The following is a 144,179-nucleotide window of genomic DNA, read 5'->3' as shown; positions in this document are numbered from 1 at the left end:
ATAGATATGACTACCATGAAGTGGCAGGCAGGTTTGAACCCCTCTGTGCACTAAGGGGGCTGAGAAAAGAGAGATAGGGCCCTGGTACCTTGCTGTGCTCTGCAGAGTACAGAATGGGATTTTAGACCAAACGGGGACATTCTTGGTGCCTTCAGCAATATCCTTTCTGGATGCCTGCTGTTATTTATTTAGCCCTCCATGAGCTTTTTGGCTTGTGATTAGCTTGCTTTCTCACCTACCTGGGAGATTTCCTTCCTCTTTACCCAGTTATCATTACTTAACATGTTTCCACCGTCCTGCTGCCCCACAGAAATCTCAGAGGCCCCTTGGAGTGGTTTACTAGTATCTCATCACTCTCTTCCCTGACCCTGGCTTGGATGGCCTGTGCTATAATACTGAGGATCTTTGAGGTTTGTCCTGCACCCTTAAACATTCTTTTCATTTTCTCCTTTTCTTCAACCTATAAGGCATGAAACATCTAGATCATACCGATACCGCTCTTTTTACAGCTAGATTTTAAAACCAGATGCACAGAATTACAGTTCAGCGTGATCCCACAGGGCTAATGCTTTCAGGGACTCACAACAACTAAGTTGTGTACCGTCTCTGACTTACTGTGTGACCTTGGGGCCAGCCACTTGCCCTCTCTGTGTCTCAGTCCCCTGCAGTGGGATCATAATATCTACCGCCAAGCAGTGCACAGAGCATGAATGAATGATTATCCCGAACGCCCTCTGAGCTTGTGGGACAAAGGTGCTATGTTAATACACAGTATCCCTCTTCTTCTTCTTCTCATTAGTATTATTCAAACCCAGATGGCATTATTATTGTTGTTGATTGACAGCCCCGCATAGCCCCATTCACGGGTGTCAGAGAGCCAGGCGGTAGTTAACACAAGCAAAAACCATGTTTAAAACAAAGCCCAAGGAGCACTCCAATAGTGTGCGCCTTGGGTTGCTATTAAAGCCAGAGCAGCTGCGGTAGCAACACGGAGGGACAGGGCAAGGAAATGCATCCCAGAGCACAAAGAGGGGAAAGTGGGTCTTGACACTGATCATATAATTGTGCTGGGCTTTTATAGACACTGGGAGGCCTCAAACAGAATAAATGCTTGAACTTTATCCACGGTTTACAGGCAGCGGCTGTAAAGGTCTTTGTTGCTGTTGCTGCCATGTTAATGACCCAGCTTGGGGCGCTGCCGCCGCCGCCGGCCGCTTCTTCCAAAGAAAACAAATCAAAGTGAGTAACTCGATGTCCGGCAATGAGTTTTCCATTATATAAAAATAAGTATAAATCTTTCGCAGTTGGGCAGCCGCACTGCGATGTCGGAGGCTGGTGAAGGGGTCAAGGTAGCTAGACACTTTGAACCTCTGAACCAGCACATCAGAAAGGGGCCCCGTCTCTCTGTTAATTGCAAAATAAACAGATAAAAATAAACTGTGGTGCTCCGGCTCTGGGGATGGTATTTGCACCAAAGGAGAGAGGATCAGGAGGCAGCTGGGGAGGGAGAAGGGGGCCTTGATCCTGTTCTCCATTACCTTTTCCACTCTGCCCACACTGATAAAACTCCCTGAGTCATTGACCCTCAACAAGCGGAGACATTAATCTTCAGCTACAAGGTATGCCTTGCAACCTTAGAGGAGATCAGTCAAAGCAGTATCTCGGGTAGATGCAATTTAGTGCCTTGGAGGTTTTAAAAAATGAGTGTCCATAAATACTCTGATTGTCTTAACAGAGCTCGGGAGTCCTTGGGAGTGTAAGGAAATGACAAAGTGGAGGCAGCACGTCTTTGGTGGGGGGTTTGGACAAATGGATGAATAATAACCTGAGGTCTTAAGACATGGAAAAATACGTGAATTTGGGCGGCTGGGGTACGAACGGGTGGACATGCGAAATAAGTCAAGGTGGGAGTGGAGGAAGACAGTGAGGACACTGGAGTAAGGAAACAGACTGGGCGCTTGTTCCTGGTCTTGGGTGATGATTTAGGGATGCAGTCAGGGTTGTGTTTGGAGCAGAGTTAGCATCAAGGGAGGAAGTTATATATCCAGAGGTCCAGGAGGAGAGGTCCAGGAGGACAGGCCCTGCAGATGATTCCTGAGTGGTGTCAGTTGTAGGGTCTGAGACCCCTACCCCTTCCCACCTCCATTACTCCTCCAGATGCAGCAGAAAGAACCCAACACTGTGCTTGGATGTGAAGCCTTTTCCCTCTGAAATACAAGGTACTACCCCCAGCAAAAATAAATGTCCCCTCTACCCAAACACTTTGTTTTCTTCTTTACATTTTCTCATTCTTTTCCTCCTCACCATACTTGTCCTTCACGGGATCTCTGGTGACTGCCTCTTCTTTGCCACCAGGTGAGCATTCATCCATCCATTCATTCACTTGACCGACATTACACAACTCCTTTCACATCTACATTCCAGAAACCATGCAAGGCATTCTAGATGCTAATAATGAGGGTCTCCATCCTGGAGCAGTTCTCTGCCTAGTCACACAGACAGAAAAATGAGCGCTGAGATAAGCACTGATGCAGAAGTGACACCAGGTGTGGCTGGGTCAGCTTTGCTGAGAGAAAGGGGAGAGGAGTGGGAGTAAGAGCTTGCTGGGGGTGCGTGTGTTGGTGGGGTGTGACAGCAGGGAAGGACAGCAGGAGGAGAGAGTGGTTGAGAGGAAACGCGGAAACTAAATGGTAATTAGACAAAGAAGAAGAGAAAAGGATCTGATAAAAAGAGGAAATACCGGCCGGGCACGGTGGCTCACGCCTGTAATCTCAGCACTTCGAGAGGCCGAGGTGGGCAGATCACCAGGTCAAGAGATCGAGACCATCCTGGTCAACACATGGTGAAACCCCATCTCTACTAAAAATACAAAAATTAGCCAGATGTGGTGGCACACGCCTGTGGTCCCAGCTACTCGGGAGGCTGAGGCGGAAGAATCGCTTGAACCCGGGAGGTGGAAGTTGCAGTGAGCCGGGATTGCGCCATTGCACTCCAGCCTGGTGACAGAGCAAGACTCAGTCTCAAAAAAAATTTTTTAAATTTTAAAAAAATAAAGAAAAAGAGGAAATACCATGGCTAAAGGCACAGAAATTGGATTGATGAAAGAGAAAGGACAGAGAGAGAACCAGAGCAAGAGCAAACAGGTGAGGAAACAAGGCCAGCTCTGGGAGTGGCGTGCTGCCTGGAGAGGAGGAGCAGAGAGCGGGAGAGAGATGAGGCTAGCGGGGAAGCAATGTACCACCATGAGGAGGGCAGACTTGACCTGAAAGCACAGGGACCCACCTGTACCTGGGTTTTAAGCTTGGGGCTGGGTCAGGAACTAGGTCAAACTAAAGAGAGGCCACTTGGGCTATGTAACTAAGAACAGATTGGTGGGTCAGGGGTGTGGGGCATGGGGTGGGAGGATCAGTTGGATCGGAAGCCATTGCCATCTCCAGGGCAAGAGACGACATGGCCTGAGCTACGCTGGAATGGAGCAAAGGAGGCAGAAACAACGATCTACAATGGTAGGATCAGGTAAAGAGGCAGGTGTGGGAAGAGCAAGAAGAGGAAGTTGCGGAGCATTCCAGCAGGTCTCATTAACTCCGTTCTCTCGACTTACTCTTTCCACGGCTCTTTTCCGTGAAGGGCCCTTCAAACTCTTCCCCTTCAGGCCCTGTCCCTTTGTGTCTCTGCTTTTGTTCATGTCTTCCCCATACCTTCCTCTCATGTCCACATGCCTCATTGCTTTTCCTTTCTGATCTTCTAAAATTTATTCTCCTCCAAATCGTTTCTTCTTCATCTGTCCTTCATCTAATTCCATGTCTTCTTCCAACTTGTCTTCTTCCAACTTCCATGGAAGTCCCAACACAACTTCCATGTGGTGACATGGGAGTCAAGGCGTGTTTCTCGTTGCAGAGGAAGAACTGGCCCTAGCCTCTTGCTGTAAGGGCTGCTTGGGAAAAAGAGTTGAAGAGTTGAAGCTGGAGGGAGATTTGGGCTGGGAAGGAGAGAAACCCAGAGGTAGATCAAGAGTGAATTTAGGGCAGATATAAAATGAAGTTGATATTGTTTCTTCACTGAAATCATCAGTTGAGAAAAGATTTAATGGGGCGCGGGAGAATTGCACATTCCATAGTCCTAAATGTGGGTTGTTTTTTTTTTAAAGTATCTAATACCTAAGAGGGTAAGAGGCAAGCTGCCCTTCCTCCTGCTCTTTCGCAGCCACCACATCCTCCCCAGGGAGTTGGAGAACAGATTTCTTATTCCGGAACTTCTGAAAAGCCAAATGGAGGCTTCTAGGAAAACACGAGGATTCGTTTGTGTGGTGTCCCCATTAATGAGTCCGGGATAATTTATTGATCATATGCTAGATGCTGTGCTTGGCTATTTCACATACATTTCACCTCTTCTAATCCTCACAGTAGCCTTGTGAGGTAGTTATCATGACCATGTCCCCGTTGGGGATGAGAAAGCAGGTCCTCATGGGGATGAAGAAACTTGCCCACTTCGCAGTCTAGGTCTGCATGAGTCCTTGCAGACCTTTCCCATCTTGCCGTGCATTCTTCCACTGTTGAGCTAGTAGTGTTATAAAATAAAGCTGGGCCGACCCGGTGGCTCACACCTGCAATCTCAGCACTTTCGGAGGCCGAGACAGGCAGATCACTTGAGGTCAGGAGTTTGAGACCAGGCTGGCCAACATGGTGAAACTCCACCTCTATTAAAAATACAAAAATTAGCCAAGTGTGATGGCAGATGCCTGTAATCCCAGCTACTCAAGAGGCTGAGGCAGGAGAATTGCTTGAACCCAGGAGACAGCTTGCAGTGATCCAAGATCACACCACTGAGTTCCAGCCTGGGTGAAAGTGAGAGACTCCATCGTAAAATAAATAAATAAATAAAAGCTCACATTAGCCTAACATAAATTTAATCTTACATGTTTTCCCTCTTTTTTTTTTAAAAAAAACAAAATGTTAGAAATAGATCTCATTCTCTGGATCTTGCTTTCCAACAGAAAGTTGAATATATTTCCCAGAGAACTTTGATACTTTTCTCTGGAGAAAATATTCGGTGTCCTGAAATGGTGTTTGTTTGTTTTTGAGGACAGCATCATTAACTTCTTTCAATAACCCTTTCTGTTAGCCCTTTACCAAGAGAGCTTATCTGGGGAACCCATCTTTGGGAGGATACATTAGAATAATTTCCTGGGACCTTGGAAAGGGGCAGAAGTTCTGGAAAAAATTGCCTGCCCTCTGCTTCAATAGGACCAAAGTGAGCCTGATGGTCTATAGCTGGAGATGTAAATGGGCAGGGGACTCTGAAGTGAGGGTGCAGAAGGTAAGAGGTGAGTGAGGTGCTGCTGTAACAGAGACCCTAAAATATGGAAGTGGTTTTGGGATTGCGGTGGGCAGATGTCAGAAGGTCTTTGAGAAGAGTATTTAGTAAAAACTCTATTGAGTGTCTCATAGAGACTGTTAGCAGAAGACTGATGTCCCTCAGGAAGACTGTTTGTCAAAGATTAAAGAAAAGTGAGGAAAATGTTCCTGGAAACCAGAAAAAAAGAGGCTCCATGAAGAGGCAGAAAGTTTACCAACATTTTTGCCTGCTACATTAGTCTGTTTTCATGCTGCTGATAAAGACATACCTGAGACTGGGTTATTTATAAAGAAAAGAGGTTTACTTGACTCACAGTTACACATGGCTGGGGATGCCTCACAATCATGGTGGAAGATGAAGGAAGGGACCTCTTACATGGCAGCTTGCAGAGAGAATGAGAGCCAAGTGAAAGGGGTTTCCCCTTAAAAAACCATCAGACCTCATGAGACTTACTCACTACCATGAGAACAGTATGGGGGAAACTGCCCCTATGATTCAATTCTCTCCCACTGGGATCCTCCCACAACACAAGGGAATTATGGGAACTACAATTCAAGATGAGATTTGGGTGGGGACACAGGCAAACCACATCACCTGCAGTAACATGGAAAACAGATGTATCCAAGGGCTGGGTTGGTCTAGCTAAGATTTCCAGGCAGTGTTAAAGATGTCCCTGGCTTTGTTTTGCTGCTTATGTTAAAATTTGAGGGTACAGGGGTAAGTTGAAGAAAAAAAATTATTCAATATGAAAGAGGCAGAATTTACAGAGTTGGAAAATCGCCAGCCTCTCCAGAAAGAACCAATGTTTAATAAGGAAATGGCTCTGTACAAAAATAAAATTTGGGGAATGGTCAGGAGAACATGGTCTAAAGAGGGAATTAAAAATGTGACCATAGGTGGGGCATGGTGGCTTACGCCTGTAATCCCAACACTATGGAAGGCCGACGTGGGTCGATCACTTGAGACCAGGAGTTGGAGATTAGCCTGGCAACATAATGACACTGCATCTCTACTAAAAACATAAAAATTAGCTGGACATAGTAGTGCAGTCCTGTAATCCCAGCTACTTGAAAGGCTGAGGCAGAGATTGCAGTGACCTGAGATGGCACCACTGTACTCTAGCCTGGGTGACAGAGCAAGACTCAGTCTCAAAAAAAAAAAAAAAGAAAAGAAAAGAAAGAAAGAAAGAAAAACAAAAAGAATGTAAGAATGTGACCATAAAATCCTTTGTTAAGATCTTGGAAAGACTTAATAAGGTAATGCCTTGGAGAACTCTTCAGTCAAAACAAACAGAAACCAAGCGTTTTTAGGATTCTTTGGCAGCTTCAACAGAAGCTCAGGGTAGAGGGTGGCTTACCCTGAAGAGATGTGTGGGATGTCCCTGCCCTTGTGAACCTTATTGTCATCTGTGCCATTAAGAAAAACCTCACAAACTTTTTAAATGATGACGCACACCCCAATAAGATTCACAGGAGACTTCCAAAGATTCTAAGAGAATTTTACAAGCAGAAACACCATCACCTTGGACCAAAAGAGGCATAGAAAGTGCAGAGTAAAAATAAAAAGACTTTGGATTCCCAAACTTTTATAGGCAGAGAATAGTCTGAGAAATACACTCAGTTGCAAATGTGAACAATGTTTTACAGAAAAAGAAAGATGACAAAGAGGGAAAAACCAAGAGCCACTGGGAATAATTCTCGGGGCTTGATCCCTCATCAAGGAAGTGACCACATGTGTGCTGCCAGATTTCAGAACTGCTGTAGGCTGGTAACTCTTCTATGCCCCCTGTTTCCCCCTTTCTGAATGGGAGAGTCTATAGCCGTGATCCTATGTCTATCCCGTTATTGCATATTGGGTGTATGGATGTGTGGGGTAGAGGCTTGGAGGGAACAGAAGACTTCTCTCCTTCATTCACAGGTTTTCAGATACAGAGGAAGTACATTTGAGGGATGCTGTCTGTCTCTCTATAGGATCCCCAGTATACCATCCTTGAGACTTTGCACACGCTGTTCCCTCTGCCTGGAACTGTCTTGCCTTGTTTCTCTGCCTGGTTAATTCCTATTCACTCTCTAAGACTCAGGTCAAAAACCACCTCCTGCATGAGGCCGCCTCAATTTCATCAGCTAAAATCAGTGGCTATGTTCTTTGCCTTTCGGTTGGAGTTCCACCCTGAACTGAAATGCTTTACCTACCTGTCTGCCTCCCCAGTGCCCAGCCAGTTCTAAAATGGTAGGAACGCCGTCTTATCGCTTTTATTTATTTTTGCTTATCCAAACTCATTGAAAATGAATACAGGTACTCAACAAATACCTGACGGCAAATGAATGTATACATTTTTACATAGATGGTACGAAAACCTTTAGAGGGGAGAGTGAATTAAAAAAAAACCTAAATGATTAGCTTAATAACCGAAGCCTGGAGAGGAGGTTTGAGGATGTGGCTGTGGGGTGAGGGGTTGAGGTCCTGTCTTGGAGGTCAGTGTCTTTTTTTTTTTTTCTTTGGTGTTTGGGAAATCCAGATGTATTTGCCTAGTTAAGGAGAACACAGAAAAGAAACAGCTCCATTTCTTCGGAAAGGACTGGGCACTTTGTTTTCCTTGACACGTAATTAGTGACCTCAGAGTTAAGTCTCTTCAGCATTTGAGGGCATATTACCAAACATGCTAGGGAAACCAGTGATTTCTGGGAACCTGAACATTAAATTCCTAGACACCATCTTCGACCTAAACTTTTCCATTGAGAGAAATTAGCCTAGAAACCCATGATAAGCTCTATGAGACCACAGACTGTCTTCTTTGTCACTGCCAGCACAGAGGATGCACGAAAACCATTTTAAAAAATGATTTATTATTGTCATATGGCAAGGAGGAGAAAGGGAGGGAGATGGCTAGGGGATATTTTGGATTTTATAAAAGTACTTAATAAGGTTTTCTTTTAATTAACAGTGTGTTTATAAAGTGGGAGTAATATTGTGAGGAAGATTTTATAGCACCAGGACAGCAATCTGCAACGGTTACGTCCCTCAGACCTTTCTCCAGAAGGTCTCCTGCATCTGGATGTGACTCTCTTCTCCCCGGTTCTTAGTAAAGATCACCCCTGAGAGAGCATGAGGAAGATGCCCAAGCCTCCTGCTGTCATGAAAAACTCCATCTGAATGCCAGCAAACCAGAGTCCTGAGGAGAGACGATTCACATAGGGCCCAAAATAAGATTTATTGACATGATTGACATTTCTGTTCATTTTCTGTTTCTCCTTGTGAGAACCTCATAGTCAGGACCTAAAATGATCACGGATATGCACCTTCCAGACTAGAAGATGTGTTTTGTTTTGTTTAGAGATGGGGCCTTGCTCTGTTGCCCAGGCTGGAGGGCAGTGGCACAATCATGGCTCACTGCAGCTTCAAACTCCTGAGCTTGAAAGATCCCCCCACTTCAGCCTCTGAGTAGCTGGGACTACAAGTGCACACCACCACACCTGGGTATGTTTTTGTTTTTTGTAGAGCAGAGGGTCTTGCGATGTTGCCCAGTCTGGTCTTAAATTCCTGGTCTCAAAAGATCCTCCTACCTCAGTCTTCCAAGTCGCTGAGATTACAGGCATGAGGCTGTAAAATGGGTGTTAAAAGGCTAAGACTTCTTCTACCCAAAGCCCCCTTAAGCACGAAGATGCCAGCAGCTACTACAGTACTACAGTAGGATTGTGAAAGTCAGCAAAGGGCACCCTTTCCTTCAGGAGGACACAGCTCTGTGCCAGGGTGTGTGGCTTGGTGAGTGGAGTGCTGAGTGGGTTGACCACCTCACTCACTTCCTTGGCTTCAAGTCTTATGTAGAGAACAATTTACACCAGGGGTGTCCAATCTTTTGCCTTCCCTGGGTCACAGAAGAAGAATTGTCTTGGGCCACACATAAAATACACTGATGATAGCTGATCACTAGCTGATGAACAACAACAAAAAAAGTCCCTGTGTAAATCTCATAATGTTTTATGAGAGTTTACAAATGTGTACTGGGCCACATTCAAAGCTGTCCTGGGTTGCATGTGGCCTGTGGGCTGTGGATTGGACAAGCTTGATCTACACAATTTTAGACGACAGTCCTTCTGTCATTGGATGGAAATATAATATTAGTCCCTATTTCACAAAGTGCAAGCACTCCTGGTTATTGAGTACATATCCAGCTCCTATCAGGCATCAGCACATTGCTCTTTACTAAATGACAGCTATCAGACATCAAGCAAAGAGGGAGACAGATGGAGGGGAGGCCTGGCAGGGTGGCAGCATGGCCCTGTGAGGTCAGGCTGGCAGGTTTAGCTAGAGGGCAACAGGATGACACAGGGCAGAGAAGGATGATCACAGTAGAGGAGAAAAGTAAGCCCCACTTATTTGCCAATTATCCTCAGATCCAGCCTTAGGTCTGGGGAAGGAAGCCCAGGCATCTAGCCTCCAGAGCATTAGGTTCACAGTGACCATCCAATAAAGCACCTGACTTCTCAGGGGTATTTCTGCCTGTCATGTTTCTTCCCCTGCCTGGGCTCTCAAGCTTCTGCACATGGGGTTTCTGGAAGTACCAGCCTGGTAGCAGGTGACAGAGGGGAAGTGGGAGGGAAAGGAGCAGAGAAAATATAAGAGCAATGGCTGAAGACTAATAACCCAAATTCTACTGAAAGGGTGCTGAGCTGGGAGCCTAACTTTAAAAATGTTGTTCTATTGGTACATCTTCATATTGCTATGAAGACATAACTGAGACTGGGTAATTTATAAAGAAAAAGAGGTTTAATGGACTTACAGTTCCACATGGCTGGGGAGGCCTCACAATCATGGTGAAAGGCAAAGGAAGAGCAAAGGCACATCTTACATGGCAGCAGGCAAGAGAGTATGTGCAGGGGAACTCCCCTTATAAAGCCATCAGATCTCATGAGACTTATTCACTGTCGTGAGAATGGCATGGGAAAAACCCACCCCCAAGATTCAATTACCTCCCGCTAGGTCCTTCCCATGAAATGTAGGGATTGTGGGAACTACAATTCTGGATAAGATTTGGGTGGGGACACAGCCAAACCATATTAACTGTCTTCTTAAACTTGAGGTAGGCCAGATGCTGTGGCTCACACCTGTAATCCCAGCAATTTGGGAGGCTGAGGTGTGTGAATCACGAGGTCAAAAGATTGAGACCATCCTGGCCAACATAGTGAAACCCCATCTCTGCTAAAATATAAAAATTAGCTGGGCATGGTGGTGTGCACCTGTAGTCCCAGCTACTTGGGAGGCTGAGGTAGGAGAATTGCTTGAACCCAGGAGGCGGAGGTTGCAGTGAGCTGAGATCACGCCACTGCACTCCAGCCTGGAGCCTGGTGACAGAGCAAGATGCTATCTCAAAAAGAAAAAAAAAAACAAAAAAAAAACTTGAGGTAACTACAATGTGTAAGAGTTGTGTGGGCGCCAGGTCAAAAGTTAAGCCACCATCCTTACTGGAGACATGGTATGGATTTAACCTGTGGTGAGAAGGAGGATATACCATATGTGAACTGGATACCCATTTTGTTGCTGGGGTTATTTGTACAGTGGCCCTAGTGTAGATGTCAAAGACACCCTCTACCCTATGCTGACTCCCACCTAGTAGAACAGGGTCAAGGATGGGAAAAGGATGAGGGATTTACTATTTGATAATATCTGAAAGTGGACATTCAGTGGTTTGTCAGACATTTTCTGCTGCTGTCAAACATGTCTTACTTATACACTTTTTGTATCCTGCATATCAAACTGTCACTGCGATCCAAATGGTCCTGACAAGATGGGAAGATGAGCGTCCTGTGTCTCCGATGACGGCCTTTCTTTCTTTCTGTTCCTGCAGCAGAACATATGTTCCTGCACATATCTACTCTCGCACTCTTAACCTTTGCCCTCACAGATTCCACTCATCCTTGCATCAACATCATTATCTTAGGATCTACTTATTATATACATACAGTATATTTTAAATACTTAATATATTTTTAAATTATTATTTATTTATTTATTTATTTTTTGAGAGGGAGTTTCCCCTCTGTCTTCAGGCTGGAGTGCAGTGGCACGATCTTGGCTCACTGCAACCTCCGCCTCCTGGTTCAAGTGATTCTTCCGCTTCAGCCTCCTGAGTAGCTGGGATTACAAGCGCACACCAACACGCCAGGCTAATTTTTTGTATTTTTTTAGTAGAGACGGGGTTTCACCATGTTGGTCAGGATGGTCTGGATCTCTTGACCTTGTGATCCACCTGCGTAGGCCTCCCAAAGTGCGGGGATTACAAGCGCAAGCCACTGCACCCGGCCTAAATACTTAATACATTTTAGCTCTGTGTTTTAACATTTCTCCTCACCAGTGTGCATAAGCTGTACCCATAGATGCCTTAACAGGCCTCAGGCCCCAGACAAAGGCCTTTTTTTAAAAAAAAACTTGAACAAGATAAAGGAATTAGATAAGCAGGAAAAAAATTAAAGGATAGTAACAGAGATATCAAAAGAAACTAGACAAAGAGAAAGTTAAAAAAGTCGAAAAGTCTGATGAGGAAGAGTTTAGGTATCAGTTTCCAGGAAGGCAAGGAAAGACACAGACTGTTTATCTGAAATCCAGTGGGCTGTATGAGACACTATCCTCCAGGACCCAGTGAAGCATATTAGCTCTGAGACTGCTACTGAGAATTCAAATGACAAAAGCCATAGCATAAAATGTGGTCTTGAGCCAGCAGCACCTAAAAAATGAGGTTCTCATGCGTCTCAGGCAAGACGACCCCACTTTTGTCGGTGGTGGTCACTTCCCATCTACATTCCCATAATGTGGACACATGCGGATGCCACACCCACATTGTTACCTCATAGAGTTCTGTTTCTTCCCCTGTAAGCATACAGGATGCTTACAAGGGAGCCTAGATTGTCCAGCACTGTAACTAGCACTGTCCTCATTGATATTTGCATCTCTGGAGATCTGCTGCTCGATGTGGTAAACACTGCACACGTGGCTCTTGAGCACTTGACGGGTGGTGAGTCCACGTTAAGCTGTGCTGTAAGTGAAAAACACATCCGATTTTGAAGATGCAGTATTAAAAAGGCATAATCTCATTCATTATTTTTGTATTGATTACATGTTGAAATGATACAAATATTTAATTTGGCCCTTTTCTTTTTAATGGCTTTCATGTGGCCACTAAAAACTTTAAAGTTACATAAGCGGCTGGAATCTATTTCTATTGAACAGAGCTTGTCTAGAATTTCATATGGTACCTAGCTCATAGTAGAAGCTCATAGTGTGACTGGGAATGAAACTGAAGGTACCACAGTTAGTGTCTAAGAGTTGTCATTGATACATTTTCTTCAGGCAATATTTCTTTCTCCTAGTAGCGATTTTTTTGTTCTGCCTTTCTAATAGTCATAGTTGCTTAGGATAAAAGATCAAGATGCTAAACCAAAAGGCACTTCCAGATACTATTTCTGTAAATAAAAAATCTCCGTCCGTCTGTGTTATCCCCTTCTCCAGGATGTAGCAGTCCCTCAAGGACAGTGAGATGGCTGGCCATACAGGAAGAAATGGCAAGTTATCAACTTTGGATCTTTTCTGGAGACATTGAAATTGGTTCCAAATTCTAAATTGTCTAAACTCTAAACCCTTTTAGAGGGCATAAAATAGATTCAGAATCTATATCCGTAAGGAATACTGCATCAATCAGAGTACATAACTTAAACTTATTTGTTAAATGTGGTTAAGTTAAATAAAGCTTTGAGCTTGAATTAGGAATGTGGGGGAAAATGGCGATTTGGAGAAGACTTTTAGGCTTTTGTTTGCTGAATCACTAGGGAGAAGAAATCTCACATAAGTTACACTTTAGGTTTTCAGAAAACTGTGACAACTATTGGAATTAGAGAGCAAAGTTTGAAGTTAAACACAGTGATAACTTCACATTGATTTTCTAGTTCTCTTACCCACATTTTCCACATATCATTTTTATCCAACACATTCCCTGTCTTGGAGAGAGTGAGCCCCACCACGCTGATCCCTGGACCAGGTGGGTCTGGCCTTGTGGGGAAGGATATGGGGGAAGGCGTCTGGGAAGGAGTGGGTATAGACAGGCGCCGGGAGAAGGCTGTGGTTTTAGGGTATTTGTTTGTTTGTTTGATTAGTTTCTCTAATGGATTTAGTTTCTCTCCCTAGAAGAGATACAGATTTGAGATGAATTTTAGATGTTTTTGGGACAGAAATCCTACTCAGTTGAATTTCTGTTTTTGCCATAGCCATGCAATTGAGCTGAAGGAAACGAAAGCACAAGTAGCTCCCACCAGAATGAAAACCTTTTTTGTTTCTTCCATGTCACAGAGCCTTCATTCTGTTTCTGAGGAAGAAATAGTATCCCGAAGGATTCCAGAAAAGTTGGACAATTAGACAAATATTTTCGCTCACACAGCATACCATTTGGTGCCAAAATTATATTCTCTTTGTAAAAAAAAAGAAATAAAAAACGTAACCCTTCTCCTGAGATAGAATTATAATTGGTAGAATGATAGAACTGAATTGTTACAGCTGTAAAAGTATTTATACATATTAGAGCTTCGACTAATTAGGCTTTTTCCATCATATTTTTACTTTGCTCAAAGGAAAGATAACAGAACTCATGCTAACATCTTTCTTCACTCTTTTTCAAAGAATGAATGCCATGAAATTGAGGAAGGAAATGAGACTGTTTGTCTCATGTTGTCTTAATCGTAAAAATCACACTTTTACAAAAGGTGGATTGGAGTATGTCAATTGCCTTCCACATAGAGTCAGCTTAATGGTAGTGACATGAGGCAAACTTCAGGGAAAAATTTGTCCACTGCCTTCCCTTTATTTCTAAGTCCAGGGGGTAAATATAGCACATTAATGTTGCCCGAAGCAGACACTTAAACAGCAATTGACATGGTAATAACAATATGGCAATAAACCACATGTACTATATGCTTACTTTATCTTGCACGTCATCTGAATCATTCATTCACTGACTCAGTACATGTGTACCGAGTGCATACTTTGTGCCAGGTCTTTTGCTAACTTCCAAGAATATAAATATGAAAAAAAAAGCGTCTGTCTTCAGGAAGCTCTAAGCCTAGCTGGGGAGATTATAAGTACGAAAATTCACAATTCAATGACATAAGCAGTATACAGAAGTAGAATATAGAGGAATACAGAAAGCACGACATAAAGGTATTTAACAATACTATCTGCACAGAGTAGGAAAAGTAATTAATCTGTAGAATCTGGAGCCAGCTTCCCAGCTGAAATGAGTTTTCACGAAGATCTTGAAGATTAAAGGTGTGGCAGGCGGGCTGTTGTGGATATGCATGTACCCCAAAGAATAAAACACATGATGTGTTCAGGAAACAGGAAGTAATTTGATGTGAGTGAAGTGCGGGGTGCCTGGCAGTGGGAGTGCGAAGCGGATGTGAACTGTGAAAGATCGTGCATGCCAGCTTAAGTTTATATTTAACTTTTACTTAAAATTATATGAAATGGACTTCCAGTCAAATGGGCCCCCTTAATTTTACACTTCTCCACATTCCCTGTGTTCTAAGTAAAAAGCCGTGAAAGACAAAGTATAAGAAAGGGAAAAACAAACCTGATAAATTATACCAAGCTGGAAACCGAGAAAAAAACGTCTTTGTGGATCACTGCAAGCATGAGTGGGGATAAAGCTGTGGGCTTGCAAGGCTCTGGGCCCTAAACCAGGCAGCAGTGGAAAGGAGTGTGGCTCTGCTAGGCTAACAGAAACTAAGTGTCTATGCAAGAAGTGATAGAATCAGGTTAACTGCTCAAAGCCAGACGTTCTCAGAAGCTGTGAAACTAGAGAGATCCAAACCTGGCCTTCTAAACAGGAACTGATTAGAAGTTTAAAGCTGATATGAAGCCGGCTGATTCAAAGCCAGCTCTGTGACTGGCTCTGTAATATTCTCAATATCACTGTGGGGCAGGAGCCCCAGAAAACTATCTTAAGACTCAGCTGTGAATCAAGAGTACAGTGTGCTGAGTGAAAAGCATCCACAAAACTTCCCAACAGGGTACAAGAAAAAGCAAAACAAATGAAACGAAACCAAATGCCTTCTATTCAAAATAAGACTGCAGACTTTCCAAAAATATATGTAGAAAATGAGTGCTAAGAAAAACAGTCAAGAAAATCAATAGTTCACTCCTGTTGAAAATGATTTTAGGAAACAGTACGTGTATGTCAAGGACTTAAACGGTAAGATGATTAAACAGTAAGACTTGAACAGTAACACTTAAGGTGACTAAGACATGGAAAAAGAATTAGATCCATTAAAAGTAAACAAATATTGTGAAACAAAACAGGGAGAAATTGAATAAGACAGTACATCCATAAACTTCGGCTGCATCACAAACCACCCCCACAACTTAGTCACTTAAAAAACCAACCTGCATTATTTCTTATGATTCTGTGAGTTGGCTGGGCAGTTCTGATGTGAACTGGCTTGGCTGGAGCTCAGTGGTCTAGGACGGTCATGTCTGGGGACCCAGCTCAGATCATTCAGACAGGTAGGGTCTCTTTTTGTGGTCTCTGGTTGTCTAGGAGGCTAACCTAGGCTTCCTTCCATGGTGATAGCAGGGTTTCCTGCAGCCAAAAAAAGGGCAAACTCCAATACACAAGAACTTCTCAAGTCTCTGTTGAATCATATTTGCGAATGGCCACGTTAAGGATGGAGAGATATTCCCCGCTTCTTGATAATAAGAGCATCAAAGTCACATTGCAAAGGGGATGTATGTAGTGATGGGGCACATTTGGGGCAAACCACCACATATAGATAGGGAAAGCAATCAACTAAAAATTTTGAAACTTAAAAATATATTCTGGAAATAAGAAAGCCAAGGATAAACTCTGGACTAGGCACAGTTTAAGAGATAATTAGTAAATTGGAAGAGAGTACTGACAGATTCACCCAGATCTAGTATAAAGAAACAAAGAAATATAAAATTCAAAAGAGCAGAAATAGTTAGGAGCCCTGGAGGACCTGAAAGGTTCCAACACATCTCTAATTTGAGTATCAGAAAAAGGAAAAGACTGGAAGAAATAAGAGAGAAGTCATTATTTGAAAAGATTGTGGCTTAGAATTTTCTAGAGTTAGAGAAAAATATGAGAACTCAGATCAAAAGTGCACTTTGAATCCCTAGCAGGTCCACATCACAATGAAACTGCAGAACATCATTAATAAAAGAAAAAGCTGCCAGAGGGGAAAAATAGATTACTTACAAAATTTAACACTGAGACTGAAGACTTAGAATAGAAACCAAGAACGTAATTGAACCCAAGAAGGTAATGAAGCCATATCTACAAAGTACTGAGGGAAATTTATATCTAGCTAATTCTCATTCAAGAATGAGGTATGAAATTAAAATATTTCAGACATAAAGAACTAAAACTCTTACCACCCATTAATCTTCACTAGAAGAATTTATTATGTTATATTTTGGTAAGAAAAAAGAGCATATGTTTAGTAATTGTAATTCATTATTGACTACAAACTAATACTTTTGTTTATTAAAAAAGCAAAAGTAGAATTACAGAAAATAATAATAAAATATATGAAGGAAAACTTTCAGATACAGAATATGTATGAACAGATACAGAATATGTATGACCAAGAAGAGAATAGCATTATCAAAAAAGTTTATATTTCTTCATACAAATAAGTGTATGACTGTTAAATATTTAAAGATAAGGACAATCATTTAATGAGAAGAAGTGCACAATATAAATTTCAATCCAGGCAGAGAAAAAAGTAATTAGAAAAACTTTATCACTCCAAAAGTGCAGAGGAAAACAGGGAGAAAAAAGTAGTAAAGAAAAACATAGTAAAAAGAAAATATAAAAGAAGATAATATAGTTAGCTCTCCATATCCACAGGTTCCACATCTTTGGATTCAACCAACAGGAGAATAAAAATGTTTTTGAAAAAATTAAAAATAAGAATACAATAATAAAAATAACACAAATTGAAAACATACAGTATAGTAACTCTTTACATAGCATTTACATTGCATTAGGCATTATAAGTAATCTAGAGACGATTTAGAGTATACAGGAGGATGTCCATGGATTACATGCAAATACTATGCCATTTTATATAAGGAACTTGAACATCTGTGGATTTTGGCATCCACAGGGAGTCCTGGAATCAATCCTCTGTGGATACCAAGGGATGACTGTAATAACTCACAATACTTGAAAGTGGAGTAAAGCCAACCACTAAAAGCAGAGATTATGAAAATGAATGAAAGACCCAACAATATGCAATTGACAAGAAAGACACACAAAATAACATCAGTCTGAAAGTTTGAAAATAAAGGATGAGAAAAAAAAGATCATGCAAATTCCAAATGAATGTTGAGCAGCAAGATTAATATATGACAAAATAAAATTTGTGGCAAAAAGAACAAATAGAGAAAGAGATAGATACTATACAATAATAAAATGAATCATTCTCTAAGATGATGTAGCAATCATGACCTAGCATGCACCTAACAACATAGTTTCAAGTTATATAAAAGGCCAAAATAGATCATTTTATACACATAGTAGGAGATTTTTAACAGTCTTCTGTTAAAATGAGAAATCTAACAAACAAAAAGCCCCTGTAAGAGCATTTGAAGAAAATATCTATAAATTTATCTGTTTTATATAGAACCTTGTACCCAATATAAAGTTTATAATTTTTTCTTCTTAGAAAATTTATAAAATTGGCCATATTGTGAAGACTTCAGCAATTTTCAAAGAATTTGTATTATGCATATTTTTATCAATATGCAATTAAATTAGATATCTACAAGCAAAGAGGAGAGGTGCTTTTTACTTTTTTGTTTTCGGCTTTTTTTTGAGTCTCACTCTGTTGACCCAGCATGATTACAGCTCGCTGCAACCTCTGCCTCCTGGGTTCAAGTGATTCTTGTGCCTCAGCCTCCCAAGTAGTTGAGATTACAGGCACGTGCCACAGCGCCTGGCTGAGAGTTTTTTTTTTTTTTAAAGAAGTGAAACAAACAATAGAAAAAATGCAAGTTTGGAAATTTAAAAATATCTTCCTAGTTAACTTTTACATTTAAGAGGAAATCATAATGAAAAGTGGAAAATATTTTAAACTATGCAAAAATGAAATAATCACATAAAAGTTTGTGATGCAGTAAGGTGAAATTAAAAGATGTGATTAGAACCTAAAATCTGTAAAATAAAAGAAAGATGACAAGTAAATGAGTTTGTAGTCAATTGAAGCAGGGAGGAAACAGACAAACCAGAAGGAGCCAGTAAAGGTAGAAAAAAGGAAATAATAAAGGTAAAGTAGAAATCAATAAATCAGAAAAAAAAGTACAAAAAGTTAATGTAATTAAAATTTGAGTTTTTGAATAAAAGAAAAATTTCTAATGAGGCAAATCAAGAAAAAAGCACAAATAAAATATTGAGAATGAAAAAGGGAATGGAACAAAACACATTAGAATAGAGATTAAACAAATCATAAGAGAAAATGGAAAAGTTTATGCAAATAAATTTGAAAATTCAGAGAAAAAGATTGGGTTTCTTTTGCAAGGATACAGGAAGAATAGATATTGGAATGAAATTAGCAACCTTGGCCATACCTTCTAGTCTTAGTTTATTGAGTTTTTTTAAAACCACAATTTAATAAATTATAAATTGAAGATGCTTTCTTTGTCTTTTGAAGAAAGCGTATGTTTTCCCACCTAAAAGTGGGAAACCATTAGGATGATGGAACAACACGATAATAGGATTCTGGATCTCTGAGACTGCAGCATACTAATTGTGTTCTGAACTACCTCTGGATATCTTGAGCATGAAAAATAAGTTTCCAACTTGTAGAATCTACTGCTATTCAGTCTGTTTGTGTTACCTGCAACCAAGCCTAATCCTAACTGACATATAAATACTTTAGTGGAGACTATATAAAAATATATTATAAAATCACTCATAATGTCAAAGTACTATGAATGGTGCCCCCTAGAGTTGTGCTATGGAAAGATCCTGAAAGCTGAAACTTGACAATTATTCCTGTCAGAGTTGGGAGGAAGCAACTGCTTGCTATATCTACTCCTTTTCAACAGTGTACCTGAAGTATAAGCTAGTGTAATAAGGCAAGAAAAATACATAACAAATATAAGAAGTTAAAAGCAAAAAGAAAGCTGTTCTTATTTGCAAAGGATATGATAGTCTGTAGGAGACTTTATAAACTATTAGAATGAATGAGAGATCACTAAGCTGGATATAAGACCAACAAACACACCAATAGCCTATCTTATCACCAGTAATAGACAATTAGGAATGTAATCTTTAAAAATGTCGTATTCACAAAAATGTGTAAGATGCCTGTGAATAATGAAATTTTGTTGAAGGAAATGAAAGAAGACATGGTATATTGATTAGGGTGTTTTTACATGCAAGTAACATATATGCAACAGAAAGTGTCTTAAAGTAATATTTATTACTTTATATTACATAAGGCCTAGTATGGGCAGGCTCAGGGTTGCTTAGTCCTGCAACTCAAGGATGTCATCAGACAATCAGGATCTTTCCATCTTTCTGCTGAAGCATCTCCAGCAGGGCTTTTATCTCCGGTTTGTTCTCTCCCAGTTTCAGGACTGATGCCATAGCCAGAGTCTGTGTGTAACGTCCTCTTCACACGGCTCTATTCTGAAGGAAGTAAAAGAAGTCTCTTAACACATCTATTTTTTATTAAACTTTTCCCATAAACCTTTATCTCATGTCCCATTGCCAGGATTGAGTCATAAGGCCACACCTATGGAAGGATGGGAAAATCTCTCATATTTTCAGTTTCTAATATGGGAAGCATTCTCTGTCATTAAGAAAGGAACTGGAGTGAGCTAAGGCGGATGAGCAGGCAACCAAGAGGTCCTGCCACACCAAATAAATGGATGGGAAGACTCAATATCATTAGGTAGTCAGCTGTCCTTCAATTTTAATCTATGAATTCAGTGCAATTACAATCAAAACCAAAATAAGGTTTTTTTTCATGGAACTGGAAACGCTCATATTAAAATTGACATAAAAGAACAAAGGTTCAAAAACAATTTTGGAGGAAATGAAACGGAGGGAGCTGTCCGACCAACCAAAGAGCAAACAAAACATTTTATAAAGCCATAATAATTAGATGATATGGTTGTATTACAGAAGCCACAGACCAATAGAAGGCGAAAGTGTCCAGACACAAGTCCATACATGTATGGAAATTTGCAATATGAGAGATGGCACTTTTTTACTTTTGAGGTCATAGTTTCTCAAACAACAACAAAACGTATGGTTTCTTTGACAAAAATGAAAGTCTCATGTACCCTCGAAATAATATGCTCTCCTAAAAGTGTTGAGAATTATAGTATTGCCTATATATCTCTAATAAGCAAAAAAATGTATTGATGAACAAATTGTTTTGATTTTTCTTTTCAAATAATTGTTGCATTGCTTCTGCTGCCATAAATTGTACTTCACTTCCTCCATGATTTTGAAATGTGCACCACTCTTTGATCCGCAGTCCCTCCCAAATGGGTTAGCATCTCTGTGCCGGGCAACAAGAGGCCTAAGAGGAATTCAAAACAGGGGGCTGGCACGATCCGATGTGCATTTCAGAAAGATCACTGGGCAGTGAGAGGTTGGGATGCAAAAGAAAAATAACATGCCTTTAAACACTTGCCCTAAAGGGTTTAAAAGTGTAGCCGAAGAGACACCAAATATACAGAGTATAAAGGACAAAGAACCTTCACATGGCAGCCCATCAAAGAGAGCACTAGGAACTCATGAAGAGGAGAGCAGCATTGCATCCTGGGAAGTGACAAGGAGCTACAGGTGGAGGGCTGGACTTTGTCACTTTAGCACTTTGGGCTCAATTTTCTCACCTTTAATAGTGGAATGATGTCAATATCTATTTCCCAAAGCTGTTATAAGAATTAAACTATAAGGTCTATCTGCAAAGTGCTTTGCTGACTGTAAAAAGCTATCTAGATGTGAGCCAATGCCAAGTACACAGATGTATGTTCCATTTCTGAGCTACAGTGCTTGCTCTAGCAGTGAAATTAACAGCATTGACTTCTTTGCTCCTTACCTGCCTTAGACTCTTCATGTGAACAAGGCCAAAGGAGGGCAGTTAGATAACTCAGAAAGAATCACCAAATCTTCTGACTGGAAAGCATCGTTGAGGTTATTATTTCAGTCTCCCACTCCATGTACGAATCCTCTCTACAGAGTCCTGACCCACGTGGCTGTCTTATCCCTGCCTGCACGCTTGATGTGATGCAGATGTTACTGCCTCACAAAGCAGCTCAGCCCGTCGGTGGACAGAGGGCATTGTTAGAAATGGAGCTGAAATCAGACTCCCTCCAGCCTCTGTCCAGTTGTCTTAGTTCAGCCCTCTGGAGCAGCACAAAACGAATTCACTCCCTTTCCCATTTGACAGCTTTTCAAGGGTTTGAATACAGCTATCAGAGTCCTCTATGTCAGCCCTTCTCTGGAATAAACAGTCCCAGTTTTCTGAAGTACCCCTCTCAGGTCGTGGTTTCTAAGATGCTTCGCTAGTCTGGTTATCCTCCCTGGGTTGATCACTACTTTGTCAGTATCCCCTTTAAAATCTGGTGCCACCTTCCTGCTGTCATGTCCAACTGGAAACGGCCTGAATGTCCAAGAGCGAGTCAATTCAAACAAATTATGGCATATGTATATAATAGTGTGTTGTATAATTATTAAAACTGGGTTTCAAAGAATATATAAGTTGAGGAAACAATTCAGTATATAATGTTAATGTTTAATGTGGAATATAAACGCAACATAACCCATATTTTTAGCACTTCCATGTGCCTCTTGGAGCAGAAGTCTCCAGAAGAGACTTGAAGGACATATACCAAAATGTTAACAGTAGTGATCTCCAAATGATGAGAGCTAATTTTTGTTTTCTTCTTCATACTTTTCTGTACTTCTAAGTTTTCTATGATGCATAAGTTTTGCTTTCATGATTTACAAAATACAAAGGCCCACAACATTTAATGTGAAGAAGAAACATGGTACCCGGAATAGGCCCTGATGCTCTGAGGCAGATGGGCCAATGGCATCCTCGTCCTTCTTGCTCTGCCGTCACACTTCCCCCTATGCTGCCTGGCAAACACTAGTTGTTTTGTAACCATGTTAGAATTTTTTGGCTCCTGTCTGACTTTTTGTTAACTAAAATCCTCAAGACTTTTTCCCATCAACTGTTGTCAATAGTTTGAATAACTGAGTTTTTTTTAAAAGATCAAAATAAAGAACTTGCATTTTCTCCATTAAATTCCATCATGCTTATTTTGGCTCCTGGTTCAGGAAAACCACCATATCCTGTTTCTGTCACGTGGCATATTACTTAGACTTCTTCATTTTGTGTCCGCTCACATTTATGTGTTGACATCTCTTTCATGTCATTGAAAGGGTCTTAACAGAGCCTGGCACTAAATAAAGACTAGTGGCATCTTGTGCTACAACCTCTCTCTGAGCTGACTTGCTTCTGTCTGTCCAGTGCTTTCTGGATACAATGGTTTGCCCAGCTGTGCCTTCACCAAGCCATAGATCACCCAGGCCCTGTCCATTCATCTTACCATAAAATGTGTTGTCGGAAGCCCTGTTGAAAGATTCATTACCTCTGGGACAATCTTGTGAGTTTCAGTAATCTTTTAAAAAAGAAAAAAAAATATGAAGTGATCTTAGTATGACATGGTTTGTTCTATATAACCTTTGCCGGCTTCTTGAGATTACCACTTCCTTTTCAAAGTGATTATGATCTAACTCTAATAATGCAGCTTAGCGTTTGCTGGGGATCAAAGTTAAACTCAACAGTGCAAATTTCCCCAAACCTACATATTTCCCCTTTTGACAACTCGGACAGTTGCCCATCACGAATCCTCTGGCATCACTCCCGAGATTCCTGAAGGATTACTGACAATCTTTCTATGATAAAATCTACAAGTTCTTTTAGTCCCCAGGGATGCAATTTGTGGAGACCTTAGCTTATTTAGAAAGCCCAGGTATTCATTTACTAAAGAGCTTCACAGCTAGGGCTGCAATTGCTTCTTCACAGAGTTTGTACTGTTCCTTCCAGTTTGAAGATCATTCTGAGAGATAGAGATGATGGAAGCTAAGTAGGAGTTGCATAATTCTGCTTTGTATCTGTCATCTGCTAGCGTTACACCATCTGCCCCAAGCACAGGATCTGGCCCTTTCCTATTCTTCCTGCTCAGAATATACTTGCACAAAGCTCTTTTTGCTGTTCCTGAGCATTTTTTGCAAGTCTCAGCTCATTCTGAGTCCCAGCCTTGCTAACACTATGGCTACAAGCCTGTGACACTCTTTGCTTTTCTTCTCCGGTGATGTGCCCTGCTTAGTGCTTTTGTAAAGGCTCTTTGAAAACCTGAGAGTGCTGGAGGGCTTCCCCTGCTGGCTCGGGGTCTTCCCTTTGCTTCCTAGTCAGTATCACTGGAGACTGTATTGCCAGAATTGAATTTTGGAAAGAATGTTGCTTTAATGCTTCTTCTGTCCTCTCATTCTTTGAAAACAAAACAACAAAACAAAACAAAATAGCACAACAACAACAACAGAAATCACAGCTGCAAATGAGTTCTGATTAGCAGCTAGTACAGTGCATTTAGGCCCATCATGGTGAAAAAAAAAATCTGACAAATGATAAAAAGCGTTGCTTAATTTGCTTTAAATAAAAATGTGGAGGAACTGTTCTTTCTAGTTCATTGTGCAATGAGAAAAAAGGGAGGGAGCAGAGATCCAAAAAACAAGGACAATTAATATTGAGCAGCAACTACATTCTTTCATTTAATCTTCATGTCAATCCTGGAAGCACTGTCCTGATTTAGAGATGGAGAAAAACGAAGCTTAAGTTAAGTGACTTGAAATAACTTTGTGAACCAATAGAACCAAGGGTCAAACTCAGGCAGTGTGACTGGACTGCTCATGTGCTTTTTCCTACATGACAGGTACAGGTAAGTAACCCACAAGACCATTCCACACAAAGATGTGTTTTTTGGACCTTATGGTGTTTTTAAAAATTTTAAACGTATTGCCAACATTTATAACTTAGGAGATTTTATGTTTAATTCTAGAATCCCAGCTACTTTTGAAAATCTCTGGACTTACATTTCCCCCATAGAAACCATTGGCCAAGTGGAGTAGTGGCGATCTGCCCTCCGCAGGTTGCCACAATCCCCACCTTCCCCCTCATTTATATTCCCCACTTGGTCCTGTTAGATGTTTGAGTTTGCACTGCCCTAGGCTATGCTGTTACTGCATTGTTTTTCCTGGTTTCTGAGAGAAAGCCTTCTGCCATATGGAAAAGAAGGGAGCAAAGGTTATGAAAATCAAAGATATGTCTCTTGCACTCAATTCAGCCTTATTTTTCCCCTAAAAAGGGCCTCCCAGAATCTTAAGAGGTTCCGAAAAAGAGGGTGCTTGTTTCACTCAGCTTGTCCCAGGATCCTCCATTCCCAATAATGGACTCCCTTTTGCACTGTGTTTCTTAAACCACAGAGTCTAACAAGAACATCATTCAAGTTTTTAAAACCTGTATGTATGGGCAAGAGACTCTGTTCATAAGACCTTCTAAATAGGACTCTTGGGCAAGATCAGAATCTCTGGCTAAGCCTGCCTTCATGGTTAGGAGCTACTAACAGACCATTGAAAATATGCAAGTCATAGATCATAGAGTGGACAGAACCTAGGCTGAGGATCAGGAAACCTGTTTTTTTATCTTGGTTCTGCTATTAGAGGGCTACGCACTGCATAGAACATCACAGAAACACAGACCTCAAGGGGTAAGTCCAGAATAGGGGTTGGTAGTTACAATGAAGAATATAGAGGGAATCTGAATATCATTTTGAAGGGAGAGATCCATTCATTCAGTCACTCTGTGAATATGTATCTATTATGCACACCCTATATGTCAGACACAAGTTAGGCAATGAGAATTCAGAATTGAAAGAGAGACAAAAATCCCTGCCATCACGGAACTTACATTTCAGTAAGGAGAGATAGACAAGTGAAAAAACCAAGTAAGTAAATATCGTTGGCCACCTGCTAATAAGACTGTGGGAAAAATCAAGCAGGATAAGTGGGTTAGGAAGCCTTGAGGTTGGGAGAGGGGGTTATTTAAATAGGGTAATCAAGGCTTCTTCATCGGGAAAGTGAAATTTCAAGACAGGCCTGAAGGAAGTAAGGAAAAGCCCCTCGGACTTTTGAGGAAAAGCATTCCAGGCAAAGGGAAGAGGAAGTGCATAGTCCCTGCGGTGAACTGTGCCCGGGATGTCTGAGGGTGAGCAGAGGCCAGCATGGCTGGAGCAGCGTATGCAAAAGAGAGAGCCATTAGACATGGGGTCTGACAGGTGACCAGCACCCACACAGTGGACGTACTTGCAGGACATCGTGTTGAGCCCTTTGATTTTTGCTCTGATTGTCCTGGAAGGCAGAGAAGTGATGTGATCAAACTTATAGTTGAACAGGGTCACTCTGAGAATTCTGTTGAGAATTGTGTGTGGGCAGCTAGGTCAGAAGCAAGGAGAGCAGTTAGGAGGCTGTCACATGGTGGCTGGGCTAGGGAGTAGCCTTGGAAACAGCAAAACATGGCTCTATTCTGCACATAGTTTAAAGGTAAAATGAACGAGATTTGCAGAGGCATCAAAAGAGAGAGAGAACATGCGAGAGGAAGCTCTAAGGGTTTAAGCCTGGGCAACCAGGCTGATGCCATTAACCAAGATGGGAAAGGCTGTGGAAGGAGCAGGTTTGGCATCCAGACCGGGAGTTCAGTTTTTGGATACGTTCAAATACTGATTAAACATTCAAGTAGAGATTGTGAATAGGCAATTGGGCATGGGCATGTGTAATTATAAATATGGGCATCAAAAGTATATTGCTTGTATTTAAAACTCACACAGTGAATGAGATCACCAAGGAAGAGAGTATAATTAGAAAAAAGAAGAGATCAGGGTACTGGGCTCTGGGCATTCTAATAGTACAAGGTGGGACCTAAGATGGAATCAGCAAAGGAAACTGGAAAGGAGTATCCAGGAAGGCTGGAGGAAAACCCGAGGAGGGAGGCTTCTCAGAAGCCAAGTGAGGAAATGTATCCAGAAGAATAGGGACATTAACTATGCCAAGGGTTACCTAAGGGGTCCAGGATTATGCGGACGTAGAAATGACCATAGGACGTTGTGGTGAAGAGATGACTGGTGACCTTGATAAGAACAGCTTTGGTGGTGGTGGTTTGTGTGTCGGAAAGAGAGTAGGAGAGGATGGGTGCTATGAAGTCCTAATCCACATTCTGTGGAATGGCTTCCACAGAAGATGTGGGAGAAGGGAGGTCTGAGATGGTGAGTACGAACAACTATTTAGAGGAGTTTTGTTGCTGTGTAGAGAAGAAGAGAAACGGGAGGAAGTGGGGTTAGGAGCAGGGTCCTCTGTGTGTGTGTGTGTGTGTGTGTGAAAGAGAGAGAGAGAGATGGGAGGGGAGTAGGTCTGAATGCTCATGGGGTAGATCCCATGTAGAGAGGAAGGAGAGCTGATGATTCAGAAGAGAGGGGAAGGTGCTAGGGCAGTGGTAGGACCTGACACGCAGGTGGAGAGGGTGGTCTTTGTCAGGAAGAGAGCTACCTCATCCATGGTAATGGTATAAAAGTGAGAATGGTTGGCAAGTGGATGGACAGAAGCTGATAGTAATAGCTGATCTTCTCACCAAGCCAAAAATGGGGTGTCAGAGAGCCAGGTCCAAAGGCCCATGGAGAGGCTGGTAAGGAGTGCATCTAACCCTCCCAGTAACTGAATCTGAAGGACATCAGGTGGCTGCATGCTTTAAATTGTAAGACAGGGCCAGGGGTAGTGGCTCACACTTATAATCCCAGTGTTCTGGGAGGCAGAGGAGGGAGGATCACTTGAACTTAGGAATTCAAGACCAGCCTGGCCAACATAGTGAGACTACATCTCTACAAAATATTTAAAAAATTAGCCAGGTGTGGTGGCATATGCTACTTGGGAGGCTGAGACGGGAGGATTGCCTTGATCCTGGGGGAGCTAAACTGTAGTGAGCTATGAGTGAGCCACTACACTCCAGCCTGGGTGACCAAGTAAGAACTTGTCTCAAAAATAAATAAATAAATAAACCATGGGACAGAGGACACCTGAGAGTCACAGTTAGAAGCAAAGACTGTGGGAGTTGCCATCAGAGCTGAGGGCTAAAATCATGAGACGGGATGAGCCTACTGAGAACGAAGAGAGCACAGGCCAAGGAGTGAACCTTGCAGGACACCTACAGTCAGGGACTTAGGGGGGGAGAGACAGAGAGAGAGAGAGAGAGAGAGAGAATGAATGAGAATGTCAGGGTGGAACAGGAAGCAGCACAGGCAGAAATAGGGTATTGCTCTGTTAGTTCATAGCCCACTTTCTTCCCCAAGAAGTGGATACAACTGAGCCTGCAAGAAAGGACCAGATGTAGACAATTTCCTGAAGGAAGGAGCCGTCAGCTGGGCCACCTGCCTCAGGGAGGCCTGGGAGGAGGGAAGGCTTGGAAATATCACCAGGTTTGGGAAGAAGAAGGTCACTGGCTTTTGAGAGAGCAGGTATAGAAGAGGAGTTTGGGCAAATGCCCAGCTACAGGGGCTTGAGATGAGATGAAAGGAAATGGAGACAGGAGGAGGGTGTTAGTTCATGCCCATCGAAATAGTGCTCTATGGGATGAAAGAAAATCATACAGAGGCGCTAAGGACAAGCACACAATCTTAAGGGAGTTCTAGGACGGCATCAGAAGGACTCATGGAGTGGGCGAGATCACAGAGAGAAAGGTCGAGAAACCCTGGAGGTGGCGGCGCACCCACGTGGTTTTCAGAATGTCTGTCTAAGTTTTCCCTGTAGCTGGAAGCTTCACGTGGGAGGCGGAAGGACATTTCCAGACCTTTCATTTCTTCCATATCCTTTTGGAAAGATTGTGTACAACAAGGGACAGGGAAGTGTGATGTATTGTGTCCTAAAAACCCCTCAGAAGAGACAATCTGAAGCAGAACATGGAAATGGCGTCCCGTGTTACTTTCCTCATTCCCTTTCTTACTTAGTTTTCCCACGTGCATCTCAGTCTTGATGCCATTCTGTGTCTCTGAGAGGTGTTCTAACAGGCTTCTAGTCACCAGAAGAAATCTCAGAGTCTCCTCTTGGGGCTGGTGACTTCAGGCCTGGACCCTGACACATTTGGCGAATAGCAGACCGTGACGCCCCAGCTTCCAAAACATCCAACTTATACCATCTGATAAAGGCCTTATGGACATTTGGAACCCCAAACTTTTCACCGTAGAATAAAATGGCTTCAAGTCCCTGCATGTCCGTGTATCACATATTTATTCCTCTTATACTCTGAGAGAAAATGGTCTCTTAAGCCTTCAGAAATAAACTGTCACTGAAAATTTTTACTCAGGAAAGAATTTCTATCTTTCTTACTTTTTAAGGATATATATATTTATTTATTAGTAAAAATGCTAATAGATTTGTTAATAAAGCATTAAAGTTCAGAAAGTAAAGTTTTTTTTAAAAAAATCCCCTCTCCAATTAAGGCAAAAGTTATTTTCATGTAATTAAAGGGATATTACTGAGTACATGAAATATGCCAGCCGTGGGACCACATGCCTGACACGTAGTGTCAGATTCAATCTTCAAACCAAATTGATGAGATATTTATTGATCATGTTTTATAGATACAGAAAGGGAAGCTCAGATATACAGACCCAAGATCAAGAGCTGATAAGTGGCACAGCCAGGATCCATTCCCGATCTGCTCTGTCACGCGTGTTTCTGGATAGTTAGTGGCGCTGGATTCTGCGGTCCGGAGCATTTTAATCCTCACAGCCATCATTGTGAGGCGGTTTCCAGCAAGAGAAAGATCTTTAGGAAGTCGTTTTCCTCCTGCGCTAATGACGCCTCCATGCCAGGGAATACCAGAAGACGCTTCTGAAACTCCTCGGCCTCACTGAGAACCTCTGTGGGTGGAGGGACACTGGGGCTCAGTCTCCTGCCCCCGGGAGCAGGATATGCAGGCAGCTCCGAGGCTTAGATAGCGGGCCTGGGTCAGACTTCTGAGCCGAAGTCCCACCAGGTCCCTTACGAGAAGTGTGACCCTGGACAAGGGGCTAGGCTTCCCTGGGCCCAGGTTTTCTGAGGCTGAAGGAGAGCGTGGTCTCACTCCTGAGATGCCCAGCATCTCTGCCTTGCAGGGAGCAGGCTCTCTTCCCGAGGGACGCAGCAAGAGAGGAGGAGGAAAGGAGATGACAAGGCAGGGCAGAAGAGGAGACACTGGATGGGGAAGCCGAAGTCCAGGTAACAGGCTGGCTTGGGATTTGTAACTGGACGAGGGCTGAGATGGGATGAGGGTCTGGGGCTCAGGCACAGCAGGCATAAGGGTGGCTTCACAGGGACAGGATTTCCCAGGGCAAATGCTTTCCTCCACTCAAAGTGATGAGCTTAGCCAGGGCTCTTTGGGGAAAGGGGGAGATGTGGCTTAGGTGCTATGCTTTCTGGATGACTGTTGATCAAGACGGAGCTGAGGTGCAGGAGTTTACGTCCCCAGGCCTGATGGTGTAGCCAGCCCTGCAGGTGGCCGGCCGGTTTCTTCACATGCTTTGAGTTTTGCTTTCTTGTGAAGAGTTCCCATGTTATCATTATGTTTAGCAGTTATAAACACTCCCATTTATTACAAGCTTACTAAGCACCAGTTTTACGTATATTTGCCTGGGAAATTTGTACTTATCACCCCCAACCAGGGTTTATGAAATCGCCGTACAAACACTGCTTGTAAGCCTTGGACTGACTCATTAGTTTGCAGCTTTCATGATAACGTTACACGATTTGGCCTTTCAGCTCCTGACTTTTCCTTGGTAATTGAAGACTAGAGGTAGCGACCACAAAGGAAACTAGTGAGCCTCTTCTCATGTGTGTGTGGAGGACTCTGGAATAGGAAGGAGGGTGTTTGTGAGTGCTGGACTGGGCATCCCCCCAGGAACTAAGACCCTCACCTTGTCCTGCATTTCTCCTTTGGTATCAGCCCCTGGCCACAGTGGATACACAAATCACTACTGTACGTAGCTCCTGTTATCTCATGGAGTGAGATCTGTTTATTTGATTGTCCGCCCGCTAAGACTGCATGCGGCCTTTTTGTGAATAAGGTCTGTATATCTATTATATAGCTCCACATCCCAATGCGCACGTTCCCAGCAGGGTTTGGTACACAGTAGATGCTCAGCAGCACATGTTGAACAAAGGAATGACTTGTTGTCTCTGCTTTGTTTCTGACACGCTTTGTGAGCTTGTGCACTGTTGATTTTTGGGAAGCCTTTATTTTTCCTGTGTTGCAATCTTATCACAAGTCTTTTCTCACAACTATTTTACTATTAGGACAATGGCGTGATTCTAAGGTGTTCTGTTAACATGACTTGTTGCAACTTATAATTTACTAGGAACAAGCATTTCGCAAATTTTGGGGGTTGGGGAGGCCAATCGTCCATTTCCACATACTCACACATTTAAACAAGGCATGTCTGCTGGGGTGTATACCTGATATGATATTGAACACACCAAAATAGTTTCTCTATTATTAAAAACTGTAACTATGTCACTTTTTAGGTAAAACGTAAACCTGGCCTCCAACCCAAAGATTTAGGCTGTCTTGGCCAATATAGGGAAAATTTGATTAGGATAAGGTAGGGATCAATGAGTCAATTAGTAATTTTGTGTATATTCTGCAACTTTTCTCAAATCCCTTATCTATGGTGACACGGGAGGAAAGTGAGCTAGTTTAAACTTCATTATCAATTGTATAATAAAAGCCTTTTCTTAAAATAAAGGTTTATCATATGTCTTAAAATAAAATGCTTTCCAGTATTAAACTACCTGAACAATGGCTCACCTTTCTGTTACTCCTAAATTGAAAGACAAACTACCGTGTATTACATAATTACCTAAATGCTCTGATCAGAAAAAATATATACATAATGGCTTCAAATTCATTCAATATTTCTCCAGGTCTATTAAGCACCCCCAGAACAGTACTCAATGGGAGAGAGGCAAGGAGCGCTGGGAGGGAGGACCCCCCACAGGACGTGCAAATCAGTAACAATACAATTCAACAACATTTCCACACCCAGATGCCACCGTTATTATTTAGTATCAGATGATCTGCACTGAATGCATTGGAAATTCAGAGGAAGGAGTGTAGCATGACATGAAGTAGTTAGGAAACACTTCCCAAAAGAGAATTGGTAAGTACATAGGGCTTTAAAGGAGGGGTAGAATCTGACTGAGAGAGATGGCTGGGAGATATTCTACTTTAGGGAAGTAACCTTAGCAAAAGCACTGGGAGGAACAGGCATGTTCCTCCAGAAGAGTGGCTGGGTCCATCCGTCTGGAGGGCAGGTTTGAATCTGGGAGGAGTAGGAGATAAAATTGTACTAAACTGTGGGGACCAAGAGTGTCGCACCCTGAGTGTCACACTAAGGTATCGGAATTCTAAGCCAAAATGCATTTCAAAATAAAAAAGGGTAGGACACATTTTATTGAGGGGAAACTAGAAGCCAGGATAAATGAGAAAACTTAGTAGGAAAATGTCAGATTATTTGAGACATAGAACATAGGCCATTAGACCTTGAAGGGACCTGTAACTTCATCTGATACAAATGCTTTCTTTCACGGATGGGGATATTTAGGCTAAAACAAAATCAAAACCTGCCCATGCTCAGTCAGCTAGTAAACGGCAAAGCCAGAGCTAGAAACGAGCGTGGTATTCTTTTCACCCCCCTTAATAAATTCAAATCTCCAGACTTAGACAAATCACGTCCCAGGTTACTCAAAGAACTCCCAGAACCATTGTCAATAATCCCTGCAAAAGCATGGAGAATAGGAGAACTGTTAACAGACAAGAGAAGGACAGAGTTGTCCCCATTTTCAAAAAGGGGGAAAGGGGCATATTATAAAAACTATAAGCCAGTCAGCTTGACAATTATCCCTGGCAGAATTCTAGAACAGAATTTTAAAAGGCTATTTACTCCACAAACATTATTATAATAATAGAAAGAAGGGGGAAATAACCCACAATTTCACCACTTTAACCCATCAACTGAACAGATTATTAAATAGACTCTTTGTAAGTCTTTAGAGAAGCAGAGATCACTCAGAGCCAACCCAAAACCTCAGAAACAAAACATGTCTTCATTTATTCCTTTTTTGATAAGGATATTAGATTGGTAGAAAGAAGAGGCATCAAAACCATACTTTCTTTCAGCATGGCCTTTGACAAGATCTATTATAATTACTTTGCCATAAGACATGAACTGGCTGATAGCCAGTGGGTACAGTGATGGCTAGGGTAGGAATTATACCTACAGGGTGCTGATTAGTTCATAGACCAGCCTGAAGGGAAACTACGGTGGTGGGTCATGGAGATTCCGCCTTTTACATTTCCCTGATAGTATTTTTTTTCCTCTGCCTTTGAGGACATGCTTGTCAGACATTCCTATGATATTGACAAGAAGGGATAGTTGATTTGAAGGATGGTGGGCTAATCCTAACAATAGTTACAACAAACACTTATTGAGAACTTCCTTTGTGCCACGAATTGTGTTAAATATGCTTTGGCACAAAACTGTCACGTATAAATTGTACCGCTGCATGAGAAAAGTGGCAATATTATCTGCATGTTAGAGATGAGAAAGCTGATGTTTTAAGAGATCAATTGCCTAAGGTGACATAGCTTGTGAGGGAGGAGGAAGCTTTTGAATCCAGGTATGTCTGGCAACAGAGCCTGAATGAACTGATTCTAATTTTGACAGCCCACAGCTATGAAGTGAAATCCTCATGGTATCACAGGGCATAATGTCTGCATTTTAATTCTAGAAGTCACCGCATATGTAAGGGTGGGGTAGATTTTGCCACATCTACATTAGTGGCTTGGAAGTTTTAGTTGACCAGAGGCTTTAAAGGGAAAATGGTGTGATATGACTGTGCAGAAAAATTAACCAAATTTCACTACACTTCATAGAAGTGTAGTGCTTAAATCCAGGCAACTAACATAGGCCCACTGACTGTGAGATCAGAACACATTTTAAGATAAATCAAAGAAAGGTATCCAGGATAGATCTAGAAACCATGCCATACGAAAAATTACTGAAGAAACTGATGCTTTTTTTGACCAAGAAGGCCTAAGTCACCGCATAGGTAAGAAGCAGTCATATTACAAAGGAAGTTTATACTGCATTCCTCTAAAAGGAAAAACGGAGATCACAAATGAGCACAAATCACAGACAGCCATGCTTTGGCTTAATCTAAACAAGACTACTCTAACCTTAGAACTGTCTAGAAATAGAACAGGCTTCTTCCCCTGAGTGGTCAGCTTGCTGTTACTACAAGATTCTAAACAGATTGGTCAACCACTTGTGCAGGAGATTGCTGTGGGAGTTGGGAGGAAGACAGATAGTAAGTTCCTTTCCCAATCCAAAATTCTCGCTTTGGAGGATGAGGCAGGCGGATCGCTTGAGCCCAGGAGATTGAGACCAGCCTGAGCAACATGATGAAACCCCCTCGGTACAACAAATAAAAAATTTAGCTGGGCATGGTGATGCATGTCTATAGTCTCAGCTACTCGGGAGGCTAAGCCTGAGTCCAAACATTGAGGCTACAGTGAGCCATGCACTGCACTCCAGCCTGGATGATACACCCAAACCTTGTCTCAAGAAAAACAAAAAAACAAAAAAACAAAACAAAACAAACATACACCACCAAAATTCGAAGACTCAATTTAGGTGTTAGCTTAACAGAACTTGGTTGGTGGTTATAGTTCAAATTATAAATTATTCCTCAAATGCTTCATCAGGTAATTCTCAAATAAATGCAAACAAAACAATCTGCTCTATTATGAAGTAGAAGAGCTAATTTAATTTTGAACTAGGCCTGTTATGGTGGCTTGCGCCTGTAATCTCAGCACTTTGGGAGGCCAGGAGTTTTGAGACCAGCCTGGGTATCGTAGTGAGGCCCTGTCTCTAAGAAAAAAAAAAAAGACAATTTTTTTTTTTTTAAAGATGGGGTTTTACCATGATGGCCAGGCTGGTTTTGAACTCCTAGCCTCAGGTGATCCACCCACCTTGGCCTCCCAAAGTGCTAGGATTACAGGCGTGAAAAAAAAGATAATTTTAAGGCACCTGAATTCGTATCAGAATTATTCAACTGGCAAAGACCCATCCCATATCACAATAAGAATTTAAGACATCACTTTTGATGATAGTGCTCAGCTAAGCCCCCGACCACTCATCTGTGGTTTGGACCCTACATAGTTAAGAGATGTAGAGTTCTTTTTAAATACTTTATTCCTGAGGATACATTGTACTGCTTTCATTCAGTCCTGACCCTTTGGTTGATTTAGGGTAAAGCAGCACAATTAGATTATTGCTACCCCAGAAAGCTATTCTAAAATGTGCTTGACAAAAGCTGGTCTTGTCCAAAAACAAAATAATTATCTGGCTTATTAAAACTCTTGCGCTCATGGATTGTTTTGTTTTGTTTTAATCAGCCATGTTCTTGCCTGTGTGCCAGCGCCATCTTGTGTTAGAAATGAGCATATTTTCCAATCGGTGGAAAAAAAACCCATTTTGGACCATCTGTGAGGGACCACTACTCCTTTCTGCACCCTAGAATATCTGGATTGTAAGAAACCCCATGGGTCAAATATTTAATCCTCCTATATCAACTAGACAAGCCTTCCTCAAGATGCCTGCCATAAGTAGAGATTTTTAGTCTAGTCCCCAGAGTAAGTGTAATCCAGGAGGGTGGGGCTGATAGAAATTCTTCTAGAACAAATGAAAATGAAATAGTTGAATGAGAGAGAGCACAAGCAGTTTTCTCTTTTTATTTCCTTTTAGTTTCACTTTCTTAGATCTCCTGGTATGTTCAGAAAAGCAAAGACATGTGCCCGGAGACCTACAGAAATTCTCTGCTGTTGCCTCAGGGAGCAGGAGTGGATCTGAAACGATGACATAAGAAAACACATAAATACCCTACAATACAGGGTAGAAGTTAATTTTTTTCAGAGCAATGCTTTTCAATAAGTGGTTGCCAGGCAGGTCCTGTTCAAGCCTTTGCCATGATAAGACATGTCTTAAAATCATTTCATATTTAATTCACTGGGCTTTGAAGAGAAGGACATTATATTTTTCTTCCAATTTTATGATTATTTAAGGTTTGGGTTCATGTTAAGAATCTTCTATCAAATAAAAATACTGTAAGTGCAATGCAAGCATTATCACAAATCCCGAATGTAGATGAAGGGTTTTGGATGGGATCATGGCTAACATCCCCTTCCTACCCTGAGAGTTTGGTTTCTTAGTCTGTGATTTGGGGCCACCCCCAAGATCAACAGCGAGTGGCTTTGTGTCAAGGTGTCCTGGCCCAAAGGGCCCAGGGGTTGGAAGGATAAGCGCCTCCTGGTCATTTAGCTTCACAGTTGATTCAAAGCAAGTGATCAGAACCAGATTTCTGATCATTCATTACTCTGAGTTGCTTCTTGCCCCTTGTGTCCTTTGGATGGTTTGTAAATTCACTTTATCGTCTTCTTCAGTAGATGGAAAATTTCAAAAAGACAGGGACTGTATCTTTTGCTTCCTATATCTCTGGGCATCTTGGTGCTGATCAATCTGAGCCCAGCATCTGATTTGTCTCAGTATGACACCAAATCATGGACTTTGAGAGATGGTAGCAGCCTTGGACATCACTTGGTTCAATGATCTCGTTTTTTTAGATGAGAAACTGAGGCCCCAAAATGGGATGTGTTATGCACAATATCACATGGTTTAGTGGGACTGAGCCTGGATCAGTCCCTGAGTCTCCTGTTTTAGCCACTAACAATGTATCTCAATCTCTCTCTCTCCACAGTGGCAGAAAACATACACCCTTCCCACTCCAGCTTAAAGCAGCTAACACACACAAGAACCTGCTTCAAACCTGGGAGGTGGAGGCTGTAGTGAGCTGAGATCACACCATTGCACTCCAGCCGGGGTGACAGAAGGAGACTCTGTCTGAAAAGTTAAAAACAAAAAGCCCTATGTAAGTGAAGATTGCCTTCTGCTTCATAATATACACATTTGCTTTAACATTAAAAACAATGTTAAATTTTTTTTTCTAATAAGGAAAATTGGTACTGAAGATCTAGTGGGATCTTATTTTCCTTGGCATGCTGCTGTAATCCCTGGAGTCAAAACAAAGTTGTAATGTGGGGTGGAGTGCATGGGGTTCTGGAATGGTGATCGTCTTTCCGAGTATGGGTCTGTGCCCCCTGTAGGTATGTGAGGGAGGATGGAAGTCAGGCAGGAGGGTCAACAGAGGAGGTAAAAGCCAAAGATCCTGTCATTTAAAAAAAAATTACTTGTTTTAACAGCTTTGTCGATGTGTAATTCACATGTAACTTATCTATTTAAAGTTCAATAGTTTTACAATTCAATGGTTTTCAGTATAAAAGTACTGTGTCTTAAGAAAACAGGACAGAGAGCGTGAGAAGCTGGAGCTAGTGATGGTTGTGTTAAAACACACCCCGCCATACAGTGCCTTTTGGAGTAGAAGAAAAAGTGACACCTAGCTTTTAACTCAATGTGTGCTCTGTCCTGCCTCTTCGTGATTCCTAGGGCATTATTAAACCAGATAAGTACCACCTCTACTCCCTCACAAACTGAATGGAAGCTCTCTATCCATAGACATTTGCTTTATTTGCTGGGCAAAAACAATGGACTGCAGGGATAAGCTGGCAGGAAAGAACAGCTCCTGAATTGGTAGGGGAAAGAAACAAAGGGTCGGGAAAGGTCATGAGTGATAAAGCAGTGAGCTACATTTTTTTTTAAGGGAAACATACGTTTGTCCTAGGAGTACGCTTGAATCCAATCAAGGCTGAGTAATCAGAACTCGTATCAAAAATAGACGGCTTAAAACCACATTGAGAGATGACATGAGGCAGCAACCAGGAGCGTGGGCTCTCGAGCCAGGCACCAAGGCTCCAACCTTTGACCTTGGACGAGTTAGCTGATCTCTTTGTGTCTCAGTTCCCTCACAGGTAAAATGAGAGTAATAAGAGTAGCTACTTCCGTGGGATGCTTGCGCAAATTGTATTTGTTAACAGAGCTTATAACAGCACATACTAACTGCCACAAGTGCCACTCATAACACTGCTTACTAAACGTACTTGTTAATTATTATAGCACGCCCTGTTCAACCCGAGTATCATCCCCTACTCCCTGTTTCCCAAACACACACAGACACACAGAATCTCTCTCTCTCTCTCTCTCTCTCGCTCCCTCACCCTTCCTTATCACATCAGGCATAGTGCTGCTTGGAAAGCATGTACCAGCTGCTCCCTCTGCATGGAATACCTTTTGTCTAGATATCTATTACTCTTACTTCCTTACCTCCTCCAAGTTTTTCCTTTAATGTTCTCTTCTCAATGAGGGCCCTCCTGAGTACTCCCAATATTCCTTGTCCTGATCGATGTTTTCTTCTATCGTTCTTGTCACCTTAGAACACACTATACAAAGTACTTATTTATTATCTATTATCGTCTGTCTCCACATGTCCCTACCCCAAGGCCTGCCCACCCACTAGCATGTAAATCCCATAAAGGCAGAGGCTTTTTAAAACCCATTTTATTCACTGATCTATTCAAGAGACTGCAGACGGTGCCTGGAACATGGAGGGTGCTTGCTAAATATTTATTGAATGAAGAATTGAAGGCTAATTCATATTAGATAATCTGTTGTAATTTCTTGACACTCCGGGTGTGCTCATTACAAACAGGCTAAACCTCAACATGTCTGGAGTGACCTAAGTCCAGGCAGTACACCTGGCGGCCCTTTTCACCACCCGAGGCTTCTACTTACCTCCCTCTCTCCTAATTTTAAAAATTACTTCTTATGGAAGTCTTTGCCTGCTTTCTGCTCTGAACCTCAAAGCTTCTCACGCTCGTTTCTAAGTCATTTCTGTTGTCCCTTTCCGGATCATTCCTATTAAGTCCTTTTTCACAATGTGATGACCAAAACCCTAATGTGGCATTCCTGGAAGGAAAGCCCCAGCCAGGAATGTCACAGCTCCAGAGTCTTTTCAGAATTCTCCATCCTCTAATTAGGATGGCCACACATCTCAGCTGCTGCTTTTGACTGCCGCTGTGAGCTGAATGCTGATGTCCATCATTGTGCGTAGATAATTTCCCCGAGCAGCTAAAACTAATAATCAGTGGTATTCTAAATAGAGCCTTTCCATTTAGCGTGGGTGAGTTATTTAGCACCTCATTTTTTTAATTCCTTGTCATGTTTCCTAATTGGGAAGATTTGTGAGATTCGTTTTGATTTTTTGAAAAATTCCTTTCCAGGAATGCTTATCTCGGCTTCGGTAAATGTTTCATCTGCTTATTTCACCTCTTAATTCCTGCTGGGGTTGTTAACGTGTCAGACTTCAACAGCAGGGCTGATTCTGGGGCTCCCTCATTGTTGGCTCTTTTTCAGACGGAGGCTGGGTTTTTATATTCAAGGCGGATGGGCACAAATGCAGCTTTTTCTCCCCTTCCTCCCTCACCCTCTCCTGGCCCCCTTGGCTTTCCTTTTGCGCCTTCTTCCCATCTCCCACTTCTTTCTGTCTAATTCAGCCTGCCTCCCATATCCATTTCTAGAGCTCCCCCAATTCTGTTTGTAAATGTGGTCTTTGTGAATGAAAACAGTTATGATAATAACACTAAAATGATAGATGACACTGTATCCTTCATGTCGCCACTTACTTCCTTCTCTTTCCTCCTTCTATTGTGTTAGAGGAGATTGATTTTTTTTTTCCTCATGAATTCACCTTGCTGCTCTCTTCATTCATCTACCTGTTTTCTCCATCTGATGATTTTCATTTCCCCTTGGGAATTTCCTCCTAACTCTCCCAGCATTTGAAAATCTAAAAAACTTCATGGGGTTCCAGGGAGGGCTAGCATGGATTAAGACATTTCTACCCATAACACATGTAGAAAATATGAAAGATAAAGTAAAATGTTTAGTCTTCGTGAGAAAACTAGTGACTGTGGTCACTATGCATCGTTTCTACAGCAGTGGCTCTTTGCCTGGAGCTATGATGCAAACTATGATGATACATACCCTGCATTAGGCTACATATCAGGAGAAATTGCAGGAGGTGCAGGCAGAGAGTACAGTCATCTCTCAATATCCATGAGGAGTTGGTTCCAGAACCCTCCTTGGATACCAAAACCCTGGGATGCTCAAGTCCCTGATATAGAATGATGCATATAACCTACACATATTTGCATATAACCTACACATATCTTCCTGTATACGTTAAATTATGTCTAATTACTTGTAATACCTAACAACAGTACAAATGCTATGTAAATAGTTGTTATACTGTATTGTTCAGGGAATAATGACAAGGAAAAAAAAGTCTGTCCATGTTCAGTATAGACACAACCATCTATTTTCTTCCTCAATATTTCTGCTCCGTGGTTGATCAAATGCATGATTGTGGAACCCACGGATACGGAGAACCAACTGTAAGTGATATTTGCCCATCCCCAATTTCACTCCCTGTGATTTCAGTTTTCTGCTGTTAACCATCACCTGAAAATATTAAGTATAAGATTCCAGAGGTAAATAATTCATGTTTAAAATTGCATGCCATTCTGAGTAGCATAATGAAATCTCACGCCATTCCCTTCCCGTTTTCCCCAAGATGTGAATCCTCCCATCAGTATAGCCGTGCTGTCTGCAGGCACATCTTCTTTCATTGCGCTTTGCTTTATCCTGCTTCACAGACTTTGCCTTTTTTTTTTTTTTTTTCAAATTGAAGGTTTGTGGCACCCTGCTCAAGCAAGTCCATCAGTTCCGATTTTCTACCAGCATGTGCTCTCTTTATGTCTTTGCATCACATTTGGTAATTCTCGCAATAATCCAAACTTTTTATTATTATTATTTTACCAATACAAAAATCCATTTTATTTTATTTATTAATATTACATTTCTTTTGAGATGGAGTTTTACTCGTGTCACTCAGGCTGAAGTACAATGGTGTGATCTTGGCTCACTGCAACCTCCATCTCCCAGTTTCAAGCAATTCTCCCACTTCAGGTTCCTGAGTAGCTGGGATGACAGGCATGCACCACCACACCCAGATAACCTTTGTATCTTTAGTGGAGATGGGTTTTGTCATGCTGCCCAGGTTGGTCTCAAACTCCTGACCTCAGGCGATCTGCCCACTTTGGCTCCCAAAGTGCTGGGACTACAGGCGTGAGCCACCGCGACTGTATTTATCATTTCTGAAAACCTTAGGACCCTTAAGAATGATGTTAAATCTACTCTGCCTGTGCTCTAGAAATGCAACAACAAAGCCCAGATGACAGCACCTCTGTTTACAGCATGGTTTACTGAATAATTTTAGCCCATTGTTGAGACCTACTCATCAGAAAAAAAAATTTCTTTCAAAATATTATTGCTCATGGACAATGTGCCTGGTTACCCAAGAGCTCAGATAGGGATGTAAAAGGAAATTAATGTTGTTTTGATGCTGCTAACATGCCATCCATTCTGTAGCTCATAGATTAAGGAGTTATTTTGACTATCAACTCTTATTATTTAAGGAATACATTTTGTAAAGGTATAGCTGCCATATATAGTGATTCCTCTGATGGATTTAAACAAATCATTTGAAAACCTTTTATATATAATTCACCATTGTAAATAATATTAAGAACATTCATGATTCATGCGAGAAGATTAAAATATCAACATTTAACAGGAGTTTGAAAGAAGTTTATTCCAGTCCTTATGGATGACTTTGAGGGATTGAAGACTTCAATAGAGGGAGATCACTACAGATGTAATAGAAATAGCAAGAGAACTAGAATGACAAGTGGACCCTGAAGATGTGACTGAATTGCAGTAATCTCATGATGAAACTTGAACCAATAAAGAGTTGCTTCTTATGGATGAGTAAAGAAAGTTTCTTGAGATAGAATCTACTTATGGTGAGGATGCTGTGAACATTGTTGAAATGTCAGCAAAGGACTGAGACTATTCCCCAAACTTAGCTGATAAAGCAGCAACAGGGTTTGAGAGGAGAGGATTGAGTCCAATTTTGAAAGATATTCTACTGTGAGTAAAATGCTGTCAAATCACATCGCATGCTACAGAGAAGTCTTTCATGAAAGATGAGTCAGTTGATGATGGCAAACTTTGCTATTATTATTTTAGGAAGCTACTAAAGTCACCCAGGCTTCAGCAACCACCATCCTGATCAATCAGCAGCCATCAACATTAAGGCAAGAAGGATTGTCACTTGCTGAAGACTCAGATGATTGTTATTTTGTTTTGTTTTGTTTTGAGATGGAGTCTTGCTCTGTCGCCCAGACTGGAGTGTAGTGGCATGATCTTGGCTCACTGCAACCTCTGCCTCCCAGGTTCAAGCGATTCTTTTGCCTCAGCCTCCCAAGTAGCTGAGATTACAGACATGCCTGGCTAATTTTTGTACTTTTAGTAGAGATGGGGTTTCACCATGTTGGCCGTGCTTGAACTCATGACTTCAGTGATCTGCCCACCTTGGCCTGCCAAAGTGCTGGGATTACAGGCATGAGGCACCACGCCTGGTTGATTGTTAGTGTTTTTTTTTAGCAATAAAGTATTTTTAAGTTAAGATATGTGCATTTTTTATAGACATAATGCTATTGTACACTTACTGGACGACAGTATAGTATAAACATAAGATTTATATGCATTTGAAAAGCAAAACATTTGTATGACTTGGTTTGTAATATTGGTTTATTGTGATAGTCTGGAAGTGGACTGGAAATATCTTTGAGCTATGTGTGTATGTTACCTGCCCATTAGTTACTTGGTAGCTGTCTTCGTTATCAGATTGCAAAAAACAGTGTATTCTGAGTTTGGTACTTTCTGTGGTTTCATGCAGCTACTAGAGGTCTGGGAATATCTCCCCTGCAGCTAAGGGGAAGATGCTGCAATCTGCTAAAGACCATGAGAGTTTGGGCTACAATGATGGAGCCCACTCTGGAGAAAGTTATGGGAGAGATTGGTAAAGTTGTTTTCTGTGAGGATATCTTAGAAAATCCTAGATCTTATGTTGCCTCAGCAAAATAAGAGGTGTCTCATTAGACATAAGCTCAAATACCTAAAAGGGCCTAGGGAGGTAATTTAAATGAGACTGACAGCCTATTCCTAGTCCACAGGAGTCAACATGTCTTCAGTCCATTGTTAACATATGGGAATACAGTGTGAAAGCAGAACTGGAGGTCCGTATTATGAAATTTCCCAGTTTTAAAATAGTGGCCATTTATTAAAAAAATTTTAAATACTTTCTGTGTGCTAGATAATCATAAAGGACCATTCTAATACATGCTGTTTAACTCAGTGATCCTAAAGCAGTAAAATTAAGGAAAAAGAATCACTAAAATTTATATAACTGTTTTCACTTCCCTTCAGGTTACTTTGGGGTAGACCAGTATATTTTAAGCAACTGTTCACCCAATAGGTACTCAAACCAGTTGTGTTCTTTCCATCCCACTTTCCTGACTCAGGCAACCCCGCATCTTCAAGAAAACAAAGTATAGCTCCAACTTCATAAAAGATTGAGAACCTGGCCCTTAACTTTTCTAGTTAAGCCTGCTTTGTAAAAATTCACTCCCAACTTCAAGGAAGAGCTGATTCCTAAAACACTTAAACTGCTACTGTTCACTCTTCAAAGCTAGCATTACTCTGATACCAAAACTTGTTAAGACAAGCACAGAAATCAGTAACAATGGACCAATTTTATTGATTATAAATACATTTTAATCCTAAATAAAAGATTAACAAATCAAAACCAGCATGGGTTTCATTTGATAAAAAAATAAGAGAACATGATAAAGCAGAGTTTATTTCAGAAATGTAAGAATGGGTTGAACACTAGGAAATCTATTAGCATAACTCATTATATAAAAGAGTCAGAGTGAAAAACAAATATAGTGATAGAGGCTAAGAACAGTTAGTAAAATTTTGCACTCTTTCCTGATTAATAGCATGTAGTAAAATAGGATAGAAGAAAATTTCTTTAAAGATGATAGTGTATTTTAAGAATACCAAATAGTGGGCATGGTGACTCACACCTGTAATCCCAGCACTTTGGGAGGCCAGGCGGGCAAATCACCTGAGGCTAGGAGTTGGAGACAGACCAACCTGGCCAACATGGCAAAATCGGTCTCTACTAAAAATACAAAATTAGCTGGGAATGGTGGTGCATTCCTGTAGTCCCAGCTACCCGGGAGGCTGAGGCAGGAGAATCACTTGAACCCAGGAGGCAGAGGTGGCAGTGAGCTGAGATTGCACCACTGCACTTCAGCCTGGGCTACAAAGCGAGACTCAGTCTCAAAAAAAAAAAAAAAGGAATACCAACTAGCACCAAATTGGCACATGCTTGCCTTACTGCATTAAAGCTGGATATTCTTTATCTTGTCCTGTAGTCTGAAACGTTTTTCTGAGGTTTTGACCAATGCAATAGGAAGAAAGAAATGCATTATTTGTAGGTGATAATGATTGTCTATGTACAAATTCAGAGAGACGAGTTGTCAAGCTATTAGAACTAATAAGACATTTTTTCACAGTGTTGTAGAAAACAAGGTAAATAAACAAAAATCAATAGCTTTCCTAAATTATAGCAATGAGAAATATCTCATTCACAAAAAAACTATAAAATATCTAGGAACGAACTTCCCAAGGATTATGCAAATCTATGTGAAAATTTTTTTTTTACAGATTCTGATGCAGATCTGAAATTTTTAAAAAATGTATCTAAAGGTATAGAAGAGAAGTATTTCTGAATGGGAAGCCTCATGATATTGAAAATTGTGAAAAAGAAGAAAATTAGGAGAGAGGTTCCTTTATGAAAAGGCAAATATATAAAGATGTAATGATTATAACTGTGGCATAGCATAGGAATAAGCAGATAATTAATAGATGAGAATGTTCAGAAACAGATATATTGTGTATATATACATATGTTTATGTATACGCAAATTTAGGCTGCAATTAACAGTGGCACTTCAAAGTAACGAGGAAAGAATGAATTATTCAATAAATGACTTTGGGGCAACTGGTTAACCATTTGGCAAAAATAATCTCCTATTAAACAATTTTATTTTCAAGAATTAATTCCAAGGAATTAAATGGACAAATGTGAAGAAATGCCTGTTGAAGCATTTTTTTTTTTTTTGGAATAGTGAAAAATAGAAAACCACTTACATGTCTATCCAGTAGATTATTTCAAATGTGTGTGTTTGTGTGTACGTAGCATACACAGAAATTATGGAATGCCATGAATCTACTTAAAATATGGCCAGGCACTAGATGGCTCACGCCTGTAATCCCAGCAGTTTGGGAGGCCGAGGCGGCGGATCACCTGGAGTCAGGAGTTTGAGACCAGCCTGGCCAACATGGCGAAAACCTGTCTCCACTAAAATTACAGAAATTAGGTGGACGTGGTTGCGGGTGCCTGTAATCCCAGCTACTCAAGAGGCTGAGGCAGGGGAATCGCTTGAACCCAGGAGGTGGACGTTGCAGTGAGCCGAGGTCATACCACTGCACACCAGCCTGGGTGACAGAGCCAGACTTTGTCTAAAAATAAATAAATAAAATGATGAAATAGATTGATACTTAATGGAATGGAAGGATATCCACATCATCTTTAAAGTGAAAAAGAAAATCAGGTTCTAAATCTATAGGTATTCTTTGATCACATTTCTTTTTTTTTTAAGGTGTAGAGGCATAGAAAAGCCCAGAAGGATCTATAACAAGCTGTTTTATTTTCATTTCCTGTGGGGTAGATCCTTTGTGGCATGGAATATTATTTCACTCTGTTAGATCTCTTTTCATCTGTAGAAATATATCCTCATGGTTTTAGCTTAAACTTCTTGAGGGAGTTTTCCTGACACTCTACCCTAGGTAAACATGCTCGCGTAGAGCTCTACTCACCATATTACTTATAAATCATATTGCATTTTTTAACTTTCCTGCATTGCTTATTTTTTTTGCTTTCTTTTCTAGATTATACAATTTGTGAGGGGAGGGACCATATATGAAGGTTCCCTTGTGAGCAAGTAACTGTCACTTATGGAACTCTGTGTGCCAAATACTGTGTTAAATGCTTTCAATAATCTCACTACACCCTTAGGGAGATACTGTTATTACTACCATCTCCATATCAAGGATAAAGATATTTAAAGATTCTGAAGTTTCTCCCAAATGCCATTGGCAGGCCTGTGTGACTCTTGGCCGCTACACGGGCAGCAATAAAAATTGGTTAATAGGAAAGAAATACAGCTAGCAATAGCTTGAGGATCACTGGGGTGGTATTGTTGGACCAGAAGCCCTTTAAACTCCTTTATAAGCCAGATACTCGCAAGCCCCGCCCAGGACGATAAGCCTACGGATAAACGCGTAGGGGCGGGGCCAGCTTGTGGGAGTGGGGCGGGGACAGCTCTGATTGGCCAGCGTCGGGCGGAAGTTGGGAGGTTGGGTGGTCCGAAGACGCTGGCTTGTGACAGGGAGGGGGACAAGGAAGGCTTTCGTAAAGGTTGTCTCTCCGTCCCTTCGCTCCCTGGGACCCGCGGAAGAAAAAAATCCAACACCCAGGCCCCGCGGCTAGCCCCTTCCCACAGGCTCTCTCCGCTTGATTTTGTCACCGTTATGTGGGAAGCGAATCCAGTGAGTAGTCGAGCGGGATGGGGCGGGCCCAATGGGCGGGGTTGATGAGAGAGGGGCGGGAGGGGGCTACCGGAACTGCCTTCCCGCGCCGGCTTCAGTCGGGGTGTTGAGTTCCGCCACCAGAGTTCCCGGGCCTTTTGGCCTGTGCAGGCTGTACCTTTTTAAGCAGTGGAATTCTCCAGTGCTTTACTGTTTTCTTGTTACAAGTGTTTATTTTATTTCCTGTGGTGTTTCAGCCTTCATCCCTTCACCGTTTTTTGTTGTTGTTGTTTTTGAGACGGAGTCTCGCCCTGTCGCCCAGGCTGGAGTGCAGTGGCGCAATCTCGGCTCACCGCAACCTCCGTCTCCCGGGTTCTAGCAATTCCATTGCCTCAGCCTCCCGAGTCCACTCACCGTTTTTTAAAAACTAATTGGAGTAACTGGCCTTGGAACCTGTTGTCAGTCATTTGCCTGAGGTTTACCTGCCAGTCCCACCCGTTTAAAGCAAGGGAATTCGACCCCCTTGTCTTGAATGGACCTAAGAGGAGCCGTCAGTTCTCCTGTTCCCCTCTTGGTGGATAGCCGTTTAAAACTTGGAGGATGGACTCTACTAACTCTAGACGGCGAAGTTCTTAGATGTTTTCGTTCAGTGGACAAAGTGATGTTCTGGAACCTATCAACTGCAAGTCCGCCTTCTTCCTTGGTTGACTCTGGTATTTTTATTATGACTTCATGTATCTGCTTTGCTTTTACACATTTAGTTATTTAAAGTGCAACGTAGGGTCGGAAAAGTGTAATACCTTTCCTCACCACCCACCCATTATAAGGATGACAGCCACCACTGGTAAAAACAGAAGATAGGTTAACAAGGTAAAAGCATAGCAAATCTAATCAAAGTTTTGCGCCATCGGGCGTCAGAGACCAGGGAAATCTCTATTTTTATGCGTAGGACCCACGAAGAATAGACAGCTGTGTAAAAATGTGATTGGACAAAGGATATGCTCTAATGTTAATAAACTGAGGGAGGAAACCTAGCAAGGTCTGTTTGTTCAGATTCTTCTTGGCCTCTCTGTATCATTCCTCCTACGGAGGAGGAAGGACCCATGTGGAATGATAAGGCAAGGTAGGTTAGAGAATTTCTTTATGGCCAGTTCCTACAGAGAATGGCAGGGAAAGATTACAGTACTAGTTTTTATGGCTTGCTTTGTAGGAGAGGGATTGTAGTTTTCTCTCACTCACTTTGGGGAAGAGGAATTCTGGTTTCAGTGACTCACTTGAGGGACGAAAGATTGGCAGGAGACAGAAGGGCAAGAGAAGATCAGAGGGAGACTTTACCGAGGCTGCTTCTGAGGCCTTCCAATCTCTTTTAGTTCGAAGTACTCAGCATGCCAAAGTGTGATACTTCGGATAGCATTTTCTGAGCCCCAACACAACCCTCAGAGTGGGATCTATTTGCCAAGAGTATTGATCTGTTGTTATGGTTGAAACTGCCTAGTAAAATGGCAGATGTACGATATTTACAACCTAGGAGTTGACCGGGAAAATGGCAGAATCACATTTTAGCAAGTTGTTGGACTAAATGCAGTCGTGTGCCTCTTAACAACGGGGATACGTTCTGAGAAATTCCTTGTTAGGTGATTTATTACATTGTGTGAACATCATAGAGTGTACTTTCGGAAACCTACTGCACACCTAAGGCTATATGGAATCGCCTATTGTTCTTAACCTAGAAATCTGTACAGCATATTATTGTACTAAATACTGTAGGCATTTATAACACAATGGAAAGTGTTTATGTATCTAAACATAGAAAAGGTACAGTAAAAATACAGTATTATAATCCTTGGGACCATTGTCGTATATGCGGTCCATAATTGATTAAAAGTTGTTATGCAGTGCATAATTGTATAAGAAACATACAGAACTACCCCAGTACTGAGATAACTGTGTAAATTTATTTTAATGACCCCTAATTTCATATTTGAAATAATTTCCTTCCTATAATCAGTAGTCTTCACCTGTCATTTCTGGAGTGTATTTTCAGATAAGTTAGAAAGTTTATTGGTAAATTTCGCTATGTTTTTAAGTTAATATTATCCAGTAGAAACTAGTCTGTAGGTCTGGATTTGGTAGTTGCATATTATGGTTCCTTCTTGTGCATCATATAACAATAATCATCTTAGTGGTTTTTCTTTTGATTCATACATATAATACTCTCATTAGGCTGCCTTAGAGGAAATTAATTGCTTGTATTTGATTTTAGCAAAAATAATTTAGAATAATGAGAATGTGCTCTCTGCTTATATATTCAGTTTCACTATCTGTCATTAACCATCTTCATTTTGTATTTATATCTGTATATATCTTTATGTAGATATAAACTCTATTTTTGTTATCAGTCCTTTTTTTCTTAATTTTTCCATAACCCTTTAGCCCCCCAAGTGTATGTCAAACTTAAGGTTTTAAATCTTTCACTATATTGTAAACTCTATATGGACAGCTATTTTTCTCTGTTATTTTTCCTATAGTATCTTCAACTAGAGAACAGGGCCTGGCACATAGTAGGCACTCAATAAATATTTGTTGAATTCATGATGGTGGTTGCACCAGCATGGACTAGAGAGAGTTCTTTGCTCCTACTGTGAATTTTCCCTCCTCATCACACATATGTCAGAATTTGCTGTTGGATTATTTGTATGTTTGTGAGAATTATAAAGGCATTAATGAATGTTTTATTTACTTGGTTTGTTATATCATCATCTCATTTCTTTTTAAGAAATGAGTTTCTTTGAAATCACCTGTGTGATTTTGCTAGATTTTAGCAGAGCAGGCTGACTTTTGTTAAAAGTGGGGAATCCTCCATAGATCATCCCACATTCTTCTTTTGCCACCCAAATAAGACATATCTATCTTATTGCTACTGTATTTTGTTACTACAAATGCTGTTTTTCTTCCTATGAGCACATGAATGCTATCAATAAGCACAGTTTGGTTTTAAAAATCAGCATTCTACATGTGGGTTTCTGTAGTAATTTGTTTCTTTTAGTTTCGCTTTCCGGGTTTCACGTTCCACAACTTCAGTTACCAGAAGTCAGCTGCTGTCTGAAAATATGAAATGGAAAATTCCAGAAATGAAAAATTAATAACTAGTAAGTTTCATACTGTACTCTGTAGTGTGATAAAGTCCCACACCATTGTGCTCAGTCCTGCCTGGGGCCACAAATCATCCCTTTGTCCAGCATATCCACACTGCATATATTCCACCTGCCTGCTGGTCATAGAGTAACATGTAATGGCACTCACTTATTTATTGAGCACATATTATAAGCTAATTGGTGTGAATTCCCAAGGTTTACCGTGCTGAACAGAACAGACTAGGCCCCAGCCTTTATGAGGTTATAGTCTGGTGCAGGCAGGCAGACATTAAACAAATAATTACGCAAATAACATTTAATTCAAATTGTGATAAAAAGATATGAAGGAAAAAGAGTACTATGACAGTGTAGGGGGAGCTAATACTAGACTGGGCAGTCAGGAAGGGCCACCCTGTGAAAGTAACTTTTATGGAGATCTGAAGGGTTAAGCAGGTGTCAACCAGGGAAAGGTTTGCTAGAAGGTGGGGAGGGCTGTTCAGACAGCAGGGATAGTGTGAGCAAAGATCCTGAGGCAGAAAGGAGCTTGGTGCTTGAGAAAAAGAGAGAAGCCTATGTGGCTGGGACACAGTGAGCCAGAGGACAAGCCCAGGAGGTAGGCACCAGGCCATGCATGGATTTATGGCACGTGTTTAGGATTTTGAACCTTATCCTTAGAGGAGTGGTAACACATTGAAGGGAGTGTCATGAATATATTTATGTTTTTAAAAAGATTGCTCTGGCTGCTGTGTGGAAAATGAGTTTATATATTAGAAAATATGGTTGACATAATAATGGCCTCCCAAAGATACCCACATCCTAATTCCCAGAATCTGTGAGTATGTGAAGTTACATGGCAAAGGGGAGGTAATTAGCTAATCGGCTGACCTTAAGATAAAGAGATTACCTTGGATTATCCGGGGGGGGGGGGGGGCAACGTAATCACAAGGGTCCTTAAAAGTAGAACATAGGGACAAAAGACATGGTCAAAGAGCGACAACATGGCTAGCTTTGGAGATGAAGGAAGGAGGTCACAATCCAAGGTATGTGGGTAGCTTCTAGAAGCTTGAAAAACCATGGAAATAGATTCTCTCCTACAACCTGCAGAAGGGAATCAAACTCACCTTGATTTTAGCCCATTGAGATCCATGTAAGATTTCTACAGAAATGTAAACAAAAAATTAATGTTGTATTTAAGCCACTGTGTTTGTGGTAATTTCTTCTAGCAGCAATAGAAAACTAATGCTAAGAGGCATAAGGGGCTGTAGGAAGACTAATTAGGAGGTCACAGTGTAGTCCAGGGCAGAGATGAAGGTGACTTGGACTATGTGGGTAGTAGTGGGAGGAGAGAGAGATCAATTCAAGCCGCATCTTAGGTGATGACTTAGCTTTCTGGCACATGCAGCCAGGAATAAGATGTTTTCACTGAGCTTGGAAAAGGGAAAGCTGTATGGAAGATAAAAAGAGTTTGGTTTTGGACCCACTATGTTTAATGTGCCCATGAGACATCAAGTGGTAAAGTTTGGAAGGCAGTTGGCTAGGTAGGTAAGTCTGGAGCTCAGAGAAGAAGGCTGGGCTAGAAATTGAAATTCAGGCCTTAGCATCTTTAGATAGTCTGTCACCCAGGCTGGAGTGCAGTGTGGCACAATCTCGGCTCACTGCAACCTCTGCCTCCTGCATTCAGGTGATTCTCGTGCCTCAGCCTCCTGAGTAGCTAGGACTACAGGTGTGCACTACCACGCCTGGCTAATTTTTGTTTTAGTAGAGACAGGGTTTTACCATGTTGGCCAGGCTTGTCTCAAACTCCTGACCTCAAGTGATCGCCTGCCTCGGCCTCTCAAAAGTTGTGGGATTACAGTCATGAGCCATTGTGCCTGGCCCCCAGTAAAACAGTATTTTAGAAATTAATGTTTTTATTGTCATTGAGGATATTTTTTTTTTATTTTTGCAGCTTCTTACAAAGTACTTGTATTTAATTTGATGATGCATAGTTTGAGATGTAGGTTAGACCTAGACACTTTGATTTTTTTACCCATATGTCTACTAAATTAGGAAATTTTATGCCACAATTGTAGATTGTCAGGACTTGCAACTTGTGTTTGCTGACTCTGTTTTGGAATAGCAAGGTCAAACACAGACTGAGAAATTATCGGAAGATTTCTCCCTGAAGATTATATCTTGTGCTCTTTCAGTTGCTTGATAGACAAGCGTATTATATTAAACAATTATAGGGGTGAATGTTTCAACCAGCCTGACTGTTTGGAAGATAGGAACAAATGGATTCTTATTTTTTTTTACTTCTTCAGTATCTGTAAAGTATTATCCCATATTTTATTTTAACATTTAGTTGTGTTATTTATACACACAATAGTGTAATCAGTCTTGCTCTGATGAGTGAAGAAAACCATCAGGTTTTGGGAAGGAATCACATCCTAGCAATTGAGCTGTTTGCAACATAGCTTGGTGACTTTGAAAAATGTGATATCTTATTCTTAGCATTAAAAATCAGGGTATTTTGGCCCTGAAGTAGTAGTTTCATGCTATTTAAAATTCTAGATATATTTCTGCTGTACTCCACTTAAGCAGGCCTCTAGAAAACATAGAATTACTTTTTGATATTGTTGGCATTATGAAGAATTTTTAAAAATCTCATCCTCCATATCAGAAACTTGTCACCACTTTTTTCCTTGACAGCCAGCAAACTTGAGTGGGAAGAATAATCTTGCAAATGCTGCCATTTCCTTCTGCAACATCTGAGAGCACGTACTCTGAATAGTCAATATTTGATGATATTTAATTTCCATTATTTCCTTCAACGCTCAGTTATAATCAGGAGGCATGTTGTTGACTCCTGTTTCATATAAAGGATCTTTTAGTAATATAACAGTGTATGTTTTTGCCATTTATATACTTCATGCTTTGTCAATTTTGAATATGTTGCAGCTTTTCAACTTACGTCATAGCTCACAAAAGTATCATTGTCTAAATAAAAACTGTCTTCCCTGTACTATAAGTTTTCACTGATATGCAGAATAAAAAGTTCTTGAGCACTTTTACCTTATCATATATTATATATATGTCAAGGACTGATTTGTATTTTCTCCATAGGTAATTTATCCAATTGTGAAACAAAATATATGCTGAAACACTCATGTGATAGTAACTGCTCTTCTACATTGTGTTCCATGATAATATATGACATCCAGTAGAATCATTTAATAAAGAAATTTTGTCAATAGCTTGTTTCTTCCCAGGCATTAAATTTGAATTGACTAGCTTCTCAGCAGTATCAAGAATTTTTACCTGTTTTAGCCGAGGAATGCCTCTTTTCCCTTGGTTTCTTCTTTATCCTTATCAACAAAGCAAATGGACTTTGGGCTTTCTTGAAAATAATCTGAAAGTTTACTTGGGTTTTATACCACTATATTTAAGTAAACGCTAACTATAGCTGATATGAAAGTATCAACAGAGTGTGAATATAATGGGATATTATAGTGAATGGTAACTTTAAAGAAAAGAGATTTTCATGCAAATAATTATTAATCTTACTTTTGAACTTTTCAAAATGTATGTAGGCAAATTTCTTTCATTACTTTGCCCCTGAAAATGGCTTTGAACTATTTCATAATCCCTGAGACCATCTTTTCAAGATTCTGAGAGGAAAGAAGGGCTAGGACTCAGCCACGAGGAACTCTATAAGTTACAAGCTGAGTAGAAGTTAAAGTGCAAAGGAGATAAAAAATTTATGAACAAAAAAATAAGATGATCTGGAGAGTGTCATATGATAGAAACCAAGTGAAGAGTGATTCAGGACAGAGGATAAACTGTGAAATGTTACTATGAAATAAGTAAGACGAGGACTGAAAAGAGCGTTGGATTTAGTAAGTGAAGCTCATTAGACATCCTAGGAAGTGTCTTTTTTTTTTTAAGTGTTGATGGGTGAGAAAGATTGGATCACAAGCTAGAAAAGTTAAATTGGAGTGGTGTTGGCATGGAAAGTGAAGAAATAAACATAGTGTGTAGATAAAGAGTTACAATTAATAAGTCACCAAAGGAGACAAGATGAGATCCTAAAAGCACTCAATCTGAAAGAAGATATAAGAAGATGAAAAACAAAACAAAGAACAGGTGGGACCAAAAAAAGCAAATAACAAGATGGTAAACTTAAAGCTAACCATATCAATAATTATACTACATATGAATGCTCTAAACACCCCAAATAAAAGATAGAGATTTTCAGATTGGATTAAAAAAACAAGACCAAAGTGTAAGCTGCCTTTAAGAAGCATACTTTGAATATATGGACACAAATAGAATAAAACTAAATAGAGGAAGATATACAGTGCTAACCCTAATGAAGAGAAAGTGTGAGTGGTTTATTAATGTTAAGGTAGATTTCAGAGATAATGGTATTATCAAGGATAAAGAGTGTCATTTCCTAATGATGAAGAGATCAGTTAACCAGAAACAATCCTAGATGTTTAGACATTAGAGCTTTAAAATACATGAAACAAAATTAATAGAATAGTAGTAAGAAATAGAAAGTTATACTTGGAGATTTCAGTAGTTTTCTCCAAATAATTGATGGACTAAGTAGATAGAAAATGACCAACAATATAGAAAATTTTAACACCACTGTCAGCTATCTTGATCTGCTTGGCATTTATAGAACAGTTGTTCACCCATCAACTGCTGAATACATTACATGTATTTTCTTTTTTTCTAACTACATGGAGAATCTGTAAAAAGATACCATATCCTGGGCCATGAAACATGTCTCAATACATTTGAAATAATTGAAGTAATACAAGATGTACTTTCTGACCTAAATGGAATTAAGTTAGAAATCAGTAACAGAAAGATCTATAAAATTCCCCCAAGCATTTGGTAAATAAATAACACTTTAAGGTAACCCATGGGTTGAAGAAATGAAAAGAGAAAATAGTATGAAAACACAACATATCAAATTTGTGGGATGGTGCCAAAGCAGTACTTAGAGCTAAATTAATGGCTGTATTGGGAAAGAAAAAATGTTATAAATCAATGATCACAGCTTTCTAAGAAACTAGAAAAAGAAGAGGAAGTTAAACAAAAGCAAGGAAATAAACGTTAGAGTGGAAATCAATGAAACCAAAAGCTAGTTCTTTGAGAACATCAATACTATTAAAAAATTTCTAGCCAGACACATCAGGATAAAAAGAAGACACAAATTACCAATACTGAGAATGAGAGAGGTAACATCACTATGTGTTCTAAAGATATTAAAAGGATAAAGGAATGTTATGAATAACTTTCTATCAGTCAATATGACAACTTAGATCAAATGGACATAGTCCTAGAGAGACACAAACTACCAAAGCTCACCGAAGAAGTAGATAACACAAATAATTTAGTATCGGTTAAAGAATTTGAATTTGCAGGAAAAAAAATCATGTAAAAGAAAATTCCAGGTCCAGATGGTTTCAGTGGTGAATTCTACCAAATTTTTAAGGAAGAAATAATACTAATTAACACAGTTTTAGAAAATTGAAGAGGTTATAATACTTCACAACTCATTTCATGAGGCTGTCATTACCCTTATATAAAAATCCATCATAGAAAACTATAGACCAGTATCCTGCATGAACATACATGAACAATTTTAAATAGACTTTCTGCAACTCAAATCTAACATATATAAAAGGTCATATACATATGACCAAGTGGCGTTTAATCCAAGAATGCAAGGTTGGTTTAATATCTGAACAGCAATCAATGTAATTCACCAGGTAAACAAACTAAAATGAAAAACCATATGATGATTGCAATACATACAGAAAAAGCCTTTGACAAAATCTAATATTGATTCCTGATTAAAATTCTTAGCAATGCAATAGAAAGGAACTTGCTCAACCTGATGAAAGGTGTGCAGAAGGGGGTTAACTCAACAGGCTGGGGCTGCTCAAACCTTGCCCATTCTTAAGCGTGTTTCCATGATTGTCCTTTGCTCACCTCCAGGGAACTAAGCTCTTGAAATTTTTTGTCTTAATAGTGTATTTGCATGCCTGAGTCCTTGAGCTGTGCTATACCAGTTTGTCTGGATTGTTTATACTAGCAATGTGGTTTATAGTGAAGACCTGCTTTCCTTCTGGGAATCTGGAGCTTCAGTAACAGGTCAGTCACACAGGTGCTGTATGCTTACCTGGCTGATACCCAGTAAAAGCCCTGTACATTTTGGCTCAAGTGAACTTCCTTGGTTGGTAACACTTTGCGCATATTGTCACACATAGTTGCTGGGAAAATGAAGTATACTCCATGTGACTACACTGGGAAGGGGCACTTGGAAGCTTGTACATGGTTTCTTCTAGACTTCACCCCATGTGCTTTTCCCCTTTGCTGATTTTACTCTCTATTCTTTCACTGTAATAAAGTGTAAACATGAGTAGAGCAACTTTTGAGTCTTGTGAATCCTAGCAAATCATCAACCCTGAGGGTTGTCTTAGGGACCCCTAACACAAAGGGCATCGTCACAATACCTTTATCTAACTACTTAATGGTGAAAGACTGACTACTTTCTCCCTAAGATCAAGAACAAGGAAATGGTGTCCATTTTTTATTCAATATTGTACTAGAGGTTCTAGGAAAAAGGCAAGATAGAAAAAAATAGGCATCTAAATCTTAGAAGAAAGAAGTAAAGCTGTCTTTATTCAGATGATATGAAGCCTATGTAAAAATCTGATGGAATCTCTAAAAAGCTCTTAGAACTAATCAGTGAGTTTCATAAGGTTGCTAGATATGGAATTCATATACAAAAATCAATGTATCTCTATATACTAGCAACATATAATCAGAAATTAACTTTTAAAATGCAATTCCACTTACAGTACTATCAAAAATATAAAATAAGTAAGCCTGAATATAGTGTAAAAATTTGCAAAATGTGTACATTGAAACCTATAAAACATTCTTGAAAAAGTTAAGACCTAAATAAATTGAGAGATATAATTTATTCATGGGTTGGAATACTCAATATTGTTAAGATGCCAGTTTTCTCCAGATAGACTGATAATTCAATGCAATCCCAGTAAAAGAAAAAAAAAAAAAAAAAAATCAAAGGAACTAGAATAGCCAAAGCAATTCTGAAAAAGAAGAACAAATTTGGAGAGCTAACACTACCTGATTTAATGATTCAGTGTGAAACAACAGTAATCAAAACAGTGTAGTATTGGCATCAAGGTAGGGAATTAATTAATGGAATGGAATAGAATAAAAAACAGGGCCACAAACAAATGATTTTTTAATAAAGGTAAGATTCAGTGGGAAAAGGATAGTTTTAACTAATGATGTTGGAACAATTGGATACCCATATGCGGAAAAATGAACTTCACTCCATACTTTGCACCATATAAAAATTAACTAAAAATGGATCATAGACCTAAATGCAGAATCTAAAACTACAAATTTCCAGGTAAAAAAAAAAAGTATATAATTGAGATAGAGTCATGCTCGGTTGCCTAGGCTGTAGTGCAGAAGTGTGATCATAGCTCATTGTAATATTGAACTCCTGGGCTCAAGCAATCCTCTTGCCTATCTCCCAAATAGCTGGGACTACAGGTACATGCTACCATGCCCAGCTAATTTTTAAATGTTTTGTAGAAACGGGTTTTTGCTGTGTTGCCCGGGCTAGTCTCAAACTGACTTCAAGAGATCTAGTCTAAAACTCCTGGTTTCAATCCATCATCTGGCTGCAGCCTCCCGAAGTGCTGTGATTATAGGCATGAGCCGCTATGCCTGGCTGAGAAAAATCTTTTTCAAATTTTAAAACTGGCATTTCCATAATGACTAATGGTGTTGAACATCTTTTCATGTAGTTATTTTCCATCTGCTTGTTTTCTTTGGTGTTGTGTCTGCTAGCATTGGTTAGGCAAAGATCCTTTTTAGCTACAGTAACAGAACCATGATCCCTGAAAGAAAAAAGTGATAAAACAGACTTTATCAAAATTAAAAACTTCTGCTGTTGAAAACATGCTGCTAGGAGAATGAAAAGATAAGCCACAGACTGGAGAAAATATTTAAACAGCATGGATCTGATAAATGACTTGTACCTAGAATATATTAAGAACTCTGAAATCTCAAGGAACTCAATTTTTTAAAGTGAGCTAAAGATTTGAATAGACACTGCACCAAAGAAGATAAGCAGATGGAAAGTAAGAACATGAAAAGATGCTCAACATCATTAATCTTTAGGGAAATGGAAAACAGAATCACAATATTGCCCATCTGTCAGATTGGCAAAAATTAAAAAGAGCCCTAATGCCATTTATTAGGGCTTTGCCTTCATGATTTAATCACCTCCCAAAGAGCCCATTTCTATATATCATCACAGTAGGAGTTAGAATTTTCACATAAGAATTTGGCAAGGACACAAACATTCAATCTGTAACATTCTGGCTCTGCTCCTTCCCCCGGCAACGAATTTGTGTCCTCCTTGCATGCAAATTATATTCATTTTACCACAGTCACCCCAAAAGTCTTATACCAGCATCAACTTTAAAGTTCAACATCTCATCTAAATATTGTCTAAATCAGATGCGGTTGAGACCAAGGCATGATTCATCCTGAGGCAAATTCTCCTCCACCTATGACCTTGTGAAACCAAATATATGCTTCCAAAATGCAATGGTGGTATGAGTTTGGTGGCTTGTGCTTGTAATCCCAGCTACTTGGCAGGCTGAGGTAGGAGGGTCACTGAGGCCAGGAGTTGAAGACCAGCCTGAGCAACATGGCAAGACTCTGTCTCTGAAAAAATTGAAAAATTAATTAGCCAGGGGTGGTGACATTTGCCTGTAGTCTCCAGCTCCTCAGGAAGCTGAAGTACAAGAATCACTTGATACCAGGACTTCGAGGTTGCAGTGAGCTATGATGTGTCACTGCACTCCAGCCTGTACAATAGAGCAAGACCCTGACTTTAAAAAAATTAAAAAGTTAAAAAATATAGTGGTGGGGTAGGCATAGGGTAGACTTTTCATTCCAAAAGGGAGAAAAAGGAAAGAAGAAACGGGTGACAGGTCCGGAGCAAGTTTCATGAAATCTTAAGGCTGCAAAATAATTGTTTGGCTTGATGCTCTGCCTTCCAGAGAAGTGGAAGTGCTGCCTTCTAGACCCTCTGATGGGGTTGGTTACAATCCCTGGACTTCAATAGGTCCAGCCTTCATGAGCCATCTGGCCTGTTGAAAGCAAGGCAGTGGTCCACTCTTTTGTTGAACCAAGAAGGCATCCCAGATGATCTCTGAATTGCTTTTAGGGTCCTTCTTTGTCTTTAAGAGTAGCACACATTTGCAGCTGAGTTGCTCTGTGGTCCCATCCTGTAAAATCCAAAAGTATACCAGCCTTCCTTCATTTCTTCCCATCTACTATTTCTTCATTTCAAATTGACAGTTTTCCTGCTGGGGCGGTCCACATCCATACTAATCTTATCAAATGGTCATTTGGCCACACCCTTAGTGTTGTCTTGAACCGACTTTCATGTTCTTTTCCATATGGGTAGGTTGAGAATTTTCTGCATCTTTAAGTACTGGTTCCTTTTTGTTTAACAATTCTGTCTTTAAGTCATTCTCACTTCTTGTGTTTTATTTAAGTGATCTGGAGGACCCAGGCCACTCCTTCAGCAAATTGTTTAGAGGTTTCCTCAGCCAAATACCCAATTTCACTTGCAAATGCATATATCTTTGTAACTGGTAAATCTTTATGTTGGGTTACCTGTTTTTTCATGATAAAATAACCTTTCTTTTTATAGTAACACTTTTTGATTTAAAGTCTATTTTGCCTGGCATTAGTACAGTCACTCCAGCTTTTTTCTGACTGTTGTTTACATGGCATTTTTTATTTGTCCTTCTACTTTCCACCTGTTTGTATCTTTGAATCTAAAGTATATTTCTGTAGACAGCATATAGTTGGATTTCAAAAAAATCTAATCTGAATAATCTACCTTTTGATTGGATTATTTACTAACATTTAATACTATTATTTAATTGCTTGTTTTATTATTTTTTACAATTTTACTTTTTGTTTTCTATTCAATTTTTTTCAAACTTTGGAATATTCACATGTATGTAATAATGTATCTTAGAGATAGTACCCAAGACTAACATAAATTTATTTATGTTTCATGTATGCCTTATATACATAGTTTGAAGGTAATTTTATACAATATTTTTCATACTTTCGTGCATGAAACAAAGTTAGTGTACACTGATCCATTAGAATGCAAAGATGTCATATCTCCACCACCTATGTGGACAAATCTGTGGTGATTTGGCATTATCATCATTTCTGACTCTGAATTTACATGCTATGTCTTTTAAGGAAGCTAATAGAAAAAAGGGGAGAACAGGTATGAAGTGTCTATATATTTAATTTATTATATATACCCTCTTATTTACTCTGATTCTTCTTGTGGATTTGAGTTACCATATGGTGTTATTTCCTTCTCCAATATAGCTTTGTTCCCACCTGCCTCGTTGGTGCTGCTATTGTATATTTAACAATTCTGTACATTATACATTACAGGGCTAATGATACAATTAAATACCTGTTTAAAAAAATGATACATAATACATATACGTATTTTCAGGACATGTGATAATTTAATAAATTCACATAAAATTTATATATGATATCTGTCACCTTAAATACTTACCTTCTTTATGCTGGAAACCATTCAAACTATTCCCTTCTAGATATTTTGAAATATGCAATAGATGATTATAAACTACAGTCACCCTACTGATCTATTGAACACTAGGTCTTACTACTTCTAGGTCTTATTTCTTATATCTAACTGTATATTTGTACCCATTAATCAACCCTTTTAATCACTCTCTCCCCCTGCCCTTTCCAGCCTCTGGTAACCACCAGTCTACTTTGTCTTTCGATGCATTCCACTTATTTAGCTCCCACATATGAATGAGCACATGAGATATGTGTCTTTCTGTGCTCAGCTTATTTTACTTAACATGATGAACTCTTGTTACATCCATGCTGCTCCAAATGTCATGATTCCATTCTTTTTACAGTTGGATAATCCATTGTGTATGTAAACCACATTTTTTTAAATCCGTTCTTCCACGGATGGATACTTAGGTTGATTCCATATCTTGGCTATTATGAATCATTCTGCAATAAACATAGGAGTACAGCTATGTCTTCAGTACATTGATTTTTTTTTTTTCTTTTAGATATATACTCAGTGGTGGAGTTGCTGGATAAAATGGTAATTTTATTATTTTTGAGGCACCTCCATATAGTTTTCTGCGGTGACTCTACTTATTTACATCCCCACCAACAGTGTACAAGGGTTCCCTTTTCTCCACATCCTTGCTAGCATTTGCTATTCTTTGTCTTTTTTATAAAAGCTATATTAATTGGGATGAGATGATGTCTCACTTTGGTTTTGGTTTGCATTTCTTTGAAAATCAGTGATTTATTTTCTCATATACTTGTTGGCAATTTGTATGTCTTTTGAGAAATATTTATTCAGGTCTTTTGCCCACTTTTAAATTGGATTTTCTGTGGCATATTTTTTTCATTTGCTGTTGAATTAAGCTCTTTATATATTCTTATTATTAATCTTTTGTCAGATTGATAGTTTGTACATCTTTTCTCCCATTCTGTGACTTGTTTCTTCACTTTATTGTTTCCTTTGTTATGTAGACTGTTTTTAGCTTGATATAATTCCAGTGATCTATTTTTGCTTTGGTTGCAGTGCTTTTGAGGTCTTACACAAAAAATCTTACTCAGACCAACGTTTTGAAGCATTTCCCCAATGTTTTCTTCTAGTAGTTTCATAGTTTCAGGTCTTAGATTTAAGTCTTTAATTCATTTTGATTTGATTTTCTTTAATATGGTAAGAGATAGTGGTATAGTTTTATTCTTCTGCAAGCTGGATGTTCTTTATCCAATTTTCCCAGCACCATTTATTGAAGAGACTGTTCCCATTGTGTGTTCATGGTGACCTTGTTGAAAATGAGTTAGCTGTAAATGTGTGGATTTATATCTGGGTTCTCTGTTCCATTGCTCTGTGTGTCTGTTTTTATGCAAGTATCATGCTGATTTGATTATTGTAGCTTTGTAGTATATTTTGAAGTCAGGTAATGTGAGGCCTCCAGCCTTATTTTTGCTCAAAATTGCTTTGGCTATCCAGGGTCTTTTGTGGTTCCATGTAAATTTTAGGATTTTTTTTTTCTGTGAAGAATCTCATTGTTATTTTGATAGGGATTATGTTGAACTTGTAAATTAGTTTGGGCAGTATTGTCATTTTAACAATATTGTGGCTGGGAGCAATGGCTCACACCTGTAATCCCAGCACTTTGGGAGGCTGAGGCGGGCGGATCATGAGGTCAAGAGATTGAGACCATCCTGGCCAACATGGTGAAACCGTGTCTCTACTAAAAAATAGAAAAATTAGCTGAGTGTGGTGGTGCACGTCTTTAGTCCCAGCTACTCAGGAGGCTGAGGCAGGAGAATTGCTTGAACCCAGGAGGCGGAGATTGCAGTGAGCCGAGATTGTGTCACTGCACTCCAGCCTGGCGCCTGGCGACAGAGCAAGACTCTGTCTCAAAACAAAACAAAACAATATTGTTCCGATTTATGTGCATGGAATATTTTTCCATTTTTATGTCCTCTTTAACTTATTTCATAACCATTTTATAGTTTTTCCTGTTTAGGTCTTTCACTTTAGTTAAATTGACTTCTACGTATTTTATATTCTTTGTAGCTATTGTAAATTGAATTGCTTTCTTGATTTCTTTTTTAGATTGTTTGCTCTTGGAATATATAAATGCTACTGATTTTTGTATGTTGATTTTGTATCCTACAGTTTTACTGAATGTATCAGTTCTAACAAGTTTTCAGTGGAGTTTTTAGGTTTCTTTCAGAATAGGATTATGTCTTCTGTGAACAAAGGAAATTTGATTTCTTTTTCTCCAATTTGGTTGCCATTTATTTCTCTTTCTTGCCTAATTGCTGTTGCCAGGACTTCCAATATCATGTTGAGTAACAGTAGTGAGAGTAGACATCCTTGTCTTGTTCCAGATTTTAGAGGAAAGGCTGTTAATTTTTTCCCATTTTGTGGGATATTAGTTGTGGGTTTGTCATATGGCCTTTATTATTTTGAGATATGTTCCTTTATCCAGTTTGTTAAGGGTTTTTGTTATAAGAATATGTTAAATTTTATCAAATGCTTTTAAAGCATCTGTTAAAATGATCATATGGTTTTTCTTCTTGGTTCTGTTGTGATCTGTCATGTTGATCAATTTGTGTATGTTGAACCATCCTTGCATCCCTAGGATGTGAATCCCACTTGATGATGGTGAATGATTTTTTTAATGTGTTGTTGAATTCGGTTTGCTAGTATTTTATTGAGCATTTTGGCATCTATGTTAATGGGTGATATTGGTGCATAGTTTTCCTTTGTGTCCTTATTGTGTTTTGATATCAGGATAATGCTGTCTCGTAGAATGAATTTGAAGTATTTCTTCCTTTTCAATTTTTTTTGAAGAGTTTGAGAAGAATTGGCATTAGTTCTTTAAATGTTTCGTAGAATTTAGCAGTGAAGCCATCAGGTTCTGAGCTTTACTTTGATGGGAGATGTAATTACATCTTCAGTCTTGTTACTTGTCACTGGTTTGTTTAGGTTTTATTTTTCTTTATTTTTCCTTTTCTCCTCTTCTCTGCTCTTTTCTCTTTCCTTTTAATTTCTTTTCTTTTTTCTTTTTCTTTCTTCCTACAGGATCTCTCTGTTTCCGAGGCTGGAGTACAGTGGTACAGTCATAGCTCACTGCAGCTTTAAATGCTGGGGTTCAAATGATACTCCCATTTCAGCCTCCCAAGTATTTGGGACCACAGGCACATGTCCAGCTAGTTTTTAAATTTTGTGCAGAGACAGAGTTTCACTATGTTGCCTAGGCTGGTCTTAAACCCCTAGCCGTAAATGATCCTCCTGCCTTGGCCTCTCAAAGTGCTGGGATTACAGGCATGAGCCACTGCACCCAGCCTGTTCAAGTTTTCTATCTCTTTTGATTTAATCATAGTAAATTGTATATGTCCAGGAATTTATCCATTTCTTCTAGGTTTTCTAATTTGTTGGCATATAGTTGTTGATAATCATCTCTAATAATTATTTGTATTTCTTGTGGTCTCAGTTGTTGTCACCCTTTTTACTTCTGATTTTGTTTATTCAGATCTTTTTTTTCCTTAGTCCTGCTGACTAAAAATTGTCCATTTTTGTTTATCTTTTGAAAAACCCCTCTTTTTGCATCATTGATCTTTTGTATTGCTTTTTAAGTCTGAATTTTATTTATTTCTGCTCTGATATATTATTTCATTCCTTCGATTAATTTTGGATTTGGCTTATTCTTTTCTAGTTCCTTAAGGTATGCATTATTAGATCTTTTTAAAGTCTACTTTTTTGATACAGGTGTTTATTGCTATAAACTTCTCTTTTAGTACTGCTTTTGTTGTATCCCATAGATTTTAGTATTTTGTAGTTCCACTTTCATTTGCTTCAAGAAATTTTAAATTTTCTTCTTAATTTCTTCATTGGCTAATTGGTCATTTTGGAACATGTTGTTTAATTTCCATATTTTTGTGTAGTTTCCAAAGTTCTTCCTTTCTTTGGTTTCTAGTTTCATTTCATTGTAGTCAGAGAAGATAATTTATATGATTTCTGCTTTTTTGAAATTGTTTAGACTTTTTGTGGCCTAAGATATGGCCTATTCTGAAGAATATTTCATGTATTGATGAAAAGAATGTGTATACTTCAGCAGTTGAGCGAAATGTTCTGTAAATGACAGGCCTCTTTGATCTAGTGTGTAGTTTAAATCTGATGTGGTTGTTGTTGTTGTTTTTCTGTCTGGAAGTCCCTTTTTTTTTTTTTTTAAAGTCCCTTACTTTTACTATATTGCAGGATACCCCTCACTTTAAGTCTGTTAATGTTTGTTTTATATACTTAAGATCTCTCTGGTGTTGAGTACATAAATATTTATAATTATTATATCCACTTGCCTAGTTGACCCCATTATCATTATTCATTGAACTTCTTTATTTGCAGGCTGCTCATAGTCTACTTATCTGATATAAGTATAGATACTCTGTTCTACTTTGGTTTACAGTTGCATGGAATATCTTTATCCCTTCACTTTCAGTCTCCTGTGCATCTTTGTAGGTCAGGTGGGTTTCTTGTAGATAGCATATATTTGGATATTTGGATCTTGTTTGTTTGTTTGTTTATTTTCCCCCATTCAGCTACTCTGTGCTCTTTAATTGAAGAAGTGAGTTCATTTGCATTTAGGGTTATTATTTATAAGGTTGTTCTTACTAGTTCATCTTGTTGCTTATTTTCTGGTTGTTTTGTAACTGGTCTCTTCCTTTCTTACATCTTCCTTTCTGGTTAAGGGATTTTTCTCTGGTCATTTGTTTTAACTGATTGCTTTTTGTTTTTAGTGGGTCTATTATAGGTTTTTGCATTATGGTTACCATAAGACTTACAAAAAACGTCTTATAGATACAACAAGTTATATTACAGAGAGGTTAGAGAGTCTTTGTAATTTAGCTGTTGAGTATCTTTTTTTTACCCAGTAGGCCTGCCTCCTTTTAAGAACTAGATGGTGCCTTACACTCAGGTTTTTCTCAGCTCTAGTAAATAATTAGAACACCACCCATGTCGAATGGGAGAGGTACCAAATAGGTTATCCTGGCAGTGTGGGAAGACTGACTAGAGTTTTGTGCTTGGGAGACCTGTGGAATGAAGCTCCTACAGTGTGGTGTTGCTGAATAGCCACTCTGATTTGGTGTCTCCTTTGATTGTTACAGGGCAGTTTCCAGGATTAGGGAATGTAGTCCCATTTTACTCCATTGTCTCTGGCTGTTTCCAGGGATATTTCTCCCTTCAGATATTCCCAGTGCTTCCTATAGGTTGAGGCAGGGACAGGTCTCCTGTGAGGGAACCCAAGATGGTGGGAAAGCTGGTTGGCCACCTGAATCTCACTTTTTCCAGTGTAGAAACCATGAGCCACAGGAAAGTTTTCCACATGCTTGATGCTGGGCTGATTTGTTGGTGAAGCATCATGTGTAAGGAAATCTAATTCCCTCACTGTCTGCTCAGTTTTTTTTTCACTTCTCTGTGTCCTTGGGAACTGTCTCTCCTACATTATATATGCGTTCTGGTGATAATCTTGGTGCTACATATTTGTTTTGGAGTTTCTGTAGGGGTAGGGAGTGAAGCCAGCTTTTTTCTGTGTCACTGTCTTGGAACTGGCAGTTCATGTATTGGTGTAGAAAGGAGAAGTCAGTAATTATACTTTTAAATTACTTACATAATTACCTGTACCAGCACACTTTTGTTCGTTCTTTTTTATCCGTCATGGATTATTATTACTGCCTACTGTCATTTCAGCCTGATAAACTTCCTTTAGTGTTTCTTATAAAGCAGGTCTGCTAGCAATCAATTCTCTCAGCTTTTGTAATTGTGGGAATATCTTTATTTCACCTTCATTTTTGAAAGATAGTTTTGCTGGTATAAGAGTCTTGGTTGATAGGTTGTTGTTGTATTTTTTGTTTTTGTTTTTTTTGTTTTCACTTTTTCTACTTTGCGAATGTTGTCTTCTGCCTTTGGCCTCTAGAGTTTCTGATGAGAAGTCAGCTGTTAATCTCATTAGGATTCTGTTATATGTGATCAGTTGTTTTTCTCTTGCTGATGTAAATATTTTGTTTGTCTTTGGCTTTCAGCATTTTGACTTTGATGTGTCTGCATTAGATCTCTGTGTTTTTCCCCTTTGGAGTTTATTGAGCTTCTTGGATGTGTAGATATATACATACACACACACACACACACACACACACACACATATGCATATATACATGTGTGTATATATGTGTGTGTGTGTGTGTGTGTGTGTATTTATACAGTTTACAAATTTGGATAGTTTTACTTTCTTTAAAGTTTGTTTCTGTGCCTTTCTCACCTCTGCTTCTGATACTCCAGTTATTTATATGTTGGTGCACTTAATGGTATCCACATGTCTCTGATGCTCTGTTCATTTTTCAATTTTTTTCTTTCCTTATATTACATCTGTTACATGATGTCTATTAATTTATGTTCACATTTGCTGATATTTTCTTGGTTAAAATATCTACTGAGCCTTTCTAGTAAGTGTTTCATTTTATTTACTATACTTTTCAACCCTAGAATTTCCATTTGGTTATTTAAAATTATTTCTGTCTTTATTGATATTACTTATTTGATGAAACATTGTCATCGTAATTTCCGTTAACCTGTTAAGCGTGGTTTCATTTAGTTCTTTGAACATACTTGTAATAATTGCTTTGAAGTGTTAGTTTGCTTAGTCTACCATCTGTACCCCATTTAGAGGCAGCTTTTCTTTGTTTTTCTCTGTGTATTGATGACATCTTTATGGAGATTTTTTTTTTGTATGTCTCATAATTTTTTGTTGAAAACTGGATATTTTAGGTAACATAGTACCTTTGGATACTGATGCCTATTGTGGTTGTTTGTTTGGTTATTGACTTATCTGTTTAGTGACATAGCTGAACAAATTCTGTAAAGTCCAGTTTCCTCACGGTGTGTAGCTTCTGATATCCCTGCTCAGATTTTTCCCCATTGTTCTTAATCTCACCCTGACTACGTATGTGGCATTTCTGGGTTGGCATAGACTATGTACTGGTCACAGTTTCTGCTGAAGTTCCCTTAGATAGTCAGATTTTTACCCTTAAATGTTAAATGTGTGTGTGGCTTGGTGGCTGCTATTTTTTTTAGTTCAGGGAGTTTACATTGTTTTTTGGCCTTACATTTAGCCAGGTACTAGTAGCTTGGGAGTTTGTTCCTGAGAGGGCCCAGTCTTGCACATGTATACAGTATTGCAGATTGCCAGGGATGATAACGCTGTTTCATTTAACCCAGGCTTCATAGGAATTGGCCCTGGGTCAGAGTAGCTTCTGTTAAGTTGTGTTTGATCAGAAGTTGTAATTAAGACCCTTATGCCAGTGAAGTTTCTACTCTGTGTTGATGGGTATGTGTATAGCTCAGAGAATGTTTTCAAGACTGCCCCATGTCCTGCCCTGATCATTCCTGGGTAGATAACAGCTTAGTGTTTTTATACTGCTTTTCTGACTCCTCTATGATCTAAGAGGGCTCTTCTTGGCTGTCTCTGGTTCTCTGCAGTAAACTTCTACCTCCTCTGCCATTCTGCTTGTATTGGAGCTGCTAGCCTTTCTTAATTGTTTTTCATTAAGATCTCCACTGTTTTCTTCTTTTTTTTTTTTTTTTTGGGGGACGGAGTTTCGCTCTTGTTACCCAGGCTGGAGTGCAATGGCGCGATCTCGGCTCACCGCAACCTCCGCCTCCTGGGTTCAGGCAATTCTCCTGCCTCCGCCTCCTGAGTAGGTGGGATTACCGGCATATGCCACCATGCCCAGCTAATTTTTTGTATTTTTTTTAGTAGAGACGGGGTTTCGCTGTGTTGACCAGGATGGTCTCGATCTCCTGACCTCGTGATCCACCCGCCTCGGCCTCCCAAAGTGCTAGGATTACAGGCTTGAGCCACCGCGCCCGGCCCACTGTTTTCTTTATCTTTTTTTGAGACGGAGTGTAGTCTTGTCTCCGAGGCTGGAGTGCAGTGGCGAGATCTCAGCTCGCTGAAACCTCTGTTTCCTGGGTTCAAGCGATTCTCTTGTCTCAGCCTCCTGAGAAGCCATAGCTACAGATGCACACCACCACACCCGGCTAATTTTTTGTATTTTTAGTAGAGATGGGGTTTCACCATTTTGGCCACGCTGGTCTTGAACTGCTAGCCTCAGGTGACCTGCCTGCCTTAGCCTCCCAAAGTGCTGGGATTACAGGCGTGAGCCACTGCACCCGGCCCACAGTTTTCAACAGTGCCCTCAGGCATGGGGTCCTCCTCTCTGTTCCAAATAAAGTCAGTCCTCTCAGGTGGAAATGTAGAGCTCTTTGTCCTGACATCCTGTCTTTCCCCTTGAGCAAAATCTTCATGCCACTGCATCTGGAGCTGAAGGTGAGAGCCTTGTTTTCCCAGAGTAACTAACACTCTATTCTTAGAGTGGGCACTGGGGTTGTGGTAGCAGTCCTTGGTCATCTTAGCTGGCTGTTCCTGGCACAAAACCTCTACTCTGGGAGCAGGTTGGGGTGGTGGCAGTTAGGGCCAATATTCTCAGCCTGCTGCACATGGAATAGAACTTCCACCTTTTGAATGGGGGCTGGATAGGGGAAGAGAGACTGGTCCTCTCTATCACCTCTCTAGAACAGAACTTCTACATCTCTGGGCTAAAGGAGAGGAGAAACACCAGCAGCTTGGCCCTCCCAGGGTAAAACTAGCCACAGTCTGGAGCCTGAGGGAGAGGGAGTCCTCTGCCTGTCTTTTGGCTACATGTACCACGTAACAGAGACCTGGTAGGATGTGGGGAATGGTGCACTTTGTAACTCAAATGCCACAGACTCTAACTTGTTCTAAGATTTAGTAAATTTTCTTGAATGAATGTTTCTCCACTTTCTGTATGCCCTCACCACACTTTCCAGAGACTTTAAACGTTTGTTTTTTAAAAAACAATTTTCAGCAGTTTTTAATTTTTAATTAATTAATTGATTTTTGTGAGACAGGGTCCTGGTCTGTTGCCCAAGCTGGAGTGCAGTGGTATGATCTTAGCTTACTGCAGCTTCAAACTCCTAGGCTCTAGTAGTCTTTCCATCTCTGCCTCTCAAGTGGCTAGGACTACAAGCACGCATTAGCATACCTGAGTACTTTTTATTTTATTATTTTGTAGAGATGGAGTCTCACTATGTTGTCTAGGCTTGCCTCAAACTCCTGGCCTCATGTAGTCCTCCTTTCTCAGCCTCACAAAGCCCTGGGATTACAGGTGTGAGCCACCATGCCCAGCTTACTGGTTTTTAAAATGTGATTTCGCCGGTTCCACTGAGCTCCTTCTGTCATTCTGGAAGTTCTTGTTCATTTTTAAGCTTTTAAGATCAGGTTTGGGATCTTCTTTATATATAGAGGCAAGGAAGTTTTTATTACCAAATATGATTTCGTCAAGATATTCTACTCATGCTAACAAAATAAATTATACTGTGTTGTAGTCTAAAATTTATATCAGAAAACTTGAAACCAGTCTGGAAGGCAGCATTATTTTCCTCATATAGACCAGGATTTTGACTTTAAACTCATTTTCTGCACAGCTTTTCAATTTGTTGATCCAGACTGACTATTCCCAGGCTCTGTAAATAAAGATTCTCTTTGTAACAGATAACATTACAGACAGGCTCTATCAGCGTATCCATTGGCCTTGAAACTTTACAGAATGCTTTGCCACTTTGTACTAGATTTTTTTTCCTTCCCTACTTGCTTCCAATTATAAACAGGAAAATCAGACAGAATATGTCATTGTGACTGAACAAGTTCATTTATCTAACAGTACTTCATGACAGATAACTAGTGCATATTCTTTTTATTATCTATAAATGTGTCCTAGCCTAGAGCCATTATTACTAGGGTTGCAATATTTTAAAGTATTAATTTAAATTTGACTTAACTCTTTGAGTGTAATTATGCAAAATGGCCATTTCTTTGGAGAGAAAACCTACTGTAGAAAATTGTAATGTTTAATCTTATAAAATCCATCTTTTCAAAGAAAGCCAGAGCATCAGTGAAGCAGAGCAATTAAATTAAATGTTAACAACATAGGAGAGGAGAAATAACTGTCCTTGTGTGAAAATTAGGCAGTGGGGCTTGGTAACTTCGGGAAGAACTGATGCTCAGGAGGCCTTGGGTGTTTCTTTGATCTTCTCTGTACTACTGCTGGCTATGATTCTAGGCAAAAAAATTGTATTATTCTCTGCTTTGTTTTTCTTCCTGACTTTAATTGGAAAAGAATCATTTATCTCTTCTGCACATTAAGTTGTGGAGGGAAAAAATAGTGTAAATTGATAAGGAATTTTATAAGATTTGAAATCCTTCAGGAATGTTCAGTACAATGATATCTGTCTATAGTGCTGTCCTCTCTAAAACTGTGACAAATATAAGATGGGTCTGTCCTAGGTCCCACTGAAAGCTATTTGTAACAGAAAGGTCTGAGAAGATGTTGCTGAAACGCTTTCATTTATAACCTGGCCTAAAGCAAAGTCTTAGGGAAGGTGTTTTATAGCAGAGCACACATGTTACATGTATGCTGTATAAAGGGAATTTTTCTATTTTCCATTCTCTTTTCTAATAGAGAAAAGGTAGAACTCATAAGACAAATATTTTTCTTAACTATTAGCTCCGATCTCATTCTTCCAAATTTTCTGGTTATTTTCAGAAGAAAAACTAAATTTAGGTCGCATTTACTTTCTTTCTGTCTTTCTCACAGTTAAATGGCCAAATGAAATGAACATTAATAGAAGGAAGCAGCAGGAATTGTGAATAGGTTACTGGACAGTTGATCTTAAAATTTCAATCATTGTCTTTATTATGTGGTTAAAATATATAAGGTAAATAGTGGGTCCTAAACCAGAAGCCTTTGATCCTGGGGTATTCTATTTTTCATTTCTTAGAAACTAGTCAAATTTAAAACATGAAGGAAAAAATGGGAAATAATCATAAAGCATTGCTTGAATTTCCAAACATACATAAAAAATAACAAACCCGGCCAGGGTCGGTGGCTCACGCCTGTAATCCCAGCATTTTGGGAGGCCGAGGCAGGCAGATCACGAGGTCAAGAGATCAGGACCACCCTGGCCAACATGGTGAAACCCTGTCTCTACTAAAAATACAAAACAATTAGCTGAACGTGGTGGTGCACACCTTTAGTCCCAGCTACGAGGGACGCTGAGCAGGAGAATTGCTTGAACCTGGGAGTTGGAGTTTGCAGTGAGCCAAGATCATGCCACTGCACTCTAGCCTGGTGACAGAATGAGACTCTGTCTCAAAAAAACAACAACAACAACAACAAAAAAAACCCTTCATTGAGCTCAGGCACTGTACTTGGTACTTTACTGCATTGTCTCATTCATTTATAACAATAACCTAATGAGGAAGGAGTCTGTCATTTTTCATTTTGTGATGAGCCAACTGTGGCCTAGACAAGGTAATAGAAACTTATTCCAGGTTACTACAGCTTCTAAAAATAGAATGGACATTTTAAATGATGAAATTAAAAGGCAAATATTTTCTAAATTACCCAGTAGCACATATTCTTTGTTAAAAAAGAAATCAATGATACAGGAAATCAAATTTGTAACAAATCATCAATAACTCTCTATGTTTTTATATGTGTATAATTATACACATGCAAACAAAGAGTGAGAGAGAGAAAGAGAACTGAAAGATATGCAGTGAAATGATAGCATTGGTTAACCCTGGAGAAGAAAGGTGAGAGGTACCAGGAATGGAAGTGATGGTTAAAAAAGTCTTTAGCTTTATTTTGAATGTTCTGATTTTTTGCAAGGAGAATATTTTTATGTAGTAGTTGTATAAAGTTAATAATTTTAAAACCCTTAAAGAATGAGGACAGGAAGTCAAATTCCAGATTGAGTTTAATTTTCTTTGACCAGCCTCTTTGTCTCCCCTCTAGAGAATTTCTTCATTACAATACCCAACCAAGAATGTTTAAAACTTTTCAAAGATAACGCATACTTGTGTTAATTGGTATAGTTAAAATTATGGACTCATTGACAGTGAAGTGTAAGATGGTATATGATGGTGGCTAAGTGCATAGATCCTGAAACTAGGATGTCTGGGTTTACATCTTGACTTCCTCTTCATATGACCTCTCTATGCCTTCCTTTCCTCATTTATAAATTTGTGTTACTGGTAGTACCTATCTCTAGGTTGTTGTGAGACCTAAATGAGTTAACATCTGTATAGTACTTAGAACAGTAGTTGGCACGTAGTAAGTCATATAAAGGTTACTATTATTATTTTATCCTGACACTTAGAAAAAATGATGGTAAATTATTATATATATCCAGACTTTTTTCCATGTATGTGTGTAAACATTTACATACACACACTTACACAGACACACACATACATTCACAGTGCTAAGTATATTTTTATTAAAATTGGATTATGCTGTTTCTATTTTTTGTAATCTTTTACACTCAACACCATATAAATATCTTTTTGGCCGGGTGCGGTGGCTCATGTCTGTAATTCCAGCACTTTGGGATGCTGAGGCGGGCAGATCACAAGGTCAGGAGATCGAGACCATCCAAGATCATCCTGGGTAATACGGTGAAACCCCATCTCTACTAAAAATACAAAAAATTAGCCGAGTGTGGTGGTATGCACCTGTAGTTTCAGCTACTGGGGAGGCTGAGGCAGGAGAATTGCTTGAACCTGGGAGGTGGAGGTTGCAATGAGCCGAGATCCCGCCACTGCACTCCAGCCTGGGCAACAGAGTGAGACACCATCTCAAGAAAGAAAAAAAAAAATCTTTCTATGCCATTGAATGAAATAATGACTGTTTAAAATTAAAATTCCATGCATTTGGTCTTAACTAGTGTGATGGCATGGATCCTTTTGACCAAATACATGAACATAAGATAAAATTGAAATTGCTTAGGGCTGTGCTTAAAACCTGAAGTGCTTATTGATGTTGACATAGCTTATTTGAATGATTGAATAGATATTGACATATTCTACCTAAGATTATTATTATTTGCCTAAATTGTTAAGCAATGATGTTCAACATTTTAAATGTTTACCTTCAGAGCCAATATGCAAGACAGAAAGCTGTTTTTAAAGTGTCACGGATGGAAAGACACTTGAATACCACTCTTTGTAAAGAAGTAAAATGATCTGTAAAAAGTATACTTGTTATTAATAGAATTATTTGTTTTCCTTCACCTCTTTCTGGCTTTTCAGGAGATGTTTCACCAAGCAGAAGAATTCTTATCTAAAACAACAAACAATGAAGTGGATGACATGGACACGTCAGATACCCAGTGGGGCTGGTTTTACTTGGCAGAATGTGGGAAGTGGCACATGTTTCAGGTATCTCCTTTCTTTGAATTTAGCAGAAGTGTTTCTGATTCACTTAGCATCACCTTGCTGATATATGTAAAATGAGTATAAATATAGAACTTGAAGTCAAACCTTAAGGAAATCAAATCGTTTAACTAAAAGAAAAGTTAGAAATTCTTCTAGTCCTTTTCCTTTTCTTTTTCCCAGGTTTTCACAATCATGTATTTAGAAGAAACAGTATGTGTTTACTGTTGTACAGAGGGTGAATGTGACAGAGAGTTGCATAGTGTCAGTACATCTGAGCAACTCCAAGTTTGATTTGGTGAACAAAGAGAAAGGGAAGAACAAATCCATATTAAACACTCCTGTATGCCAGGTATTATGTTAGGTGTTGTGCATTTATTTTCCCCCTTATCCTCACAATAACTTGGAAGCAGATGTTAATATTCTGTCTTACAGTCAAGGAAAGTAAAACTCAGAAAAGAAAGTTGACATAATTTGTCAAGGGTCACACAGCTAGTTAAACTGAGATTTGAATCCGTACTCAAAACCTGTAGTCTTTTTTTAACTCTACTAAACTATACATAAAGATTTAATTTGAGCCACTTAGAAAGTATAATTATTGGAATACTCTGTAAAAATTGTAATTATCTGGAAAAGACTATATCCAGTTATTGAACGGAACTATAACCAGTTGTTTCTTCACTGGAGATCCTTAAATCATTTTCAGTATGCTGGCTTACTTGTGATCCTCCCTGTGTGTTGGGAACTAGAACAGGTGATTAGTAAATTTCCCTTGTCTCTCCATTCCCTGTCTCTATGACCACAGTACCACCTCTGTGGGAAAGTCATTAATGTGAACAGCTGGTAAATGAAACTTTCTGGTTTGTCTTAAAGCCGGATACCAACAGTCAGTGTTCAGTTAGCAGTGAAGATATCGAAAAAAGCTTCAAAGCAAACCCTTGTGGCTCCATTTCTTTTACTACTTCCAAATTCAGCTACAAGATAGACTTTGCAGGTATGTTTTTTTCCCTAATAGTTGTGTGTTTTTAGTATACTGATATGATAAAATCTTCACCTCTGAAGGTCAGGATTAGTTGATATATTTGCAAACAGTGAAGTATGTCTTTTTTGTTACATACAAAAATACCTCTATAAAACTTCCAAGTTTTAAGATCTTGAGCAACATTACCTTTTATAAAAGGTGTGTTTATATGTTTATATATATTAATGTATGTGAAGATTGTCATATATTTTAAGTGCATTTGATGCTTGCCTTCTAAGGAATGCAAAACACTGTATCAGTTGTTTTATTCAATGTCCCAGCAGTCTTTTGAAATAGGTAAGAACCTTTTTACTTTAATGATCAAATTGAGATGTTAAGTGAGAAAGTCATAGGTAGCTGGCAATAGTTTCAAGAACAAGTTTTAGCTGAATGGCCTTTCTCTTGGTGTCTTTGCCAGAAAATGATTTCTTTAATAGACATTGCCTTCTGCCATTTTCTGATTTATTTGGCTCTCTCACAGATTAGCCAGATAATCTGGAAGTCAGCCCACTTTGGATTTCATCTGTGATATATATGGACATGTTTTGGGGTATCCAATGAAAAACCTGATGAACCGAGCTCCTCAAGTTTCAAGTTGTTGGTTTCAGCTATTTATTGCTTAGAGGCAAACAAGACCTAAATGGGAGGCTTTCTTAGTAAAAGTGCATTTTGGTTGCTACACAGCTTAATCCTTTAGCTGCTCTTTCCTAGTTCCTGTGAGTAGTGTGTTTATGACAGTGTTGGTAGTGTATTATGGCTGGGTAGTATGGTGAAACGTTACAAAATTCCGTTGGGTGAACCAAGGCCCAGAAACAGTGAAGGAGATTTGTCCAGTAAGGGGTTGATGCAACCAAATATGTAATAATTATTATCCCACCAAAGTTGTTTTTCTTGCTTTTTTTTTTTTAATTATCAAGAGTTAAAAACCATTAGGGCCGAGTGCGGTGGCTCACACCTATAATCCCAGCACTTTGGGAGGCCAAGCAGGCAGATCACAAGGTGAAGAGATCGAGACCATCCTGGCTAACATGGTGAAACCGCATCTTTACTAAAAATACAAAACTTAGCTGGGTGTGGTGGCATGTGCCTGTAGTCCCAGCTACTTGGGAGGCTAAGGCAGGAGAATCGCCTGAACCCAAGAGGCAGAGGTTGCAGTGAGCTGAGATCGTACCACCATATTCCAGCCTGGTGACAGAGCGAGACTCTGTCTCAAAAACAAACAAACAAACCCATAGCTTTTAAAGCAAGATTTAAGAGGCCCTGACATTTGTCCCTTTGCTGCAGTCTAGGCAGAAGGTGTCTGGTAGGCATTTTTAGCCATGTGTACAAGTGTTGTTTTTGAGGCAGAATTGAAACAGAGTGATATGCACAGATACCAGGCCTCATGTAGAGGGTGAAATGTATCAAAGGATTTGGTGAATAATTCAGCAAGCCACATGTTTCTGAAAGGTATCTTTTAGTAGACTACACTTTTTGGAAACTTGCTCTCAGAAAATAGAGCTTATTAAAAATATTGTTATTGAGGAATAGAAGTTACATATACTAATAACTTGAGTTCCCCAACCCTCTGTGTAATGATCCTGTTTTAAAGATGTAGGTATTAGCATTTCCCATGTACTCTTTGCAGTTATAAGCTGCAGCCATTCTGCCGCTAGCTAACTCAGATTCTCTCTATAAAAATGGTAAAAAGTAAACTCAGAATGAGATGGTCCAAGGAGATGGCATCACAGGTCTTGCTCCATATGCTGAGGTGATCTTGCTTTTTCCCTGAACAGTGGTAAATCCAGTATGTGTAGAGTTTAGGAGAACACAGAAAGGACAGAACATGCTTTATACTAGCATTGGCCTGGATGGGTAAACCTATTCACTCTGAAATGGAATGACGTCAATTAGATGAAGATAAACTGATTAGAATCTTACATTAAGAATCACTACTTAACTTTGGAGAATGAAGAAATGGACCTGGTAAATATTGCCATGACTGAGGCATGGGTGAAAGAAGAACATGATAGCTTTAAGTGATTAGTCTCTTATCACTAGAATATTTTTATATAAGTAAGTTCTAGTACTGGGCCTAGCCAGGTTTTCAGTTTTTTCAGTTTAGGAGACAAATCAAGAAATGTAGAAGTTTTTTGAAATTCTGTGAGTTGTGCAAGTTTTATAATGGTGAAAATTTTATCATTTCCAAAATTTTTGGAGACATGAAAGTACATTTTCCTACTTAATAAGCCAACTACATTTAATACTGTAATTTCTCTCTTTCTAGTACTCTTAGCTTTCCTAAGTTTAGAACTCTCCTATTTTAGTGTTTGTTTAACCTAAGTGTGATACAGAAACGGAATAGACTATGCATACTGAGCATTGGATGAAATTAGCATCTTTTTATGTGTGCTTAGATCAAGCAATGAAGCTGTGCCTCCTTGAATAGCACCTTCACAACATGATACATAGCTGTATGGTTAAGTATTCATAATATACTATGCTTGCCAGCTACTCCCAAAGCATCATGATTCCTGATCATCACATAGCGTGGCTACTAATCTTCATGACACTTTATAGCACAGTGTGTTTTTATGACTTATCTAGTATCTTGTCTTTGTATACAGAAATGAAGCAAATGAATCTCACCACTGGAAAGCAGCGCTTAATAAAAAGAGCCCCCTTTTCTATCAGTGCTTTCAGGTATGGTAAAGAGAATAGGTGTAGAAAGAGTGGGGTTTCTCTTTCTTACTGTTGGACAGAAAAAGAAATAGACTGAAAGTGTTTTGGTAGGTCATTTAATAATACTGATCTTTTAAATATTAAAACTCATTTGTTGACAAAACAGCAACATTATTATTTTCTCTAAGTGCTTCCTTTCCTGTTATCCTTTTCTTTTCTTCTTGTATATTTTTTTAATTTTTTAGAACACTTCGCATGATAGTTACAAAATGCATGGCCTCTACTCTAAATTCATAAAATAACTCACTGAGATAAGTTTGAATTGTTAACTTGGAAATACTCTCTCAGAGCCATACAATTATTGAGGCAATAAGTCCTAGGTATTGTCCACTTTGTTTCCACCCCCATTGATCTCCATTGGTCAACTCCTAGAAGTAATTTCAAATTTGTAGAGACTAAAGGAGACCTAAGGAAGATGGTGGAACAATGGCCAACAGTACTGCTTTCTGTTTCCTGGAAATTGGTTACAAATTTTCTTTTTTGCTTGCTCTGGCCATAAGTAGTCTGAAAAAGGAGGTATAAATGTTAGAAGACAATAAATATTCATTATTCATGTGAATGGACTTGAAGGAAAAAATCTTAAAGCATATCTCCTATTTTCTACAATTATTCCTCAAGCAAGTATTGAAATTCTTTTTGTTCAAATAAGTTAAAATGAAACTGAAAAAAAAAAAAAAAAGGTAGCACGTGAATTGCAGAGAATGCCTGTTGGCTACTTCCAAGGAGATTTTTGAAAGGACTAAAGAAAAGAAATATTTTAAGTTTCTTCAGTTTGTTTCTTAAGACTTTTGGTTTTATTTTAGCATTTATTTTGGTTTTATTTTAGCATCATGATTTAAAAGTTATTCCAAGTACTTATATAGTGAATGAATAGTACTTCTATGGAATATAGAGAATAGTACTTTTTTATTAGCTGCATCATATTCACATTCTTTAGTACAAAGAATATAATAAAAGAATTACTTATCTTCAGAAAGTATTTAATCTGGGAGAAAGAATGAAAAATGAGACATAATAATGGAAGATGTTATTGTAATTGTACATTATATCTGCTATGCTTTGGTGGAGGCAAAAAGCACATGATGGGATCAAACACTTTGTTCTGTCACAGACTGTACAAACCATAGAACAAAGACAGGACAAGGCGAGGATTAAGCAGAATGGAAGGCTATAAACAAGATAATAATAAAAGGAGAGGACTGTTTAGGTAAGATACAATAGGGTGTTGAAGGTCAGTCAATAGGTGCTGATATAGAAATACTTATTTACTGTGGGAATACAGTGAGCATTTATTACATGCAAGGTAAACAATACATGCTTCCTATTGGCAAAGAGTTATTTAAGGCTGTTGGCTGCATAAAAACTAAAAAAAAAAAAAAAAAAAATTTGGTCATAGCTAAAAGATACTTTAGGCCAAGTATGTTTTAGATATTTTTTTTCCCCTCACAAAAAATTGGGAAAATATTTTAATTAATTGTTATAGTTGAAGGGCTATTCTTCATATTACATGAAGCACCTTTAGGACTCTAAATAGAAAATCAACATGGGCAAATAATTTGAACAGTTCATACAACCTCACTCATAATCAGAGAAAAACAAATTAATACCAGACTGATTTTTACTATCAGAGTGACTAAAATTCAAAAGTTTGATAACATACCTTTTTGGAGTGATTGTGGGAAGATAGGCGTTTTCTGTATTTCTGGTGCAGATGTCAGTAGGCACGTTCAAAGACAGCCAATTGGTTGGTATCTTAAAATCATGAAAAAATATATTCTTTGACTCAGAAATTCTATTTGAAATATGTTATTTTACACATAAGTGGACATAGAACATGACAGATGAACAAATATGTTTTTCCAACATTCTTTTTTTGTTTTTGAGATGGAGTCTCACTCTGTCGCCCAGGCTGCAGTGCAGTGGCACCACCTCGGCTCACTGAAACCTCTGCCTCCTGGGTTCAAGCGAGTCTCCTGTCTCAGCCTCCAAAGTAGTTAGGATTACAGATGCACGCTGCAATGCCTGGCTAATATTTTGTATTTCCGTAGAGACAGCGTTTTACTGTGTTGCCTAGGCTGGTCTTGAATTCCTGAGCTCAGGTAATCCACCTGCCTCAGCCTCCCAAAGTGTTGGGTTTACAGGCATGAGTCACTGTGCCCGGCCAGCATTCTTAATACAATAGCAAAAAGTTGGAGACAAGCTAAATATCATTAGGGGACTAATTAAATAAATTATGGCATATCCATACAGTGGAATTCTGTGCATCTGTAAAATAGAAGGCATTCACTCATTCAGTACTTATTGAGTGTATACTGTATGCCAGGCTCTGTTGTAAGCACTAGGAATAATGCCTATTGAATATTGTGTATTAAATAAAATCAAAACTCCTCAACCATTCATTCAGTGTTCTCCAAGATATAACTGAAACCTGAACTTTTCTCTGTTAATTGCCCACTATTCTCTCCAACAGCTCACTAACTTCAAGGGTTATTAGCACAGTCAATCAGTGAATCTTAAAAACTATCAAACATCTTCAAGCCACTGGATGTGAATACAGAAAAAAGCTAGGTACTATTACAGAAAGATCTCTAAGAGTCTATGAAGCAAAAAAACCCCAAAAAAACAGGTGCAATAAATGTATGCTTTATGCTACCATTTGTGTGAGGAAAAAGCTTGGCTTGTATTAACCTAAAGAAGCTCTGGAAGAATACCCAAGAGACTAAAATAATAATTACCAGGAGTTGAGGCAAAAAGTGAGGCTGGGGACTGGAGTGGGAGGAAAACTCACTGTGTATTTCTTTATACATATTAATTTTTAAATAACATATTTGATTTTTTCATTAAAATAAATTGAAAAAAGTAAACTGAAGATCGGTTTGAAATTTATTAATTTCTTTAGTAAGCTGTAGTCATTGGAGAGGATTGGTGTGTCCTTTTCAGCCTTTTGCTATTAAATCCCGCAATGTCACTGTGTTTTTCTGTATTCACATCCAATGCCTTGAACATGTTTTGATAGTTTTTAAGATTTGCTGACTGACTGTGCTAATAACCCTCAAAGTTAGTGGACTGTTGGAGAGAGTAGAGGGCAATTAACAGAGAAGGGTTTAGGTTTGAGTTAGATCTTGGAGAACATCGAAAAAATGGTTGAGGAGTTTTGATTTTATTCAACAGGCAATATAAACATGTTTCAGCCTTTTGTTTTCATCAGAAATGTGTCTTTATTTTTAATTTCTTTGTCCAAAATCTTCTTTACATTTTAAAGAAATTTTGGAAATTTCAAAAAAACAAGATAGAACTAAGCAACTGTTTTTGAAATTTGGATGATATACAGGGTTGGATATTTTCCATCAAAAGTTCACTATTTAGCACCTAGAAAGTAGCAGACATAGACATTCAATAATATTTAAATAAAGAAACCAAAGGCTATATTTAATTGCATTTATCACAATACCCTGAAAATGAAAATTAAGCTTTGAAGAAAGGCCAAATTCTTGACAATCATGATAATCAGCTTCTGATATTTTGTTTTGTCTTTTGCTATTTCAAGTTATATCTGTGAAAATGAGGCTATCCCTATGCCACCACACTGGGAGAATGTGAATACTCAAGTACCGTATCAGGTAAGAGCAGAACTGACCAAATATACCATGAAAGAAACTGGAAAGGATTGCAATAAAGCTATGCAAACTTATTTTTCCAGCTTATTACTCTGCACAATCAAACACATGAATATAATGAAGTTGCCAATCTCTTTGGGAAAACAATGGATCGTAACCGAATCAAAAGAATTCAGAGAATTCAAAACCTAGATTTGTGGGAGTTCTTTTGCAGGTGAGATGATTTCTAATCTGAACCTTCTCCTTACTGCTAAGTCTTTTATGACTAAAATATAAATATTGAATTGTATTACTTTTCAGTGGTATAGACATGCTGTTTTTCTCTTGCCATATTTTGACCTAGTCTCAGGGCTCTTGTTCAGCATTCTCAGGGAGTGAAATAGCTGCTCTGTAACTTTGCTTGTAGCATTGTAATGTGAGAAGCTCCCTCCTTTCAAGATTTCGAGCTGTGCATCTTGGTTGAAATCAGCATTACAGAGGAGTCTGGGAGCTGTTTAGCTTTGTTGATATGACTTACTTGGCTTAGCCTTATATTAGAAGTCTGCGCGCAAACACTGTTTTGTTTTGTTTTGAACAGTCATTCTTGCCAATAGCCTTTTGTCCGTTTTATTTTAAAGAATACTTTAAAACGTAACTTCAAATTTCCTGCTTAGCCTAAAGTTTATTTTTTAGTGTTAATCTCAATTCCCTAGTAGATTTAATTTGGAAATGACCTATTGTGTGACTCATCATTCACTTAACTGAAAATAAAGTCCATTAAAGAAAGCTTAAGGTATTAAAAGTATTATCCAAATTAGCCAGTTCTGCCATATTTTTATGACCTGTAAAAAATTAAAATAAGTGATTCTCTGAAATATTTTTAATTAACATTTGTAGATGAGATTTGATTTCTAATATTTTTAAATATAAGCTGACTTTGAACATTCTATTCAGAGAAATTGCAAATAAACACAAAGTAGAGTCTAATATAATTAGCCTCATGTATCCATCATCCTGGTTCAACATCTGTCAAGATTTGCCACCATAAACTGTCTCCTTTTTTGTTACTGTTGCTAGAGTATTTTAAAGCAAACCCAGACCATAACTCATTTCATTTCTATATACTTAAGAATCGGGCTGACTTTTGTTTGGTAATGATACATGGAATTCTTTCATGCTTCTGACTGACTAGTTAATATGGCCTGTGTACATTCTAGGTTTATTCATAGTTTATGGTAAATAAGGGGCTTTCAGCTTGTGTTCTTTATAGTATTGGGTCTATTGACCAAACCAGCTTTTATTTCTGACAATAACCGAGTTTAACTGAGTTTAAAAGTTGAATTTAGTTCTTGTTTAGATGATTCTTTTATAGAGGAAGACAGAAGCCTCTGCCTCCTTTGACTTTATTTTCTCAGTGAATAAAGTATGTTTTCTAAACTAGTCTGATGAAAACTTAATTCATTATTCTTCATCAGCCCTTTGAAGTGGCGATCAAATTGATCTCCCTCATTACTTGAGTCCTCAATTAAATCATAGTGGTAAAAATGTACCAGTGATTCCCGAGAACATTTTATACTAAGAATTTCACTGGAAAAAGTTTTACTCTGGTGATGCCCTTCATGGTTTTATGTAATGTCAGCCTATAGAAATCTGTGATGGTAAATGAACCTGTCACCTGCCATGACAGTACAAAATACGGAGTCTCATTATAAGGGCAGCCTGTCATTTTAACATCTTCCTGAAGAACTAAAATAACTTGGGTCTGTCTCACTGTCACATAACCTATGACTCACCGTATAGGTAGTCAGTCCTACATGAGTCCATCTGGCATCAGTTTTCACATTGCCTAGGTCTCTCTGACTTCCCCCACTTTTTCTTACAAAAATGTCTTAGTACCTACTTTGTGACAAGCACTGTTCTGGGAACTTGGAATAATGGTACAGAGAACTGTAGCTTAGACAAGGAGCCAGACCGTTGTAACACAGAAATGTAGGGATCACCACAGGGCATCATAGGAGCACAAAGTGAGGGGATCCATCCACCTTTGCCAAATAAAGTAGGGGATGTGGAGTGGGGTGGGGAGAATGTGGGATCCCCGGACACCAGTTGGATAGGAGAAGGGCATCTCAGGCATCAGGAGCAGTAAAAGCCAAAGTCTGGATATAAGAGGTAGCACAGAAAATTGAAATGACTTCAGATTGAACAGAAATTAGGTAGAATGGTGAGAGAGGAGGCTGGAATAGTATCAAGAGGCAGAGCATGCAAGAGTTTGTAGTAGCACTACTGGGGTGGTTGTGTAATTGTCTTTAGTAGCCTTAGTTGAGCTGGATTGAACCAGAGTGGAAGTCAGAGAGTTAGCAGGGTCCAGACCATGTGGGGCCTTATAAGCTAAACTAAGAGGTTTGGATTTTTTTTCCTGGGATAGTAGAAAGCCATTGTAGAACTTTAAGCAAGAGAATGATGGAACTGATTTGCTTTTTAGAAAAATAATTAGGCTGTACCATGGAGAAGGTATTTAAAGCAGTGGTTCTCAACTGGGAGTGATTTTACCTGCTGGGGGACATTTGGTAATGATTGTTATGTGACAGGGTAGGGGTGTTACTGGCATCTACTGGATAGAAGCCAGGGATGCTAAACATCCTATAATGCACAACACAACAAAGAAGCCTTCCACAACAAAGAAATGTCTAGCACAAAATCTCAGTACTTTAAAGGGATCACAGTTTGAAGCAGAGAGACAAATTTAGGAAATTGTTTCAGTAATTAGACTGAGACGCATTGGGTTGCCTGACCCAAAGTGGTATCTGCTGTGTTGGAGACAGTTTTGAGGTATTAAGGTTGTAGAATGATAGTGCTTGGTTCCTCACCTACTGTATGTGATGGGGTGACTAAGGGAGATGAGAAGGATAACTCCCAAGTTTTTGGCTTGTTTTACTTGACTAAGGGAATATCTGTAGGAACATCTGTAGGGATGATGGAAAGGGAGTAGTAGTTGATATACAACAGTTGACATATGAGTTAGGAGTTCAGAAGAGTGGTGTAGACTAGAGACAAAGGTTTTAGAGTTGTTAGAAAATGTGTGGTAATAGAAACTATAGGAATGAAGAAGATGACCAGAGAGCGTATGTACATTAAGAAAAGAAGAGGGCCAAGGGCCAATTCTGGAAGGGATGAACAGAGGAAGAGAAAACCCAGGGAGGAAACTAACAGCCACAGAAAGTGGGAGAAAACCAATAGAAGGTAAAGCCACAGAAGCTGGAGGGAGAATGTGGTTTACACAAGTAGGTGCCGTCTGTAGGATTACATACTGAAAGGATGTCAAGTAGGATAGATTTGAAAAGTTCCTTTGCATTTTGCAATAAGAAGGTCATTGGTAACCTAGATAAAAGCAATGTTGGTAGACACCATATTGTGTATACAGCAAATGTTGACAACTTTTTCAAGAAACTTGGCAGTGAGGAGGATGAGAGATGTGAGCCCAAGACAGTTAATGTGGGGTTATTTAACATTGTAATTGGGAAGGACTTATGGAGAAGGAGAATTTATAAGATCAGAAAAACAGTGGAAGGGCAGTTGATGGATTCCAGCTCCTGAAGAAGTGTTATGAGATGAAATTCTGAGAACATATGTCAGAAAGGATACAGAAGGGTGGTCCAGTTATGTTTACAGATAAGTAGAGGTAGGGGATGGGAAGAGGAGTTAGGTTAATGAGTTCCTTCCTAAGGCCTTCCATTTCTTTTGTGAAAGAAGAAGGGAGGTTGCCTACAGAGAATAAAGTGTTAGGGAGGTGTTGATAAGGGGGAAAGAAAAGGGGAAAGAGAAGATTTGAAATGGCCGTTGTGGAAAATGGGGAGAACAAGCTATCTTGGGAACCATGGGATTTCTGTCAGTATTGAGAGCTTAGCTAAAGTTGGAGTAGGTGAATTTAGAATGCAAACCATGGGGATGTTGTGTGATGTACTTCAGCAGTACAAATGTAAGAGCAGATAGTGGAGATGGTTGGATTGATCCATAGCTGGAAGTATAAGGCAGCAAGGAAATCAGAGCATCTTGTTAATAATGTAAATTTAGATCAGAGATTTTCAAACCTAGTTGCAGGTCAGAATCACCAGTGGAACTTACTAGCAGGTGGAGATACCTGACATCTATCACAGATCTACTGCATCAGAACCTCTGAGTTCTTACATTTTTACCTTAAAAAATTCTGTAAGTGATTCTGTTGTTCAGCAGGATAAAAATCTGTTCTGAATCTAGGCAAACTTATTTCAGTCCAGAGCATGGAAGTATTCCTGCTCTAGTACAGAGCATGTGACATACACACTTTAGCCAGTCTGGCACTCTAGTCCCTAAGAGGTGGAAATTTTGAGACATCATTGAGAAGTGGGTGTGATGGTACTTTCAGTAAGCTCAGGAATGATTGTGGGTCTGGGCAAAGCTGGGCAGGGTTGTGAAGAACTTAGTGTAGTCCTGTGACTTTCCTTGCAGATGTAACTAAAGTTCACGAGGCCCTGGAACTCATCTTTAGCATTTCTGGAACACCAAGGTCATAATCTGTGAATGTCCAGATTTCGCAGCTGCCTTAGTAGTGGTAGTAGTGGGCACTAGAAAAACTGCGCTGTGGGGATACAAAGCTTTAACCACCGTGCTCCTGCTCTGCCTTCAGCTGGCTTATATGCACCATCTAATCTAGTAACTAAGCATTGTTTTCCATGCCTGCATATGCCCATACTTCATGCCCTTTAACCCACAGTTTATTTATAGTATCTAAGAGAAACTCCAGACAATTTTCAAACCGAGATTTACTCTAATTTGTGCCTGCAAAGTAGTGATAAGTGAATTTTTTTTTTCTTTTTTTTTTGAGAGGGAGTCTCACTCTGTCATCCAGGCTGGAGTGCGGTGATGTGATCTTGGCTCACTGCAACCTCCACTTCCCGGGTTCAAGTGATTCTCCTGCCTCAGCCTCCCAAGTAACTGAGATTACAGGCACGTGCCACCACACCCAGCTAATTTTTGTGTTTTTTAGTAGAGACAGAATTTCCTTTGAGTGGATTCTAGTCATTCCAGGTCATGAAGCACAACATTGACAAGTTTGACATTACAGAGCATGAAGCCTGGCATTGTGTATTATACTAATGTTTCTTTGAGAAAAGCAGGGTGGATTGACTAATGCCAGACCAACTAATAGCATTACCATAGTGGTAGATGGTTAGGCCCCTTAGACAGTCTAGCTTGGCTTCTCACTTTATAGTGGTTGAGAAAGTTTCTTTTCATGAAGACAAGATGGAGAAATATGTGCTGGTTGATAGTTCAAAGAGAAAAACTAGTAGAAAAAGGCTTATGCAAAGAGTAATTCGAATGGCATGCATGCCTTCTTCTTGGGTCCGTCAATATTTTTATCAGAAACTTGGATGAAAATGTAGAGGGCTTGCTTATCACACTTGTGAAAGATTCCAAACTAGAAGGGGTAGCTTATTTGTTGAGTGAGTGAATCAGCAGTCAGAAAGACCTTGGAAGGTTGAAACAGTGGGTCAAAACAAGTATTGTCTTTTTTTTTTTAAATTTAAAAAACTTTTTTTTTCGTTTTTATAAAGGGAACAAATGTACATTGTTTAAAAAAAAGTGAGAACATAAAGTTCTAAAAAAGGAAGTTGGTATAATTCTTAGTGAAAGTCTGCTTTTTGTAGCATAAGCATTTGCTCAGTGCACATCCTTCTAATGTCATACTTAATGGCCTGAAAAGACTGTCACAAATAGATCAAAGCATATACATGTTAATTTTGGTATATACTGCCAAACGACTCTTGAGAAAGACTGTATGCATTTTCATTCTGTCACCATTTAAATGCAAGTATCCATTCCCGCACATATTCATCAAGCTGCATGTTGTTTATAAAACTCAGCCTGAGATGTGGATATTTTACTGTTATTTAATTTTTACTTTTTAAATTACTATACCAAGTAAAGCTTACCTGAAATAAATCTATTGCATTCAGTTTATAAATCAGTGGTACAAATATAGGAAGCTAAGAGAGGTCTGGTTTGAAAACATCCTGGGAGGATTAACTGACTACACACTTGATTATGGAGGCAGTTTGCGGCCCGTGTTACCAAAATGCATTCAGTGGTGTCGGTAGAGTCAGTGCTGTCTCATGATATCTGAACTGCTTCTATTTTACACCAACATTTATAAACTAGAAAGTATCTAGTAGATTCTTGTTAACTAAAGACTGTTGGGATAAAGAAAGACCTAGAAGCTGTGCTGTGTCAGGAGTAGTTGAAGGAATGGTGTGCATTTAAGCAAGAAAAGAAAGCCTAGCTAGGTGTTCATAGTTATTTTTGGATATTTGCAGAGTTGTTTTGTGTAAGAGTTATCTGAATTGTTTGTGTTCAAAAGAGAATAACTAAGACCAACGGAAGGCAGATTTTGGTTTGGCATTGGGATGGAAGTACTTTCCAACAATTACAGCTAATTACAAATAGATTGTGCTGTTTTGCAAAGTGAGCAGCTGATGCTGCGAGTACTTGACACTGGATGGATTGAAGCAGACATTAAATAGGTATCAGATGTCAGGGGGAGGATATTCTTCTCAATTTTTAAAATATTATTTTAATGAAATATTTCAAGAATGAAAATGCAGCAAATAGTTTACAGACTCCCATGTATCTACCCATCAGATTTAACATTTTAATACTTGTCACATTTCCTTCCTCTTCACACAGATACAGGTGAAGTGTTTACTCCATCCTTTTCCTACTCTCCTCCTTTCCTCCTGAGATTGGTATGATGCTTATTGTTTGTATTTTGTATTTTTTACTACCTGTGTATGTATACCTACACAATACACAGTATTATTTTGAGTTCCCTGTCTCTTTTTGCAAAATTCTTTTTACATTCAATATTATTTTTCAAGATTTACTGTGTTAGTGCACATAGATCTACTTCATTACTTTAAACTTTTATATATATAAATACATGACTATATATTTATTTCTCTGTGAAATAATTTTAGGCTGTTTTCAGTTTTTGTTTTCTGTTACAATCAGTCCTACATTAAATATGCTTTTATGTGTTAGGATAGTTTTGTCCTTGGGAAGAGGATTAAACTGGATGGCTTAATGTCCCTCCCAAACCCTATGGTGCAAAATTTAGCCAATTCAACCAACATTTTCTAGTTTCTGAGGATAAAAATCATATGACATGGTCCCTGCTCAAGGAATTCACTGTCTAAAGTCTCTGCAAACTTTGTATTACTTGTTTGTTGTCTCATTTTTAGGCATCTGTAAAGCTTAGCCGGTTTAGACGATCAATTACCTTTACGATGTTGGGGGCATAGCATGGGATAACTATAGTTTTTGGCATAATTTTTAACCTTAAGTTTTATGTTAACTAATAATTTTTGATGAGATGATTTGTGTGTCCAAGAACATTTGAAATTATTTCTTTTCCATACTTGCTTTGTCCATTTATGATTTATATTAAAATATTTTCTGTCTTACCATTTCTATTGAACCTTGCTCATTAAGATTAATAAATACTACTTATGGTATATTTCTATGTGCCTTTGTGTCTGTGTGTATTGTGTTTTTAGGAAAAAGGCTCAGCTCAAGAAAAAAAGAGGTGTGTCTCACATTAATGAACAAATGCTATTTCATGGTACCAGCAGTGAATTTGTGGAAGCAATCTGTATTCATAACTTCGATTGGAGAATAAATGGTATACATGGTGCTGTCTTTGGAAAAGGTAATTATCAGAATTCCAGGTCCAATTTTAGTCCTAGTAGAGAGTTTCCTCTCTTGAGATTTTTTTTTATAATTTAGGAGTTTGGCAGTCATTAACTTAAAAGTTATTGTGCTAGGTTCCAGGCATTCCCTAAGAATTTCTGAGTCACTGAAAAGTCACTTCTTACATTTACATTTACAAGATGGAAGTAAGACTCTTAACGTCTCTAACAGGTTTAATAGCTCCCCAAGTCCCAGTCATCCAAAAAGGGGATCATGTTCATATTAGCTGATTTTTTTGCATTATGTTTAATTTTTGTGTGTAAGTTCTTTCCATATATTAGCCTATACACTAAACTGCTTTATGGCAAAAATACAAAGAATGATAAAACAAATTGATTATAATTTCATTATGCACCAGAATAGGTACTAGTGTTTTTGTTTTTAAGGAAATGATAGGTAAGAATATTATTGAGCAATAAGGAATAGTGGGGGGAAACTGTATGTTATTTATAATGTTGTGAAAATCCAGGCTTTTCCATTTATGCCTGCTACGCAAGCAAATCAAGGAGAGAGGCGAGGGGAAAAGCTGCGGAATAGACATTTATTGTTCTGGCCCTTCCTTTGTACCTTACCTCCAGCAACTTACCTGCCATTTGGGATCAGTATGTTGAAAATGTAAATTAATTTTAAAAATAACTACTAAAAAGACCATTCCACTTAACTATAAGGAGGTCAGAAGGTGTTACATAACTCCCATAAATGTTAGGTAAATAAAAATTCATCTCCAAAATTTTTTAGAGTATGTATGCCCTTAATGATGTCAGTTGATCTCTTGTGTTTACTATTTCAGAAGAGTTGGCTGCTTTATTGAATTTTCATGTGTAGGCAGTGAGCCAGTAAAATCGTTTTTTTGGAATGCTCATATATGAATAGCATTATATATTCTCTCAGAAATCTTTTCATGGCTATGGGATTCTGTTGTTTCCAGAAATATTACTGAATGTTATCCCGTATCATAGAAATATGGTTTCTTGGGGTTTAAAAGAATCTCTGTAGGCCATCAGTTTCCATTGTGCTCTCTAGAGCTTTGCTGGATGCTGACAAGGGAGCAGGGTGAGGAAGTGGTGGAAGGAAGTAGAAATGGGAGGGAGGGCCAGGCAGTAAAACTCAGAGCCGATGCGGTGGCTCACACCTGTAATCCCAGCACTTTGGAAGGCCGAGGCAGGCAGATCACCTGAGGTCAGGAGTTCAAGATCAGCCTGGCCAATGTGGTGAAACCCTGTCTCTACTAAATAAATATAAAAATTAGGTGTGGTGGTATGCGCCTGTAATCCCAGCTACTCAGGAGGCTGAGGCAGGAGAATCACGTGAACCCGGGTGGCAGAGATTGCAGTGAGCCGAGATCATGCCACTGCACTCCAGCCTAGGTGACCGAGCGAGACTCCATCTCAAAAAAAATAAATAAATAAAAAATAAAAATTTGGCCAGACATGGTGGTGCAGCCCGTAGTCCCACCCCCCAAAAAAGGCCGGTCGCAGTGGCTCATGCCTGTAATCTCAGCACTTTGGGAGGCTGAGGCAGAATTGTTTGAAACGGAAAACAAGTTGCGGTGAGCTGGGATCGCGCCACTGCACTCCAGCCTGGAGATATAGCCAGACTCCATCGCAAAAAAACAAAAAAAACCCACAGGTTCAGCCACACTTTTAATATCTGTTTTATTAATTGGATTCCTTGTAAGATTTATTTTAAAAACAGAAGTCTGGTAGCTATATTTTGGTGGATGGGGGCAGGGGATGGTGTGGTGGTGAGGACTTTTCTGTATCAACAAATCTATTTCTATGGCAGTCTACACCACAGATGGATTTCTATTCTTTTCTTAAAGATCTGCAGATGAGGAAATTCCACATCTATTTTTATTATACAATTCCATGCATCTATTCCCCTGAAAAAATTTTTTGCTTGTTTTTAATATATTCTTAGGAGTAATCTTGGCTTTTCTTGATCCTCTTTGTTTAAGGAACGTATTTTGCTAGAGATGCTGCTTATTCCAGTCGTTTCTGCAAGGATGACATAAAGCATGGAAACACATTCCAAATTCATGGTGTCAGCTTGCAACAGCGGCATCTGTTTAGAACATACAAATCTATGTTTCTTGCTCGAGTGCTAATTGGAGATTACATAAATGGAGACTCCAAATACATGCGACCTCCTTCCAAAGATGGGAGCTATGTGAATTTATATGACAGCTGTGTGGATGATACCTGGAACCCAAAGATCTTTGTGGTTTTTGATGCCAACCAAATCTATCCTGAGTACTTGATAGACTTTCATTGATTTCACTTTCAAATCTCAGTGGTCAAGAAGGCTTTATTCCTTTTTGCAGGAAGATTTGCTCTCCAGTCATCTAGCCACTAAATGTTAATTATCTGATATGAAACAGATATGAAAAAAATGTGGCCTCCACATAAAAAGACAATACTTAAGGTTGGTTTTTGCCTGTTTCTTATAGTCTTGTTTGTTAAAAATTGATATCATTGTCATTTTAACACATAGGGGTGAAAGATACCATTCAAAATGGAATCAGATGAGTCTCAACTAATGTGCTCATTCAGAACTTTAAAGTTTACATGTGTGTTATAAATGACTAGTTCAAATAGACTTATTCGTATAAATGTTGAAAAAATAGAAATACAGACATAAAGTTGTCCATTTAGAGGAATTGATCCTTTGTAAATTGAATTCAGGTAGTAGTATCATCCACCAATTCATATATTGCTTTGTTGGTCTTCTGAAGGGGGGATTTAAACTCTGAAACAGTCTGAGTACCTGGAGAGAAATCAGAAACGACAATTATTTGCAGTGCTGTCAAATAAGACGGAAGGGGGAAATCAAGGTAGAGTGTCCTGGTTTCCAGTTGCCTTAGGATAGCAGGCTGCAGCCTCAGACTTGCTCCTGTCATTCTCTGTCTCCTACATCTGGATTGATAATTGCTGCAAAATATCATTAGCCTACACTTCATCCACCAGGGCTCTTGGATTCTTGCACCACCACTTGCTGCACAAGGTATTTATTGCATCTTCAAAGTGAAACTTCAAATTATTATTCAAACATTAATTTTCCTTTTGTTTTAGAGTCCCAACAATGATCACTTCAAAGATTTTTTTTTTACCTTTTCCCCTGCAATGCACACAGCTATTCAACAATTATTTCTAAAATGCATATTTCAAATTTGTGTCTCTCCATTTTGAAACATTATAGAAAGCATAGGATGCTTGAGACAAATCTGGTTTATCCTTTTAAGTAGCTTTTGACAACCTACTCTCTTGAAAAGTTAAGTATAATTTTTAATCATGTTTAGTGGAAATTTGTTTACCTGTTCCATCTGTTTTGCTGTTCCATTGTAAGGAAGATGAGAAGTGTTGGAACACCTTCCTTCCCCTAAAGGTATTCTAGCAGAGGCGAGACAGCAACTTGGCAGGCACGTTGTATAGGAGTTCAAGCACCAGATGGGAAATTGCCCATGTGATGGGTAAGAATCTTTCACCTTTCTTTCCTTTCTTTTCTTTCTTTCTCTTTCTTTCTTTCTTTCGTCCTTCTTTCTCTTTCTTTTCTTTCTCTCTCTTTCTTTCTCTCCCTCCCTCCCTCCCTCCTTCCCTTCCCCTTCCTTCCCTCCTTCCCTCCTTCCCTCCTTCCCTCCTTCCCTCCCTCCTTCCTTCCTTCCCTCCCTCCCTCCCTCCTTCCTTCCTTCCTTCTTCCCTCCCTTTCTTCCTTCTCTTCCTTCCTTCCTTCCTTCCTTCCTTCTTCCCTCCCTTTCTTCCTTCTCTTTCTTCCTTCCTTCCCTTTCTTCCTTCCTTCTCTTTCTTCCCTCCCTTTTTTCCTTCCTTCCCTTTCTTCCCTCCCTTTTTTGGGCAAAGTCTTGCTCTGTGCAGTGGCACGATCTCAGCTCACTGTAACCTCCATCTCCTGGGTTCTGCCAATTCTCCTGCCTCAGCTTTCCCAATAGCTGGGACTACAGGTGCACACCACCATGCCCAGCTGATTTTTGTGTTTTTAGTAGAGACAGAGTTTTGTCCTGTTGGCCAGGCTGATCCTGAACTCCTGACCTCAGGTGGTCCACCCACCTCAGCTTCCCAAAGTGCTGGGATTACAGGCATAAGCCACTGCGCCAGGCCTGATTCTCTGTGATTCTACCTTTAAAAGAGAGCACATGTACCAAGGCTTTTTCAGAAAGCTTTTCCCTAACTCTTTCTAATACTGAATTTTCTATTATCCTTGCCCAATTTTGGCTGAGAGTTAGTGAATACAATTTAACTTCTTAAAAAATGCCAGTGTCTTATGCTTATATTGTTCACTTAAATCATTTGAATTAGAAAGGCATCTACAAATAATAAAAGTAAAGAGTATAGAATTAGATTAGGGATAGTAATTCTTCAAGTGCCATCATCCCCCAGATTTCCATTATCGGCCAGCATTTGTGTCATTGTGCAGTGGGAGATAAGTAGTACCCAGGAAATTGCATGTAGAATACTTTGAAACAAAGTGGTAACAAAGATTTCCTGACTCAGGTATGCAGTCTAACTGCTGGTTTAGATGAAGTGCTGAAAATATTTAGAAAAAGCACTCTAAAAAGCATCTAGAGATTATCATGAAAATAATTGGAGGCAAAGTCACTAGGCTGCCTTGTGAGAGGTAGCACACCATGGCTCTAAACCTGTTCACAAAAATTAATGTTAGAGACATTAGGAATTCAGGTTTTGAAAAACTTTTTTTCTATTTATTTGTTATTTATATACCAAAAAAAACATATTAAAATAGTTTTCCCTTCAACGTGGCTATCTTTTTTCAAGTTTAATATGCATACCTGTCTCAGCACTTGTATGGAATAACTGCTGCAGCATTTGGGAGTTATTTTTCTCTTAAACATTTGCAGATCAGTATTTGTGAGGCAATCAATGTGAACTCTGAACTTACCTAGTTGGTTTATGTGAAATATGTAGAAGGCACTGCAGTAGCCATTGTAAGAAAGTACTGTGATTTTTTTGTTTTTGTTTTTGTTGTTGTTTGGTCTGAGAATGTACTGCCAACCCCTCTTTTATAAGACAGAACTGATTTTGATACATATTTTAAAATATGATAGTATAGAATTAATGGATGTTAAAATTTTATTTCTTTGTTTTGGTAAGTAGATTGAATTGAGAATTATATGATCAGTACATTTGAGAATTAGATGACCAGTAAGTATATAATAAGACTGGACACAACCATTTGCCATCTTCTTCTGTTATCATCACATAGTGTGGGTGGGGAGAATGAATAGAAATCACTCTAGAATAATGATAAATGGTTTTTGAAACTCTGTATTGAATACATTCCAGCTGACAATGACTTTTCTTTTTCACTTTGGTGATATCAGCCTCAGGGTAAAAAAATGTGTTTATAAAAAATAGTTTCATAAATCTTTTAGTTATAAACAGGAAAGTTTTATATTAGTGTGTCTTTTCATTTCTAGACTGTTGATGTTGATCATGATAAAGAATTTGGAGCCAATTTTGATATTTGAATGTATTGTTTTTACATGTGATGATTAAAGCTCTCCATTAGCAGTTCTTTGTTGTCTGTGTATATCATATATTTGTTTCTGTGATTTATGTATCTCATCTCCACCTTCTATTATTTAAACCTAAGTTTTCAGCTCAATCTTGGTGGACTCGAGTTTGTTGCCTGTAACTCATATGTACCCCACTTGCAGATGGGGGAATCTTAGTTTGAATCATCATGAGCAATAGCTAATCAAATAACCTATGGGAAAAACCATTTACTGTGTGCTATTATAAAAAAAATCCCCAAACAGGCCAAGAGCTGGCGCCTGCAGCGTCTTCTATTCTTGGTGTGCTCCCTTGGCTTAGAGGAGCAGCTCTACCTTCACCTGAGGAGTATACTTCCTACAGCCCATCTAACCTCCAGCCACTTGCACTGTGTCTACCATCATTCCTGCTGAAGTGAGTCAAACATTTCATTCACCCTTTGGCAAGAAAGGATGGTATCAAAGGCTATTCTCATGTTAGAGCTGAGAGAAATGAGGGGCAATGTGACTGACTCACTGTGATAAAAATTCAATTGAGCTTTGATAGTTAATCTAAAAGTGCTTCATCTTTACAAATTCTGTTCCCTAGCCATTCGGGTGTTTGCGATTACCTCCCAAATTGCTAGGAATAACACAAGGAACAATCCTACGGCGATACCAGTTGTATGGCCTCCAGATTTTGCACTCTCCTTAAGGATTATTTGTTTATTTGAGGATATTTTCTTCACTTAAAACAAAGAGACAGTTAATTTCTAGATGAAACTATACATTATGTACTTGCAAAACAGATAAAAGGTAATGAAAAAATAGGAAAGGAAAAACAAAAGCCTTGTCAAAGATTCGTTTTGATGAGAAATTCGCAGTGATTTTAGTTATTTTTATCCCTTGTACTGTATACTGTATTCAGTGCAAGGGATAAAAGGTGATACCAGATAGTCTGCCACACTTTCTTAATTATTTCATGATGTTACTTGGGGCAACACAGATGGAAGAAATGAACGTTTCAAAAAACCATGAAATACATAATTATGTGGGGGCTGCTTGATAAGTGTGAGTAACGTATGCAGAGATAGATGAGCCCTAAAATAACCAGGACAGAAGTTGAAAGTTCATCTTTTAATCTTCACTTTTAAGCAGTTGTAGCTTACTTCTCATGTTTTCAGAAACTAGGATAGAAGGTGGTTTGGGAACTCATGTAGCCTCTCTTTCCTCCTGCCTCCTTCCTATATTGAGCTCTGCTTGATCCATCCCAGGTAAAAGGATGTCTCAGTTACTTCTCAACCCAAACAGTAAATTCTTTATAACTGATCTGAGTCTCCTGCTGTAAGATTATGTAATCCAGTTTCTCAGCTTTAATTGCTTGGCTTTCATTTTTCAGCACTGCAGGCCAAGAATTTGGCTATTTGAATTCTCTTACTGTGTGGCTGTGTATCTAAGAATTTAGCACTGTCTTACTCATTTTTAAGTGGCTTTTCATAAGATTGGAACATAGGTTTTATGCCAAAGACATTTGTGTTTTCTGCAGCTTCTTAGCATTGCTGGAGCCTCCACCAAGAGGTTATACGGTAAGCTGATTCTGATTCTGTGGCTTATGCTGACTTCATGATTGTAAAACAGCTTAAGGAGAGTCACTATCCAGAATTGAATTAAATCATCTTTGCAATATTGAGTATACATCCAGACTGCACTTGTGTTTTCCTGTTCCTTTTAAAAAATGCCTTTTCCTGCAGGGCTCATTACGCTTTAATGTCTCCTAGATAACATGTGGAAGCTGTAGGCATTATAAGCCCACATTTGATGAATAGTCTCAGATAATCAGTGTGCAAGCTCATTTCCTCCACTTTATTCCTATAAGAAGATCAAGCTTCAACTTGGGAGCCAGCTGATCTGAATTTTATTTCTGGCTTTGCTGTTTGATTCAGTGTGACCTTGGATAACTCACCAGAGAGGGAAGGTTCATTTTTCAGAAAGTGAAGTTTATGAAAGACCAATCAGACTCTCGTTGAAAGAAAAAGACCTGATGGAGCACAGCTAGATTTCTCTAGGCCACATCTGACCTGACTGAAGATGATTTCTCAGTTTGGGTCAGGAAAATACAGTAGCAGGGATCATGATGCATTGAGAAGAAAAAAGCAAGGGCTTAGAGTAGGAAGGGAAAAGAATGGACCTGGTTCTCCCTGACACTCTGCCACTAAGTAGTTTCCCCACTCTCCTTCAAGTTCACAACTCTGAATTTTTGTGGCATTCTAGGCAGTGAACAAGTCAGACGTGGCCTCTGCTCTCAGGGAACTTAAAGTCTTGCAGGGAGGACATACTGAACTGTAACGACAAGAGATGAACTTTTCCAAAGGGGAAGTTCAGGCCGTTGTGAGAGGCTCTGACAGAGGGATTTCACCTGTCCTAGGGAATTAGGGAAGGCCTTCCTGGGAAGTGACATTTGAATGTGGAGATGGAAAGATGAGTCGATGTTAATTAGGGGAAGGAGGATTTTATGTCCCCCCAGCCACACCCATCTGTGCCATACCAGGCTTTGGAGAGATGAGAAAAACAAGGTATGGTTAAAAGCAAAGTTGGAACATTGTTTTTATCATTAAAACAAAGACGGCAGCATCAAAGCCATTCAAACTGTGTTGCCTCAAACCCCTGTACCAGGTCCTGGGGTCAGCCTTAAGGGAACCAGGAGCAGCAGTAAGGAGTATGTGGAGAAGGGACTGTGAAGATTTTATACAGTTTAAGGGAATCAAGAAGCTAATTAGGTAAAGGAGTTCCTTCTTGCCCACATGTCTTGGCTTATGCCTTTCTGCCTCTCCCTAGAACACACACTTATATTCTTCCCTCTTCCTTGAAAATTCTATTTGAAGCATGGGCTCTGGAGTCAGACCTCCAGGTTGATTCCTGGCACCGTCATTTACCAGCTGTTTCACTTGAGCAGGTTGCTTAAGCTCTCTGTGCTGCTGTTTCCTCATCTGTGAAGTGGTGGTAATAATAGTGTCTACCCTAGAGGGTTGTAAGAACCAGGTGAAGTAATACTTGTAAAGTCTTTGGGATTATGCCTGGCACATAGCCTCAGTAAATGCTGGTGACCGTTAATATGTAAGGCCCCTCCTTTTTAAAGAGGTCTTCTATACCTAATACAACCCTCACAAACTTGGATTCATATGGTATTTATAGTGTATGTGGAGTTAGGGACATAACTTTTTTTTCTTAGCATTTACTTGGTCAGTGCCTTTTGGCCAGAGACCACCTGGAGCAACCCTGTAAGTTAAAGTTAGTTTTATTATTTACGGCAGCCAGAGAGCACACACACCCCAAGAAACTACAGGGTGTCCAGGTAGGAGGGTGCAAGAAAGAACTTTTTGAAGGATCTGGGCTTTGGGGATTTGAGGGAGGGTCCGAGGAGTTAGGATTTCACTCTAATTGGATGCTGTCAGAGAGCAGGGGCAATTCTATATTTTGGCATGTTTATGAATCTTATCTATAGAGAGAAGTCTAGCTGAGGATAAGCTATAATTAGTAAAACAAGCAGTCACTCATCTGGTTGAGAGAAGTGGTGTTTGGTATTCTGTGGATGGCACAGTGACCTTATTTTTGTCTGTTCTTAGACACAATTATGAAATGGCCTTGTTTTGTCTCATTTTATTGTGGTCTCAGAGTAACCTTGTTAGAGGTTGGTCTTCCCTGAGATAGTTTAGGTTCCTCAGAATAACATGCCTTAGCTGTGAGTGCCTTAGCTGTGAGTACCAGGACAGTTTCTAAATGTCAGGGGCTGCTCTTTTTGTTCTCAGCTTGTCTAAGTTTTGTTTGGGCTAGTTTTCTTCCTCCTGGGAAATTGTAAGAGAATGTATTTACTCATTTAACAAACCACCAAGTGAGTACCTGTGCCTACTCCAGACCAGGCATGATGCTAAACGCAGGACACAATAGTAAAAACTCTGCCTTCAAGGTTCTCAAAAAGTCTTGGATAAAAAGAGATTTTAAAACTATGTTTCAGACCATTTTGCTAGTTTGAATGCCGTCTTCAGCTTTCCCACAAGTATTCCAGATGTATCTGGATACTTCCAATGATTAGGAAATCCTAGGTACTGCAGACAATGCTGAATGTTAGAAAATTGGTTCTTAACTTGATCTATAATTTCTTTCCTCGTATATTCCACCACCTGGGGTCTATATCTATACACTGAAGATGCTGAGAACGAGTTCCCTGCATGTTCTCATCTACATAGTCCACCCATGGGCGATGTAGGTGAACTCTGGATTCTCATGATTCAGTGTTATGCTGACTGCTCTTACAGTCTTCTCAAAAGAATATTTTAATTCAACACATAATTTAATGTTGATTCCATTTTCCTTATGGCTTTAATGTTTAGGCCTATTTTGTCTGACTAAAGGACAGACTGCCTGCCTTATCAGGGCTTTGCTAATGGAAGTGTACGGGGCTACTGCATGTGAGAACAGCAGACACTAGGTGGCAGCATCTTGCTTCGGAACTGGCACAACAAACTGGGAGCTGAGTTCACATAGAGAGCAGGGTCAAAGGACCTTCCAGAAGTTACCTAGTCAACTACCCCGCCACCAGATGGGACAACCCCTGGTCAAATCCACCTACATAGGTATTTATCCCATTTATAATAACTGCTGGGAAAAGTGTGCATCTTCCCAATAGGAACCTATTTTAATATTTTAGAATTTGCCTGGTAAAATTCTTCCTAAATAACCGTACCACATACTGTCATCTGAACTGTTTTCCTTCTTTCTTCAGATGAAATCGCATTAATTTGACTTAGAAAAAAAATTGTTGGTTATTTTCTGAGGGCGTACACACAAAGAGTTACCAGTGAGTCCCCTGCCAACCTTACTTCTTCAGTCCCCCCATCCCCCACCTCGCCAGAAAGATTCTTAATCCCCTAACGTTTCTCTGGCCATACTCTCCAGCTTCTTATTTACCTCCTGGCTGTGTTCTCCATCATTCTCAAGTTATGGCACCCCCAGGTTTTGCCTGCCTTCTTGGCCGAAATAAAAACTTGGGCTCTTAAAATTGTAAAGTTAACACCTCAGAACACAATATGCCTTCTGAGATAGGATATTCTATGCCCTTAAGAAAAAAAAATGTGTCAGAAAAGATGGGCCATAAACTTAGTTTCAAATGGAAACATAGGCCATATCAACTTCAGATGTTTCTGAAATCCTTCTCTCAAAGTCTTAGGAGTTGAACTGGTATACTACAAATATTTTAAAGGTATAACTTTTATACTTTCCTACAAAATTGAGGTGAGGCCAGGTAACAGTCTATGACTGTGGAGGACAAGAACTGAATGGCTGCGATCTGACATGTTTTCATGTCAGAACCAGGCAGAGACACCAGGCAGTGTGATTCCCAGTCTTGTCATCTATCTTCCAATGGAATCGTGTTGCACTACAGCCATATATATCCAAGATCTTAGCACTGATATTGTTCATTTAAAGGATTTTTTTTTATAGCAAGAGATTAGCATTGTAAAAGGTATATGTCAGGATATTGTGTTTGAAAAGCAATGTGTTCTAAAAAAAAAAAAAAAAACAAAAAACGGGTTTTGGAGTCAGGTGATCCTAGTGGCAGACCCACATTTGCTACTTTCTAGCCACATGGCCTTGGAGAAATTGACCAACTTCTCAGAACTGCTGTTTCCTCGCATTTTAATGCTGTTGTGAGAATGACCTGAGGCTGTGTGAGTATATGGAGCACTTACCACAATGTCTGACATATGTTAGTTGCTCAAGACTTAGATACAATAATTACTTCTGGCTTGTTCCAGGAGAAGGGCCTCTGTGGGTCCGTGAGAAGATTTCCGATGGTCTGGGAGAAGTCATACTGCAGTGGCATGGTGTCACATCTCACCCGATCTTTCACTTCAAGAAACATAAGTACGGAACTTGGCATGCAGGGGAGAAAAAACAAGCTACAGAAAGGCCAGGCAATGTAAATGAGAACAGATCTGTGATTTTGAGTTCTTAATGTCCATTTCCCTTGGTTTCCAGGCAGATCTGTTTCTCATCCATTCCAGAAAGCCTTTAGTGGGCCAGGGGGCTGGACAGGGTTATGGATAAGGATAGCATGATTTTGGGTATCTCTTTTCATTGCCAACTTCAACAGAAGCAACAATAATCACCTAATACTTTTATAATATCTAGATTGTCAGATTTAGTATATATTTTCAAAGCCAAGGAAAATAAAATATGTATCCATTTTGAACTAATGACAGGGAAAATGGTTCAGAAGTTGATGACAATACTGGTGGTGGGTGCTGCAATAGAATTGGATAAATTTGGAGCATTTCGAATGGAAATAAAACAAAGGAAACATCCATTAATTCTGGAAGGAAGAGAGGGAGGAAGAAAGTCTTAGTTTTGTTACTGTGTGGTTGCAGGTATTAAAACTACCAAACAAATCTTAAAATTAGAAGTTTTTAATTGTTGCTTTAGTCAGTAAATATTTACTGTCTACTATGTGCTAGCAGTTATATGGAAGGCCCTGTGCTGGATTAATGTCAAAGATGAACAAGGTGTGGTCCTTTTCTTCCAGAAGCTCTTGGCCTTCTAAGGAGACAGTTGTGTAATCAAACAAATAATTCCATGTGCTAAGTGCTGGTCAGAGACATAGATTCACAATCATAGGAAATGCAAAAAGTCAAGGAGTCAGATATTCCTGGAGAGTAGGGTAGGTATAACCTAAGGGTAAGGCCACATTTTGCCTGAATCTTATAGAAAAATACCATGTGACAGACGGGAAAAAAGATAATCCAATCCCAGCAAATCATGAACCAATGTGTAGAGCTAGAAAAGGGCTCTGGGTGTCTGAAGAAGAGCTGCATGTGCAGCAGTGTGTGGTTGTGCGGGGAAAGCAGGGAGTGGGAATGGAACAGAATAATTTGGGGAGAAAAAAAATATGTTGAGCCAGGTTGGAAAGGGATTTGTATTTTAAGTTAAGGAGTTTGGGTTTGGTTTGAGGAACTGACCAGAGTTCTTAGGAAGTTGGGGCACAATTTGTAAGACTGGGTTCATAGAGATGTCATTGGTGGAGATTAACAACGTGGAAGACAGAACATGGTTTGAGAGTGTGGTGGGCACTGCTCCCTTTTCCTAGAACAGCAGGGGTAACCTGTTCTCCCCTGCTTCCACTTGTGTAGGCGAACCTAAGAAGAGCTGCTTTCTACCCCTACCCCTGTCCCTACCTTTTAGAATACAAAATCCTATGTCCTTATCTATAGTGATTGTTCTAGGGGTGGATACCAGATGCAAGCTGGTTCAGTCTGTGTCTCATACTCTCTACCTTGGTCCATAGTATTTGGCCTAAGTATGGCTGTGTGACCCAATCTGATCCCTTCCCTGGTATTTTTGAATTTTGAATTGTTACTAAGGGTAATCTGATGATGGATCTGGGAAGTATCAGCTCTAGAGATGCTAATGGTTTTGTCTTTTATATGTGTAAGAGTCTGGTATTCAGTAGGGAAAAACTGAAACTAACACAGAGAGAAGCAAATATGAGAGACAGAAGGAAAGAGAGTTCTGGTGCTTTTTTGGTTCCTGATTTCAAGCATCCTGAAGCTGGCTTAATTCCTGTCATGGTTTGGTTAACATAAGCCAATAAATTATTCATTTTGCCTATGCTGGCTAGTGTTTCTGAAACACACATTAGTCCTGACTAATGACAACAGGAAGTTAATTAACTCTGATTTTGATATATTACATTTGTAAAGACTTCTCTAGATGGTGAGGAGCTCAAGAGAAAAGTCAGGGCTAGAAATACAGATGTAAAAGCTACCCTTAGGTAAGTGGTTGTTAAAGCTATGGAAGTGACTGAGTTCACCCAAGGTATGTATAGAAAGTGTTGAGAGGCCAATGATGGAACCCTGAAGAATGCTAACATCCAGGAGTACGCAGAGGAGGAGGAACCAGCTGTTTCAAACTCAGACCATTTCTAATTTTAGTCAGCCCTTCCAGTCTCACAGTCCTCAGTGCAAAGAAGGCAGTCTATTAAAATTCATTATCATGTCACTAGCTTTTAGAGTTTTTTTTTTCTTATTTTAAATTAAATTTAATTTCTTTTTATTGTACTTTGGGTTCTGGGGTACATGTGCAGATCATGCAGGATTGTTGCATAGGTACATACATAGCAAGGTGGTTTGCTGCCTCCATCCCCCCGTCACCTATATCTGACATTTCTCCCCATGTTATCCCTCCCCAACCTCCCCACCCCCTGCTGTCCCTTCCTTAGCTCCCCCCAAGAGACCCCAATATATGATGCTCCCCTCCCTGTGTTCATGTGTTCTCATTATTCAGCACCCACCTGTGAGCAAGAACATGCGGTATTTGGTTTTCTGTTCCTGTGTCAGTTTGCTGACAATGATGGTTTCCAGATTCATCCATGTCCCTGCAAAGAACATGAATTCATCCTTTTTTATGGCTGCATAGTATTCCATGGTGTACATGTGCCACATTTTCTTTATGCAGTCTATCATTGATGGGCATCTGGGTTGGATTCAGGTCTTTGCTATTGTAAACAGTGCCGCAGTGAACATACGTATGCATGTGTCTTTATAATAGAACAATTTATAATCCTTTGGGTGTATACCCAGTAATGGGATTGCTGGGTCAAATGGAATTTCTATTTCTAGATCCTTGAGGAATTGCCACACTGTCTTCCACAGTGGTTAAACTAATTTACACTCCCAACAACAGTGTAACAGTGTTCCTTTTTCTCCACATCCTCTCCAGCATCTGTTGTCTCCTGGTTTTTTTAATGATCGCCATTTTAACTGGTGTGAGATGGTATCTCATTGTGGTTTAGATTTGCATTTCTCTGATGATGAGTGATGAACATTTTTTCATGTGTTTTTTGGCCTCATAAATGTCTTCTTTTGAAAAGTGTCCGTTCATATCTTTTGCCCACTTATGAATGGGTTTGTTTGTTTGTTTGTTTTCATGTAAATCTGCTTTAGTTCTTTGTAGATATTCTGGATATTAGGCCTTTGTCAGATGGGTAGATTACAAAAATTTTTTCCCATTCTGTTGGTTGCCGGTTCACTCTAATGATTGTTTCTTTTGCTGTGCAGAAACTCTTAAGTTTAATTAGATCCCATTTGTCTATTTTGGCTTTTGTTGCCATTGCTTTTGTGGTTATAGACATGAAGTCCTTGCCTATGCCTATGTCCTGAATAGTTTTGCCTAGGTTTTCTTCTAGGATTTTTATGGTGTTAGGTTTTATGTTTAAATCTTTAATCCATCTGGATTAAATTTTAGTGTAGGGTGTAAGGAAGGGGTCCAGTTTCAGCTTTCTGCAGATGGCTAGCCAGTTTCCAAACACCATTTATTAAACAGGGAATTCTTTCCCCATTGCTTGTTTTTATCAGGTTTGTCGAAGATCAGATGGTTGTAGATGTGTGACGTTGCCTCCGAGGCCTCTGTTCTGTTCCATTGGTCTATATCTCTGTTTTGGTACAAGTACCATGCTGTTTTGATTACAGTAGCCTTGTAGTATAGTTTGAAGTCAGGTAGTGTGATATCTCCAGCTTTGTTCTTTTTGCTTAGGATTGCGTTGGCTATGTGGGCTCTCTTTTGGTTCCATATGAAGTTTAAAGTGGTTTTTCTAGTTCTGTGAAGGTCAATGGTAGATTGAAGGCGATAGCATTGAATTTATAAATTACTTTAGGCAGTATGGCCATTTTCATGATACTGATTCTTCCTAGCCATGAGCATGGAATGTTTTTCCATCTCTTTGTGTCCTCTCTGATTTCCCTGAGCAGTGGTTTGTAGTTCTTATTGAAGAGGTCCTTCGTGTCCTTTGTTAGTTGTATTCCTAGGTATTTTATTCTCTTTGTAGCAATTGTGAATGGGAGTTCACTCATGATTTGGCCATCTGTTATTGGTATATAGGAATGCTTGTGATTTCTGCACGTTGATTTTGTATCTGGAGACTTTGCTGAAGTTGCTTATCAGCTTAAGTAGATTTTGGGCTGAGAGGATGGGGTCTTCGAAATATACAATCATGTCATCTGCAAATAGAGACAATTTGACTTCCTCTTTTCCTAATTGAATATGCTTTATTTCTTTTTCTTGCCTGATTGCTCTGGCTAGAACTTCCAATACTGTATTGAATAGGAATGGTGAGAGAGGGCATCCTTGTCTAGTGCCAGTTTTCAACGGGAATGCTTCCAGTTTTTGCCAGTTCAGAATGATATTGGTGTTCATTGCCCGTTCAGTATGGTTTGTCATAAATAGCTTTTATTATTTTGAGACATGTCCCATCAATGCCTAGTTTATTGAGAGCTTTTAGTATAAAGGGCTGTTGAATTTTGTCAAAGGCCTTCTCTGCATCTATTGAGATGACCATGTGGTTTTTGTCTTTGGTTTTGTTTATGTGATGGATTACGTTTATAGATTTGTGTGTGTTGAACCAGATTTGCATCCCCGGGATCAAGCCTACTTGATCGTGATGGATAAGCTTTTTGATGCTCTGTTGAATTTGGCTTGCCAGTATTTTATTGAAGATCTTTATCATTGATGTTCATCATGGATATTGGCCTGAAGTTTTCTTTTTTAGTTGAGTCTCTGCCAGGTATTGGTATCAGGATGATGTTGGTCTCATAAAATGAGTTAGGGAGGATTCCCTCTTTTTGTATTGTTTGGAATAGTTTCAGAAGGAATGGTACCAGCTCCTCTTTGTATGTCCAGCAGATTTTGCCTGTGAACCTGTCTAGACCTGGACGTTTTTGGTTGGTAGGCTATTAATTGCTGCCTCAATTTCACATCTTGTTATTGGTCTATTCAGGGATTCAACTTCTTCCTGATTTAGTCTTGGGAGGGTGTAAATGTCCAGGAATTTATCCATTTCTTCTGGATTTGCTGGTTTATGTGCGTAGAGTTGTTTGTAGTAATCTCTGATGGTAGTTTGTATTTCTGTGGCTTCGGTGGTGATACCCCCGTTATCATTTTTTATTGCATCTATTCGATTCTTCTTTCTTTTATTAGTCTGGCTAGCAGACTGTCTATTTTGTTCATTTTTTCAAAAAGCCACCTCTTGGTTTTATTGATTTTTTGAAGGGCTTTTTGTGTCTCTATCTCCTTCAGTTCTGCTATGATCTTTGTTATTTCTTGTCTTCTGCTACCTTTTGAGTGTTTTTGATCTTGCTCCTCTAGCTCTTTCAATTTTGACGATAGGGTGTCAATTTTAGATCTTTCCTTGCTTCTGATGTGGGCATTTATTGCTGTAAATTTCCCTCTAGACATTGCTTTAAATATGTCCCAGAGATTCTGGTATGTTGAGTCTTCATTCTTACTGGTTTTGAAGAACATCTTTATTTCTGCCTTCATTTCGTTGTTTATCCAGTTGACGTTCAGAAGCAAGTTGTTCAGTTTCCATGCAGTTGTGCAGTTTTGAGTGAGTTTCTTAATCCTGAGTTCTAATTTAATCTGTGGTCTGAGAGACTGTTTGGTATGAGTTCTGTTCTTTTGCCTTTGCTGAGGAGTGATTTACTTCTAATTATGTGGTCGATTTTAGAGTAAGTGCGATGTGGTGCTGAAAAGAATGTATATTCTGTGGATTTGGGATAGAGAGTTCTGTAGATGTCTGCTAGGTCAGCTTGGTCCAGATCTGCATTCAAGTACTGGATATCCTTGTTGATTTTTCTGTCTCGATCTCTCTAATATTGACAGTGGAGTGTTAAAATCTCCCACTATTATTGTGTGAGAGTCTAAGTTTCTTTGCAGGTCATTAAGAACTTGCTTTATATTTCTGGGTGCTCCTGTATTGGGTGCATATATATTTAGGATAGTTAACTCTTCTTGTTGGATTGATCCTTTTACCATTATGTAATGCTCTTCTTTGTCTCTTTTGATCTTTGTTGGTTTGAAGTCCATTTTATCAGAGACTAGGATTGCAACTGCTCCTTTTTTTTTTTTTTTTCCTCTCCATTTGCTTGGTAAATCCTATTCCATCCCTTTATTTTGAGTCTATGTGTGTCTTTGCACGTGAGATGGCTTTCCTGAATACAGCACACCGATGGGTCTTGACTTTTTATCCAGTTTGCCAGTCTGTGTCTTTTGATTGGGGCATTTAGATCATTTACATTTAAAGTTAATGTTATGTGTGAATTTGATCCTGCCATTTTGTTACTGGTTGGTTTTTTTGCCCATTAGTTGATGCAGTTTCTTCGTTGTGTCAATGGCCTTTACCATTTAGTACGTTTTTGTAGTGGCTGGTACTGGTTGTTCCTTTTCATGTTTAGTGCTCTTGTAAGGCAGGCCTGGTGGTGAAAAAGTCTCTTAGTAGTTGCTTGGCTGTAAAGGATTTTATTTCTCCTTCACTTATGAAGCTTAGTTTGGCCAGATATGAGATTCTGGGTTGAACGTTCTTTTCTTTAAGGATGTTGAATATTGGTCTCCATTCTCTTCTGGCTTGTAGGGTTTCTGCTGAGAGACCCACTGTGAGTCTGATGGGCTTCCCTTTGTGGGTGACCCGACCTTTCTCTCTGGCTGCCCTTAGCATTTTTTCCTTCATCTCAACCCTGGTGAATCTGACGATTATATGCCTTGGGGTTGCTCTTCTTGAGGAATATCTTTGTGGTGTTCTCTGTGTTTCCTGGATTTGAATGTTGGCCTGCCTTGCTAGGTTGGGGAAGCTCTGCTGGATAGTATCCTGGAGAGTGTTTTCCAGCTTGGATTCATTCTTCCTGGCACATTCAGGTACACCAATGAAGCATAGATTAGGTCTTTTCACATAATCCTATATTTCTTGGAGGCTTTGTTCATTTCTTTTTACTCTTTTTTCTCTAATCTTGCCTTCTTATTTTATTTCATTGAGTTGATCTTCAGTCTCTGATATTCTTTCTTTTGCTTGATTGATTTGGCTATTGAAACTTGTGTACACTTCACGAAGTTCTCGTGCTGTGTTTTTCAGCTCATCAAGTTGTTTATGTTCTTCTTTAAGCTTGTTATTCTAGTTAGCATTTTGTCTAACAGTTTTTCAAAGTTTTTAGTCTCTTTGCATTGGGTTAGAACATGTTCCTTTAGCTCAGAGAAGTTTGTTATTACACACCTTCTGAAACCAGCTTCTGTCAATTAATCAAATTAATTATCCATCCTGTTTTGTTCCCTTGCTGGTGAGGAGTTGTGATCCCTTGGAGGAGGAGAGGCATCTGGTCTTTGATGGTTTCATCCCTTTTGCACTGGTTTCTCCCCATCTTCATGGATTTATCTAGCTTTGATATCAGGGAGCTGCTTCAGGCTGGAGACTGTCCCTTGTCTGCCTGTAGAGGCGCTACTGGGCTGCCACGGTCTCTGTCTCACTGCTGCATTGGCTTCCTGTGTCTTTTGTTTACACTGGGAGATTAGGCCTGCCTCTGTATTGGCAGATGCCCTTCCCCCCACCGAGTTCAATCCTTCCGGGTCAAGCTTGACTGATGTGCTGGCTGCAAAACTCTCAAGCGAGAGGGTGCCAGCCTGCTGGGCTTTGTGGGGAAGGGACCCGTCTAGCCTATTGCCTGTCTCCCTGCTTTTAGCATGCGCTCTCTCCGGAGAGCCAGTAGCTCCATCCTGCGGGCTTTCCTGGCTATGTGTCCACCTAGATCTGTGCTGACAATCCACGGCACCAGCTGGGGCTGCTGTTCAGCTCTGTGCAGGTAATTTGGGTGCTTTTCAGCCCGATGAACATCTCCTGGTCTGTGAGTTGCAGAGGCTTTGGGAGAAGCGCAGTGTCTGGACCAGTGTGCTGGGGGAAGGGGAAGCCCCTGATCCTCTGGTTAGATGCACTTCTCGAGTGAAGCAGCGCCTCTCCTTGCCTCAATTTGCCCTCTTTGGGCTGTGCCCTCTGTCCAACCAGACCCATTGAAATGAATCTGGTACCTCATTTGGAGATGCGGAGATCACTTGCTCTCTCTCACTGGGAGCTGCGCACCAGAGCTGTTTGTATTTGGCCATCTTGGCAGACTCCTTTTTTTTTGTTTTTAAGCTGCTCTAGGCTACATCTGAAATCTACTTCATATAGCTTTCAGTCACTGGAGTCAATATAATCTTCCCCAAAATATTGCTTCCTGTATTTTAAATCTAAGATCTTATAACCTAATTTCTTCTTCAGTATTAAATCTCTCCCTTCTTTAAGTTACACCTCGTCTGATAAATTATTGAATTTTATTGAAGTTTTCTAAATATCTGTCTATGTTGCTTATGAAGGGTGACATCTGGAACAGACACACTGTTTGAGTTATAACATGACTAGCACAGAGTATAGTGGAGCTAATGTGTCTTCCTGATATTAACCTCATTCTGGTTGCACTAGTGAGGAATATTGCACTTGTCATTAACAACAACAACAAAAAACTATAGTTTTTTTTCTAAAAATTTCTAGAAACCCAGAAAAATAGATTCTATAATTATATTATTGAGGTTTTGAGCCTAAACAAAGGCCTTTACATTTGTCCCTGTTAAATTATTTTTTATAGAAAAGGATAATTACTGTTGCCTAATATGTGTGTAAATAATTAGAAGTGACATAACTGGCCAAAAATAGGTTAATGTTAAATATAAACACAAGAAGGAATATCATGTGTTGGTGAAAATTATCTTTCTGAAGAATATTTAATAACATGAGAAAGTTCTTACGGTATAATGTTAAAGAAGATGCAGGATTTACACCATAAGTAATAAATTGTAAAAGTCCTTTCACCAGGAAAGGGAGTGTGCCTCAGAGGTAAGGGAAGCAACATCCCTGTTAAATTTTATCTTCTTGGTATTAACCCATTATTCCATCTTTAAAAAATATTTTTTATCTTAGCTCTATTACCCAACTATTAGTCATCCCTCTCTCCTTTGTGCTATCTGAAAATTGACCTACCAAATAGGGTGTGAAGGTGTTTATATTATTGGGCAAGTATAGAGGTCTGCAGTAAATATCCAGGGATGCACTTGGGTTTTGGGTTACAGTAACTATACCTGGATATATTATTTAATCACTAGATTACTCTTTAGCAGGATATTACTAGAAAGTACATTCAGACTGAAAGGCTTCTTAAAAGATCATTTTTCCCATCTCTACACCTCTATTCAAATTTGGTGTTAGACTTTTTTTTTTTATTACATTTTAGATTTTGGGGTGCATGTGAAGAACATGCAAGATTGTTGCATAGGTACACACATGGCAGTGTGATTTTCTGCCTTCCTCCCCTTCACCTATGTCTGGCATTTCTCCCCATGCTATCTCTCCCCAACTCCCCACCCCCCGCTGTCCCTCCCCTATTTCCCCCCGACAGACCCCAGTGTGTAGTGCTCCCCTCCCTGTGTCCATGTGTTCTCATTGTTCAACACCCGCCTATGAGTGAGAACATGCGGTGTTTGATTTCCTGCTCTTGTGTCAGTTTGCTGAGAATGATGGTTTCCAGGTTCATCCATGTCCCTACAAAGGACACAAACTCATCATTTTTGATGGCTGCATAATATTCCATGGTGTATATGTGCCACATTTTCCCCGTCCAGTCTATCATCAATGGGCATTTGGGTTGGTTCCAGGTCTTTGCTATTGTAAACAGTGCTGCAATGAACATTCGTGTGCATGTGTCCTTATAGTAGAACGATTTATAATCCTTTGGGTATATACCCAGTAATGGGATTGCTGGGCCAAATGGAATTTCTATTTCTAGGTCCTTGAGGAATTGCCACACTGTCTTCCACAATGGTTGAACTAATTTACACTCCCACCAACAGTGTAAAAGTGTTCCTATTTCTCCACACCCTCTCCAGCATCTGTTGTCTCCAGATTTTTTAATGATCCCCATTCTAACTGGCGTGAGATGGTATCTCAATGTGGTTTTGATTTGCATTTCTCTAATGACCAGTGATGATGAGCATTTTTTCATATGTTTGTTGGCCTCACATATGTCTTCTTTTGTAAAGTGTCTGTTCAAATCCTTTGCCCACTTTTGAATGGGCTTGTTTGTTTTTTTCTTGTAAATGTTTTATTTCTTTGTAAATTCTGGATATCAGCCCTTTGTCAGATGGGTAGACTGCAAAAATTTTTTCCCATTCTGTTGGTTGCCGATTCACTCTAATGACTGTTTCTTTTGCCGTGCAGAAGCTGTGGAGTTTGATTAGGTCCCATTTGTCTATTTTGGCTTTTGTTGCCAGTGCTTTTGGTGTTTTGGTCATGAAGTCCTTGCCTACGCCTATGTCCTGAATAGTTTTGCCTAGATTTTCTTCTAGGGTTTTTATGGTGTTAGGTCTTATGTTTAAGTCTTTAATCCATCTGGAGTTAATTTTAGTGTAAGGGGTCAGGAAGGGGTCCAGTTTCTAGACTGTTTTAGGAAGAACATTGTCCTAGTTTGGGCTACTATAACAATACCACAGACTGGGCAGCTTAAACAGAAAGTTTTTTTCACAGACCTCGAGGCTGGGAAGTCCACGATCAAGGTGCCTGAAGATATGATTACCTCCCAAAGTTTCACCTCCAAATACTGTCACATGAGCGATAAGATTTCAACATATGAATTTTGGGGGAGGACACAAACATTTAGTCTATAACAAATGTTATTGGCCAAGGTTCCCATAGGTTGCTGAAAGTCAAAAGTCCCGAATTGATTGTGTGCCTTGGTATATGATTTTGACCAAGACACTTAACCAAGACTCCTGCTTTCCCTGTCAGCAATATGGGATTTGCTGTATGTGAAGGTCCCCATGTCAGTCTGGTCTGAGGAGACAAGCTACAATGCAAACATAAATGGGATTTGCTGTATGTGAAGGTAGATTAGAACAAAGGCCTTTTCATCTTAAAGGTTAAGTGGACAGAAAGAACCTCTGATGAAAATCAAGGAGTACTGACAGCATGATGTAGAAAATAAGAGAGAAAAGCAAAAAAGGAAGATGGAAATTCTGACAAGGAAATTAAGATGCACGTCCATGGATTTTTTTTTTTTGTTTTGATGATAGCAAAAGAATGATATATTTGCATACTATGTAAATCTTGTTTATACTTAACAAAAATCTAGTTTCCTTTCTTTGTACTTAACAAAAATCTAGTTTCCTTTCATAGAGTTGTTAAAGGACAGAAAATATATATCTGTTTGAACACCATTAGACAGGGAAATGATGAATGAGTTACCTCTGAATACCTCTTGAAAGCTGATGTCTATCAAATGTTGAAGCTTAATGGTCAGTATTTACAAATAACAAAGTACTCCTTAGATTGCAAATTACTACCTCAGCAATGGGCAATATTACCCAACAATATTAAGTACTTTGTGGTTTAATATTACTACAATTTGAGGCATATTACCTAGATGATTTAAGGTGTGATAAATTGTTTCCAGAGTTTTACCCAGTGCTGTGGTTTGAATGTTTCTGTCCCCTCCAAAATTCACATGTTGGAAACTTCACCATCAACACAATAGTGGGAGGTTGGAAGGTGTTTAGGATTAATACTGCTATAAAAAGCTCTAGGTAGTGGGTTTGCTCTCTTGTAAAAACACAGCAAGAAGGCCCTTACAAGATGCTGGCACTTTGATCTTGGAGTTCCCAGCTTCCAGAACTGTAAGAGAACTGTAAGGTTATTTTGTTTGTTTGTCTTTTTTTTAAATAGCAGCACGAAACAGACTAAGATACTCAGGATTTGTTTTAATCAGGTACGATTAGGTGACAGACACAGAGAGGTCAATGCCATTGAAAGAAGTTTTCTTTCTTATACTTCTCAAGAGAAGGGTCCATGTCATGTCATGTAGGGCCATGTGGGGAAGTATCAGGGTCAGTCAGGAGGCAGCAGGAGGAGAGAGGGGAAGCATAGCCCAGAGCATTTATTGTGTTTTTCCAGGGAAATAATGGGTGAGACAAAGAAGGCAAGTATGAGCAAGTTTGGAAGTTGGATAGCAGTTTCGATAATTTCAGCAGGCCCTAGGTTATAAAGGTGGTCTCTGGTTGTTTGACACTTGGTCCTGGGGTGATTAGGGTAGGGGAAATGCTGCCTTGCTGTATGAGAGTTAGATAAAGTTGTGGTGGGAGATACGGCCTTTGGATTGGTTGGTGTGCATATGAAAGATACCCTCAGCAGAGTCCTTTGCTATCTAGGAATTAACCAGCCCTATGAGGGCCAGTCTGTCCCTAGCCAGCAGGGCATGATAAAATATAGAAAATAAAAAGTATGATTCATACATAAATAGGTGTATCTTTTTAAATAACCAAAAATATGAGATCAAATTAGTACTGAACTAAAAATACAGTCTTTATTTCCCTTTACTCATTTTGCTGCCTGGTTCTCCCTACGAAGATGACTGTCCGAATAGGGCACAAATTTCCCTTGTCCTCTAAGACTGAAGTTTTTGGATGAACTTCTGTGGGTGACAGTAGTGATGAAGGGTTATCAGGATGCATCAGAGTCTATTTACTGTCCTTGGGAGAAAATCACTGACTGCCTTGCAGCTGCCTACCCCAATGTCTTGTCCATGGCCAAAGGCAACTTGCACGGTCCTCCATATCACCACATTCCCTCAGGAACTCATTTGCCATGAAAATGAAGTACAATGTCTGCATCTTGTTTTTTCTGTCAGTCCACAATGGATAATGAATCCAGACCTCAAGGGCAACTTAATGACAGTGTCCAACCCCTAAGAGGGTTATTATGCAGAAGGTGGGGGCCAGCTGCTCTCCATCTTCTTTGAGAACAGACAAGAAGAATTGGATATAAACCATGACACAAGATGTGTCAATTAGACATTGGAAAGAATGGCCTGTCACAGTTTGAGGCACAGAATTGGTGACCAGGGAGGGGCAGCTATGAAACTGCTTGTCTTGGGGACCTTTAACGTAGGAAAGACTGGCAGATGGACGAGGCAGCCTGCCAGGGAATGACCTTTGGTTGATCTGCCTCCAGGAGTACATGTGCTTGTCCTTAGAATCTTTCTCTCATAAGTCTTAGCCCAAGATGGGTTTGTACCTTACCTACTCTACTAGACTCTAGCAATCTTTAGGGCAATGACAATGTCTAGCATGGTGCCTTGCACATAGTTGACATTCAAGAAAGATTTTTTTATGTGTGTGAGAATTAAGATGAAATTTGTCTTTGAAATACCTCAATTCCTCACCTTCCTCTTTTCTACCTTCTTTTTTTATTCAGCATCCTTTCCATCCCAGGTGATCTCCAATATCTCTTCCAACTCAGAAATTTTAGTAGCCTGGGTTTACTAATGTTGTTATAACATTTTTACCTTTCTTTAGAAAACCTAGGCCTTATGAGTCACACATGAATGTGAATCCCTTAATAACAGAATAATGATTTCTAATTATATACATTATTTCAATTAACACAATTCAGTGGACTGGGCATCATCAACCCAAGTTTGCAAATAAGCAGTCTAAAGATTAGAGAGACTGTGACCTGTCCAAGCTTAAATAGCTAAGAAGGATATAAACTCACATCTCTCTGACTCCAGAGCCCAGCACCTAAATGCAGTGGGTTTTCTCACTCAGGAAACTACAAAATTTAAAAAAGATGCTAAGGAGGAGAGCCCAAAGACAGTAGTATCCAAGGAGAGAATAGCAAGCCTTGTTATTGGAATGAGTGCATCAGTTGGACTGTATGAGGAACTGAATACCTCAGCTACATGCAAGATCAGCCCTGGCATCCCAGCTGCCCAGTCCTACCTGGCCCTATCTCGACTACTGCTTAGTGCCTGCAAAAAGCAGGCAGTTCCCCAGGTTGTCTGCTAGGTTGAGGAGGTTGTCAGGTGCCAGAATCTATATCTGAGCTTATGTTACTGCTTTGCAACTTGGGGCTCCAGCATTCCATCCATCTGCAGAGTTAATTTTCATCCCTCCCTTTCAGGCCTCTGAACCACTGGAAGTAGGATCTATCTGTCAACATTGCCTTTGACTGTTTATTTTCCACTTCTTCAGTTGCATTTTGTTCTCAACTTGCATCATTAACTCACTGCGTGGAAATTTTGATCAGACTTGGATCCTAGAGGACCAATGCTGTGGTGTATTTAGCTGCTATTTCAGTAATGGCAATACTTAAACCTGTAATGCACACCGCCCATGGGCTGTCTGCATTGAGTTCTGTTTTTCTACCAAATGTGTTCATCTGCCCAGACTCCTTTTAAAGAAAGTAATAAATTCCCTCGCTGCAATTATAGTGTAATTCACTGGGAGAGTGTGGTTTAATTTGTGCATCATTTTCTTGGATCAAATAAATCACCCTAAAGCAATCTTCAGTTGAAGTTTTGTTATTACAAAGCCCGAGAAGATCATCCAGTTATCATTTAGAGTGGTTATTGGCCTGTTCTACAGTGGGAAGCTGAAAAGGAAATACAGGTTTATTTTCAGTGGCCCTTATCTTGGTGTCCAACCACTGCCATCCTCCATGCTTAAAGAGGGCAGGAGGAGCTGGAAATTGGAATTTTCATTTTGAAAGGATGACAGACTCTAGGGATACACCCACTAGACTTTTAAAGTCTTTGAGGATGAGACCTATGCCAGACATTTGTATTCAAGGTAGCATGGCATAATGATTAGCAATATAGACTCTGAAGCCAGACAACCTGGGTTTAAATCCTGCCTCTAGCACTAGCTGGCTGTGTGACCTCTCTATACTTCAGTTTTCTCATCAGTAAAAGTACCTATTTCTTAGAGCTGTTGTGATGGTGAAGTGAGTTAACATGTAGAGGGCTCAGGACACAGCCTGGGCTATAATAAGTACTGTATATCTAACACGGTGTCTGGCACTGAGTAGGCTTAATAAATGTCTGTGACTGAATACCAGCATTCTATTATTCACCAGCAATAATCTCTTCATGGTACCATTACTACCAGATCAAAAAGGTAGGGATAAGTTTCTGGGGGAAAAAAACACTGTGTATAGTTAGAATGATTGACCAAGGAGGGAGTAAAATATTTTGGGAGAAGTTCTTATAATCATATTGACTCTTCTCAGTCAGGGATTCCTGTGTATAGTCCTGTATATTAACAAGGAGTTGCAGGCCTCTACAGAGAAAGTAGCATTGCAAATTCTTCGAACGAGAGAAAAAGTTGTCTTTAGCTCACAGTGGCAGTGTGCTTATCTATTTTGTAAACATGCCACTGAGTTTCACTAGGGGGCGCAGCTAAGTTTCTGCTTACAGGTATTGATCGACTTACGACCTATGCAACTTACAACCATTCGACTTTACGACCACAATAGCTAGCCACGACTGCTCTGCTGTAGATTTTTGGAAACGCTACAATATTTTGATGTGTATCAAGAATATCGCTACCACCTGGGAGGCTGTGACGACAAAGTGCATGAATGGCATCTGGAAAAATTGTGTTAAGCATTATGTTAATGATTTTGACAGATTTGACTGTGAACATGAACTTGAAACGATTCGGGAAAAAATAGTAAAACTCGCTAAAGACCTTTCTTTGGAGTGTGAAATGGAAGATGTCAAAGAGTTGCTAGACAAAGAACCCGGAGAACTTACAAATGAAGAGCTAATCGAACTGGAAGAAGAAAGAGCGGGGAAAGAAGAAAGAAGAGAAGCAGAGAAAGAAGAGGAGGAGCCAGAAAGAAAGTTCACCACTAAGGGATTATCAGACGGCTTATCTTTACTGAATAAACTTCTTATACATTTCGAAGCAATGGACCCAAACATCGAACGATTTGGAAGGATTGAACGGATGGTGCACGATGTGTTTCGTCCGTATCGTGAAATTTATGAAGAAAAAAAGAAACATACAATTCAGACAAAGCCCACCATGTTTATGAAAAAACCAACTCCGGTAGCCCCAACTGCTGCCTCAGATGATGACATCAACGATCCACAGCCAAGCACCAGCGGCCAATAAAATGTTTCGTACATGTTTATATATTTTGATAAGTTTTGCAATTGGGAAAATATTTCCTATAGTATTTTTTACACCTGTATTTTGTATTTTTGTATGCACTTGTATTTTGTAATTTTGTATGTTTTGCAAATATTAAACCAGTTGTACTGGTAATGTAGTGTTTTACTTAAACCTGACGAATGTAAAAATAAGAAACAAAATGGTGTAGAGATGATACAAATGGCATAAAATGAACAAAGAAAATTATGATATATAACAATAATGAGAGAAAATTATGATAAAATATGACTTAAAGATTTTTATAACATCATTTCACAGTACTGTACATATAGCCTACTCAACTTACGACCAAATCGTGTTACGACCAGTCTGTCGGAACCAATCGTCGTCGTAAGTTGAGCACTAGCTGTATTTGTTGGCACTGAGATTGACATATCCTGAGCCAAAGAATATGCAAAACCTTTCCAGTAGGTTTGCTAGCTTCACCCATTTCTAGGCAGTCTTCTAGCTGAGTCTCCCAAGTATGATTCTTGGCCTCTGTTGCATTTTTTACTTCCTGGTGCTTGCTTCTTACACCATCAGTGTCATCTCTCCCCATCCTTCTTTGTCCTTTTTCATGTGACCCCCAAACCTTTGGTTAAGAATAATTCAGCCATTCACAATACTTAGAAATCATGGAAAACATGAATGTGACCCAGCAGAGGAGTGTTGTCTGGTTGTCTTTTAAACATTACAGATGTGGCAGATCCATTTAGCTTCACTATGTCTTTAATATGTATTTTTGTGTGCATGTATACAGGTGCACATACACACATACATTAAATTACACATCTATACATTTTTTTTAATGTGGTGTTTGCACTTACATGGCCCTAAGCTGTAAAATATCTTGCTTTTCCTACTACTGAAGGTTTTTTGCCTCCTATGCTTCTTTTACTTTTCCATAATTGTAATCTCAGAACATTCACATGACACCACATGTTAGGTGTTGTTCAATGCCTAGAAATCAGAGCTAGAAAAGGAGTTAAATTTGCCCCCATTTCATACTTTCCTAGCATAAGAACATTTATATTGTCCCTATTTATACACAAGTCCTCCTTGCATTCCCCACTGTCTAAACTCCCAAGATCTTCCAGAGGTGGTGCTTCTCAACTCTGTATCCCCACCTTCTCTAATGGTTCCCAGCACACATTTGTTAGATGAAGTAGGAATGCTTATTTGCTCAATTGTGTGTGTGTGTGTGTGTGTGTGTGTGTGTGTGTGTGTTATTTGCAAAGAGCAGAAAAAGGGGTTTATTGTAGGACTACGTAAGATCTGGAGCAGGAAAAAATAAAAGGATTTCAGCAGTTTTTAAGATACCTGCCCTCTTTCTCTCCTTTTGGAACTATCTTATATGACAGATTTTCTCATATTTGCATATCTACCCTTCTTTCCTTTGATACTCACTGATCCATTCCCTCTGTATTCTCCAACCTAAATTTTGACTGCTTAGTATAGAATCCTACTACATTTATTGGACATCTTTCTTGTTGGGCTGCCTCAAGGGTTGAAGCCCAGTGTATGACTGAGCTCCCTTGGGTCAGATGCATATTTCGATTTGATCAGTAACAACTCCTACCCAAAAAGACTGCCTGGCCTTGCTACTTTGAAGGATGGGGGTTGGTGGGGAGCTGTGGAAAATGCAGTTAGAGGGATCAATAGATGATGCAGGAACATTATAATTCATGGCAGAGTGTCCCTGAAAAAAACAGTGCTGGTACATTGTAGCAAAGAAACAAAGGCGCCCAGGCTGGAGTGCAATGGTGCGATCACGGCTCACTGTAACTTCTGCCTCCTGGGTTCATGCGATTCTCCTGTCTCAGCCTCCTGAGTAAATGGGATTACAGGCTCCCACCACTGTGCCCAGCTAGTTTTTTATATTTTTAGTAGAGATGGGGTTTCACCATGTTGGCCAGGCTGGTCTCGAACTCCTGATCTCAAGTGATCCAACCGCCTCAGCCTCCCAAAGTGTTGGGATTACGGGTGTAAGCCACCATGCCTGGCCCTAATTTAACCTTTTATGATGTAATACTAGTCTTGTCAGATTTAGCAAATAAAAATACAGGAAGGATACCTGTACAATATTTGGTATATACTTATATTAATAAATTATTTGTGATTTATCTGGAATTTAAATTTAACTGGGTATATTCTAGCAACTCTATGTCCATTTTACAGATGAAGGCACTGAAGCAACTCACCTCACCCCAGGGCACACAACTAGGAAGTGATAAAGCCAATTTGGCTTTAGTATCCTGTACTGTCCACTGTGCTATTCTACTGCTTTTAAATGGCAAGCACACATGCATGCACGCACGCGCACATATGCACACACACAACTCCTTTATTCTTGTCATCATCTTTCAAAAATAAGAATCTAGTAGGACCAAAGTGTCCTTAGATGTTGTATCAGAGTTCAAGCAAGGAACAGAAATCACAGCAGAAATTTGAACAGAGAGAATTTAATATAAAGAATTGTTGGCCCATTATGGTGGTTCACGCTTATAATCCCAGCACTTTGGAGGTGGGCGGATCACAAGGTCAGGAGTTCAAAACCAGCCTGGCCAACATAGTGGAACCCCATCTCTACTAAAAATACAAAAATTTAGCTGGGTGTGGTGGCAGGTGCCTATAATCTCAGCTACTTGGGAGGCTAAGTCAGGAGAATTGCTTGAACCCAGGAGGCAGAGGTTGCAGTGAGCCGAAATCATGCCACTGGACCCCAGCCTGGGCAAGAGAGCTAGACTCCGTCTCGGAAAAAAAAAAAAAAAAGAAAGAAATTGTTGACTACATAAAGTTCTGTTGACTACGCAAAGGGGAAGAAAAACTCTTAAGGGGCAGCAAGGCAGTTAACTGCTGAAATTGGCCACTACTCCTAAGACTAAGGGAAAAATGAACAAGGAAGGAACTTAGAAACTCACAGAAAAAGTCCCTGCAAGGCTGGATTCAGACCTCTGAGGAGAGTACCTGGTTGTTAGAGAAACATGCTGCCAAGGAAACTTGCTGAAGGGCACCTGCTGTTAAACTGCAAAGGGCAGCCTGCCACGGCTGTAAAACCTGACCAGGAAAACTGCATGCTGATCTGCCTGCCACTGCATGGAAAAATAGAAAACTAGATGAAGAAGAAAAAGTCCTCTCTCTTCCCGCTGTGCATTGTCCTCTCCACGCTCCTCAAAGCCTAACATGGAGCCAGCTGGCAAAGGAGAAGTATGGCCCGTAGAGTTCAGCTGCAGTGTTACAAAGCAGGATGAAGAAAGTGGGCTTGGAGCCAAATGACAATAAATTAATAACTGGTACAGATGAAAAGTACATTTTTCAACCCAAGGATAGAAGCCCCAAACATCGTCACACAAAAGGAAGACAGATTGGCTAAGAGAGGCATTTACATAAAAAACAAACAAAAAAACTAAAGGTTTACAGGGGCACATCTTTTGGAGTAGAGCAGTCTGCCTCCAAGGTATTGGATAAACAAGACAAGGTGTTACAAAAACTATTGTGTAAATATATACAGAAGGCTGAGAGGTTTTCAACTGAGCAAATAAATGCCCAGTACAGTGTTAATATAGCTGAGAAATTCAGCCTGTAAGAAGTTGAATTAAAAAAAAGACAATAACTAGCCACGAAAGGGTAAGTCACTCTTTAGGGAGCCTCCTTAGTTATTAAAGGATAGTGGTAAACATTTACATTGTAAAATAGCATTTACCCCCGAACTCTTGACATTTCTGGAGCATCTAAGACTGATGTTTTTGAGGCAAGTGCATAGAAACGATGAACTGTGACGACCCCATTCACTGCCAGAGGGAATAATTCTAAGAGGACAATTAATAGAGACAGTTTTCTCAATGTGAAGAATTAAGTCAGGCATCAAGTCTGTTACTTTTAGTTGTGAGACAGTAGCCATTCTATGTAATCAGCAGTTATTTCTTTTCCTATAGAACCCTGACTTTCCTTCCTTCATAGCAGCTTCTCTAATTGCAAAGTATCCTCTCTGATTTGCTCTCTAGACAATCAGGTCTGTCCTGCAAACTGCTGACTCTCAGCCTTGCTGGGCAAATTGAACACATCACTCTTTAGAATACTGATGTTGTCAAAGTTAGTTCAAGGGGCATTCTTCTATGTATTGGAAGCATGTTTCGCCCTCCTGTCTCCCCTAGCAACGATGTCTCTTAGTATTTATGGAACAACTACCCCTCGCCTGCACCTAATCTTCATTGATTGAGTCAAAGCCCAAACCATTCTGTAGGCATGAAAATAACTCCTATCTACAGCTCAGAACTTTGCATTCATCCTCTTACTTAAATTTGAGACCATGGCTATCTCTTACTCCTAAATATCTTAAATATCTTAGTATCTTTAGAGATTTTTAAGTATCTTAGTATGCTTCAGAGATTTTTGTTATATTTCTAATACTTCCTTGAGAGTCCATACAGTAGAGTGCTTAAAAGCATGTGCCAGACTTCCTGCATTCAAATCTCAGCTCTAACATTTGCCAGGTGATATGGTTTGGATATTTGTCCCTTCCAAACCTCATGTTGAAATGTGATCCCCAATGTTGGACAGGGACTGATGGGAGGTGTTTGGGTCAGGGGAGTGCATTCCTCAAGAATGGCTTGGTGCCCACCCCATGGTGATAAGTGAGTTCTCACTCTGTCGGTTCATATGAGAGCTAGTTGTTTAAAAAAGCCTGGCATCTCTCTTGCCATATGACACACTGGCTCCTCTTTGCTTTCTGCCATGACTGTAAGCTTCTATTTCATGGGCTATAATGAGAATTAGCGTACAAATAAGAGACCTAGAATAGGATCAACTGCTTTGGCAACTGCCCTCCTGTATCACAGAATTAGAAGACACTGGACAACAGGCAGTATAGGACCTTGATCCCCTGAAAGATGAGAAACAAACTAGGTGAGCCCTATGATTTTCTCAGCTTCCTAACTGGAGGCAGTTTATAGACTAGAGTGCAGGGCAACGGAATCCAAAGGGAGCCAAGAGACATTTGCAGGCTGGGATTTAGAAAGAGCTAGGAGGGAATTATCTCTCAACAGTGGTCCTTTTAGAGGCCCAGCGAAACCTACAAATACCCAGTCCTGAAAGCTGACAGCAAGCTTTTCGCCAGGACTCTTGATGATGGATGGTTTTATTTCAAAGAAAGGAAGATGTTAACACAAAGAGAAGTTTGCAGACAGGCATTTAGAAGGAGCTGGGAATGGAATTCTCTCATGCCAGTGGGTCATTTAGAGACCCATCAAAAGGAACATATATCTGGCCTGAAAGCTGACAATAACCTATGTGCCAGAATTCTAGACACACACACGTGCACGCGCGCACAGACACACACACACACACACACACACTAAATAAAGTTGCAGGATACAAAATCAGCAAACAAAATTCAGTTGCATCTTAGAAAAGTGAGTTTTTCTAAAAAGAAGCCAAGAAAACAACTCATTTACAAAAATATTAAAGAGAATAAAATACTTAGGAAAAAACTAAGGAAGTTATATCATTATACACCAAAAACTGTAAAACACTGATGAAAGGAATTAAAGGAGATACAAATAAATGGAAAGATTTCATGTGTTCATGAATCAGAAGATTTAATATTGTTAAAATGTCCACACTACCCAAAGCAATGTACAGATTAAATACGATGCTTATTAAAATACCAGTGGCATTTTTTTTTTTTTTTTGAGATGGAGTCTCACTCTGTTGCTCAGGCTAAAGTGCAGTGGTGCGATCTCTGCTTACCACAACCTCCACCTCCTGGGTTGAAGTGATTCTCCTGCCTCAGCCTCCTGAGTAGCTGGGACTACAGACATGTACCAACATGCCTGGCTAAATTTTTTTGTATTTTTAGTAGAGACGGGGTTTCACTATGTTGGCCAGGCTGGTCTCGAACTCCTGACCTTGTGATCTGCCTGCCTTGGTTTCCCAAAGTACTGAGATTACAGGTGTGAGCCACCATGCCTGGCCTCTTTTTTTTTTTTTTTTTACAGAAATATAAAAAGCAACCCCAAAGTTCACTTGGGGCTACAGAGTACCCTGAATAGCCAAAACAATTTTGAGAAAGAAACAAAGTTGGGGGCATCATACTTCCTGGTTTCAAAATAAATCACAAAGCTACATTAATTAGAACAGTATGCTATTGGCATAAAGAAAGACATGCAGACTAATGAAATGGAACAAAATAGAAAGCCCAGGAAGAAACCAAGCAAGAAAACCAAACTAATCTTTGATAAGGGTGCCAAGAATACACAATGGGGAAAGGATAGTCACTTCAACAAATGGTGTTGGGAAAACTGGATATTCCCATGCAAGAAAATAAATTGGGCTGGCACCATACACAAAAATCAACTCAAAAAGAGATTAAAGAGTTAAATATAAGACCTGAAACTTTATAGAAGAAAACACAGAGTGAAAGTTTTATGACGTTGGTCTTGGCAATGATTTCTTGAGTATAGCACCAAAAGCACAGGCAACCAAAGTAAAAATAGGCAAGTTGGACTGCATGAAACTAAAAAGCCTCTCTGTACAGCAAGGAAAGAATTACAGTGAAAGGCAGTCTGTGGAATGGGAGAATATATTTGCAAATAATATATCTGATAAGGGGTTAATATCCAAAACTACAAGGAACTCTTTTAACTCAAGAACGAAGCAACTAACAAAAAGTAGGCAGAGGAATGGAATAGAAATTTCTCCAAAAGACGCAAATGACCAAGTATATGAAAAGATGTGTAACATCACTAATCATCAGGAAAATGCAAATCAAAATCACAATGAGATATTACTTCACACTTGTTAGGATAACTATTATCAAAAACAAAAAGATAAGTGTTGGTGAAGATGTGGAGACACTGGGACCCTTGTAAATTATTGTTGGGAGTGTAAAATAGTGCAGCCACTATGAAAACAGCATAGAGGTTTCTCAAAAAAGTAAATCTGTAAATAACATGATCCAGCACTCCTACTTCTGAGTATTTACCAAAAGAATTGAAATCTGGATCTCAGATATATTAATACTTTCATGTTCAATAGCTCAGATGTGGAAACAACCTAAATGTCCGTTGACAGATGAGTGGATAGAGAAAATGTGCTGTATACATACAATGGAATATTATTTAGCTGTAAAAAAAAAAAAAGAGAACATTCTACCATATGTGACAATGCTAATGGACCTTGAAGAAATTATGCTAAGTGATATATGATACATAGTCACCAAAAGACAACTACTACCTGATAATTCATATATAAGGTGTATTAAGTAAACACATGGAAGCAGAGAGTAGAATAGTGGTTACCAAGGGCTAGGAGAGGGGACATGGAGAGTTGCTTTTCAGTGAGCATAAAATTTCAGTCGTGCAAGAGGATTAAGTTTGAGAGACCTTCACAACATTGTGTCTAGTTAACAATACTGTATTGTGAATTTAAAATTGGTTAAGAGGGCAGATCTTATGTTAAGTGTTCTTACCTAAAACAAAACAAAAGAGCCTTTTTTCAGATGATTAAAAATCAGAAAGAACCCACTGCCAGTAGACCTGCACTAAAATAAATCTTTATTTAAATTCCTCAGGCAAAAGGAAAGCGATAGGAAATGGAAATCTGGATCTATAAAAAGAAGTGAAGAATGCTGAAGGTGGAATACATGGGGGCTAAAAGAGATATCTTTTCTCATACTTGGAAATTACTTATAAAGACTACTGACTGTTTAAAGCAAAAATAAAAACAATGTATCATGAAGTTTATAAAATATGTAGGAGTAAAATGTATGACAACAATAACACGGAGGACAGAAGGAGTGAATGGGAGTATAGTGTTGTGTGTTTCTTATATTGGAGAGGAAGAGGAATGATACTATGTGAAGGTAGACTGTGAAAAACTAAAGATAGATACTGTAAACCCCAGAGCAACTCCTTAAAACAGAAATAGTTAATAATCCAATGATGGAAATAGAGTGGAATTATAAAAGTTATTCAATTAACTCCAAGGCTAGAAAAGAGTAAGAAGGGAGCAAAGAATAGATGGGACACATAGAAACTGGTAGGAAGATGGCAAATTTAACTAAGGAACACAATTAAAAGCCAGGAATTGTAAGATTGGATTAAAAAAAGCAAGCCTCAACTATATGCTATATTCGAGAAACCATATATATGTGCACATGTATATATATGGAATATATATATATATGATTTATTGAATGATACTGACAGATTAAAAATATGAGGATGGAAAAGACATACTATACAAACACTTATTAAAAGAAAGCTAGAATGCCTATATTAGTAATTGTCAGTGTAGATTCAGAAACAGGACTATTAGCAGAGATAAAGAGGGACATTTTTATAGTGATAAAGGGGTGAATTCATCAAGAAGTCAAAAGAATACTGTACATGAGGCAATATTTGATAGAACAGAAAGGAGAAATAGGCAAATACACACTTAGAATTGGAAATCTCATTATTATTCTCCCCAGTAACTGATGATTCAAATAGAAAACAACCATAGTGCATTAGAAGACTCAAAGAACACTATCAACCAGCATGACTGTAAGGCTGGTTGCCTTGCCAGGAGTTCGAACACGTCCATCTCCCTCCCCGTTGGAAAATTACATTATCAGAATATGCCCATCATCTAGCTCCTCCTTGGAAATCCCCTCTGCACTCGGCACCTAGCCCGCCTTGGAAATCCCCTCTGCACTCAGCACCTAACCCCACCCTTGGAAATCCCCTCTGCACTCAGCACTTAGCCTGCTCACCGGAAATCCCACCTACCTACCAATAGCAGCTCACCCCGTCCACATCCTGTTTCTCCAAATCCAATCGAACGCCTTCACTCCCTATAAAACCCCACTCCTAAGCGGAGTCAGGTGTGACTTCCCTGGCCCCTCTCCCCAGGACCACAGAACCTCGCCCGGGAGCTGAATAAATTGGCATCTAATTTTCTTGTGCTGGTCTCAGTTTCCTCGTTTTTAACTTGGCAACAAAACTACAGAGAATAAACTTTACAATGACCTCATTGATATTTATAGAACAGTCCATCCAGCAAGAGCATAATACACATTTTATTCATGTCTACCTAGAACATACACCAAGATAGATCATATACCAAGCCATACAATTAGCTGCAATACATTTAAAATATTGAAATCATACAGAGTATGTTCTTTATCAATAACAGAAATAGTAACATAAATATATCCAGAAAATCCCCAAATAGTTGGAAATTATCATGTTGCTAGATAACTCATGGTCAAAAAGAAATAAAAATGTATATAAACACTTTGAATGGAATGAAAATGAAAATGCACATGTGAAAATCTGTGAGATGCAAGCTGGGCATGGTGATGGGTGTCTATAGTCCTAGCTAGTCAGGAAGCTGAGGCAGGAAGATCACTGGGCCCAGGAGTTTGAGTTCCATCTGGGCAACATACTGAGAACCTGTCCCTAAGAAATCATTTTAAGATGCAGCTAAAATAGTGCTTAGAAAAAATTTTGTTGCTTTGAATGATCATAATAGAAAATAAAAAATATTGTGGCTGGGTGTGGTGGCTCATGCCTGTAATCCCAGCACTTTGGGAGGCGGAGGCAGGCAGATCACCTGAGGCCAGGAGTTCAAGACCAGCGTGGCCAACATGGTGAAACCCCGTCTCTACTAAAAATACAAAAAACATTAGCTGGCATGGTGGCCCATGCCTGTAATACCAGCACTTTGGGAGGCTGAGGCAGACAGATGACTTGAGGTCAGAAGTTCGAGATCAGCCTCGCTAACATGGTGAAACCCTGTCTCTAATAAAAATACAAAAAAAAATTAGTTGGGTGTGGTGGCGGGCATCTGTAATCCCAGCTGCTCGGGAGGCTAAGGCAGGAGAATCGCTTGAACCTGGGAGGTGAAGGTTGCAGTGAGCCAAGATGGCACCACTGCACACTAGCTGAGTGACAGAGTGTCTCAAAACAACAACAAAAATTCAAATCTGTATTCAAATCTGTAATTTAAAACCTACCAACAAACTTCAGACCCAAATGACCACTGGTGAATTCTATCAAATTTTTAAGGAAGAAATAATACTGATTCTACACATATTTTTATAAAGTAGAAGAGAAATGCTACTTTCTAACACATTTTATGAATCCAGCATTTTCCTAATACCCAAACCAGAAACAATTATTACTGGAAAGTTATCAGTGTCCTGTATTAGTCCATTCTCACATTGCTATAAAGAGCTATCTGAGACCAGTACTTCATAAATAAAGGAGATTTAATTGGCTCCCAGTTCTGCATGCTGTACAGGAGGCATGTCTGGGGAGGCCTCAGGAAACTTACAGTCATGGTGGAAGATGAAGGGGAAGAAAGCACATTTCACATGGCCAGCAGGAGTGAGAGAGAGAGAGAGAGAGAGAGAGAGAGAGAGAGAGAGAGAGAGAAGGGGGAGGTGCTACACACTTTCAAGCCAAATCTCGTGAGAACTCTATCACAAGTCAGCCCTTGGGGGATAGTGCTCTGCTCAAATATTAGAAACTATCCGATAATGCAGTTACCTCCCATGAGGCCTACATTCAACACTGGGGATCACAATTCAGTATGAGGTTTGAGTGGGGACACAGAGCCAAACCATATCAGTCTCTCAGGATAATAGACGCAAAAATCATTGACAAAATATGAACAAATTAAACCCAGCAATATATAAAAAGAATGAACTTCATGACAAAGTGGGGCTTATTTCAGGAATGTAATATTAATTTGACTTTTGAAAATCAAGTAATGTAATTCACCACACTAATAGACAAAAAGACAAACTGTATGATCATCTCAATAGATGAAGAAAAAGCATTAGAAAAAAAAATAAAAACTCATTCATGATAAAAACTCTTAGCCAACTTGAAATACAGTGGAACTATCTCAAGCTAAATGAATGGAATCTTTGAGGAACCAACAATTAACATCATACTAATTAGTGAAAACTGTATGTTTTCTCCTTAAGATTGGAAAGAAAGCAAAGATATCTGTTCTCTCCCCTTCTACTCAGCATTATACTGGAGGTTCCTGGCATTGTAGTAAAATAAGAGAAGGAAATAAAAGGAAATAATGGAAAGGAAGAAGTAAAATGGTCTTTACAGTCACTGTGATCCTGTATGTAGAAAATCTTAAAAGGTTCTACAAAAAAGTGAATAGAACTAATCAGAGTCTTTAAAGATTGCACAATATAAAGCCAATACACAAAAGTCAACTGTGTTCCTATATACTAGCAACAAATAATTAGAAATTTAAATGACAGACAATATCATTTGCAATAGTGTTAAACAACATGAAATACTTAGGAATAAGTTTACTAGCCTTAGCAACATGGTGAAAAAATACAAAAACTACAAAAATTAGATGAGTGTGGTGGCACATCTTGTAATCCCAGCTACTTGAGAGGCTGAGGTGGGAGGATCACTTAAGCCCGGGAGGCAGAGGTTGCAGTGAGCTGAGATTGCCACTATACTCCAGCCTAGGTGAGGCAGGAAGACCCTGTTTGAAAAAAATAAAAAAGGAGTAAGTGTACCAAAATACATGTAAGACCTTTATGTGAAAATTTCTATGCTTATGAATCGTAAGACTCAATATCGTTAAGATGTCAGTTGTCCTTAAATTGTTCTATAGAATCACATAATAACAAGCTGATTCTTACATTTATATGGAAACTCAAAGTTCTTGGAACAGACAAGACAACGTTGAAAGAGAAGAAAATGCAAATGGGCTTATGCTACTTGTTTTCAAGATATATTAAAAACTATAGCAATCAAGATGACATGATATTGGAATAAAGATGGACAAGAAAATTGAGAAATAGATTCCTACATATGTGATTGATTTGGGTCAAAGGTGCCAGTTTAATGGGAGAAGTGGTAGTCTTTTAAGCAAATAGTATTGGAACAACTGGATATCATGTAGAAAAAAATGAACTTTAACTCTTATGTCACACTATTCATAAAAAAACCCACAAAATAGATGATATACCTAAACATAGAGCTAAAATTGTAAAACTCTAGCATAAGCTTTTGGAGAAAAATTTTATGACCTTGGATTAGGCAAAGATTTCATGGATATGACACAAAAAGCACAAACCCCAAGTACTGATGAATTAAACTATTAAAATTAAAATTTTTGCTCCTCAAAAGACAGTGCAAAAGAAAATAAAAATGCAGTTATAGCTCAGGTAAGGGGACTGACAAAATATGTATCTGATAAAGGACTTGTATCCAGAATATAAAAAGGACTCTTACAATGTTTTTTTTTTTTCAAGATGGAGTCTCACACTGTTGCCCAGGCTGCAGTGCAGTGGTGCAGCCTCGGCTCACTGCAACCTCTGCCTCCCAGGCTCAAGCAACTCTCCTGCCTCGGCCTCCTGAGTAGCTGGGATTACAGGCGCCTGCAACCATGCTCAGCTAATTTTTTGTATTTTAGTAGAGACGGGATTTCACCATGTTGGCCAGGCTGGTCTCACACTCCTGACCCGGTGGTTCACCTGCCTTGGCCTCCCAAAGTGCTGGGATTACAGGTGTGAGCCACCGCGCCTGGCCTAACATGATTTTTTAAAGTGCAAATGATCTAAACAGATACTTAGCAAAGAAAATATACAAATGACAAATAAACACATGAAAAGATGTTAAACATTAGCTTTTAGGGAAACTCAAATTAAAGCTGCAGTGAGATGTCATTACATACCCACTGGAATGGCCAAAATTATAAAGACTGGCAATACCAAGTGTTGACAATGATGTGGAGCAGTTTGAACTTTAATTCATGGCTAGGAGGAATGCAAATATGATACAGCCACTTTGGAAAGCAGTTTGGCAGTTTCTCATGTAGTTACTTTATGACCAAACAGTCCCACTGTTGCAGATTTACCCAACAGAAATGAAAATGTATATCTGCAGAATGACTTATGCCTGAATTTTCTTAGCAGTTATATTTATAATAGTGTCAAGCTGGAAACAACCCAAGTACCCACAAACTAGTTAATGGATAAACACTAATAAATATAATGGATATATTTATTCATTAGAATACTGCTCATTCAATAATATTACAGCATGGGTGAATTCAGAAGTATTGTGCTAGGTAAAAGCAGACACAAAAGTGTATGATTCAATTTGCATGAAATTCTAGAAAAGCCAAGACTTTCACGATAAAAAGGAGATCAGTAGTGCCTGGGGTCATGGGTGAGAGGAGGGACCGATGGTAAAGGGGAACAAAGACTTCTAGGGGTAATGGAAATTTACTGCCTTGCTTTGTCGTGGTTACAAAGTGTATACATTTGTCATAACTCATCAGACTTCACTGGTAAAATGCAGAATGGATAAATAATGGGATATTTACAAGAAAATTTACAAATTACTGATACAGGTAACGATGTGAATAAATCTCACAGACATGTTTAGTGAATGAAGCCACACACAAGAATACATATTCTATTCTTCTATTTATTTGAATTTCTAGAAGAAGCAAAAAAAAAAAATTAATCCACATTGAAAAAATCAGAGATATGGTTGCATCTGAACCAGGTGGGGGAGAGTATTGTCTGAGAACAGGCCTGCGGTAATTTTCTGGGATTGTGATAATATTATTTATGTTGACTGGAGTATGAGTTACATGGGTATGTGCATTTGCCAAGACTCATTGAACTGTACACTCGAGATCTGTGAATTTCATTACAAAATCTGAATTTCCATTTAAGATCTGTTAATTTATACCACAATAAAATTTTATTTAACATGTAAAGAAATGCCTTCATATTTATTTGTTTGTCACAGTAACGAGAGAGAGGAATGCAGCAAAAACTCTCTCCATTTCACCTGTCAGAAATCCAATGTTTGAATCAATTATATGACTTGCCTGAGATCACACGGCTGGGATAAGAATTCAGTCTTTTACTCCTGTTCCACTCTTCTATTTAATGCACTATTTAGTGGTTTCAACTGAACCATGAACACAATATATATCGTCTTTTGTAAATAAGCAAATGGAATGTGATATTCTATAGCCAAACCAAACCTGTATGTTTTCTGAAGCAGCGGGACCCAAATAAAAACAGGAACATAAAAATATCTTCTGCAGTGATATTTCACATGGGCATGGCACAGTGTTTAAGTTGCAATCAATATCCCATCATTTTCACCACCCTTTGTTAAATTGTAAAAGAAAACCACTCAATAACAGTAATTCTGGTTGACAACTTACAATTAATCAGCAGAGTTGTTGATTCATGCTGTTGTCCGTGTGAGTTTGTTATGAAGTTCAGATAGATGTGAAGCTGTTTTGTCTGAGACATCAGTCACCCATTGCTGCAGGAATGTTAGTGCACTCAGGGTCTTTTTCCTTTCTAATGGATGTTTCTCCTAAAAGTGCAGTTGTAGTGGAAGCAGTTGATTTCCTCAAGCACAGAAGCATCATTTTATCACTGAAACGCTATGATATGAAGTAGCTAGAACCTCCTAGTCAGTTCATGCGGTCCAGTTGTATGAAGTCACAAATATTCAGGGCTTTACTATTAAAGAGGAACAGCAGGTTATAACGTTCAGTGATCAGATCACTTAATGTTTTTTGGTTCTGATTTGTCCATAGAGAATTTGAAAAATAGCTTTTATTGTGAAGTGACTCCTAGATATTGCTTTTGTTATTATTATTGAGACAGAGTCTCACTCTGTCACCAGGCTGGAGTGCAGTGGCACCATCTTGGCTCACTGCAACCTCCACCTCCCGGTTTCAAGCGATTCTCCTGCCTCAGCCTCCCAAGTGGCTGAGACTACAGGCAAGCGCCACCACGCCCAGCTAATTTTTGTATTTTTGAGACAGGGTTTCACCGTGTTTGCCAGGATGGTCTCGATCTCTTGACCTTGTGATATACCCCCCTTGGCCTCCCAAAGTGCTGGGATTACAGGCGTGAGCCACCGTACCCAGCCAATTGTTACTATTAATTGTCTTCTACAAAAGTTTGGTTTGGTTTAGGTAAATTCCAGCTTTACCTGGTCAGTGGTTTTTTTCTAGAAAAGCTTCAGATGCTTGAGTCCATTCCTGCATCTTTCTACCTCTAGATGGAGCTCTTCTCATTTCATCCTGGATTTCAGTCTCCAAAATGCCGGGGAAGAAGATAGCACAGTGCTAATTGTCATGTTTTCTTCATTTTGTGAAGGTTCTCACAAGAATAGTCCCTTCCTTCCCTCCCTCATTCTCTCCGTCCCTTCCTCCTTCCCTCACTCCCTCCCTGCCTCCCTTCCTGCCTTCCTGCCTTTCTGCCTTCTTCCCCCTCTCCCTCCCTCCTTTCTACAAATGTTACTATTTACTATATGTCAGGCATTGGAAATGTAAAGGTAACACTGACCTAGTGTTTCTTAAGTTACATCTAACACAAACAGATATGTACTCAGATAATCATAACACAATGTTGAAGTGCTATGATAAAGGTCAAGGAAGATGAACTTGCAAAGTTAAGTTAGGTCTAGATCACAAAGGGGTTTGTATACCATGCTAAGGGTTTGGACTTTCTTGAGAGGGCAGTAGAGAACCTCGAAGTGCTTTAGGCAGGGAGGAGTCATAATCAGAGCCGAGTGTTGGAAAATCACTCTGGCCTCAATATGAAGGATGGATTAGAGTTGTGAAGACTAGGGCCTCCTTTGCAGACTCTCCATTTTCCTGACCTTGAAATATTGGAATCCTCAAGGTCGAGTCCTGGGTCCGCTCTACTCTGCCTTTCTTTTCTCCTTCCTTTTCTAGCTATACTCCCTTGTGCTGCTATGAGAGGTGATGTCACTTAGTATTGCTGCTTTAAACAGGATCTGTTGAGTGATGACTCTAATTTTATATCTCCAGCCCAGATCTCTCCTCTGACCCACTGCATCCTATATTTAAAAGCCTTCTCAGTCTTCATTTGTCTGTCTAAAACTTGTTCTTTCCCTTGGATTTTCCAGCATAGTAAGTGTCACCATCATCCATCCCTTTAGTTACCCAAACCAGTCTTCATTAGACATCTTCTTCTTTCTTCATGCCCCACACCAATCCATCACATCTGGGCTGTCTAAAACATACCCCGACTCCATCCACTTTTCATCTCCACCATTACCTTAGCCCCAGCCACCATCATCTTTCATTTGCACGGTTGCAGTAACTTTCTAACTGTGCTCCCTATTTTCCTTTTGACCAAACACCAGTCAGAGTGACTTCTTAAACATAAATTGGATTATGTCACTCCCCTGCCTACAACCTATTAGTTAGTACCCATTGATTGTAACTTTATTTCATTTTTTTTGTTTTGAGACAGAGTCTTGCTCCGTCGCCAGGCGCCAGGCTGGAGTGCAGTGGCGCGATCTTGGCTCACTGCAACCTCCACCTCCCGGGTTCAAGCAATTCTCCTGCCTCAGCCTCCCGAGTAGCTGGGACTACAGGCATGCACCACCACACCCAGCTAATTTTTGTACTTTTAGTAGAGACGGGGTTTCACCATGTTTGCCAGGATGGTCTCGATCTCTTGACCTTGTGATTCGCCCGCCTTGGCCTCCCAAAGTGCTGGGATTACAAGCATGAGACACTGCGCCCAGCTGGTTGTAACTTTAAAAAGTCCTCAGCTCCAATCTGAGAACCAAAGGGTTCTCCATTATTTGGTCTACTTATCCTCACCTGGATTGCTCTCTTTTGCTCATTACATGCCAGCCTCATTGTTCTTTCAGTCCTTCCATCACTATGTACTAATCCTTCCCTCTTCCTGCCATGCTCTGGGCAAGGCTGGATGCTTGCTTCTCTTCCTTCAGCCACCAGCTCCTTCCTCTAGAGCTCTAGAACCAACCCATCTCTGTGGGCCCTCTGTGCTCAGTTACTCTTTCTCACATCACTCTGCTTATTTTCTGCCTAGAAAACATGACAACTTATAATCATCTTATTTATCTTATTTTCTGGCTCCCCCGCTACAGTATAAGCTCCATGACACTAGCAATTTCTCTCTCACTCACCACAGTGTCCTCAGAACCTGAAAGAGACCCAGGTACAAAATGCACATCATGGATGACATAGTTCATGTAGAGGCTGTGATGGTAATTCAAATGAGCGATTATGAGGGCTTCAGTGAAGTGATGTCAGGATGGGAAGCAGAGGAGGTTTCCACGAACATGTAGAAGATCGAATCAGTAGGACCTGGTGACTGACTGTGAGCATGAGGAAAAGCAGTAAAAGGTATTTCTTGGCCAGATGCTTAAAGATGCCGTTGATGTAATGCAACATTCAGGAGAGGAGCAGCAAAGAACAAGGTGGGGGAGTACAAGAGCAAGGAGGCTGGGGAGGGTTAAGCATGACAATCACTTGATCTGAGAGCTGGCTAGGGTTCTAAGAACATTTTGCAAGTAGAATTAGGTTGTAGATATTTTCATTTGAAATCTATGTTTTTGAAATTTAGGTATATGTTAAGATATTGTTTCTGAGTCTAGTTCCTTTCTCTAATTCTATTTTCAATTCTCTGTCTCCTCTCTTACCTTTAGAAAAGTGTGTGATCTGATACAATCAAGTAAAATGCCATAAAGTAAAAATCACAGTTTAATGGTGTGATCAAGATTTTGCATTTTCCCCAAATTTCTAATATAAAGTTGTTCAAAATATTTAAAGTCTCCTAAACCACTTGACTTTTCACATCCTAAACATACTTTGAGCCCCGCTAGTGAAATTCACTGAATGAAAGAAATGGGGAGTATTAGAGGTAGATGGGCTTCACAGGTATATTAGTCCATTCTCACACTGCTATAAAGAATACCTGAGACTTCGTAATTTATAAAGAAAAGACGTTTAATTGACTCACCGTTCTGCATGACTGGAGGTCCTTAGGAAATTTCAGTCATGGCGGAAGGTCCAGGAGGAGCAGACACCTTCTTCACAAGTCGGCAGGAGAGACAGCGAGAGAACAAAAGAGCAAGGAGGCGCCACAGTTGAAACCATCAGCTCTCATGAGAACTCCCTCACTATCATGAGAACAGCATGGGGAAACCCCCCGCAATCCAATCACCTCCCACCAGGTCTCTCCCTCGACACACGGGGATTACGATTCCAGATGAGATTTGGGTGGGAACATAGAGCCAAACCATATCAAGAGGTCATTTAGTTCAGCTGAGGAGAAAAAAGTCCTAAGTTAAATATAGCTTGCCAAGTGGCTGAACTAGAAAAAGAACTCAAGGGATATTTAATCAAATCCACCGAGCAGCACTGAATTTGAACCTCAGCTCCCGGTCACAATGGAAGGAGTCTTCAGAACACCGGTGGTTGGTTTGGGCGGCTCTCCTTTGTCCACACATGAGTTCAGTTGACATTTCTGTCACAGGAAACACCAGAGCTCATTGCAGAGCTGTTCCAGCTGCTGCCTTTGGATTTATGGAGAAATGACTGCCTTTAGCAAAATATGTGTTTCTTTGCATGACGCTCTTAGCCTCTTCCCACTCTCGTCTAACTTATTATATTTATCCCTATCCCTCTGTTCTTCTTTGTGAAATACACACCTCTCTCTCCTTCTGTCTTCTTCTTCCATTGAAGGACTTTTGGCCCAAGTGCATGCTTTGTATTCATTGCACCAGCCAGCCCAAGTAGTCTAGGGAAAGAAAAGCTGATAAAGATTTTGCATATTCGTCAGCCATCTCAAGCTCTTCTGACAGTCTGCCTGGGGCTTCATTGTTCCTCCACTGGGTATTTCTTAAGAATCTTTGTCTGTACAGTGCATTCAGCAGTGATGAGACAGATCCTAATGCAGCACAGGTGCACAACCCCTGTTTGCCTATCTTTGTGCTATCAGCAGAGACCAGCTCACCCAGTATTTAAAACACTGGGCAGAACCGCCTATCTGAAGGGACGATGCATTGTATAGAAAGCCACCCTCAATCTCTAAGCTTCCAAAGAGACTGCCTTCTGAGCAAACCATGCTCTTGGCACCTCTGCATGGGGACAGCTCTTTCCCCCATGACCCATACATAGCTCCGGCCACCCAGGACTGCAAAAGAGAGTTCATTTTTAGTTCACCGCCTCTGAACTTTGGTCTTAGGACAGAATGGGACCCAGAGGTCATGCAGTACAACCATTTATATTCTTGTGATCACACTGGAAAGTTCTCCATGTGTAACTCACGGATCTTGCCAAGGTAGAGCCTGAGTATGTGTCTCTATTATTTAAATGCCTTTTGAGTCAAGGGAAGGTTAACGCTGGCCATCTGGAGATAGGTAAGTCAAAGTTATAACTGGCTTTCAATGTCCCACACAATTTTACCCCAGCTAATAATTTATAGGCTTATCTGCTTCTGCTTCTCAATTCAATTTCTGTATTTTAGCAAAATAATATTATTTTCTCTCAAATCCATCTTGTGCTTTTCTATTTCTAAAAACCTCTTCCTCCAGGCACGTATCTTTCCTTCTATCTATATTTCTACATTCCTGCAGTATTGTCAATCAAACTTATATCCATCCCTAACACCTGATGTAAACTTCCTTCTCCAGGAAGCCTTTCCTGATTGTTCTAGCGAAAAGACCTCTCTCCTTCCTCGAAACTCTGTTATCTCAGTTTGTATGTGTGTTATCACCTTATTTTATAACTTAGTTATTGTGTACTCACCTTCCCTACCTCCTGCTTTAGTTAGACTGTAAACTCTCTGAGGACAGGGTCATTCTTTTTCATCTCTGTATCCCCCACATCCTCTAAGACAGCCTTTTGTACTTAATAGGAGCTCAATAAACATCTGTTGGGAAATGAATGAGAATCACATAATGAATAGTTAAGGAAACATGAAATGAGTAGTTAAGGAATTTTAGAGCCCTGAAAAACTCAGCTGGTGACTGGGTCCAGAGTAAAAGAGAAGAGCAGGAGGAGGAAGTGAGCTGGTTTGATCTCTCTTTGGAGGCAGCCAGCTGCAGCCCCAAATAAATGGATTTTGTTTAAAAAAACAAAAACAAAAGCAGAAAACAAAGTTGGCAGAGGAAGTGATGACGTCAACCATCCATTTCTGCACAGATGTATCACTCAAGTAAACTCAATAGCTCAAACACCAAATCACTACATCTTCACCCCTCATCCTCCACCTAGCTTTCCCAGAACACACACACTCATGCCTAGGGGACACGCATCAAATGTGTTTTAGAAGTTTGGTAAGTATTCTTGGTAGGGCAGAAAGTGTCGTCCAGAATTGTCTCCTCAGGTACTGTATGTTGGGGAAACGGGGATAGCGATCAATATGTGTGTGTAATGTTTCAGTTCTTTTTTGGTAAAGGCCAACATTGTAGATAAGAATTCATTTTAGTTGGATTTCTGCCATTACTGGTATAAAAAAAAAATCTCCATTTTAGTGATGCTGAAAAGTACTGAGCAGGTGGCTGGAAACCTGGCACACTGTCTCAGAGATCCTGGCAGCAAAATCTGAGCGTGCACGGGGACAATGGCTAGCTAGACAGGGCATGGATCGGTCTGGGCTGGCTTTGACCAGGGCCACATGCAATCAGTGTAGGTCAGGAGGAAGGAGGGAGAATTTACGTCACAACACAGGATGTCACCTACACAGTTGATGAGCTTGTCATTGTATGTCCAGAGTTTACGCCTCCGTCGCTGAGTCAGTATTGAAACTGAGGTTACTTTGTTTTGTCTTTTGTGTGTTTTTTTTTTCCACAGCCTTACTGAGGTTTCTTTTATATACCTTATACCCATTGCAAGTATACAACTTAATGATTTTTAATAAATGTATAGAGTTGTATGAGCATCATCACAAATCCAGTTTTATTACATTGTTGTCATCCTAAACATTTTATTAAGCTCATTTGCAGCCCAAACCAACTCCTACCCTCCTTCCCAGGATAATCACTAATCTGCTTCCTGTCTCTAAATTGGCCTCTTCGGGACACCTACTGTAAGTGAACTCATCTAACATACACTCTTTGTATCTGTCTTCCTTAGGTATAATTTTTATTAGGTTCGTCCACGTTGTAATATGTTCCAGTATTTTACTACTTTCTATTTATTGCTGAGTAGTATTCCATTGAATGCGTGTGCCATATTGGGTTTATCCACTCACCAACTGGTAGACATTTGGACTATTTCCAGGTTTGGGCTAGTACCAGTAATGCTGCTACACACCTTCACTTCATTTACGAGTCATTGTATGGAGATGTTTTCATTATTTTGAGATATGTTCCATTGATACCTAGCTTATTGAGTGTTTTTAGCATAAAGGGCTGTTGAATTTTGTCAAAGGCCTTCTCTGCATCAATTGAGATAATCATGTGGTTTTTGTCTTTGGTTCTGTTTATGTGGTGAATTACGTTTATAGACTTGCGTATGTTGAACCAGCCTTGCATCCCCGGGATGAAGCCTACTTGATTATGGTGGATAAGCTTTTTGATGTGCTGTTGCAATCGGCTTGTCAGTATTTTATTGAAGATTTTTGCATCTATGTTCATCATGGATATTGGCCTGTAGTTTTCTTTTCTTGTTGAGTCCCTGCCGGGTTTTGGAATCAGGATGATGTTGGTGTCATAAAACGAGTTGGGAAGAATTCCCTCTTTTTGTATTGTTTGGAATAGTTTCAGAAGGAATGGTACCAGCTCCTCTTTGTATGTCTGGTAGAATTCAGTTGTGAACCCATCTGGACCTGGGCTTTTTTTGGGTGGTAAGCTCTTAATTGCTGCCTCAACTTCAGACCTTGTTATGGGTCTGTTCAGGGTTTCGGCTTCTTCCTGGTTTAGGCTTGGCAAGAGGCAAGTGTCCAGGAATTTATCCATTTCTTCCAGGTTTATTAGTTTGTGTGCATAGAGTTGTTTGTAATAATCTCTGATGATGGTTTGAATTTCTGTGGAATCTGTGGTGATATCCCCTTTATCGTTTTTTATTGCATCTATTTGGTTATTCTCTCTTTTCTTTTTTATTAATCTGGCTAGTGGTCTGTCTATTTTGTTGATCTTTTCAAAAAACCAGCTCCTGGATTTATTGATTTTTTGAAGGGTTTTTTGTGTCTCTATCTCCTTCAGTTCTGCTCTGATCTTAGCTATTTCTTGTCTTCTGCTAGACTTTGAGTTTTTTTGATCTTGCTCCTCTAACTCTTTCAGTTTTGACGATAGGGTGTCAATTTTTGATCTCTCCTTGTTTCTCATGTGGGCACTTATTGCTATATATTTTCCTCTAGAGACTGCTTTAAATGTGTCCCAGAGATTCTGGTATGTTGTGTCTTCATTCTCGTTGGTTTCGAAGAACATCTTTATTTCTGCCTTCATTTCATTGTTTATCCAGTCAACGTTCAAGAGCAAGTTGTTCAGTTTCCATGAAGCTGTGCGGTTCTGAGTTAGTTTTTGAATTCTGAGTTCTAACTTGATTGCACTGTGGTCTGAGAGACTGTTTGTTACGATTTCCATTCTTATGCATTTGCTGAGGAGTGATTTACTCCCAATTATGTGGTCAATTTTAGAGTAGGTGTGATGTGGTGCTGAGAAGAATGTATATTCTGTGGCTTTGGGGTGGAGAGTTCTGTAAATGTCTATTAGGTTTGCTTGGTCCAGGTCTGAGTTCAAGTCCTGGATATCCTTGTTAATTTTCTGTCTGGTTGATCTGTCTAATGTTGACAATGGGGTGTTAAAGTCTCCCACTATTATTGTGTGGGAGTCTATGTCTCTTTGTAAGTCATTAAGAACTTGCCTTATGTATCTGGGTGCTCCTGTATTGGGCGCATATATATTTAGGATCGTTAGCTCTTCTTGTTGCATTGATCCTTTTACCATTATGTAATGTCCCTCTTTGTCTCTTATGATCTTTGTTGCTTTAAAGTCTAATTTATCAGAGATGAGAATTGCAACTCCTGCTTTTTTTTGCTCTCCATTTGCTTGGCAAGTCTTCCTCCATCCCTTTATTTTGAGCCTTTGTGTATCCTTGCATGTGAGATGGGTTTCCTGGATACAGCACACCGATGGGTTTTGGCTTTTTATCCAATTTGCCAGTCTGTGTCTTTTGATTGGGGCATTTAGTCCATTTACATTTAGGGTTAATATTGTTATGTGTGAATTTGATACTGCCATTTTGGTGCTAGCTGGCTGTTTTGCCCTTTAGTTGAGCTGGTACTTGTTGTTCCTTTATATGTGTAGAGCCTCTTTCAGGAGCTCTTGTAGAGCTGGCCTGGTGGTGACGAAATCTCTGAGTACTTGCATGTTCCCAAAGGATTTTATTTTTCCTTCACTTATGAAGCTTAGTTTGGCTGGATAGGAGATTCTGGGTTGAAAGTTCTTTTCTTTAAGGATGTTGAATATTGGCCCCCATTCTCTTCTGGCTTGTAGGGTTTCTGCTGAGAGATCTGCTGTGAGTCTGATGGGCTTCCCTTTGTGGGTAATCTGACCTTTCTCTCTGGATGTCCTTAGCATTTTCTCCTTCATTTCAACCCTGGTGAATTTGATGATTATGTGCCTTGGTGTTGCTCTCCTTGAGGAATATCTTTGTGGTGTTCTCTGTATTTCCTGGACTTGAATGTTTGCCTGCCTTGCTAGGTTGGGGAAGTTTTCCTGGATAATATCCTGAAGAGTATTTTCCAGCTTGGATTCATTCTCTTCGTCGCATTCGGGTATGCCTATCAAACGTAGATTAGGTCTTTTCACATAGTCCCACATTTCTTGGAGACTTTGTTCATTCCTTTTTACCCTTTTTTCTCCAGTCTTGCCTTCCCGTTTTATTTCATTGAGTTGATCTTCGACCTCTGATATCCTTTCTTCTGCTTGGTCCATTTGGCTGTTGATATTTGTGCATGCTTCACGAAGTTCTCGTGTTGCGTTTTTCAGCTCCATCAATTCACTTATATTCCTTTCTATTTTGTCCATTCTTGTTAGCATTTCGTCAAATCTTTTTTCAAGGTTCTTAGTTTCTTTGCATTTGGTTAGAACATGTTCTTTAAGTTCACAGAAGTTTCTTATTACCCACCTTCTGAAGTCTGATTCTGTCATTTCATCACACTCGTTCTCCATCCAACCTTGTTCCCTTGCTGGTGAGGAGTTGTGATCCCTTTTAGGAGGAGAGGTGTTCTGGTTTCGGGTGTTTTCATCCTTTTTGCGCTGGTTTCTTCCCATCTTTAACGATTTATCCACCTGTCGACTTTGTAGTTGCTGGCTTTCAGATTGGGTCTCAAATCTTTCAGACTGACGTTCTGTTTGTTGATGATGAGGTTATTTCTGTTTCTTGGTTTTCCTTCTGACAGTCTGGCCCCCCTGCTGTAGGTCTGCTGAGGTTCACTCCAGGCCCTGCTTGCCTGGGGTTCACCTGCAGCAGCTGCTGAACAGCAAGGGTTGTTACCAGTTTTCTTCTTCTGCTATCTTTGTCCCAGAAGGATACCCGCCTAGTGTCAATCTGATCTCTCTTTTATGAGGTGTCTTTTTGGATATATAGGGGTGAGGGAGCTGCTTGAGGAGATGGTCTCTTCTTTATAGGAGCTCAAATGGTGAGCTGCGAGCTCTGTTGTTGTTCATTCAGAGCTGCTGGGCAGGTACTTTTAGGTCTGCTGCAGCAGAACTCATAAACTGCTTTTTGTTCCCAGGTGCTCTGTCCCAGGGATTTAGGGCTTTATTTATGAGTTTCCGTTATGCTGCCGCCGCCTTTTTTTTTTTTTTTTTTTTCCTTCAGACCTGCCCAGCCCAGCAAGGAGGCAGCCTAGTCACTGTCGGCCTATAGCAGCTTTGCTGAGCTGCTGTGGGCTGCGTCCCGCTGCCGAGTGAACTTCCCTGCAGTCCTGTTTATATGGGTGTAGTTAGAACTGCTTTGGCGATGGTGGCCCGCCTCTATTGAGGCGGAGTCTCTTTGCTGTGGCGGGTTGCCTCAGCAATGGCGGGCTGCCTCAGCAATGGCGGGTTGCCTTGGCAACGGCGGGCTGCCTCGGTAATGGCGGACGCCCCTCCCCCACACAGCTGGACCGTCCTGGGTTCAGCTGCGCTTGCTGTGAAACTCTCAATCCAGAGTTTCTGGTTGCTGTTCTTTTGTGGGGTTGGGGCCAGCCGAGCCTGATCGCCTGGCTCCCTGCCTCAGAGCCTTTTTTAAGTTGGTGTTCCAGTCGCCTGTTGAAGAGGCGCCGGGGTCTGTTTGTTTTCCCCTGCGGCCACTCACTGGGCTGGCTTAAACAGCGGCACTGAGGTTTGTGGCGCTTTTTTTTCTTTTTTTTTGCCCTGGAATCTACTGTCCTGGTTCTCTGCTCAGTCCCCTTTTTGAACCGGCGAATGGGCGACTTCCCGTGGCTCCAATCGCCAGCCTAAAGGGCCCCCGGACCGGTGTATTTTGTACGGAGAACCGCGGCTCCGGGGCGCCGACAAAGCAGCCGCGCGGGGCAGAGCAGCGGCGCTGGCCGAAACAGCCGCGCTGCCGACCGTGGAGCTCCTCTGCCCGGGAATTTCCTAGTCTGTGGGCAATAAAACGCGGCGTCCACTCACCCTCTGCGCTTTCACTGGGAGCTGCAATCCTGAGCTGTTCCTAAACGGCCATCTTGGATCAACCCCTGTATGGAGATGTTTTCATTTCTCTTGGATAGATTCCTCAGAGTAAAGTCACTGAGTCTTGGGTAAGTTTCTGTTTAACTTAATAAACAATGAAATAATTTTCCAAAGTAGTTGTACCATTTTCATTTCTTCCAGGAACATGCAAGCCTTCCAGTTTCTCCACACCCTCGCTAATACTTAGTATCACCTGTCTTTGAATATAGCACTCCAGTGAGCATGTAAGAGTATTACATTACGATTTTAGTTTGCATTTCCTTATGACTGATGATGCTGGGTGCCTTTTCATGTGTTCATTTGCTATTCGTATGTCTTCTTTGGTGAAAGATTTATTCAATCTTCTATCATTTTTTAATCAGTTGTAATTAAAATTATTGTAATTACTGAGTTCTAAAAGTACCTTTTGTATTCTGGATACTAGACCTTTATTAGGTATATGTTTTGCAAGTATTTCATCCTAGTTTGTGCTGGTCTTTTTATTTTATTAGGGTTATTTCTTGAAGCATAAAGGTTTTAAATTTAATAAAGTGTCATTTACCAATTTTTTCTTTTATGGATCTTGTTCTGGGGTCATAAAGATTTGCAGAGGATTTCTCAAAAAGATTTTTCTCCTATATTTTCATTTAAAAGTTTCATAGTTGTAGCTTTTCTACTTAAGACTGTGACCCAGTCTGAGTTTAAGTAGAATGTAAGAGAAGGGTCTAAGTTCATTACATATGGATATCCCTACCCAAGTCCCTACTGTCAGACAGACTGGCTTTTCCAATTCACATTGTCTTGTCCTTCGTTAAAAATCAATGGACCATAAATGTAAGCTTTTATGTCTGGATTCTAAATTCCATTCCAATAATCTGTATGCCTGTCTTTTTGACAGTACCACATTGCCTTTACTACTGAAGTTTAATAAGTTTTGAGCATTGCGGATCCTCCAACTTCTTTTACAAAATTGTCTTAGCTATCTTAGGTGTTTTGCATTTTCATATAAATTTTAGGATCAACTTGTCAATTTCTACCAAAAATCCTGATGGGATTCTACTATGTTGATTCTATGGATCAATTTAAGGAGAATTGATATCTTAACAATATTTCATCTTCTGGTCCAGAAACATTTCATCTTCATTTATAAAGATCTCTCTTTGGACTTAGTTTGCTTTTCTTTTTTTAGTTTCCTAAAACTAAAAAAAGAAAAGCAAACTGCTTAGGTGGAAGCTAAGGTTGTTGATTTTAGATCTTCTCCTTTTCTAATGTATTCGTTCAATGCTATACATTTCTCTCTAAGCACTAGTTTCACTGCATCCCACAGATTTTGATGTTTTATTTAATTTTCACTTAGTTCAAACTATTTTTAAATTTCTCTTGAACTTCTTTTGCCCATGTGTTATATAGAAGCATGTTGCTGAGATTTTCTAATATAGTCATTCAATGCTATAAATGTATCTCTCAGCACTAATTTCACTGCATCCCACAAATTTTGATGTTTTATTTAACTTTCACTTAGTTCAAACTATTTTTAAATTTCTCTTGAACTTTTTTTACCCATGTGTTTTTTAGAAACATATTTTGAGATTTTCTAGCTGTCTTCTGTTATTGATTACTCATTTAGTTCCATTGTGGTAAGAACATACTTTGAATGATTTCTATTTTTCTAAATTTGTTAAGGTTTGCTTAATGGCCTGGAATGTGCTCTATCTTGGTGAGTGTTCATGTGATCTTGATAGGAATGTGTATTTTACTTTTGTTGGATGAAACATTCTATAAATCTCTATTAGATCCAGTTGATTAGTGGTGCTATCCAGTTCAACTATATGCTTATTGATTTTCTGCCTGCTGAATCTGTCAGTCGCTGAAAGAGGATGTTGAAATCTCCAGCTGTGTTAGTGGATTTGTCTGTTTCTCTTTGCAGTTCTATCAGTTTTTGCCTGGCACATTTTGACTCTCTGTTGTTAGATGCATACGTGTCAATTATTGTAGTCTTTTTTGAGAATTGGTCCCTATATCACTACGTAATACCTCTCTTTCTCCCTGTTAATTTTTCTTGTTCTAAAGTCTGCTTTGTCTGAAATTAATGTAGTTATTATAGATTTCCTTTGATTAATGTTATCATGATATCTTTTCCTCCACCCCTTTAATTTATTCTATCTATGTCTTTATATTTAAAGTGAGTTTCTTATAAACAGCATTTAGTTTGGTCTTATTTTTTTTAATCCATTGTGACAATCTCTGTCTTTTGTTTATTTAGACCATATATTTAAAGTGATTTTTGGTATAGTTGGATTACTATCACATTTATAACTGTCTTCTGTTTTTTATACTTATTCTGTGTTTCTTTTTCAAATTTTCCCCTTTTTCCACCTTCTCTGATTTTTATTGAGCATTTCATATGATTGCATTTTCTTTCCTCTCTGCATATCAGTTACATTTTTAAAAATATTGAGTGGTTGCCCTACTGTGTTTAACATGTGTTTACAGTAATCTAAGTGCTCTTTCAAATATTTATCCATAATTATATATTCTTAATTTCTCCCTCTTGTTCCTTATTGCATCGCTGGCACTCATTTATCTGTTATACTCACTGAATACATTGTTATTATTCCTTTGAACAAGTTATTATCCATTACATCAATTAAGAATAAGAAAAGTAAAGGATTTTATTTTATTTTAATCATTCCTTCTCCATTACCCTTTCTATCATATTTTCTTCTCTGTAAAGAATTTCTTTTAACATTTCTTGTAGGGCAGATCTACTAATGATGAGTTTTCTCAGCTTTTGTTTGTCAGAGAAAGTGTTTATTGGGCTGTCACTTTTACAGGATAATTTTGCTGGTTATACAATTCTAGGTTAGAGGCTTTTCCTTTC

The 144,179-nt window shown here is 39.4% G+C and overlaps 1 protein-coding gene across 9 annotated transcripts; it reads left to right on the top strand.

The window, feature by feature from the left end:
• Positions 1-45,950: 45,950 nt before the first annotated feature.
• Positions 45,951-91,067, top strand: PARP11 (poly(ADP-ribose) polymerase family member 11). Of its 9 annotated transcripts, XM_032254501.1 has the most exons (9): positions 45,951-46,179; positions 55,321-55,442; positions 73,202-73,330; positions 74,198-74,318; positions 76,952-77,027; positions 80,614-80,686; positions 80,767-80,897; positions 88,252-88,403; positions 90,402-91,067. In XM_032254501.1, the coding sequence occupies exons 3-9, from the start codon at positions 73,205-73,207 to the stop codon at positions 90,716-90,718; spliced, it is 996 nt and encodes a 331-aa protein (XP_032110392.1). In that variant the 5' UTR covers positions 45,951-46,179; positions 55,321-55,442; positions 73,202-73,204; the 3' UTR covers positions 90,719-91,067. The 9 variants fall into 9 exon arrangements, with proteins under 9 accessions (XP_032110392.1, XP_032110390.1, XP_032110397.1 ...); XM_032254499.1 differs by lacking the exon at positions 55,321-55,442; XM_032254506.1 differs by lacking the exon at positions 74,198-74,318 and having other exon boundaries at positions 45,978-46,179.
• Positions 91,068-144,179: the final 53,112 nt, after the last annotated feature.

Source organism: Sapajus apella, unplaced genomic scaffold (assembly GCF_009761245.1).
Source record: "Sapajus apella isolate SASKATOON/1434 unplaced genomic scaffold, GSC_monkey_1.0 scaffold86, whole genome shotgun sequence".
In the NCBI taxonomy this organism is placed as follows: Eukaryota; Metazoa; Chordata; class Mammalia; order Primates; family Cebidae; genus Sapajus; species Sapajus apella.
This window is presented reverse-complemented; position numbering and strand designations above follow the sequence as displayed.

What these genes read in the sequence shown, in the direction of transcription:
- PARP11 (XM_032254499.1), top strand. An exon ending in ATACTCAAGTACCGTATCAG is followed by an intron (nt 80,687 to 80,766) that starts GTAAGAGCAGAA and finishes TTATTTTTCCAG; the next exon opens with CTTATTACTCTGCACAATCA. An exon ending in TTGTGGGAGTTCTTTTGCAG is followed by an intron (nt 80,898 to 88,251) that starts GTGAGATGATTT and finishes TTGTGTTTTTAG; the next exon opens with GAAAAAGGCTCAGCTCAAGA.